General features: G+C 49.1%; 2 protein-coding genes across 3 annotated transcripts; one reads left to right on the top strand and one right to left on the bottom strand.

Moving 5' to 3' along the window:
* Window positions 1–24,345: 24,345 nt before the first annotated feature.
* On the top strand, window positions 24,346–31,133 carry PPIF (peptidylprolyl isomerase F). Of its 2 annotated transcripts, none has more exons than XM_028512263.2 (6): window positions 24,346–24,622; window positions 25,899–25,929; window positions 26,459–26,547; window positions 28,234–28,330; window positions 28,872–28,947; window positions 30,151–31,133. In XM_028512263.2, the coding sequence occupies exons 1-6, from the start codon at window positions 24,437–24,439 to the stop codon at window positions 30,284–30,286; spliced, it is 615 nt and encodes a 204-aa protein (XP_028368064.1). In that variant the 5' UTR covers window positions 24,346–24,436; the 3' UTR covers window positions 30,287–31,133. The 2 variants fall into 2 exon arrangements, with proteins under 2 accessions (XP_028368064.1, XP_035882648.1); XM_036026755.1 differs by lacking the exon at window positions 24,346–24,622 and adding an exon at window positions 24,653–24,876.
* Window positions 31,134–59,608: 28,475 nt separating this feature from the next.
* On the bottom strand, window positions 59,609–119,969 carry ZCCHC24 (zinc finger CCHC-type containing 24). The gene is made up of 4 exons (XM_028512488.2): window positions 119,509–119,969; window positions 107,765–107,965; window positions 71,508–71,672; window positions 59,609–63,730 (listed from the first exon to the last, which is right to left on the bottom strand). The coding sequence occupies exons 1-4, from the start codon at window positions 119,752–119,754 to the stop codon at window positions 63,617–63,619; spliced, it is 726 nt and encodes a 241-aa protein (XP_028368289.1). The 5' UTR covers window positions 119,755–119,969; the 3' UTR covers window positions 59,609–63,616.
* Between the last annotated feature and the right edge of the window lie 14,358 nt (window positions 119,970–134,327).

Raw genomic sequence — 134,327 nt, 5'->3', positions numbered from 1 at the left:
TATTGGGTCAGTTAGGGTCATGGGAGCTCTCTGCTCTCCTGCCACAATGAGAAATGGGGACAGCAACAGGACCCCAGGCAAGCCATCCCATCAACCCTTGGGGGCCTTATCCCAGGCAACCAAAGAGAAATGGACTGGAGAAGCCTGAGAATGTAGGTTACAGGGAGGTCTCAGCTGCCACCCACACTGCCTCCTGAAGACCCAGCCCCACCCTTGCTACTTCCAGAACAGACCAGAAGGACACGTGCAAAGAGGAGCCAAGTATCTGTGAGACCCCGGAGATGTCACTGTGAGTGGTGCTTTGAGCAGCTGTCACCACCTGTGCATTAATCATACCATTAAGGCGGCTGCTTGCAGGTTCCTCTCCTGTGGCCTCCCTTGTAAATTGCATACCTCCCAGGGAGAGGAAGCCCAGAGGATGACTTTGTGCTCGGGTATTTATGGCTCACCTGAGCCAGGCTGCAGGCGAGGAAGGAGGCTCAGAAGACACATTTCTGCTCCTCGATAGTCCTGCCAGTGCTTTCCCAACCTGAGTGATGGAAGTGCCCACAGATGACCCACAGCACCAGCCCCTGGGCTATGGCCCCTCCTGGGTCTGGAATCTCTTCCCAGTGTGGGGACAACAATCCTCAGCCTTCAGAGCTGGGCAGTCTACAAAGAACCTGCCCAGAGCAGAGAGAGAAACCAACTTCCTGTTGAAAGTTCTACAGACAGCTGTGTGACCTTGTGCCCCACAGGGGCTCAGTTACCCCATCTGGGCAGTGGGCATCTTTCCTTCTCACCTCCTCTTCATTCACAACTCCTCACTTGCTGAAGGGGAGGTGAGCAGGCAGATGTGACCAGGGCTGTGAGAGGCTTCTATAAGCTGTGGAGGGACATGAACATGGAGTAGGCCTTGATCTGGTCCCCAGAGAGCTAGTCCTGGGTCCCCACCCCATGGATCCCCCAACGTGGTGGGGGGAGGCACACCCACCATCAACTTGTGAAAGTCCATTGGGGTTAGTGTTGAAACTGACCATAGAAGAGCCTGCCAGGGTAGTGACAGGGACACAGGCCTCACATTTACTAAACGCTCAGTTAGCATTTGTTCACTCAGACAGTCACATATGCTCCATGAGGGCAATGCCTTGTTTTGTTTTGTTTTGGCTGCTGTGTACCCAGTTCCTAGAATAGAGCCTGTTGCATAGCAGCTGCCTGATGATGACTTATTGAAGGAAGGAAGGAAAGAGGGGTAAGAGAATGCTGTCAGGTAAATTAGAGCACAAAGAATGAGTCAGAATGAGGTAGAACAACAATCAGGAAGGAGAAACAGTATGTGCACACACTCAGAGGCATTCCAACACATAGCTCATCTGGAAAGAACAGAATTTCCTCTGTGTCTGTAGAAGAAGAAGATGATATAGATGAATCTGGGTCTGAGAACTTGGGTCTTTCAACCTGCTAACTCAGGAGAGCTATGGGGGTCACTGGCTAATTACACACAGTGGGGTTTTTAAAACAGCTTTATGGAGATGCAATTCACAAGCCATGTAACTCACATATTACAAGTGTACAATTCAATGGCCTTTAGTATGTTCACAGAGTTCTGAATCACCACAATGAATTTTAGAACATTTTTATTACTCCCAAAAGAAATCCAGTGCTCATTACCTATGCCCTTAACCCTCTCATCCAATCAGTGCTAGGTAGGCACTAACTTACTTTCTGTCTCTATAAATTTGCCATGCTGGACATTTTCTATAAATGGAATGGTACAATATGTGGTCATTTGTTACTGGCTTCTTTTGTTTAGCATAATGTTTTTAAGGTTCATCTGTGTTGTACCATGTCTTGCTACTTACTTCTTTTTGTTGACAAATAATATCCCATTGTATGGATTTACTGCATTTTGTTCTTCCATTCATCAGTTGATGGACATTATTTGTTTAGATGTAGTTCTTAAAAAAAGATCCTCTTATGGCTAAAATGAACAAGATTGACAATATCAAATGTTGGCATGGATGTGGAGCAACCAGAACTCACATACATTACTGGTGGGATTTTGTAATGGTACAACCACTTTGGGAAATTTTGGTGATTTCTTATAAATATAAATACATATCTACAACATACCCTAGCAATTCAACTTGTATTTCCTCCTGAGAAATAAAAATATATGCCCACACAAACGTTTGTAGCACTTTTTGGTAATAGTAAAAACTAGAAACTGCCTACCTGTCCATCAGCAGGAAAATAAACAAATTGAGTTAAGTTCATAAAATGGAATCTTATTCAATAGGTCACAAAAGATGGATGAGGGTGGAAAACATGTTAGTGAAAGAATCCAGACATAAAGTATAATTGTTACAAAATTCTATTTTGTGTGAAATTCAAGAGACTACAAAATTCATCTGTGGGAACAGAAAACAGAACAGAGGTTATTCTTGTGCAGGATGGGTGATTGGAAGGGGGTACAAGGGAACTTTACTGGGTAATGAGCATGTTCTCAACCTTGATTGGGGGGTTGGTGGGACAGGAATATATATTTTTCAGAACTCTTCAAATTCTACTTTTAAGACCTGTGCATTTTATTGAGTGCAAATATGACTTGAACGTTGGTGGAGGAATGGCTCCTGGAAGAACTGAGGAAGTTGGACTGGGCGATTCAGGCTGGAACACATAGAGGACCCTCCTGAAATTGCTAAGGTGAAGGGCTGTGGTCTGGACCTAGGGCAGGGGCCACAGATGGGGAGGGAGCATGGACAAGGGGGATGCTAAGGTGGTGGAGAGGGCAGGATGGAGAGGACATTCCTGATGGGCAGGAGTTGGAACAATGGGGAGAAGAAGGAGGCACCTGTGACTTGTGGGTTCCTTTCTCAGCATGTGTCATGGGGTTAGCTCCCAGCTTCTAACACCATCTGGGAGTTTCCTGCCAGGGCTGATGCATTTCTGGTTGTGCAGAGTTCCCTACCCTGACTGGAAGCTTCACCAGCTGTCAGCTGTGTCAGCATCATGTGATGTGCCCTGATTAATGGGAGAAGCACAGATGACTTCAGCTCTATGAGGTAAGCAGAGCATAGCCCTCAGCCTTTCTTGGTGTGCTTGCTGCTCTATGGGGAAGAGGATGTGGCTATGGCAAGCCACCTCAGCTCATGAGTGACTAGGGGCATCCAGAGAACTGTCAGAATCTCCAGCAAGAACCACATGGGAGGTACAGTCCAACCTTCCCATGTAACAAAGGAAAGGACCAAGGTCTGCCAGGACAGGAAATTAGCTCAATGCCCTTCTTTCTCCCACTTCCTCCTGTGAACCTCTGATCTTAGCTGGGTGGGCAGGTGCTGGTTCAGCAGCCAAAACAGACCTTTCTCCCCTGGATACCTGAGGCAGAAAGTTCATGTGGCATTTCTCTGCCCCTCGGAAAACAGCTCAGTAGCACAAGTAGGCACAGATGAAGCCAGCTCCCTCTGTATGCCTCAGCAGATGAGGTGTGCAGTGGCCTGGGGCAGAGTTGGCCAGAAAGTCCCAGTTGTGTGTCACCCTGTTTGAACCCACCTCACCCTGTGGACTTCCCTTAGAAGCATCCTCTCCACTGATCCAGCTTCTTGCCTCACAAAGGACTCACCCTCTTCTCAAACAATTCCTCTGAGATGTTTTATCTCAAGTCTCAAGAACTGTGCCTCTTTGAGGATGCTGAGGAGAAAATCATTCCCCTACACTTTAAGGTTCTTCTGGCTGGCCTAATAATCTAATTGACGTGGGACAGATTAGCTGTAGAAAAAAAAAACAATTTGAGTTTAATAAGAGGCATATCTCTTGTATACATGGGAAAGACCCAGGAAAACTGAGTAACTCACCAAAATGGCAGAAGCCATCACCATAAACACCACCTTCAGCTAAACACGAAAGACATTGGGGCTAGAGAGCAGTTACAGGAAGTCGTAAGGCTAAGAGTGTTATGGAGAGGTCTCCACTGATGGAAGGCAGGCCCAGGTAAAATGAGGGAAACACCCTCATGGATGGAATGTCCCTCACAAATGTACATGTTCTTTACAAAGGGGAACTTCTACTTGCTTTCAGAGTTTCTCCCGTATATGCTGTCTTTTAAAGTGACCCAGCCTGAAATAATCGATATCCTGAAGGACTCTGAGGTGACAAACTCTGCTCCCTTTCAAGGGCCATGGTAGTACTTCCTTTGGGCTTTTTTCTTTACTTCGCTTTCGTGACAAGGTGCTGAATTCTTCCAGAATAAACCAAAGTTGGATGTATCTTTTAAATATTTTATTGAGGTATACCATAAAAATATGACTGCATACATCATCAGTGCAAAGTCTAATGAATTCTACACACACATCCACCAGAAATGCTCAAGATATAGAGCATTTCTAGAATCCCAGAAGGCTCCTTGTACCCCCTTTCTCACCAACCCCACCCCAGACAAAATTGCTAGTCTGACTTCTCTCATCAAAGATTAATTTTATCTACTCGTGCACTTCCTCTAGATGGAACCATACAGTACACACTCGGACATTTTTTGCTTAATATAATGTCCATGAGATTCACTTATATCAGCAATTTGCTCTTTTTTTTCTGGCTGAGTGGTAGTCCATTACATGGATGTACCACAGTGTATGTACCTATTTTACTGTTAATAGGCATGGGATTGTTTCCATTTTGGGGTGCTATAGATATCCATATAAAGTATTTATGCAGACATACATATTCATTACTCTTGGATATATGCACAGGGAGAAATTTCTCTGTCATAGGTAAGCATATTTTTAGTTTTACTAGATAACTGACAGTTTTCTAAAGTGCTTGTACCAATTTACACTCCCACTCACAACATATGAAAGTTGCAGCTACACCACATTCTCAACAACCTTTTTTACTTCTAGCCATTCTATTGGCTGTATAGTGAGTGATATCTCACTGGGGTTTTAATTGGCTTTCTCCAGATGACTAATGATGCTGGGTGTATTTTCCTAGGCTATAGGTTTTTTGGATAACCCATCCTTTTTGTGAAATGCCTGTTCAAGTCTTTTGACCACAGTTTACTGGGCTGTTTGCCTTTCTGTATTATTTTGAGCAGTTCTTTATATGTACTGAATATGAACCTTTGTTGGATGGACATACTGTGAATATCTCCTCCTAGTTTGTGGCTTCACTTCTTTATTTCACTTCCTTAATATGTCATTTGACAAACAGAAGTTATCAGTCTTGATGATGTCTAAGTTATCCATCTTTTCTCTTGTTTAGTGCCTTGTGTATCCTCTGTAAGAAATCTTTAAGAAGCTAGGCTTTGTGTTGGTTAAGAGTAATGCCAGCTTCCATTCTGGCCTGCTTCCAGGACAGAATTCAGCCAGTCATTTACTTAGTCAGTGCTGTCTGTGAGGTCAGCTGTTTATCAGTTTGCCCATCCACCTGTCCATCCACTGACCCACCCACTCACTCCCTATTCATCCTCTGGCACTACTCACCCATCCACCTTCCCACTGACCTCTCCAGCACTTATTGCCATTACCCTAAGCTGAATGAGGACAGGTAGTAAGAAACTGAGAGGGTGGCAGAATTCCTGAAATGAACAAGACCCCCAAAGTGCTTTGATCAGTGGGAAAAATACAACATACACAAAATCCTTGACAGATTTCTATCTATCCTCACACTGTCCTGAAATCTGTAGCTTTCATTTATTACTCTCTAAAACTTCCATTCATTTGTCCTTGTTTTTGTTTTGTGACATTCCTTCAATATAGTCTCACTGCCACAGGTCCAAGTTGCAAATAGCAAAGGTGATTCTCACCTCCCTCATTTTAGATACTAGACCCTTATTGACATAGCCTGAGATGGTCAGCAGCCCTGGCCCAACATTGGCTTAAATTCTGCTTGTAACCAGCCTGTACTCAGAGAAGTTTTCCCCAAATGAGAGGGAGGAGGGGAACGGGGTACCACCCCTGGGGTAGATTGGCCATCAGTGGGTGTTCGAAGGCTAGGCCTATGGGACCAGCAGGTGGCCCAGTCTGCAGAGAGGAAGGCAGTGGGCCTGAGCAGGAGTTTCAACAGTCTGGTAGCACTGGCCAAGAGGAAAATGAAGGTTTGGGTTGGGGTGGAGGCTCAAGCTGCCATGCAGAATGGTGGTCTCCTTCCAAGCTAAAAGGAGTAGACTTCAAGTCTCTGTTGGTAGGTCTTGGGTCAAGCTGCGGTCTAGGGCTTGAGGTGAGGCCTGGGACTAGCAGTGGGGAGGGTAGGGGGCCTGCACCCCTTCTAGGGGGTCCTCATCTAGCCTCTAGCCATTGACTTGGCAAATGTACCTCAGCCCCCACGCTGAGCCTCTGCTTGCCTCCCTCCCCTGGCCTCTTCTTAGGGACACTGGCCCAAAAACAACAAAAATAAATAGAGAGCATGCTGGCCTTGGCCCCAACCAGCCAGGCCCTGGTCACCTCTTTGTGATCTGACCGCCCAGAATCCCTGACAGGCCTGGCGGCCATCCTGCCTACACAGCACCTGCCCTCCCAAGGACACTGGCCCTTTGTTGGAAGAGATGGCTTGTGGGGACAGCCCCAAGGAGGGGCTCTGCTGAGCAGGTCAGGCTGGCGCCAGATGGGACCTGGGGCCTCTACAAACAAGGCCTCCTACACAGAGGCCTACAGTGTCGGGGCAGGGCCAGGAACTGGGCAGCAGTCCCACCATAGTGCCCTCTTTCTCTGTCTCTCTCTACCTCTCTGCTCAAGTTTCACCCCTCACACGATGACTTTTCCAGGTCTGGACCAAGGGCCCACTCTATTTCTGCCTCTTTGGTTCCTCAACAAGCAGAGACAGCCTGAGAGGAGCCCCTCTGCTCACTCTTCTCCCAGAATTTAGGGGTGGCCTCAAGCCAACCCCTTGCAGGCTCCATGGCTGTGCTGATTGAAAGCAGGTCTGGGCTGAAAAGATCATTTCCAACCGTTCCATGTCAGACACGGCACTAAACGCTTTACCTACAGGATCTCTTTGGCCCCCACAACAACCTTGGGAGAAGGTATAGATAAGATCAATGTAAAGTGACTCCTCAAGTCTGCCCAGGTAGTCAGCAGGGCTCAGGAGCAAGCACAGATGTCTGATTCCATAGCCTATGCCCTGCCACTGCAGCACAGCAGCAATGGAGGGTGTCAGATGGGAGGATGGAGGCCTTGATGGTCAGCTCAGGGATCTGTTCCTTATCCCATAGGAGATGGGAATTATCAGTTGATTTCACAGGGGAGACATGTGTTTTTTAATTTTAATTTTTATTTTAATTGTTGTTCAAGTACAGTTTTCTGCCTTTTACCCCCACCCCAGCCCACCCCACCTTGTTATTGTCCATGTGTCCTTTATAGTTGTTCCTGCAAACTCTTCCCCCTTCCCCTGAAATTCCCTCTCCCTCCCCTCTGATCACTGTCAGCCTGTTCTCAATTTCAGTGTCTTTACTTATATTTCGCTTGTTTGTTTTATTGCTTAGATTCCTGTTAAAGGTGAGGTCATATGGTATTTGTCTTTCACTGCCTGGCTTATTTCACTTAGCATAATGCTTTCCAGTTCCATCCATGCTGTTGTGAAGGGTAGGAGCTCCTTCTTTCTTTCTGCTGTGTAGTATTCCATTGTGCAAATGTACCACAGTTTTTTGACCCATTCATTTACTGATGAGAGATGTGTTTTACTTATTTACGTATTTTTTAAAGACTTTATTTATTCATTTTTAGGGAGGGATGGGAGGGAGGGAAAGAGAGAGAGAGAAAGAGAGAGAGAGAGAGAGAAACATCAATGTGAGGTTGCTGGGGGTTATGGCCTGCAACCCAGGAATGTACCCTGGCTGGGATGTATTTATTTTTTAATATATTTTATTGGTTATGCTATTACAATTGTTTCATTTTTTCTCCCCTTTATTCCCCTCTGCCCTCTACCCCCCTCCCACTATCCTTCCCCCAACTTAGTTCATGTCCTTGGGTTATACATATAAGTTCTTTGGCTTCTACATTTCCCATACTATTCTTAATCTCCCCTTGTCTATTTTGTGCCTACCATTTATGCTTATTATTCCCTGTACCTTTCCCCCATTTTCCCCCCTCCCCCTTCCCACTGATAACTCTCCATGTGATCTCTATTTCAGTGAATCTTTTCCTGTTCTAGTTGTTTGCTTAATTTGTTTTTGTTTTTTTAGGTTCAGTTGTTGACAGTTGTGAGTTTGCTGTAATCTTACTGTTCATATTTTTTATCTTCTTTTTCTTAGATTAGTCCTTTTAACGTTTCATATAATAAGAGCTTGGGGATGATGAATTCCTTTAACTTGACTTTTTCTGGGAAGCACTTTATCTGCCCTTCCATTCTAAATGATAGCTATGCTGGATAGAGCAATCTTGGATGTAGGTCCTTGCCTTTCATGACTTGGAATACTTCTTGCCAGCCCCTTCTTGCCTGTGAGGTTTCTTTTGAGAAGTCAGCTGATAGTCTTATGGGAACTCCTTTGTAGGTAACTGTCTCTTTTCCTCTTGCTGCTTTTAAGATTCTCTCCTTATCTTTAATCTTGAGTAATGTAATTTTGATGTACCTTGGTATGCGCTTCCTTGGGTCCAACTTGTTTGGGACTCTCTGAGCTTCCTGGACTTCCTGGAAGTCTATTTTCTTGCCAGATTGGGGAAGTTCTCCTTCATTATTTGTTCAAATAAGTTTTCAATTTCTTGCTCTTCCTCTTCTCCTTCTGGCACCCCTATAATTGGAATGTCGGAACATTTAAAGATGTCCTGGAGGTTCATAAGCCTCTCCTCGTTTTTGGGGGTTTTTTTTTTTTTGAATTCTTGTTTCTTCATTCTGTTCTGGTTGAATGTTTATTTCTTCCTTCTGCTCCAAACTGTTGATTTGAGTCTAGGTTTCCTTCCCTTTACTGTTGTTTCCATGTACATTTTCCTTTATTTCACTTTCATAGCCTTCACTTTTATGACCATACTCAATCATTTTTGTGAGCAACCTGATTACCAGTGTTTTAAACTGTGCATCTGATAGGCTGGCTATCTTTTCGTCACTTAGTTGTATTTTTTCTGGAGCTTTGATCTGTTCTTTCATTTAGGCCATATTTTTTTTTGTCTCAACATATCTGTTACATAGTAGGGGGTGGAGCCTTAGTTTATTTGCCAGGGCAGGACAACCCACTTGGCTGCGTTGTGGTACTGTATGTGGGGGAGAGATCTAAGAGGGAACAATGCTGCTTGCTCAGCTCTTGATCAGCTTTTAGTTTCTTGCTTCACTACCCACAAGCAAATTGAGCCCTTCTGGTGCTAATTCCCAGGTGGGTGGTTTTGTGTACATTCTAGGACCCTGTGGTTCTCTCCAATGAACTCTCCTGTGAGGTTGGGATCTTCTCTTGCTGCCTCAACCCCCACAGGTCTTTTCAGTATGAGGTTTTGAGGCTTTATTTCCTGGTGCTGGAACCCTGGGTTGCATGATTTGTCTCACTCCCCAGGTTTGTTCCTCCTGGTTTGTCTGCATGCAAATGTGGGACCACCCACTCTGCCAGCTGCTGCCTGGCTCACCCCAGTCCTCCAGCTACTGTCTTGCCATGAGTCTTCCCCATTCTGGTTGCCCATCTCCTTCCTCCCCTCTTACTGGTTTGGATGAATGTTTCTTCTTTAACTCCTTGGTTGTTGGACTTCCATACAGTTTGATTTTCTGTCAATTCTGGTTATTATTTTTTTAATTTGTCATTGTCCTTCTTTGGCTGTGCAAGGAGGCAAAGTGTATTTACCTATGCCTCCACTTTGGTTGGACTATTTATTTATTTTCAAATATTTTATTTACTTATTTTTAGAGAGAAGGGCAAAGAGGGACAAAGAGAGAGAGAGAAACATTGATCAATTGTTCCTCCTTCATGTGCCCCAGCTAAGGATGGAATTCACAATGCAAGCAACCCCTCTCCTTGTGGGACAACACCCAACCAACTGAGTCACACCAGCCAGGGTGATATGTGTGTTTTAGAATAATCATTCCAGGCACATTTTGGGCAGAGGGACCAGAAAGGAGCAGTCTTGATAATTCAGGTGACAGCCATTGGGGGACACCCTAGAGTCTCCTTTCAGGAAAAAAGATGTGTTTGACAGCCAAGAGCAGAGTGAGCCTGGAGGCCACCTCCTCTGGACAGCCCCAGCAACTGCACACAGTGGGAACAGAAGGCCTGGCCATATGAGCGCAGTGAGGCTGCTCTAACAGCCACCTGTGCTTGGGAGCTTCCACTGAGTGAACCCAGGTGGGGGCAGATCCGCATGGAAGTCCCACTTCCCTCTGTCTCTCACTCACACATCTTTCCCAGGAAACCTCTGTCTCAGCCTCTGCTTCCTGGGGAGCCCACGGGACCTCAGCAGCAGTAGATGGGAGAAAGAGGGGTGGATAGGAAAGAACCTGCATTTCAGGGCTTCTGCTTACCAACACATAACCTCGGGGACCCCAATCAGCCTGTGTGTGGGTGCCCCGGTTTCCTCATCTGAAAAATGGGGCTAATTACCTTGGGAGCTAATAATCTTTTTCATGGGGTTTTTACAGGGATTCAATGATTGGATGAATGTGAAGCACTCAGCACTGTGTTTAGGTTAATGCGTGCACACAGGTATTAAGATTTGAGCATTTGTTTTACTTGTGATGATTAATTTGTTGTACTGAAAGCTTCTGAAAAGAGGGACTGGGTTGATCTTGCTCTCTAGCATATCTGGCGCAAAGCTAGCACAAAGCTAGCACAAAGCTTGACACTTTTATGGTGCTCCATAAAAGTTTGTTAATGAATGGGAGCAAATTAGGTGAGACAGGTCAGGGAGAGGGAAGAATCAAAGGTGACACCCAGTTTGTAGCTGAGGTGCTGGGCAGATGGCCGTGCAGTTATCTGACATTTGTCAGGAAGAGGGGAGGGGCAAGAGGGATAATGGGATCTGAAAATCCTGTTGACCCACCAGGGGATGCCCGACTAGGTCTCCTGTCACCCCCTCAGGTGTCCACCACAATCTCCCACCAGGTGTCTGCTGCTCTAGCTGCATAACTAACCAACCCAAAGCTAGTGGTGTAAAACAATATCAACTATTATTATCATCATCTCTCATGATTCTTAGGGCTGTCTGAGCTCAGCTGAGCAGATGTTACTCAAGGATCTGAGGTGGTTGCAGGTGGGGCTGCAGTGGGGTCCTCTCAGAGGCTTCCTCACACACAGGTCTGGCAGCTGGGACCTCAGCAGGGGCTGTCAACTGGAGCACCTTCCTGTGGCCCCTCCATGTGGCCGGGGCTTCTTTACTGCATGGCAGCTGGATATCAAGAGCAAGTCAGGGGAGGCCATATTGCCTTTATGCCTGGCATGGGAAGACACACCTTACCTCTGTCACATTCTATTGGTTAGAAGCGAGTCACTGAGGCCAGCCCAGAGTCAAGAGAAGAGGTATAATACTCTACCTCTTGATGTCAGGAATGACAATGAAATTGTGGGCATGCTTTAAAACCATCACAGCAGGGAATCACTAGCAGCTCAACCTGTAGATGCTAGGATGAGTCCTGTTTCTAATGAAGGCATTTTAGAGCTGAAGTGAAAATTGGCCTGGCCAAAGAGCTCAGCATTTGTGGCATGTAGTTGAGCCTTAGTAGTAGTTGCTTAATGGAGAAGAGAGTGAATGCAAAAGTAAAGGAGAGGAGGAAGGAGAGTGACCCAGGGCCCCGGCAGCCCAGGACTTAGCCTGCCTGACCTTGCATTCACGTTAGGACCATGCCTGGCCCTAGACAGTGTGGCTCAGTTGGTTGGGCATTGTCCTGCAAACCAAAAGGTCACTGGTTTGATTCCTGATCAGGGCACACATCTGGGTTGTGGGTTCAGTCCCCTGTCAAGGCACATGCAAGAGGCAACCAATTAATGTTTCCATTTCATGTCAGCATTTTTCTCCCTCTCTTTCTCCCTCCCTTCCCCTCTCTTTAGAATCAATTAAAAAATTTTTTTTTCTGGAAACAGATCATGCCTGTCACCCCAGCCTTCCCTGTGTCCTAACTCTGTATTCTAACTATAGTGGGCCACTTAGGCTACTAGGCTGGAATTTGGCCCTGAGCCTGGACTTGGGGTTCTGCTGTCAGAAACCCTGTTATGAACAGCCATCACCTGCCAGTGGAGACTCCAGTCAAGTCTTCTGCAAGATCCTGCCACAGGTCAGTCAGGACCTCCTCCCCTGCAGGCCTTCTCAGATGCTGGTTATGGTTTGGACTCTCACATATCTGCCCATCCAGGGATGCTCTCAGCCTTTGTGGATTTCCTCAATCACAGCCTCACCCGAAGGTCCTCTCTGACTAACCCTGCCACCCCCACCCCTATGTGCCTGCAAGAGCTGGGAATCCTAAGCTTGAGAAATTGAGAAGAAGAGTTCAGAAGCCCTGGGTCTGGGTGTGAGCACCAACAGAGAAGACATAGGGGAAAGATAAAGGCCTTGGAGTGCACACAAAAGGGCTGGGCTATGGAGGGAAGACTGAGAAGACAGTGAGAAGGGGTGGTTGGAGGGGTCCATGGGAAACTAGGACAATGTAGTGTCCAAGAGAGTAGCTCTGATGAGGCTGTTTTGAAGTGGGCCAGTGGTTTCGAGGATCCATGAGGAGCCCATCAAGGAGAAGAGTGTGGGTGGGTGGAGAGAGTGAATGCCAGAGGGTAATAAGCTGCAGGATGAGTGGAGGTGAGGATGCAGAGGAGGTACAATGTGCTAATAACTCAATTGCCATCTTAGAGCCTTGCAGTCTGGTAAGTGAACTTTCAAAGGCAGAGCCTCCAGAAGGCTTTTCCATTTGGTGAAATCACAGCCCAGAACATTCCAGGCTTGTGTGGGTATTTCTCTAGAACATGCACAAACAGAGGCCAAATTCTTTGTTGATCCTTCTAATACTGGCCTGGGTTCTCAAGTCAGGGAAGGGTGCAAGGTCTCCAAGCCCTGGGAGGCCCCCTCACTGTGCTCCTCATCACTCAGTGGGGCCCTGTATGCTTTGAGAGTTTCCAAACTCAAAGTCTTTGATTTGTGCAGGTGAGCATCCACATGTGCCATGCACAGTAGGGGTAGAGAAGTAAAGGAGACATGGTTCCTACCACTGAGGAAATCACCAATAACAGTACTAGAAACAGGATGGTGATAACTACTATTCACTGAGTGTTTAGTGTGCCAGGCAAAGTGCCTTCAGACATCATCTCTTAATAGCACCTGAGGGAAAACAGAGGTCCATATGCATGCTACATCTCAGTCTACACGTATAAGATGAATCTAGGAATTGGATTCCCAGCTGGAATCTACATGTGATTTGACCACTTCTGAAACTGACTAGTGAATTGGTAGTCCTGGCCTACCAAAGGCCTCCTCGAAGGAAGCTGAGGAACATTTTGGTTGGGGACTGGGACCACCTTGGCCCAGTAAGAAACCTCTCATCATAGAGAAGGACAATTCTAGATTCATTCTGGCATCTATAAACAGGACTGGGCCCCCAGTCCTGCCTTCGTCAGGCTCATGACTGAATCTTGGGAGACCACAAGCACAAAAGAAACAGAGGAAATAGCTATTTCACTCAAACCTTTGTAAGACATTGAAGTCCAAGTTACCCTGTTGTAGGGCCCTGCTATGGGTTGAATTGTGTTTCCTCAGAATTTATATGTTGAAGTCAATACCAGTACCTAAGAAGGTGACTTTATTTTGAAATACTATCATTACTATTGTAATTAGTTAAAATGAGGCCATTGAGGTGGACCTTAATCCAATATGACTGCTGTCCTTATAACAGGGGAATTTGGACACAGAGATAGGCACGGAGGGAAGACATGAAGAGACACAGGGAGAAGACAGGCATCTATAAAGCGAGAAGAGAGGCCTGGATCAGATCCTTCCCTCACAGCCCTCAGAAGGAACCAACCCTGCTGACATCTTCATTCTTGTGGCCTCTGGAACTATGGGATTTATGTCTGTTGTTGAAGCCTCTCAGCATGTGGTACTTTGTAATGGCAGTTATGGCAGCTCTAGCAAACCAATGCAAGACCAATGCAATGGGTGAAGGGAGGTCTTTCTGACCCATTGATGAGGCCACCTGTTAGAGCATGGCCAGCCCTCAGCAGGAGCAGACTGGTTTGGGGGTACATGTGAAATGTCCCCCAGGGGGGTGGGGCAGGAGAGCTCACAGGGAGTGCAGTTGTAGTGGGTCTCAGTACCTGTCTGCAGGTAGGATCTGAGATATCAATAGTATAATTTTCTGTGTATGGCCACCCTGGTGAGGTCTGGGTAGACATTCTACTATAAAAGCACAGTGACAACATCACTGTTCAGGGAGGAAGGAGGTTACATCTGCCAGCAGTTGACCCACAAGGTAAGAGCTCCATCTGTGTGGAGCCATGGTCAGGTGTTAGTTGAGCATCTTCAGGTAGCAGATGCTGAAAGAATTAGATGTGAAAGAAATGTATTAAGGGAAATACCTATGAAAGGAAATAGGTAGGAGAAGAGGGAGGTTGGGATAGCTATCAGACTGTTTGGCAAGTTTGACCTTGACTGAAGAAGAGACGGAAGGAAGGAAGGAGGGAGGGAGAGAGGGAGGAAAGAGGATTGGTTAGATGGAAGCCTCTTGTAAGCCCTTTGGGGAGCCTCCAGACAAAATTGGCCGTCAGAGGTGTCTGCCTGTCCCAGGAGGGGGCTGCCTTAGCACACCTGCCACACTCAGTCATTGGCTGGGAGCATGGCTCAGGGGCAAATGTGAGGTTGGATTTGAGAGTGCAGCAGCCTGAGTGATGCTTTCTCTCAGCTACCACACTGGGGCAGTCAGGAAGGGAGACTTGGCCCACAGTGGAGAACTACAAAAAAGCATGAGACATTAGGGGTTAAAAGATGGAATAATGCACAAAGCTGATGGTGCTAAAATAATATCCCACACCCTTTATGGATGTTTCTTCCATCACTTCCAGTGCGTTTGAACATTATTTTTCTTGGGCTTACTGGCCACTTGTAGTTTGCATTTTATGAACTGCCTGATTATTTTCTCTGTGTGTTTTCTATTCAGGTATTAATATAATTCTTGTTGATTTTCACCAACAATTTTAATACTAAGATTACACATATATACCAGACATTTTCCCTGGTGGATAGAAAGCTCTTTAATCATGTAATGGATATGAGTTCCGGTCTACAAATACAAGTAGGCAAGAAGCACAACTAAATTTACTTTTCTATAACTGAGCTTAATTTCTGTTTCAAGCTCCCATTTTGACCAAATGGTGGAAACAATTTGAGTAATTTGTGGGGAGACCTTTCTCCCAACCTTTCCCTCAGCATTGCCTCTAAGTTCCTGGGGATTAAGGAGTGTCAAAATAGCAGAGTTGGGGCATCTGTCAAAGCTGCCCTTGCCGATCCCTGGTGTCTACCGAGGTCCTCATTTCTATCTGTCTCTGATTATGCCCTACCATAATCTCATCCAGCCACAAGGCCTCCAAGTCTTCAGGCTTACTGGGGCCCTCTGGGCCCTCTTGGCCCCTCCAGAAAATCTGTCCATTGCTCCCTGTGCCACACTATGGCTGGGGGGAGGGGGCTGGGAGTCCACTTGCTTCGATACACCAAGCACCTGTTTCTGAATTCCCCAGGGAAGGGGAAGTCCTGGGTTCTCACTCCTTTCTTGGCCTCTACACAGAAACAGAGCTCAGGATGCCCCTGCTTTCAGATTCCTCAACTCATCCACAGGTTTTCATGTGCCTCTGTGGGTCTAACTTACTTGCTTCCCTCTACAACCTTCTTCCTCCAACCCTGAAAGTCCCATGTTGGTAAGTTTGGATAAAGGTGGAGGCTGGGTGGGAAGACAGGTTGAGCATTGATGCATATTTTCTAAGCCAAATGACTGTGTCCTTAGGGTTTTCTAGAAATGTCAAAGCTAAGTATTGTTGTTTCTGAAACTCACCTGCCCCAAATCATGGAGGGAGAGAGCAGCGAGAAACACCTGGGGAAGAAATAAAGGTTACTTTAATCCAGTTGTGCCCATGGTGCCTTTCGAAGTGCAGATGTTTAAAATATGCCCCCCATCACATAGTTCCATGGTTTTCTCTATAGTTCCTTCTGTTTGCATCTATGCTTCAAACACTTTGGCCATTTTGAAACCAGCAACCACATACCAGTATTCTCCTCTGGCTGTAACAGTTTCATGTCGCATTCCACTCACCAATATGCCAATACATAACTTTGAGGTTGTGCTGTGCTCCTTCTGCTCCATCAAGCAGCCTAGACCTAAGGGGACTAAATCAGAGTCTCAGAATTTGAAGGATTCTGGGTCCTCATGGGTCCCAGGGTCCCAGTACCCACCCCAGTAGGAAGCCTCTCTATGGCATCTTTGATTGGGGTTTCTCACATACCTCCAGCTATGGGCAGTTTACTACTTCAAAGCATTGTCATGTGAGATCACTGATTGATAGAAAGCTTTCTCATCTAAATAAGCCCAAATCTGGTTCCTTACTGGTCCTACTTCAGGTCTATGGAGCCCCACTGTGTTCTCTGCCTAACATCCCTATTGTAACAGGGTGCCGCCAAAAGGGGAGCCCCAAATAGGGATTTGTAATAGGATCCGAAGAGCTTGGAGATAATTGGCTCCACACCACAGGGCACACCTGCCCAGAATGCTGGCAGCTGTAGCCAATTGTGGGAGGAGCCAGAAACGGGGCTGCAGAAGAAGATTGGCACTGGGATTTAAACCCAGCAAGGCAGCCATTTGGGGTCTCTCTTTTTAGGACCATACATCTCTCTTTTGGGACCACACATCTCTTTTTGGGACCATGCGTCTATTTAGGACCACTCGGCTTTGGTGTCTTGGTTGGGACCACGAGGCTTTGGAAGTGTTCCCTTTTGCCACATGGAGAGTGCTGGGAGGACTGTGTGCATTTGTAAGGAACTTTAGCTTGTGTTATTTCAGATGAATAATAAATTCCTTTCCTTTTCACTGAATCTCTGGCATTGAGAGATATCTTTCCTTTGGCGGCAGACATAACGAACCTGGGGGGGTTCCTTTTGGGTAATAGTATATTGCCCTGAAAACCCCCTTGTTGCTCTGTAACACTGTCACCCTGGAGATGGCATCCTGTCCACCCTTTCCCCCCCTGTCTACTGAGCAGACTTGTTACAACTGCTTTGACTACCCTTGAATCACAGGGTCCCCTGCTCCCCTTCCCGGCTGCAGCTTCTACTGAATTTGCTGGGCCTGTCCACAGCTGCTGAGGCTTATGCCGTGATCTGATGCACTCAGGCTAGCCCAGCACCAGGGTCTGTGACATGGACATGCTGTTTTTGGAACACAGCCATGAGTCAATCAAATTTTTGAGCCTCTGCTCACAAAAAATCTCAGATCTTTGTTACATAAATTGAGGCCTCTCCCAACCTGACCTGTACCTCCTGGCATTTTGTACTAAAATTCAGCAACAGTAGTGACAAAGGAGCCACGTTCTGGGATTAGGCAGAGCTGAGCTAAATACAGGCTGCCTGGTCACTTAACACAATGGAAAGCCTGTGTAACCTTGGGCAGCTTACTTCTGTCAGTTTTGGAGACTTCACTTATAAAGAGCAGTTAACATTAGTACCTGTTCTTAAGGGCCATGTGAGAATTAAGAAATAAAGATGTAAATTCTTGCCACATGCAATTTATTAAGTGTGTAATAAATGACAGCTATTTTTCTTAGTGTCATCAAACATCTAAGACTGTGGCACTTATTTTAATTGGAATAAAAAACAAGTACTTGCCATCAATGATAGGCAATATTGATTAGAGAAGGTAGGCAATGTTGATCAGTTGATCAGAAAGGGAGTTATTCTAATGGACAAGGGAGAGGTATCAACATTGGTAAGTAGAGATTAAGAGGGTCAAGCCAATAAATTCGGGAAAATTACACAGGTCAACAAAAGAAACAGATCAAAAAAAGGGAAAAGAGATTGCAGAATAGTGGGCTGCTTGCCTCCTTGCAACCACAGGATTGGAAATCTCAGAGCTCAGAGCAGGTCTTGCAAGCAGCATTTTAGTCTTGGCAAAGGCTCAAGCCCCACTTCTACAGAACCTGGCAGTGGGGCCTCTCCTTAGGATAGTGATGCCCACTAGTCCTGGTAACAGGGGTGGAGATGGGACATGTGCAAAGGCTAATCAGAGCTGTGCTTGACCTCTTGGGACCTGCCCTCCAAATCCCTCTCTTGTTGACTCCAGGCAGGAACTATGTAAATAAATTCAGTGTTTATATGTTGCTTACCTCTGCTAGTGGATGCCATCTCTGCTGAGATGGAAGCCAATGGTATATTTTCTAGGGCAAGAAGGCCCAGCCAGGGGGGTCAATGTAGACTTTGAAGTCAGAAGACTTGGCTTCAAATCCAGCTGAGCTACCTGGTATCTGTGTGACCTTGAGCAAGTCAGAGGTTTCCTCTCAGCTTCAGAGCTGTCATCTGTCACATGGGGTCCACAGCCTCTGCCTTACAGAATTATCACAAGGACTAGAAGGGATTTCAGATCTAACTCACCATGCATGGTGTCAGGTAAGCTGGATGGCATGATATTTGGCCTAATCCATTGAAAAAGGCAGGGCTTGGAGGTCATCAGCTACTGAAGGAAGACACATAGCCAAAGGGAAATTGGGAAGAATTCAATCTCCACTTCGCACTAGAATGACTCTGGGAAAATCACTAACCCTCTCTGGGCCCCTATTCCTCATTTATGAGACAGGGATAAGAATGTTTACTTGGTGGGGTCCTCCTGAGGATCAGGGCCATGTAAACAGAGTCCTTAGTGCAGAGCCCAACATGGAGTCATCGTGTGAGTGTCATGCCTTCCCAGCAACCAAACCGCAGTCCCTCGTCCTGAGCACTGCCTCCCAGCTCCTTGCATCTCCCAGGTTCCATGCATTCACCTTCAGAAGAATGAGACAAAAATAGCACATTCCACCTCTTCACCAAGAAAGGCCAGCCCAGTCTCTCAGGGCCAGTTTTCCCTGACTGTGCCCATGAGGTCTTTTGCCAAGAGCAGCTGGCAACACAGCCAGCTCTCTGAGAGGGCAGATCAGCTGAGAGGGGACCAATGGGATCAGAGTTGGCCTTTAAAGGGCCTTGGCTGAGGGCAGGATGCACATATGTTAGTTATCTAGCATGGCAGAGCAAATGACCCCAACACTGAGCTTTAAAAAAACAAACATTACCTCACAGCTTTGTGGGTCAGGTGTTGGGTGTGGTTTAGCTGTTTGGTACCTCTGGCTCAGGGACTCTCAAACAGTTGTAGTCAAGCTGTGGGCTGGGATCAGCAGTCACCCCCAGGCTCCTCTGGACCTGCAGGATCCACTTCCAAGCTCACTCATGTGCTGTGGGCAGGCTGCAGCAGATGCATGTCCAAATCCCTCATGGAGTTGCTGGCAGGACTTGGTACTGTACCATGGGGACTGTACCAGGCCATGACTATCAGGGCGGCATCAGGGGTCATCCTAGAAACCACCTGCCTCAGAAGGGATGGGAGTGGGGGAGAGTGCCATCATAACTTTGTCTGTAGAGTGGAAAGAGCCCAAACCCAATGTCCCCAGCTCAAATGCTGATTGTTCTGTGTGGCCTGCAATGGCTGGTTACCTACCTGGTTAGATCCCCAGCCTCTTCCTCTACCACATAAAATAACTGACCAGCCCAGCCAACCTCACAGGCTGTTGGTGGATCAAAAGGTGGGTGGCTATAAATATATTTAAGGAATCCCCCAAACATTACACACCAGTTGGTGTATGGACGGCAAGGATACATTAAGTGAAGTCTTGGGTAAACAGGCATAGAAACCACCCATAAAACTTCCAATGGGACACATTATTATTCACTCAAAATCACCTTTCCCACCCCGATTCTGTCTCCTTAGCTAGCCAGGGTGAGGTGGCATTCATTCATTGATTCATTCATTTGCCAAGGCCCTAGTATGTTCAAGGCCCTTCACTATGTTTTTCTCCTTAATATGAACAATTCTATGACATAGGCATTATTAACTCCTCTTTACAGGTGAGGAAACTGAGGCTCAGTGGAGCCCATAACACCCTACCTGAGCTCACACAGCTACATGTGACCTGATCCAGGTGTCTCCTCCTTGGTCAGGCACACAGACCCCACCCATAGAGTGTCACCCTCACCCTGGTCACTCCACAGCACATGATCTGGCTTCACTTGTGTGGAGCATGTACCACTATCTGAAATCATTTTCCTTCTTTCTTCTTTCCTTCATTTCTTTTTTTTCATTGTTGTTCTTTTTATTATGAGAATGTAAGTCTACTTTTCTGTCTAATGATTACCATTATTTCCAGTACCTAGGTGAAGATGGTAGCTGTGGAGTGAATGAATAAATGAGTGAAGAAATGAAATAGGAAGTCAGGTCTCCAGCTGAATACTGCCTGACTTCAAAACCCACAGTTCCAGGACCTGGTGTTGGCTGACTGTCACCCTCTCCCCCAGGGTCTACCTCCAAAGTCCTTCCAAACACTTTCCTTTGGTGGCAGCTTGTCAGGAAGCCTTCCTCAGTCCCCAGAGCCACCTGGATCATAGTGGACATCAGATACACACAGAAAGCTGCAGCCAAGGGGGCTATACAAAAGCCAGGCACTGGAGGGGGTGAGCCCTGCTCTCACCCAGGGGTGCACATGGTGACTTTTCAAGCCCTGATGGACTCTGGGAGTTTCCCCAGGCCATCTCCTTAGGGGCTCTTGTCACTGTGCCCACCACCACTCTAGGCCTTGAGGGAAATTACTACTGCCTGTCTCTCCCTTCCTCCCACTGTGCTCGATTCAGAGTATGCTCTGGCCCAGACCCACTGCGAGTCCTGGAAGCCAGCAGAGCAAAGCTAATGCATTCATACTGACTTCACAAAGGCTGGGATGCCACAGGGAACACCCCAGAGAGTACAGCGATCACATGGCCTGTTAGCAGCCTCTGGCTGGATTTCTCTGCTCTCACCCAAAAATCTCTCCTCCAGAACTTCTGTCAGCTGCCCATGACAGGTGTTCTCCGACCCCTAGATCCCTCAATGGATCCAAGAGAGTTGAAGTCCAAGGCCTCCTTCTACCTAGGGCACATTGTATTGTCCTAGTGACTGACACTGGCAATGATCATTCATGAAAACCCCATCCTGTGCCCACCCCAACCCCTGCTGGATGGCTCTCCAGGAGACCCAGAGCTTCATATGGCCCATGACAACCACAACATTCACTCCTACCCTGCACATGGGCCACCTGGGAGAGGCCTGCTCAACAGCTCTTGTAATTACATTGCACGTTAACTATCCTTTCCCAACTTGGTCCTTCTGTATCCCCAGGGTGAAGCTCAGGCCTGGCAATAGTAGGTGCTCTGAAAACATGTCTGCTGAGTGAATCTGGCAGAAAGGGCCCTGGCAAGAGTGGAAATCAGACCATAGTCCCAGGACTTCCTGGATATATGACTGTGAACAAGTCCCTGTCCCTCTGAGTTTCAGTTCTCTCTTGTGTACAGTGGAGATCAGAGCATGCAAGCTACTGGCCCAGAGGCCCCATGTAGGTTGTAAATATGTTGTTTCTAGCTCGGTCACTGTTTATTTTAAAATTAGTTCTCAACATTCAAAAACCAGAAGATTTCCGTAAAACCTAAAGTTTTCAGCTTTTATTGAAAAATGAGAAGACTTGGTTATATGGACTCATGGTTGCACATATAATAACTGGCTGGCCTGGGTAGCAGCTTCATCTTCAGTTGAGGTGTTTGGACATACTGCCACCTCCCCTCGCTCTCTAGAACCTTACCCAGCATGCTTCACTTACAAATGTCACCTCCTAGCCTCCATAGGTGTCTGAGTTTGCAACCCCTGAACACTCATCCCCGAGCCCACATGACCTGACTGTTCTTTGGCTCTTTGAGGTCTAAAGACTGGTGTTACAGGATCCATGGGTGATGAAAACCATTAACACCCTGGATAAGAAGCCACTGGGTTGAATAACTCCTGTTTCTGATGATGACAGTCTATAAATAGCCCCAGAGCCAGGTGATATCTGCCTATCTCACCTGGGCCAGAAGTCCTCAAGGGCTGGGCATTTTTCAGTTCATACCTCAGCCCAGGAGCTATGCCTCTTCCTGATGTCACTGAAGACAGCACAGTAGAGATAACCATACAGCTAAGCCTTTGAAGGAGGTGAAACTTCTTTTTGGCAGGAAGGTAGTGATGGTGTTTGGTTTTTCAAAGAGGGTGGAAAGAGTAACATGAATGAAGGAAACTGGTTCTTGGTCCAGGGTCCTGGGGATGGGGGCATTGCATCATTGATGAATCACCAATTCTATCCAGCAATGTTAGACCTTCAGGGCCCTCTGTGATTGCCACACACACACACACACACACACACAGCCTTTCGGCTCATTGTCAATACTGCAGCTTTGGCTTGAAGGTGTGCCCTGATATCTCCCAGCTCTGGGCAGGCTTTGGTTCATTCCCCTGCTGGAATCTCCTCTCCACATCTTTGTGGGGACTACTCAAATGTGATCCCCAGGCAGACACCTCCCAGTTCCCCAGTTTCTATTTTACTATGTTGTCTATTCAAGGCTTGTCCCTCTTCTTGCCTTTCCCACCTTGCCCCAATAACCATCTCCTTGATGACAGTGAGATGACAGTGAGAAGAGCTGTTAATCCTTGACATGCCTTGAGCTTGGAGTCAGACTCCAAGTGAATAAAGGCAGCTCTTCCCAAATAGGACAGCTCATGCTTCAGCTGAGTCGAGGATCAATGGAGGCCCTCTGAGAGCAGGCTTGAGGAACAATCGGATACCACTAATGCCCTTGGCATAGCTAAAGGCTGTGTGAGCTGAGGGCATGGGGTGATTCCTCTCTTGATCTTTCAAATTTATAGTATGTACAGATACGTGTAACCTGGGAGATGGGCTGAGGGCCCAGATGGGGCAGCGAGTAAGTGGGCTCCCCACTCAGGCCTGTTCTACTTCAGATCACAATTGAAAAAGGAGGAGGCATCCCTCAGGAAAGAGTGAGGCCCCATCCTGAACTGAACCTGGAGAGCAACTGGGATGTCATTGGGGCTTCATTGAGTGACCAGGCCCTCATAGACCAAGAATACAGAAAAGGGAACTGTAAACTCCCCAGAAAGGACCAAACTAGCATTCTTATGAGGCTAGGACACTCTGCTCTGATGTCGTGAATTTGCTTGGGTCAGCATTTTACTGCCAAACTCCTTCCCAGGAATTGATTCAGTCTGATCCTAGCTCAAGTCTGTCTGACTCCAACAGCCAACTCCCATCCTCTTCTCTGGCCCCCGAAACCTCTGAGCCCCTGCAACTGAGGCCCATTGCAATATGAGCCCCAAACTCTGAGCAAAGACCATTTAGACTCTGTCCATCACTGATGCTCATGGCATAGTACTTAACAGTTGGGTAAAAAAAACAGAGTAAGGATTATCATCACACCATTATTCTTGGGGGGGGCGGGGAACTGAGGTCTGGAGAGGCCTGGGAGGACTGGCACAGGCTGGTGGTGGGGACTCCAGGGTTCTTCTAGTGCTGGGCAGTGCTGTCCTCTCTCTGGGCCTCAGTTTCCCAACTGGAGGGTACAGGTGTTGGCCAGATGCTCTTTTAGGACCTCTGCCTGTTAATCACATACTGTGGGCCTCCCATACCTCTCAAGTCCACCTCAGCATGTGGGGTAGGCCCCCAACCCTATAGCTTCTCCCACTCAGTTCCCTTTCTCTTCCCATCTTGCTTTTTCACTTTCCAAGCACTGCCCATGCACTGGCTCCATGTGCTGTGTCACCTACAGATTCTGTGCAGTCCACGGGAAGTCTGTTTCTGTGTGAGCGGTGGTGGGAGTGGAACTGGTAGCCCTGGTTGCACCAGGGCTGCCAGTCTGTGGGGTTGAGGAGGGGCATCAGACCCAGTCCTGGTGAAGTGCTGGGGACCTGTGGGAACACGACAGGCCCAGGCAAGTTTCTAGTCTTGTGGGAAGGAGACCTGAGCTCTAGAAGCATCTGTGGACAGGACAAGCCTGTGGTCACCATGGGTGGTGCCTCTGCCTGTCTCTGCCCATCATCACTCACTCTAATGCAGCCTCTCCTCTCCACCTTTCTTTGACTGACTCTCAGTGCCACCATTTCTCCTGGTCTCTGTCTGTCTGCAGGGCCCTCACAAAATGGAACTGGTCTCCTTTTGCGAGGTCGTGTCTGTCCCTCAAAATTCTGGCTCTGGTGAAGTCCGAAGTAATTCACGTCCTGCTGCTCCGCCAGTCCGGCTGCGTTGCCCACTGAGGCCGGTAGGGGTCGCCCACTGACAGCCCTGGAGGGGGCGGGGCGGGGCCACGAGGCCTGACGGACCAATAAAGGCGCCGGCGCGCCGGCGCCGCGGACGAGAATTTGTAGGCGCGTGACCTTTGCGGCCGTTTTTTTCGCCGGCACAGCCGATCTTGCTTCCCTACTCGACCCGACCCGACCCGACCCGCGCAACATGCTGGCGGTGCGCTGCGGCTCCCGTTTGCTTGGCTTGCTCCCTGTCCCGCGCTCCTTGCCGCTGCGACCCGCTGCCCGCCCTTGTAGCGGCGGCGCCCGCAACCCGTCCTCTTCTTCCGGGAACCCGCTAGTGTACCTGGACGTCGGCGCCGACGGGCAGCCTCTCGGCCGGGTGGTGCTGGAGGTGAGACCACTGGACTGGACCGCACTGGGCCGAGCTTGGGAAACGTAATCGGGAGAGCCCGGGACCCCGGTGCGGCGCTGTGCCTGGCTCTCTGGGTGACCTTGCCTCCCACTCTGGGCTCGGCCTCAGTTTCCCCATCTGTAAGAAGGGGCAATGGATTGGTCTCCTTCAGTCTCCTCTCGGAACTTTGGAGAATGGAGGTGGAGGGAGGAGGGTACGTATGGACAAGAAAGGTGAAGGTCAGGTCGTAGAAGGTGAGGGCCCGGCTCCACTAGCCCGCTTGGGTTGCGGGAGCGGTTCCAAGTTATTTCGGAATCGTAACCTAGACCCCGGCTCCGATGTGGGTGTCGGGCGTCGGTGTCTCGGCGGCGGCTTGGCTGGGCGCTCACGTGACGTTCTGTGAGTAAGGCGAGAGAAGCGCGCCGCCCCTCTCCCCAACGCGGCTCCAGTCCCCCGCGTCCCTGCCTCCTCGCCGGGCTCTGGGGAATGAGTGAGGATGGCTAGAGTAAGCCACCTCTCGCGCAGTAGCGGCCTCCAGCCACCAGTAGGACCCCGGGATGGTGAGTCTGGGCAGTGTGCCAGGAGCTCTATTCCAACTCCGGCCACCTTTCCGGGTTCGACACTCACTTCCTGCTCCTGACTCCTGGGCCATTTTAAAACAAAGCAAAGAGGCCTTAAGGTAACAGAGCGGGAAGGTAACAAAGTCGGTGTAGCCTTCAAGCTTGGCCCTATTTTTAACTAAGGGCCATCAGTTAAAAATTGATTTCCTCTTCTGGAACATAAAGATAACCACTCCTGCTCCCATTTATGTCAGTGGTTTGGAGCCAGGGTGGCTTTTGAAGCTGGGAGGCAAGAGGTCAATTTGGATGGGGCTCGAACCTCCCCTTACCCCCACCCTTCTTGCCTCTCTCTCAGCCTCAGTTGCCCATCTGCTCAATGAAGATCTTGGAGTGACTCCTTCCTGGACCCTCTCTCCAGGCCCTGAGCCTGTGCTGGGGTCAGATGTAGTAGCTCTGCCAGTTCCCCCGCAGGGAAACAGGCCCAGATGGTATTGTGATCTCTCCTCACACATTAGGAAACCAAGCCTGCCTCCTCCCAGCCTTGGATTCAGGAAGCAACTGGCAAGAATGATAGCTGCTTAGGCTGCTTAGACTGGGAGTAACAGGAATGGAATGGCACATGGTGCTGTCTCAGTCTCCTTGGCCACTCTGGAGCTTCCTTCCTTCACCTGCCTCTTGACTGACCATCTTCCCTTGTCCCTCTTCTTTCCCTGCAGCTGAAGGCAGATGTTGTCCCAAAGACAGCAGGTAAGACAGTGCCTGGGGCCCTGAGTCTGGTCTAGGTAGAAGGAAGAGAGGGGCACGGTGAGGTGGTTGCACTGGCAAGAGGAATTGGGGCAAGGGAATAGAGGACCAGATGGGAGTACATGTGTGGCTCAGCCACTGTGTACACTGGGGCAGCCTTCTGTTCCTCTCTGGGCCTCAGTGTGGGCCTTGCCCGCCTGTCTGGTAGTAGTCTCAGTATCAGTAGAAGGCATATGTAAATTTCCCCTGGACAGCTTCCTCCTGGTGCCCACTGTGGCAGGGTGGTGGGCCACAACCCTTGGACTCCCTGCCCAGCTGACCTGGTCCTGAAACAGCTAGGATTGTGTGCTTTGCCACGAGGTCAGTGACTAGTCCCAGGTCACACAGCCAGAGCAGACTTGGGGTGGGCCTAGAGTCTTCTGTGCCCTGCTCACCTTGGGGATTAGAGGGAATGCTGGCTGGAACAAGGTGTCACGCCCAGAGTTGAGTTGCGGCATAACCCTGTTGACCTGCCTCTCCTTTCCTCCCTCAGAGAACTTCCGAGCCTTGTGTACTGGGGAGAAGGGCTTTGGCTACAAAGGCTCCACGTTTCACAGAGTGATTCCGTCCTTCATGTGCCAGGTACTGTGACCCTCTGCTCAGGTTCCTTTTCTGTAAATGGGGATAAGAATGGGGCCATTCACAGGAGTGCTATGAGGACTAATGAGCAAGCATGTACTTAATGGTTGCAGAGTACTGAATGGAGGGCAACTGTAACGACTCTTGGCCTATCCTCTTACCCTGAGAGGCTGGAACTTGTCTGTGCTGCTTTCGCCCTCCCCTGCCCCTGAAGTTAAGCAACAGGGCAAGTGGCAGGATGGCCCTGCCCAGCTGAGTTGGGAAAGCTGAGCCTGTGAAGAGGGCGTTGGCATTCAGTGTGGATGAGCATGGAAGATAGATCTTAAGGCTTTAGAGGACTAGTGTATTCAGACAGTCTCTGTCTCCTGTGTATCACACTGAGCACATGGCATGGGAGAAGAGGAAGAGGAGGGAGAGAGGGCACAGATGAGAACATATAGGTCTGGACTTGGAGTTTCTCTTTGCAGAGAAAGCATCTCTTGGTTGAATGAACATATTCCTTAGTCATGTGCCCTGCCCATTTGTCAGAGGCATTAGTATTGCTGTGTCAGGTTTTAGGGTAGCTTTTGGCAGCAAGAACTTCCCCAGGGATCAGGACCCATGCTTCCTTGGGGATTGTCCTCGGTTAGGTCAAATGCTGCTAGGTCAGGAGTTTGTGTCCTGAGGCAAGGGCATGGATATCATGACCTTTCTGAAGTCCTTTCAGCCTTGAATTCTCTCCCCATTCCCTCTACCCTGCCTTGGTAGCTATAATCATATGGCGGTGTCAGTGGGTTGGGGCTAGGCTTGCTGATGTGACAAATGCCATAGGAGGGGCAGAAGAGGTTGTAGCATGGGACAGGCTTAGCCAAGCCCTGTATCTCCTGGGAGCTGAAGTGGGTGTCCTGAGCCAGGCTATTGTCTTCCTCTGAACAGCAACAGGCAAGGGTGGAGACTTCCAAAGTTGTGGGGCTTGCTGAGGCATGAGCTAGCAGCACTGGGGGCCAGGCCGGGGTTTTGAATTGGCCCTCTTTGGGGACATCTCACTGGCATTTGTGAATGCTCCACCTGGCTGATAGGTCATCCCTAGGACCTGAGAGGGTCCCATCTCAGGAAAATGGTACCGTGGCCTGGGGCTGGGGTGGCAGCCATTGGGCTCTTCTGGCCACAGAAGCCTCTGATGAGGCCTGAGGAAGGATGTCAGCCTGGGTGGACTCTGTACTGGGTCTATAAGGCAGAGGGACACCGCTGGGCATGGTCAGTGGACGATACTGGACAGGAACAGGACTGAGCTTAGGGAATTGGCTCTGTGCCAACTGTGCTGCTCCCCACAGACCAGATGTGGGATCAGGGGCTCCTGGATGCCTCCCTGTTTATTCTCCAAAAGCTGTGAGTAGGATATTAATTATGGGTCCCTAAGAATCATATTGTTGGTCATCAGTTCCTCTGAGGATCATTTAAAAACTTGCTCAGACAAAAAGTGAATCATTTGGAAACAGTAATGCTAGAAAATATTTAAGTTTACTTTAGTTTTGCTTATTTTCCTTAATATTTTATTATTCCTTATATAATTAGATGCTTTTTGACTCCTTTGCCTGAAGGGCTTCTGGTGGGGTGGGCCTTAAGAGGGTTAGGGGCTTCCCAGTGCCGCAGCAATGTCCCTTGCCAGCTCTAGGTGACAGCCACTCAGAAGGTGCTCTGTACTCACAGGCTGGAGACTTCACCAACCACAACGGCACCGGGGGAAAGTCTATCTATGGAAGCCGCTTTCCTGATGAGAACTTCACACTGAAGCACGTGGGGCCAGGTGAGTGGGGCGTTGCCATTTTCTGGTCTGAGTGCCCCAAGCTTTGACCCAGCCCCTGCCCTTCCCAGTGGGCCTGAGGGGCCAAAATCTGATCACTGATTGTTCAGTATCTGATTGTGACCCTGCCTTCCTTCAGTGCTTTGGGTGGTTTGTTGGGTTTTGCAAGAGCTTTTCCATTCTGAGCTCTCAGTTTAAAAATAAACTGTGGAAACTGTGGAAAAATAAATTTGGAAACTTGACAAGGGGGAGAGCCTTTAAGCCAGACTCCAGTGTTGTGTCACCTTTGGGACCCAGCATACAATGTGGAAAAGTGTAGAGTCAGGGGCAGGGGTTCTGCTTTGGCTCTACCATGAGTGCTTCTGCAAGGCCCTTTCCTTCCTCTGGAGGTGCTCATCCCCTGGGCCCTGGCTTCCTCTTCTGAGCTCCAGGCTCTTCAGACTCACATGTTCTTGATGTGGCTTGAGCCATCTGCTCTTTTGAATGACTTCCCAGATGAGATGCCTCTGTGGGCAGTGTGGCTCACCCCTGCTTGTTTTTGTAGGTGTCCTGTCCATGGCAAATGCAGGCCCCAACACCAATGGCTCCCAGTTCTTCATTTGCACCATCAAGACTGACTGGTGAGTCCTGTGCTCCTGGCTCCAGTCCCTCTAAGAATGTGGGGCAACGTCACAGCAGGAAGAGGGTTTGTGTGTTTCCTGAAGAAGGTCTGCTCTGGGACAGTAGCCCTCACCAGGATTGTGTATCTGTATGAGAGAGAAAGTTCCTGAGAGGATCAAGGGAGAATGGGGGCTGTTCTGGCAGCTCTGTCTTAATTAGGCTTCCCATTGTCAGTATCAGCTGGAATTTTTTTCAGTGTGTTTTGCACACATGTACAAAGTACAGGCCTTGAGGTGGCCTGTCATAGAAACCTGTTTGCCTGGCTTAACCTGTTGTTTTCCAGGCTTACCTCCACCACAGAGTGCACCTTGGGAAATGCTGTGATAGACATTTGGATGTCACACCACAGTTTTCATCAGGCCTTAGCAAAGGCCAGCCCTCTTCCCCACATGCCCTTGGTTTTTAGGGATGTCTTTCCTGGTAAATTTTCCACTCAGGGATAAGTTTCTCTGCCCAGAGTCCCCTGTCTCCCAGCCCTGGGGCAGCTGGGGTTGAGGGGACAACAGCTGGCCAGGAACTAAGACTTAATAAAGCCCCTTTCTGAGGACTTTAGGGAGGTCTGGGCGATGGCCTCCAAGCCAGAAGGGATGTGGATGTCAGGGCTGGGCAGGTCATTGCTGGCTCTGCCTGCTTTTGTGCTCCTTCCATGGAACCAAGCCTTAATGGATCCTGCAATTCCATCCTTGTCTGTAACCAGTCTTGGCCTTGCTGACACTAGACTAACTTGCCTTTTAGATTTTTGGAACTCTCTCAAGTTGAGAACTGCTCAGGACTTACAGTCTTATCACACTTGTTACCTTGGCTCTCACCTCATGATTCATGACTATTAAAATGGCTCCATTTACAGACCTTTTATTTCCTTAGAGCAAGAGCTCCCTGAGCAGAGCAAGAATAACTCACTTTTCATAGATGAGGTAGCCAGGCAAGGTCTCACAGCATGAGAGTGGCAGAACATGTCCTGGAAGGAGCCCTCCTCCTCCCATATATTTTGGGGAGCTTAGCAAGGCTTGATACCAGGTTTGGGGAGTAGATCCAGCTTTTTGGTGTGCATTTCTTTCAGAATTGCTGTTTTTGGTAGATAGTTCCATAAGGAAGTGACCATGATGTTGGTTGACATTGCATTAACTCCCATTTCTGTTCATCTGGCTCACCTATCCTCACAGGTTGGATGGCAAACATGTTGTGTTTGGCCATGTCAAAGAGGGCATGGATGTTGTGAATAAAATAGAATCCTTTGGCTCCAAGAGTGGGAAGACGACCAAGAAGATTGTCATCACAGACTGTGGCCAGTTGAGCTAAACCAGGATGCTAGGCCCACAGCAGCTCTACCTGTGTGTTGAGTCACCCACGTGACTGCCTTGGCCTCCCAGTGAAGGTGTCCCGTAGAGATGCTTGTGCTTGCTCTATCATCGCCATGTGCTCGAGGAAGGCGTCTAAGGAACGTCAGACCTCCCCAGGACCCACTCAGTGCCCATCCTGCCTCATGACCTTGTTTCTGGATCCCCTCTGTGGACATCCTGTCACTACTCCTCATCGGGCATCAGCTGTGATTGTCCAGCCCAAGCTCATATGTGCTTTGGGTATCGGGGGTGGTGATGGGTTAGCTTCAAATTCAGGTTTCTGCCTTTTCCTTGACCAAGGGGGAAAGCCAGTTGTTGTAAAAAGGGCTATTGTGTAGCTGTTTAATGATATCTTCCTAATTGGAATAATTTAATTAACAAGACTGGTTGGAGATAATGCTGTGACACTAACTCTTCTGTGCTGTGACCTGAGTTGGTAGCCTAGGCCACAGAACTCCAGAGCTTGGCCTCTGGAACACAATCAGGGCTTTTGTGAAGGGTCTCATGGCTGAGGCCTGTTTATCCCAGCCACTGTGAATCCCGTTGGTTTGTTGCTATTTATGGGGTAGAAACAGATAAACCTGGGAACAAAGCCATTGTGAAACGTGCCTACTCAAGGTGAATCCCTGCATGGAAAACAGAAAGAGCCTGTGAGTGCCGTGGGCTCTGGGAGAAAGCAAACATGGATTTCTTGGTGGGCTTTTTCTGTATTTAATAATTTAAATCTACTGATTGTGTATTAATATACTTCAGGGACATTTGTGTTCACCTTAAATGTGAAAATAAATCCTATTTTCTACAAAGACCATCTGTCTGGTGTCTGGTGGTTTTAGGAAACTGCGTCTATAGCCCAACCTTTATGGAGTTACCCTGTGTCGGGTGCAATGTTGGCATTCCATGGACTGTCATTTAATCATGAGCCTCCCAGTTTTATGTCTGAGGAAATGGGTCAGGAAAACTGTATCAATGACCAGAGCTTTCCCATGAGCACTGGTTTCACCCTGCATCCCAGCTCTGTTCTTGGTGACCCTGAGCCTCAGTTTTCCTCAACTGTACCATGGAGTGACAATAATGCCCACCCTGTAGGGTGGTGAGGGTCAGATGTGATGCATGTGCATGTGAAGAGCATAGCATGGTGGGGACTTACAGTCAAGATGGAGGTGTAGGTAGACACGCTTCACCCCCCTGTGAAATCATAAAAAATTACACCTAAATTTCAAAATGATGCCCAGAACTTTCAGAAAATCAAACTCTATGGAAGTCTGACAACCAGGGATTTAAAGAAGCCACATTCATCCAGGCAGGTGCCTTTTACAGGGAGTCAAAGCAGCTCTACCTAATAATATGGAAGCGAACACAGGGAGACTGCCAAATTGAGGAGACAAATATGGCCCAGATGAAAGAACAGAACAAAACTCCAGAAAAATAACTAAATGAAACAGAGATAGTCTACCTAACAGATGGAAAGTTCAAAACACTAGTGATCGGGATGCTGAAAAGAACTCATTGAATACAGCAACAGCCTAAAGGAAGAAATGAAGGCTACACTAAGTGAAATAAAGAAAAATCTAATTCAGATTTAAAATCTAATTTTAAATCTAATTAAAATCTAATTCTAATTCTATCAACAGGGAACCAACAGTGAAGGGGATGAAGCCAGGATTCAAATCAATGATTCAGAACATGAAAAAATAAGCATCAACCAGAACAGAAGAAACAAGAATTCAGAAAGAAAAAACAAAAACAAGGCTAGTATAAGAAGCCTCTGGGACATCTCCAAATGTGTCAATATCAGAATCATAGGAATGCCAGAAAGAGAAGAAAAAGCAAGAAATTGAAAACTTACTTGAAAAAATAATAAAACTTACCTCATTTGGTGAAGGAAATAGACATACAAATCCAGGAAGCACAGAGAGTTCCAAATTGGACCAAAAGAGGACCACACTGAGACTCTATAATTAAAATATCAGGGGGTCAAGACAAAATCTTAAAAGCAGAGCGTTACCTTTAAAGGAATACCTATAAGACTATCAGCTGATTTCTCAAAAGAAACTTTGCAGGCAAGAAGGGACTGGCAAGAAAAGTGATGAAAATCAAGGACCTGCAACCTAGATGACTCTATCCAGCAAAGCTATCATTTAGAATAGAAGGGCAGATAAAGTGCTTCCCAGATGTCAAGCTAAAGGAGTTGATCATCAACAAGACATTACATGAAATATTAAAGGGACTTATTTACAAAAAAGATTAAAACTATGACCGTTAGGTAACAAATTCACAACTATCAACTGAATTTTAAACGCAAACAAACTAAGCAAACAACCAGAACAGGAACAGAGTCATAGGTACAGAGGTCATTTGGAGGATTATCAGCTGGGAGGGGGAAAGGGGAGAATGGGGGAAAAGGTGCAGGGATTAAAAAGCATAATTGGTAGGTACAAAATAGGGGGATGTTAAGAATAGTATAGGAAATGGGGAAGTCAAAGAACTCCATTTTTTTAATATATGCTCAACTCCTGGACATGAACTAAAGGGAGGGAATTGCTGAAGGGAAGGGGTGCACTGGGCAGAGTGGGGGCAAAGGGGGGAAATTGGGACAACTTCAATAACATAATCTATGATATACTTAAAAAAAAATAAAAATGGCATTGTGCCTGGCACATTTTAGTAAGTACTCTGGGGTGACAGGGATGATGACATTTCCACATGTCAAGGTTTCCTTCCTCCCTCCCTCCTTTCCTCAGATGTGTTTATGGGTTATTAGAGAGAGAGAAACATCAATGTGAGAGAAACATCAGTTGCCTCCCGTACGTGCCTCCATTGAAGATCAAACCCACAACCTTCTAGTATACAGGATAAATCTAACCAAATGAGCAACCCAGCCAGGACCCATGTGTTAGGCTTTTAGAGGAGAAGAATCTAAGATCATCCAAGGTTAGGCATGGACTTCACTATCCTAGATGTGCCATTTAAATTTGGAATTAACTTCTAGGTGTTTCTGAACCCATAGGGAAGGTAGATTGGGAGGTAAGAGGAAGGCAGAGCTTCCTCAAACATCCAGATATGGCACAGTCCAAACAATGGAATAATCACATTCTGTTCACAGTGTGAATAGAATTACCTCACATCGGACTTCCCTGAGTCAGATTATGTCTGGTCAAATGTCCTAGTCATTCTGAGGTCAATAGCTAAACTTGGGTCATTTGGAGTATGGGGTTGTTTGTCAGGTTTTGTGAGGTCACAGGTTGATGTAGTCACTGAGGTCATGGCTGGATTGCGTCATTTGGAGTCATGGAGGTTTTCCATGAAGGCAGTTCAGCTGCATGGATTGGGAGGCTCAACCAGCCTAGTATAGTTTTTAAACAACAAGATCCTTAGGGGTCCTCAAAGTAGAACAAGGGAGAAACAGAGCCAGGGGCCCCTGAACCCCATTCTCAATTAGTTATCCTCCATTTTTCGTAATTGGGCCTCTACAAGTAATTTCATTTGAAGAATGGAATCTTGAGCCAAGTAATAGTAATTGGTAATTGCTCATTCAGTCCAACATTTTACAGATAAGTAAACTGAGGATCCAAAAAGGGGTCACGATTGCCTAAGGTGAGCCTATGAGTCACCTGACAGAGCAGGGACTGGGACTCCAGCCCCACCAGCCGAGAGGCCAGTTTATGTTGGAGGCCTTCCAGAAGGCACAGGCTTCTACCCTCCAATCCTACATGTTCTGAGGTCACATCTTCAGTCCCTGCATGGTTTTCTCTTGACCTTTGGGGACTACAGGAGGCAGAGGTGCTATTGACAAGTTTGAGCAACCGTCTCTTGAGGTATGACCTGCAGGCCCTGTGGTGAGTTCTGAGGGGTCTCAGGGTCACAGAGCCTGTGGGACTTGTGCTTACAGGTCATTCCCTTTTTAATGGGGGGAGAGGAAGGGAGAGGCAGAGAGAGAGATGGAGAGATAGAGAGAGAGAGAGAGAGAGAGAGTGTGTGGTTTGGCCATCAAATGGAATCCAATGAATGAGGACAGAGACAGTATGCAGGAATTTCCTAAAAACTGTTTCCTGAAAATGGGTCCATTAGTGCCATTCTCTTCCCAGCACTCTGCACAAGGGCCTGAGACCAGTCTTATTTCTTATATAAAGCAGGAGCCTAGGTAATATACAAATAAGATACTGACTTATTGCTGGCACGAGGTATCTTATGCATGAATGAGGCAGTGAGTTATACACATGCTCTCAAAGATGTAATCATATGATGTCATGTAAACATATGTTTGAGTATCTGAAATAACATTTTTCTCTGACAACATGTGATAGCTTTTCATGAAAGTCACATATTTTACATGTATAGGTGGATGACTTTTGGCAAATTCATACACTGAGTAACTACCACCAAATTAACATTTCCATCTTGTCCAGAAAGTTACCTTTCTGCCCCTTCCCAGGCAGCTACTGAATTCTATCACTGTAGATTATTTTTGCCTGTTCTAGGACTCATGTTTTAAATACATTTTATTGAGTATGCTATTACAGTTGTCCCATTTTCCCCTCTTAATTCCGTTCTGCCCCACATACCCCCTCCTACCCACATTTCCCCACCCCATACCACCTTCATTCATGTCTTTGGCTCATATATATAAGCTCTTTGACTTCTACATTTCATGTACTATTCTTAACTGCCCCCTATCTATTCTCTACCTGCCATTTATGCTACCTATTCCCTGTACCTTTTGCCCCATACCCTCCATCCTCTTCCCTGCTCATGACCTTCCATGTGATTTCCATTTCTGTGATTCTGTTTCTGTTCCAGTTGTTTGCTTAGTTTGGTTTTGGTTTGGGTTTTGTTTTTAGGTTAGGTTGTTGATAGTTGTGAGTTTCTTGCCATTTTACTGTTCATATTTTTTTCTTAGATAAGTCCCTTAACATTTCATATAATAAAGACTTGGTGACGATCAACTCCTTTAACTTACCTTATCTGAGAAGCACTTTATCTGCCCTTCCATGCTAAATGAAAGCTTTGCTGGATAGAGCAGTCTTGGATATAGGTCCTTGCCTTTCATGACTTGGAATACTTCTTGCCAGCCCCTTCTTGCCTGTGAGATTTCTTTTGAGAAATGAGCTGATAGTCTTATGGGAACTCCTTCGTGGGTAACTGTGTCCTTTCCTCTTGTCGCTTTTAAGATTGTCTCCTTATCTTTAATCTTGGGTAATGTAATTCTGATGCGCCTTGGTGTGTGCTTCCTTGGGTCCAACTTGTTTGGGACTCTGAGCTTCCTGGACTTCCTGGAAGTCTATTTCCTTTGCCAGATTGGGGAAGTTCTTCATTATTTGTTCAAATAAGTTTTCAATCTCTTGCTCTTCCTCTTCTCCTTCTGGCATCACTATGATTTGGATGTTGGAACATTTAAAGTTGTCCCAGAGGTTCCTAAGCTTCCCCTCATTTTTTTTAATCCTTGTTTTTTCATCCTGTTCTGGTTGCATGTTTATTTCTTCCTTCTGGTCCAAACCGTGGATTTGAATCCCACTTTCCTTCCTGTTATTGTTGTTTCCATGTACATTTTCCTTTATTTCACTTTTCAGAGCCTTCACTTTTTTCTCTATTTTGAGACCATACTCAACCAATTCTGTGAGCATCCTTATTACTAGTGTTTGAACTCTGCATCTGATAGGTTGCCTATCTCTTCATCACTTAGTTGTATTTTTTCTTGAGCTTTGATCTGTTCTTTCTTTAGGCCATATTTTTTTGTACCAGCATACCTCTTATGTAGTAGGGGTGGAGCCTTAGTTTATTTGTCAGGGCAGGGCAACCCATGTGGTTGTGCTATGGTGCTGTATGTTGGGGAGGGGTCCTAGAGGGAATGATGTTGCTTGTTCAGCTCTCTGCCAGTTTTCAGCTACTTCCTCTGCTACCTACAAGCAAATTGGGCCCTTCTGGTGCTGATTCCCAGGTGGGTGGCTTTGTGTAGGTTATTGGACTCGGTGGGTCTCTCCTGTGAGGCTAGGAGTTTCCCCTGCCTCAACCCCCACACGTTTTTTCAGTCAGAGGTTTTGAGGCTTTATTTCCCCATTTTTGAACCCTGGGTTGCATAGTCTGTCTCACTCTCCAGTTGTTTCTCCTGGTTTATCTGCACACGAATGTGGGACCAAATGCTCTGCCAGCTGCCCTCTTGCCATGAGTCCCCTCTGCCTGGCTGCCCATCTCTGCCCCTTCTACCAGTCTGGATGAACGTTTCTTCTTTAATTCCTTGGTTGTCAGACTTCCATACATTTCAACTTTCTGTCTTGGTTATTTTTTGCTTTTAAATTTATTGTTGTCCTCTTTTGGTTGTGCAAGGAGGCAAAGTGTGTCTACCTAGTCCTCGATCTTGGCCAGAACTGCCAGAACTCTTATTTTTATCAAAGGAATCAGACAAGATTTATTTTGTGTCTGACTTCTTTAGTGTCGCATATATGAGAACAGGGAGAGTTTCGTATCCTCTGGGCTCTGTGGATTGTTGGGCCATGAAAAGGAAGGTTGATAAGTGTTTCTCAGTCTGGGAAGGCCTAAACAGTGCTTCTCCTGGGAATCATGGGATGCTGGTAAAGCATGCAGATTCCTGGGCCGCCCCTGAGACCTACTGAACACAGATGTCTGCAGATGGGATCTAGGAATCTGAACTTTAAAATAACAATTCTGCTAAAATTGTGAATATTTGAATGTAGGCCAGAGTGGGCAAGATTGAAAAGGGTGGGCATGGCTCACCACTTGAGTCATTGTTTACTTCTAGACACATTTTTGCTGGATGCTCTCACTTGAGTCGTGACTGGGATGGTGGGTGGGACAGTCTGTTCACCCCCAGCTTCGTGAGGCTTCTGGTTCTGTTTCTCTGGAAAACCCTGGCTACTACACATATCTTCATTTTTTTCTACTTATAAAATCAAATGAAATTGTAAAAATGTAAATGTTACATAAATATGTAATATAGAAAATTAAAATTACCGATAACCCTATCATCTTAATAGTTGGTATAGGTCTTGGCATTTGCTTAAGATGTAGACAGCTGCAAAAACCATAATTTCTACCCAACAGTAATAAGAAGCTGAATAAATGATATAGCCATGACTTCCCTTGAGCCAGAAAGGCAACCAGGTGATGTGAATTCCAAAGAAGAACAAAACCCTGCAAGGAGAGACAGGACATGTGATGTGGCAGAGCTCTGCAGGAAGACATGGCCACAGAACAAGTGGGGAAAAGGAAACTGGGTAAAATTTTAATGAATTGTTAAAGGTTGGTATATCTGTCTGCAGTAACTGGGGGATCCCCACAGAAAGTGGGCTCATACTCACCTGCCAGGTCTCTCCCCCAGTTCTTCACTGATGCTCAGGAGAAAGACTGGGGCATGGCAGAGGACCCAAGGAGCCTGCCTTGGTGTGCAGGCCTGTGGAGATCTTCAGCTCCCAGAGAAAGACATGAAGCCATGCTCACTTCCCCACATTCTTCTCCCCTATGAAGCATAATTCTTAATGCACTGAGGGGAGGGCAATACTCCCTTCACCCCTCAAAAAGAAAAAATTATAATCCTTGTGAGGGGCCAGAAAACATCCAGGGCCCAAGACCCTGTACTGATACCAACCAGAAATCAGCCACCACTGGGGGAAGGGGCAAATACACACTTAAGACATGCCTTAGACTGAGGCTGGACCAGGACAACAGAGAGCCCTCCTGTCCCCACCCCAAGCCTAGTCTACTGCTGGGGGAGAAGGAAAGGCATAGAGAGAGATACCCTCCATGCTGCAGGAAGCTGGAAGTGGAGTCCAAACAGTGAGAGAAAACCTTCAGCACCCCAGCTTTACCCCAAGCACCAGGCAGCAGTTGCCCACTGCTCTAGGAATTTGCAGTGTCTCTCTGAAGATAAGGACAACACCACCAAAACCAAAACCCAACTCAACTCCTGAAGAGCAACTCTATTCCCCTCAACAAAGAACAAAAGCAAGAAACAGCATACCCATTTTCCAGTGTGCATTGTATATCACTGTCTCTTCTATTGTACAACAATGCTCAGCATTCAATGGAAAAATTAAAAGGCATGAAATAAAAGGGGAAAAACACTGTTAATAAGTAAGGCAATCAACCGAATCAGACTCTGATATAATCCTGTCAGACAGGGACATTAAAATAACTGTGATTAAATATGTTAAAAGGTCTAGTGGGAAAGGTGGGCAACATGCATGAACAGGTGGAGAACAATTTTAGCAGAGAGAAATGATAAGGAAGAGTCTAACACAGAAGATACTCCAAGAAAGAAAGGATACCAAAAATGAAGAGTTCCTTTGATGAGCTCAACAATAAACTCAACACAAGTGAGGAATATGTTAGTAATTTGGCAAAAGGTTATAGATGTAACACAAAAGAACAATCAACAAAGGAAAAAATAGATAAATTGGACTTCACTGAAATTAAAATTTAAAATGTTTGTGCTTCAGAGGTCACTGTAAAGAAAATGAAAAACAACCCATGCAATGGGGGGAATAACTGCTGTCCGTGGGTGCAAGATGGTCCACCTTCTTTGAAAAGCATCTGGCAGAGCCTCAGGTGATTAAATGTAAAGTCAACGTATGACCCAGCAATTCCACTCCTTGGTATATACCCAAGAGATATGAAAAATGTGTCCACACAGAAACCTGTACACAAGTGTTTATCGTAACATTACTGATAATGGTCACAAAATGGAAATAACTCAAATGTCCATCAGTAGGAAAAGGAATCAACAAAATGGGCATATCCACCCAGGGGGACATTACTTGACTATAAAAAGGAATGAAGCACTGACACATGCTACAGTATGGGTGAACCTTGAAGACATTATGCTAAGTAAATGAAGCGAGTCACAAAAGATTATATAGTATATGATTCCATTCATACGAAATATCCAGAACAGGAAACTCTATAGAGACAGAAAGGAGGTTAGTGGTTGCCTAGGGCTGAAGGGGTTGGGGTGGTGGGAGATAAGTGGGTAACAACTAAAGTGTTTGATTGTGGTTTCTTTAATGGGATGACGACAATGTTCTAAAATGGACTGTTCTAAGTGACAAAGAGATGGCCAAACTATCAGATGCACAAGTTCAAAGCACTGGTGATCAGGATGCTCACAGAATTGGTTGAATTTGGTTGCAAATTAGATGAAAAAATGAAGGCTATGCTAAGTGAAATGAAGGAAAATGCACAGGGAACCAATCGTGATGGGAAGGAAACTGGGACTCAAGTCAACGGTTTGGACCAGAAGGAAGGAAAAAACATCCAATCAGAAAAGAATGAAGAAACAAGAATTCAAAATAATGAGGAGAGGCTTAGGAACCTCCAGGACATCTTTAAACGTTCCAACGTCCGAATTATAGGGGTACCAGAAGGAGAAGAGGAAGAACAACAAGTGGAAAACTTATCTGAACAAATAATAAAGGAGAACTTCCCCATTCTGGCAAAGGAAATAGACTTCCAGGAAGTCCAGGAAGCTCAGAGAGTCCCAAAGAAGTTGGACCCAAGGAGGAACACATCAAGGCACATCATAATTACATTACCCAAGATTAAAATGAAGGAGAGAATCCTAGAAGCAGCAAGAGATAAGGGGACAGTAACCTACAAAGGAGTCCCCATCAGCCTGTCAGCTGACTTCTCAAAAGAGACCTTGCAGGCAAGAAGGAAGGGGCTGGAAAGAAGTATTCCAAGTCATGAAAGGCAAGGACCTACATCCAAGACTGCTCTATCCAGCAAAGCTTTCATTTAGCATGGAAGGGCAGATAAAGTGCTTCTCAGATAAGGCCAAGTTGAAGGAGTTCATCATCACCAAACCCTTATTATATGAAATGTTAAAGGGACTTATCTAAGAAAAAGTAGATAAAAAGCATGTACAGTAAAATGACAGCAAACTCACAATTATTAACAACCACACCTAAAACAAAAACAAAAACAAACTAAGCAAACAACTAGAACAGGAACAGAACCACAGAAACGGAGATCACATGGAGGGTTATCAGCAGGGGAGTGGGAGGAAGAGAGAGAGGGAAAGGTGCAGAGAATAAGTAGCATAGATGGGAGGTAGAGAACAGACAGAGGGAGGGTAGGAATAGTATGGGAAATGTAGAAGCTGAAGAACTTATAAGTATGACACATGGACATGAACTAAAGGAGGGGAATGTGGGTGGGGGTTTGCAGGGTGGAGGGGAGTGAAGGGGGGGAATGGGACAACTGTAATAGCATAATCAATAAAATATATTTTTTAAAAATGGATTGTTCTGGTGGTTGTCCATATCTGTATACTAAAGATCATTGACTTTTACACCTTAAATGGGTGTTGTATGACATGTGAACTGTATTTATGAGTCTGTACCAGTAGTCTCCCTTTGATGTGTGTATGTACATGGAAGCTGTTTGGAGTCTCCTCCTGTTCCTCTGGAATATGCCACGATTTGACTTCATTATGAAAGTGGTTGTGGTGAGTCTTGGGCATCACCTTTGAAAGAATCTATCCTAGGTGAAGTCATGATAGTGCTTTTAAGCAATGAAAACTTTTTCTCAGACATAGAAGGGCAAGCTACCTCTGGCAAGGGAGGAACAGAGTGACTTGAGGGTTCAAGGTGTTTATTTCATTTGGATCCAAGGAGATGCCCCTATTACAAATTCCATTCTTTCCCATCAACGTGTCTCATTCTCTTCCATCAATGCCCTTTCACACAACAAATTTATTGAGACTAATTCAATTTTATGTTGTAATTCATCAACCTACACAATTAAATTTCTGCTTGATTTTAAGTGATATCAGTTCAGTGACCACAAGAAATGAGAAAATCTTTTCGAGTTGTAATGGTAACCTTATGGTCAGACTCAATTTAAACTGAGAATTAAAGGACATGATTTGTCATTTTGGTAAATGGTCAAGCATGTGCAAAGTAATTCATTCCACAACACAGTCCTTATGGTCATCATTACTGCCAGTGCTGCAGCCACGTGGCCTCCAAGGTCAGGTGGTTCTCTCATCACTTAAACACAGGTGATAGCATGATAAATTGTGATGTGACTGCATGCCACACATTACCAGAATTCCAATTCCTATTGGCAGGTAGTTCAGCCCTGCCTTCAAGCCCGAACAAATCTCTAAATCCCATCTTTGTGAGTTATCTACTAGGATTGTTCCCAGTGTCAATTCTGTTTTGGATGGGTCCAAACAGGATACACAAACAACAGAGTAATTCCAACAAGGGAAGCTTAATATTTAAAAAATTATTGTTATTATTAAATCCTCACCCAAGGAGATAATTGAGAGAGAGAGAGAGGGAGAGAGAGAGAGAGAGATTGATTGGTTGCCTTCTGTACGTGCCCTGACTGGGTATCGAACCCACAACTTAGCTAGTGCCCTGACTTAAAATCAAACTAACAGTCTTTTTGGTGTATGGGAAAATGCTTCAACCAACTGAAACACCCAACCAGGCTAAAAAATTATTAACCATTCTTGGGTTTACCTACTCAGGGGAAGAGCACTCTGAAGACTGAAGTGTCTCTCTGGTGCCCTCTGCTGTTAAATCTTAATATAATGTCAGGTGGCCATTCTATTACCACAAACAGGGCAATGGAGGAGGACTTAAAGCTAAGAGCAATGGACTCACAGGGTGCTTTAACCATTGCTTTCTTGTCCAATCTGATGATCTCCGCCATTCAATTAAATATTATACCATTTATATTTAACTTAGTTATCAATGTAGTTAGATTTAAATTGGTCATCTTGCTATTTATTTTCTTTATCTCATCTGCTTTTTATTCCATTTTTGCTTTCTTTTGGAATGAGTTTTTTCCCTAAATAATTTCATTTTATCTTCATTGTTGACTTATTAGATTTAATTATTTTTTATTTTTAAATATATTTTATTGATTATGCTATTATAGTTGTCCCATTCCCCCCCTTCACTCCCCTCCACCCTGCAAACCCCCACCCACATTCCCCTCCTTTAGTTCATGTCCATGTGTCATACTTATAAGTTCTTCGGCTTCTACATTTCCCATACTATTCCTACCCTCCCTCTGTCTGTTCTCTACCTCCCATCTATGCTACTTATTCTCTGCACCTTTCCCTCTCTCTCTTCCTCCCACTCCCCTGCTGATAACCCTCCATGTGATCTCCGTTTCTGTGGTTCTGTTCCTGTTCTAGTTGTTTGCTTAGTTTGTTTTTGTTTTTGTTTTAGGTGTGGTTGTTAATAATTGTGAGTTTGCTGTCATTTTACTGTACATGCTTTTTATCTACTTTTTCTTAGATAAGTCCCTTTAACATTTCATATAATAAGGGTTTGGTGATGATGAACTCCTTCAACTTGACCTTATCTGAGAAGCACTTTATCTGCCCTTCCATGCTAAATGAAAGCTTTGCTGGATAGAGCAGTCTTGGATGTAGGTCCTTGCCTTTCATGACTTGGAATACTTCTTTCCAGCCCCTTCCTTCTTGCCTGCAAGGTCTCTTTTGAGAAGTCAGCTGACAGGCTGATGGGGACTCCTTTGTAGGTTACTGTCCCCTTATCTCTTGCTGCTTCTAGGATTCTCTCCTTCATTTTAATCTTGGGTAATGTAATTATGATGTGCCTTGATGTGTTCCTCCTTGGGTCCAACTTCTTTGGGACTCTCTGAGCTTCCTGGACTTCCTGGAAGTCTATTTCCTTTGCCAGAATGGGGAAGTTCTCCTTTATTATTTGTTCAGATAAGTTTTCCACTTGTTGTTCTTCCTCTTCTCCTTCTGGTACCCCTATAATTCGGACGTTGGAACGTTTAAAGATGTCCTGGAGGTTCCTAAGCCTCTCCTCATTATTTTGAATTCTTGTTTCTTCATTCTTTTCTGATTGGATGTTTTTTCCTTCCTTCTGGTCCAAACCGTTGACTTGAGTCCCAGTTTCCTTCCCATCACGATTGGTTCCCTGTGCATTTTCCTTCATTTCACTTAGCATAGCCTTCATTTTTTCATCTAATTTGCAACCAAATTCAACCAATTCTGTGAGCATCCTGATCACCAGTGCTTTGAACTTGTGCATCTGATAGGTTGGCTATCTCTTCATCGCTGAGTTGTATTTTTTTCTGGAGCTTTGATCTTTCCTTTCATTTGGGCCTTTTTGTTTGTTTGTTTGTTTGTTTGTTTGTTTGTTTGTTTGTTTTGATGTGCCTGTTATGTATGAGGAGAGGAGCCTTAGGCGTTCACCTGGGCAGGGCAACCCACATCACTGGGGTGTGATGCTGTAGGTCGGGCAAGGGTCTGAGAGGGATCAATGGTGATTGCTCTCCCCTCTGCCAGCTTCTAGTCACTTTCCCCAAGCAAATTGGACCCTTCTGGTGCTGATTCTCGGGTGGGTGGGTTTGTGTACATTCTAGGACCCTGTGGGTCTCTCCAATGAACTCTCCTGTGAGGTTGGGAGTCTGTCCCAGCACCTCAACCCTCACTGGTGTTTTCAATCAGCATTTTGAGGCTTTATTTCCCCCAGCTAGGACCCTGGGTTGCACAGTCTGTCATGCTCCCCAGTTTCACCTGGTTTATCTGCATGTGAATTTGGGACCGCCTGGCCCCTCCACAATCCACCACCTCACTGGGTCTGCACACTGCTGCCTTTCGCGCCCGGGGTTTGTTAGCCAGTGCTTTGCTGCAACCCCTCCCTGTCCAGCTGCCCAACTCTGCCCTCCTACGGGTCTGGAAGAATGTGTGTACTTTAACTCCTTGGTTGTTGTACTTCCATACAGTTCAATTTTCTGTCAGTACTTGTTTTTTGTTTCTAAATTGTTGTCCTTATTTTGTTTGTGCAAGGAGGCACAGTGTATCTACCTATGCCTCCATCTTGGCCAGAAGTCAGCTTTAATTCTTCATTTTATGTTTTTAGTGGTTTCTGTGGGGTTTACAATACATAGCTTAATTTACAACAGATTACCTACAAATGATAGCATACCACTTTACATGGAATGTAAGAATTAGTGGGTCAAATGGCAACTCTATATTTAATGTTTTGAGAAAAATTCAAATTGTTATCCAAAGTAGCTACAAACGTCTACATTCCCAACAGCAATGTATGAGAGTTTCAGTTTATCCACAACCACCAACACTTGTTGCTATCTATCTTTTTTATTTCCGACATTGTAGCATGTATGAGCTGGTGTCTCATTGTAGTTTTGATTTGCATTCCCCTAGTGACTAATGATGTTGAGCATCTTCTCATGTTTATTGGCCATTTGTATGTTTTCTTTGAAGAATGTCTATTTGGATTTTTTGCCCATTTTTAAATTGGGTTGCCTTTATCATTGAATTATAAGAGCTCTTTATATATTCTAGATACAAGTCTCTTATCCATACATGATCTGCAAATATTTTTTCCATTGTGTGAGTTAACTTTTCACTTTCTTATTGGTGTCCTTTGAAGCATAAAACTTGTAAATTTTGATGAAGTCCAATTTATCTATTGTTTTCAAAATGACCATAGGCTTGAATATCTCCACACTCTGTTTCAAAAATAAATTAAATGAGTTTCTTTGTGGCAAGTTGGAGCTCTCTTCTTTTATGGACTGTTTTCCTTCCTGGGTAAAATCTCTGAGCCACTACTCTGGAAGCTGGGCAGGGTGGTAGCCTCTGGTGCTCTGGGCTTACTTCTCCTGGTGTGGAACCTGTGCCTGAGAGTGAGCTGGAGCAGGGGACATTAGGGCCCAGTATTCTTGACCTGCTCCACCTGGAGTAGAGCCTCCATCTTATGGGTGAGGGCTGGGTGTGTAGGAAAGAGCCACCATCCTCTCAGCCATAAACCTGCAGAATTTAGCCTCCTCGGCTTGAGGAGCTTAGGAATTCTTTGGCCTGCCTCTCCCACTCAGATATGAGAGCTGGGGAGAGAGAAAGCCTCATTTCCTTGGCCACTGCCACCTGTAGAGAAGCCTCGACCAAGCTGAGCTGCAAGTAGGGGAGAAAGAAGTAGTCATATGCTAAACGCCACAGGTTCTTGTTGTTCTTACTGAGTTAGTTTAGTGATTTTTTCTGAATAACTGTTTCTTCATTTGCTGTGTGCTCTCAGGAAAAATTCCAGAGACTGTGAATGGTGTGGCTTTTAAAAATAGTTTTTATCAACTTCACTTATTTCACAGGGAAGTAGGTTCATGGAGCTCTTTGCGCTGCCTCTGTCATGTGGAATGTCACCCTTTATACTTTTAAGTTATTTGTATCTTTACAAATAAAGTGAGTGACTTGTACACAGTATATGATTGGGTCTTGGATTTTTTATTTAGTCTTTGCCTTTTAATTGGGATGTTTAGACCACTTATATTTAATGTAATTACTGATATGATTGTGTATTTACCATCTTGATATTTGTTTTCTATTCACCCCATAGTTCTTTAATTCCCATTTCCTCTCCTTTTGCCTCGTTTTGAATTAATTGAGTTTTTATTGTTCCATTTTACCTCCTCTGTTGGATTGTTAGTTATACTTGTTTGTTGTGTTGCTTTAGGTATATAGTATACATGTTGGTTTTTATTTTATTTATTTATTTTTGAGAGAGGGGAAAGGAGGGAGAAAGAGAGGGAGACAAAAATCAGTGCGTGGTTGCCTCTCATGTGGCTCCCACTGGGGACCTGGCCTGCAACCCAGGCAAGTGCCCTAACTAGGAATCAGCGACCCTTTGGTTCATGGGCCACACTCGATCCACCGAGCTACACCAGCCAGGGCATAGTACATATCTTAAACTTAACGTAGTTAGCCTGCAAGTGACATTGTACTGATTTACATATAGTTTAGGGATCTCACCACAATATGCTTTTATTTCTTCCCTTTGTGGCCTTTGTGCTATCGTTGTCATGCCATTGCCATGTTATAACATATACTGTGATTTTAAACGGTCACTTATCTTTTTTTTTAAGATTTTATTTTTATTTATTTTTAGGGAGGGGAGGAAGGGAGATAGAGAGATAGAGAGAGAGAGAAACATCAATGTGTGGTTGCTGGGGGTTATGGCCTGCAACCCAGGAATGTACTCTGGCTGGGAATCGAACCTGGGACATTTTGGTTCCCAGCCCGAGCTCAATCCACTGAGCTATGCCAGCCAGGGCTGTCACTTATCTTTTAAATAAATTTAAATTTTACTTTAAAAACATATTTTGTATTTACTCACATTGTAACCATTTTTCCAACATCTTCATCCTTTTTTATAGATGTGGATTACTATGGTACCAATTTTTTTCTGACCAAAAGACTTTCCTTTTTATTTCTTATAATACATGTCTGCTGCTAATGAATTGTTTTATTCCTGAATATCTAAAATTTCGTCACTTTGCCTCCATTTCTGAAAAACTGTTTTTGCTGAGTTAGAATTCTAGGTTGACAGTTTCTCCTCTCAGGAATTTAAAGATGGCGTTCCACTGTCTTCTGGCTGGAATGTCTTCTTTCCGGCGGAGCAGAGTGCTGCCGTTTCCATCTTCGTTCTTCCGTGTGTCAGGCGTCCTTTTCTCCCCAGGCTTCTCTTGTCACTGATTTTAAGCAGTTCGAGTATGATGTTATGTGATGTGGTTTTCTTTATTTCTTGTGTTTGGGTTCATTGAATTTCTGGGTTTATAGTTTCCATCAACTTTTATCAATTATTTCTTTGAATATCTTTTCCTTGTATTTTACTCTATTTCCTCTCTGTTGGGGACTCCTAGCTCGCTGATGCCCTGTTCTTTTGAAGGATTGTTTTTAGTCTTTTCATATTTGCGTGTTTCATTTCAAATAGTTTCTAGAACTAGTTATTCAAGTTCATTAATCTTTTCATTTCCTGTTAATCTCATCCAGTCTATTTTTCATTTCAAAAAAAAAACCTTTTTTCACCAATAAAGGTTTAATTTAGATCTTTAAGGAAATAATTTCCAGGTTTCTTTTTAACATGTTACTGCTTCCCTCTACCTTCTTGAACATATGGAATACAGTTATAATGACTGTTTTAATATCCTTGTCTGTTTTTATTAATCTTTTCCTCATTATGGGTCTTATATTTCTGCTTCTCCAGATACCTAACTTTTATTGGACGCCAGACATTTTAACTGAAGTACTGAACATTTTTTTGTATTCCTATAAATATTCTTAAGCTTTGTTCAGGAAGGCAGATAAGTTCTTTGGAAAGTTTTATTCTTTTGTGGCTTCCTTTTGAGCTTTGTTAGAAGAGACCAGAACACATTAGTCAAGGACTGATTCTGTCCCCCTGCACAGCCCAGTTCATTCTAAGGGCTCTCCCCTGTTTGTTACCAGGCTTTGCATTGTGGTTGGTGGGGACGCACGCTGTTTCTGGCCCCCGTGAGCTCTGGGCTTTGGTCTTGCTGGTGCCTTTTTGAGGTCTCTTCACCAGCTGTAGGTGATTTCCTCCCACATGTGCCCATCAGTTCCCAGCTGAGCAGCAGAGGGAACTGTGAGCACATGCCTAGAGCCCTCTCTCTGGATCTCCCTTCTCTCTGGGCCCTTCCCTATTCTTGGCTCTTCTCTCTTCTTTCTCATACTCTGATCTGCAAAGTCTACCCAACCTCTGCCTTCCTAAATTCCCAACTCTGCCTCTGTGATGCTGGGCTCTGTGGCTTTCCCTTCCCTGCACGGTGACCTGTAAATTCTGTCCCGGCAGGACGTCTGCAACTGTAGGGCTCACCTCATCGGTTTTCCTTTTCTCAAGAATTCCTGCTCTGTGCTGCCACATCCAATGTCTGCAAACCATTGTATCAGACATTTTGTCCATCAATTTAGTTGTTAAAACAGGAGGGTAAATCCAATCTCTTTTATGACATCTTAGCCCAAGTAGAAATCTCCTTCTGTATTGTTTCAGTGTTTACAAGGAGAATACATTCTTTTATTACTTGGCATACACTGTCTTCACAGGGTTGGGGGAGCCAGATGTAGATGCCCCCATTCCTCTCCTAGGGAGAGCAGCCAGCCCGGAGGTCCTCAGGGAGCACCAGAAGAGGAAGACAGGTCATACCTCAGTCTTCCCCTCAGAGGCAGCCTCACTCCTAAGGGGCGGCAGGCCTTCTGGGTCTGAACAGGCTGCAGTGCAGACTGTTCTCTCCACAGCTGTCCAAGTGCTCACAGGGTTCCAGCCCTCAAACAAGACAGCTGTCCAAGTGCTCACAGGGTTCCAGCCCTCAAACAAGTCTTTGGGCTCACAAACCTCCTCCCCGCACCAGCCCCCAAACTGTATGGACAACCCTGGGAAGCCTGTAGGCTCTGCCAACCCAATAGGAATCACAGATCAGAGGAATTGCCAGGGTGAGGAATTCTGGATGAAGCCCAATGCCCCAGTGTGTGAATGGGGAAATTGAGGCCCGGGGGGCCCAAGCATGTCATCAAAGACCTGAGACTTGACAGGCCTGAGCCCTGTCAAGTTAGACCCTGGCTTTCCTGGCTCCAGATCTTCCTACTGCACTAAAGAAAAAAGTAATTAAAAAAAAAAAGAGATTGACTTTTAAAAACAACAATGCTTCATTAGAGAATTGACAAATACGTTTCTCAACAGAGGAATACAACCGGCTTTTAGACAAATGAGGGAGATTTTTTTGCTAACAGGGAAAGATAATGAAAAAAGCAAGTCGCCAAACAGCATGTCAAGTGTAACCCTGTTAACACATACAAGGCTTGTCTGGAAAAAGTCCAGCCATTGTTGATATAATGAGAACAGTCTGGCATCGATGTAACCTGACAGCCAAGGAGAGTGCACTGGAATGTGCATATGTGAACAATGACAACTTCACTGTACTAGTCAGTGTGGGTGGTGGATGCCATTGAGTGAGCATGTGTATACTGTGTGGCCATTGCACTCAAAATGACTGAGCCAGTAGAGCAACAAATCTGCATCAGGTTTTGCATTAAGCTTGAACATTCCTAGGCAGAAACTATCCAGATGATTCAGAAGGCTGCAGCTATAGGTAATTGGTGATTGGCAGTTTCATCATGACAACATGCCCACTCATGCACCACGTCTCATGCAGAGTTTTTTGGCGAAACATCAAATCGCCCAGGTGACTCAGCCCCCCACAGCCTAGATTTGGTGTCCTGTGACTTCTGGCTTTTCCCAAAACTAAAATCACTTTCGAAAGGAAAGAGATTTCAGGTTGACAATGATATTCAGGAAAATACAACAGGACAGCTGATGGAGATTGGGAGAACTGTGTGAGGTCCCAAGGTGCCTACTTTGAGGGGACTGAGACGTCATTGCCCTATTTACAGTAGTTCTTTTATCTTGTATCTTGTTCAATAAGTGCCTTTATTTTGCACATTGCATGACTAGATACCTTCTGGACAGACCTCGTGTGTGTGTGTGTGTGTGTGTCACACACACACATCTATTTTTTAATTGTATTTTATTGATTATGCTATTCTAGTTGTCCCAATTTTTTCCCATTTGACCCCCCCACCCAGCATCCCCCCATTCCCTCAGGCAATCCCCACACCATTGTTCATGTTCATGGGTTATGTGTATAAGTTCTTTGGCTACTCCATTTCCTATACTGTATTTACATCCCCATGGCTTTTCTGTAACTATCTACTTATACTTCTTAATCCTCTCACATCTTCATCCATCCCCCTACAATCCCCTCCTACTTGGCAACCATCAAAACACTCTCCATATCCATGATTCTGTCTCTGTTCTTGTTTGCTTAGTTTGTTTTTTAGATTCAATTTTTTGTAGATACGTACTTATTGGCATTTCATTATTCATAGTTTTGACTTCCTTCTTTTTCTTACATAAATCCTTTTAACACTTCATATAATAATGATTTGGTGATAATGAATTCCTTCAGTTTTTTCTTATCTGGAAAGCTCTTTATGTACCCTTTGATTCTAAATGGTATCTTTGCTGAGCAGGGCAATCTAGTCTGCAAAGTTTCTTTTGAGACATCAGCCGACAGTCTTATAGGAACTCTCTTGTAGGTAACTAACCACTTTTCTCTTGATGCTTTTAAGATTCTCTCTTTATCTTTAACCTTTGGCATTTTAATTATGATGTATCTTGGAGTGGGCCTCTTTGCATCCATCTTGTTTGGATTCTCTTTGCTTCCTGGACTTGCATGTCTATTTCTGTCACCAAATTAGGGAAGTTTTCTTTCATTATTTTTAAAAATAGATTTCCAATGTCTTGTTCATTCTCTTTTCCTTCTGGCACCTCTCTGATGTGAATGTTAGACCTCTGGAAATCCCAAAGGCTGCTTATAATTTCCTTATTTTTTTAATTATTTTTTCTTCTCATTGTTCTGATTGATTGTGTTTTGCTTCCTTATGTTCCAAATCATTGATTTGATTCTCAACATCATCCACTCTACTTTGTTTCCCTGTACATTGTTCTTTATTTCAATCAGTGTATCCTTCGTTTCTGACTGGATCTTTTTAATGCCGTTGATGTCCTCACTAAGTTTCTTACTAAGTTCCTTGAGCATCCTTATAGCCAGTGTTTTGAACTCCGCATCTGATAGATTGCTTATCTCCACTTTGTTTAGTTTTTTTTCTGGAGTTATGTTCCATTCTCTCATTTGGGCCACATTTCTTTGTCTCCACATTTTGGCAGCCTCTCTGTGTTTGTTTCTATGTATTAGGTAAAGCTGCTGTGATTCCCTATCTTAGTACTGTGGCTTAATGTAGTAGGTGTCCTATAGGTTCTAGTGGCACAGCCTCCTCTATCACCCAAGCTGGGTACTCAAGGTCTACCCTTCTTGTGGGCTGAGTACACCCTCCTCTCATAGTTGAGCCTTGATTGCTGTTGGCAGATCAATGGGAGGGATTTACCCAGGCCAGTCAGTTGCAATGACTGGCTTTCACCACTGACCACCATCCTCTGCCCTCCATGAAGAATCAACTGTGCAGTGCCAGGTGGTGATGCTCTGACATAGTCTCTAACTGTCCACCAGGTGCACAGTCTCTGGGGTTTCCTTGGTGGTACAGGCCAAGGTCAGCCCCAACCTGTGTTTTTTACCAGGGCCACCCTGCCTAGACTGTAAAGCAGTCTGAGATGATTGCTACTTGTGCTGGACTTGGAGGTTCCCAGGCAAAGCCAAGCTGTGAATGGAGGCTGGCTGCTGCCAGTGCCCTAGTGCTGGGCCTGGAGTCACTTAGCAAAAGGTGGGGGGCTGGGGGCTCACTGAGTCCAGCTGCTGATTGTTTTTGAGGATTTAGGAACTTGTGAAGCATTAGCTAGGACCAGCCATTCATATGGGAAAGCAGCTTGGGTGGGTCTGTAAGTTTGGTGGGTTGGAGTCTCTGAGGATGTCCAGGGCGGGGCACACACACATATATTTACACAATCAAAAAGACTATGGGGAACTTCTGGCAAGATGGAGGCATAGGTGGACGCACTGTACCTCCAGGCACAACCAAGATTGGAACAACAACAATTTAGAGGCAGAATAACACCCAGAACTGACAGAAAATTTATCTGAATGGAAGTCGGGCAGCCAAGAGGTTGAAATAGACCCTTTTATCCAGACCGGTAGGAGGGGCAGAGACAAGCAGCCAGGTGCGGTCGAGGCATGGAGAGCTCGGAGAGTTAGGTGCATAAGGCATCCAGGAGCATGTAAGGCATCTGGGGTACACTAGATCGCAACAGGTGGACCCTGAGTATGCAAATGGCAGCTGGCAGACCCAGTGAGGCAATGATTGTGGAGCAGGGCAGAGCGAGCAACCCAGGATCCCAGAGAAGGGACTGAGATCCCAGGAGAACTGAGCTACCGCCACTGTTCCCTCCTGCCCCCACCCCCGCCCCCACATACAGTGTCACAATCTAGCGACTGGGGTGCCCAGCCCCATTGAACACCTAAGGCTCCACCCCTCATCCTAACAGGAGTGACACGTCTCAAACAGAAAAACAGATCAATGCCCCAGGGCTCATCCTTTTGAGCAACCAAGAGATAGCCAATCTATCAGATGCACAGTTCAAAACACTGGTGATCAGAAAGCTCACAGAATTGGTTGATTTTGGGTGCAAATTACATGAAAAAATGCAGGTTACTATAAAAGAGATGAAGGAAGATGCATGGAGAACCAATAGTGATGGGAAGGAAACTGGGACTAAAAACAATAGAGTGGACCAGAAGGAAGAAAGAAACAACCAAACAGGAAAGAATGAAGACATAAGAATTAAAAAAAATGAGGAGAAGCTTAGGAACCTCCAGGACATCGTTAAACGTTCCAACATCTGAATTATAGGGGTACCAGAAGGGGAAGAGGTAGAGCAACAGATTGAAAACATATTTGAACAAATAATAAAGGAGAACTTCCCCATTCTGGCAAAGGAAATAGACTTTCAGGAAGTCCAGGAAGCTCAGAGAGTCCCAGAGAAGTTGGACCCCAGAAGAAACACCCCAAGGTACATCATAATTACATTAGCCAAGGTAAAAATGAAGGAAAGGATCCTAGAAGCAGCAAGAGATAAGGGGACAGTAACCTACAAAGGAGTTCCCATCAGACTGTCAGCTTATTTCTCAAAAGAGACCTTACAGGCAAGAAGGGGCTGGAAAGAAGTATTCCAAGTCATGAAAGACAAGGACCTATATCCCAGATTACTCTATCCAGCAAAGCTTTCATTTAGAATGGAAGGGCAGATGAAGTGCTTCTCAGATAAGGCCAAGTTAAAGGAGTTCATCACCACCAAGCCCTTATTTTATGAAATGTTAAAGGGACTTATCTAAGAAAAGAAGATTAAGAAAAACATGTATAGTAAAATGACAGCAAACTCACAATTATTAACAACCACACCTAAAGCAAAAACAAAAGAAATTAAGCAAACAACTAGAACAGGAACAGAACCACAGAAATGGAGATCACATGGAGGGTTAGCAATAGGGGAGTGGGAGGAGGAGAGAGGGGGAAAAGGTACAGAGAATAAGTAACATAGATTGTAGGTAGGAAATAGACAGGGGGAGGGTAAGAATAGTATGACAAATTTAGAAGCTGAAGAACTTATAAGCATGACACATGGACATGAACCAAAGGGGGGGGGAGTGGGTGGGAGCGGGTGTACAGGGTGGAGGGGAGTGAAGGGGGGAAATGGGACAACTGTAATAGCATAATCAATAAAATATATTTTAAAAAAGACTATGGAAGGCTATTGCCGAACTCTGGACAGTAGTGATCTCTGGGGGAAGTTGGGCTGCTAGGAATTTTTATATCCTACTTGTTTTTCTGTGTTGTTTCCACTTCATGTTGTGCATGCATTTTTTTATAATTGGGTGAAGGGATCCATATTTTACAACCTGACAGTTTTACTCAGGATAGGTGTATGGATGCCTGGGTAGCCTTGTGTCTTGAAGGTCACAGGACTTAATCTGGGATTGGAGAGAAAAATACTTCTCTTTTGTCCACCCTACATACAGATTTGCTGCCCTCTGGAATGTTGCAGTTCTCAGCTTCAGCCACCAGAGGACAGCAGGGGATCAGCCAATCCCTGAAAGTGGGGAATTTCTGAGCTGGCAAGGATGTAGGTGAAGAGCAGGGCCACACTGAAGCAGTCTCCACTGTGGGGCAGGGCTGGGATCAGGTTCCCAGGGACAGGAGGCCCAGTTACACGCTAGACGAGGATCTTTTGCTTCAGTACAAGCGGGAAACTGAAGCAGAAGCCAGACAGATCTGAACAGAGTGTGGGGGCCTGGGGAAGGAAGGGGAATGGCCTACAGGCCAATCGCTAGACAGATCCAAGTCCAAGGGCATGTGGGCTCCTGGCACCTGGTCAGGGCAAAGGTTTCAGAATACATAGCTTATGGGGCTGACAGCCAAGAGGCCAAAGCAGAGGGGAAGCCATGGGGGGCAATTTCAGAGGCAGCACAGGCCCAGGTGACTGTTACCACCTCCATAACCAGTGCAGTAGCTAATAAACTCTTGAGCACGTCCCAGGTGCCAAGCACTTTGCTTCATCTTGTTTAGCCCTGACAATGACCCTCAGGTAGATAGGTGGGGAAATATCATACCCATTTCACAAAGGAGGGAATCAAGGCCCAGAGGAGGGAGGCAACTGGCTTCAGATGGCAGCTGGTAAGTAGTGAAGGTGTAGTTCAGTGTCCAGTCCATATGACCCCATAGTCCTTGCCAGGGTGAGGATGATGTCACAGCAGGTGACATGATCCCAGACATATGAGGCAGAACTTGGACCCCAAATTGCCCCACAGGTTGTAGGGCTGCCCTGACCTCAAGAAGTGACAATGGATGGGAGTGTGTGGATGTTGAAAAGGTGGTAGAGGAGAATGCTGTTCAGCTCTCAGCATGGAGTGCTCAGGGTGGGGAGAAAGACCCCCTTCACTTCCCATACCAGGATGGAGGACAGGGGAGCATGACTGTCCTGGGTCTGGGGCTCCTGGAGGCCATGGGCCAGGCAAAGAGGGCAAGGGTGAGCGAGTGCCCCGGAGAGAAACCCAGGTGCCAGCTGGTTCGCCCTGGAGGCAGTGGAGGCAGGAGCAAGGCTTCCCCTGCAACTGGGAAAGGGGCCCTTCTGGGAAGTTTCCAAGGACAGAGGTGGAGACGGGATTGGGGGCTGTGCCGGTGGCTTGGCGTGAGTTCTGGCTTCCACGCAGGCCTGCAATAACTACCGTGGGGGCCTGTACTACTTGGTTATTGGCTCTGAGTTACAGCAGGAGGCTGGCAGGCTGGCTGGGCTGGTATGAGGGGCCCAGGCAGAGTGCAGGGGCTGAGGGCAGGCACAGTGGCAGGAGGCAGGGATTAAGCCCCGGACCTGCCTTTCCCTGGGGGTGAGGGGTGAGAAGTGGCCCTGGGAGAGGGGTCCAAGGAGGGGCTGTGCTGTTGCTAGCTGTATGACCTTGGACAGTCACTCCACCTGTTTGAACCTCAGCTTCCCATCTGTAAAATGGTACTCACCATACCCCCACCTCACAGGGCTGTGTCAGGGATCAAAAACAGCAATTCATGCAAATAACATAGTGCGATGGCTGGCACACAGAGGGCGCAATGGATGTTCGGCCGGATGCCACCCACTGGTTTATTCCATGTTGGACCTGCCATGTGCCAGGCCACAGCAGCACTGGAGAAGCGCGGACAAAGGCCAAGTAGCCCCCAGAGGAAGGTGGGGGCTCTGGTGTGTCTGAGGGCACGTCTGGGGATCCCCACTTTGCCTGGTGCATCTCCTTGGCCTGGCTCCCCTGTGAGCCCACCTCCTGCCCAGGAGTGGAGCACACACAGAAGTAGGAGCACAACTGGTCCCCAGGTCCTGTCTCCCCTCAGCCATTGTCATCATTTTGTTGGTCCCATTTAAACACCCCCTCCCCACCCCACATTCTGGATTACTTGGAAACAAAGCACAGGCATTTTCACTTCTCTCAGAAACACACAGGTGTCTAATTGATAAGGACATCTTCACATGACCTCAGTGCTCTCATCACACCTGAGAAAACACGGATTCTCTCACTGCATGAGCCACGTGTAGAGCCTTGCTATGTAGAGCCAAGTGGTGGGCTGGCTTCTCCCCCCACACAAGGGCTTACCAGCTCGTGGTAAGACTCATGGCCTGTGGGAAGGAGGTGGGCAGGTTTGCAAAAAGTCCACACCCTCTAGAGGGCTGGAGCTCCCTCCTTCCTAAAAGTGACCCTTAGCTAAGAGGGGTGAGAGAGGGGTACCCAGGATGCGTGGGCTTGTGGACACCGCACTGTTCTAGCTGCAGCCCCAGGGCTCCCCACCCCACAGGTGTTTGTGTGTCTGAAGGTGTGTATGTCTGAGTGTGTGTGGGAGTGTGACTGTGCAAGTGTATGAGTGTGTGTGACTGTGTGTATGAGTGTGTCTGTGTATGATAAATGTGTCTGCATGTGCAAGTGTGTATGGTATGTGTGTGTGTGAGTATACATATGTGCATGTGTCTGTGACTGTGTGTAAATGTGTCTGTGTATGATAAATGTGTCTGCATGTGCAAGTATGAGTGTGTGTGCACATGTGTGACTATGATGGGTGTGTGTGAGTGTGTCTAAGTGTGTGTGGCAGAGACAGCACAGGGCCTCTAACATCTACAGATAAATGGGGGAGGGGGTTGTTTAGAAGGCCTTTGTCCTAAGAACAGGCTGTTCCTGGCTCTAGCCAGAGCTCTGGGGAGCAGAGAGAGGCCTGGCTGCAGGGGCAGTGAGCCTTCCCCAGCCCGTGTCCCTCTTTGTTTCAGCTCTTCCTGTCCTTTCTCCCCCTCCCAGGCCCTAGGGAACTAGGGTCAGGGCATCTGGCAGCAGAGGTGGCTGACTCTGCAGCCCATCGTGAGGTCTAGCCCTGTTCTAGAGCCCTGGGCTGGCCCCAAGAAATGCCATAACGTGTTGCTGAAGGCCTGCACTGCCTCCTGGAAAACCTCTTGGAGTCTTGTTGGGATCAAAACAGCACAGAGTTTGGAGGCTGGAGGGTGCAGCAGAGGATCCCATCGGTCAGTCTTGGGCACCAGGGCCCTCCTGGGCCTTAGTTTCTCCACCTATCATACTGGCATATTGTTCCCTGCCCTGGCTCCTATGCCGACTGTTAGAAGGACACAGGAGAGACTTGGGCCTGTGGGTGGGACCCAGCACCAAAGGCCGATGGCCACCTGGGCCCAGCCTCAGGGTGTGAGGCTGCAGGGTGGTTGGGCAGGGATGCAGCCACCACGGAATGTGTGTTGGGCACAGGAGATGCCCAGCATCCACTTCAGCTGTCAGGTGGGTCCTGATTGCCCCAGATTACAGATAAGGACACAGAGTAGGACATACAGCCTCCACATCACACATGCTGAGAAGGGGTGGTGCCAGGAGCCTTGTCTGGGTCACAGGAGGGTCCCTGAGCTCCAGCTGTTCTGGAGCTGAGGTGGGGAGGAGGGGTGGTTGAGCACTGCGTCCTCTCTCCTCTCAGGCTTGGGACCACAGGGGCGTGGTCTTCCTCCCCTGTGTCTGGAGCAAGTGCCAAGGGAGCTCCATATACCAAGGACTTTGTGAATTGGAGCTGCCTGTCCCTCAGACCACCTCAGCCCCTGGGGCTTTCACTCCTTGCCTTACTTTTGCAAGTCTGGGTGCAGGTGCTGCCTGGGGCTCAGCCCTAGGTCTGCCTCTGAAGCACTGTACTGGGAATAAAAACTCAGGGTTCAAAGCCTCTGCCACCTGCCTGCTGGGTGACCTCTGTGAGCCTTCCCTCACCGGGGACCTCAGCTTCAGCCCAGACAGAAATATGGGTGTGGGTGTCAGTTTAGGAGGAAGGCAGGGGTGGACCCTGAGCTGGGCCTTCCTCTCTGGGTCCCCTGACACCCCTTTCTGCAGTAGACTCTGCTCCCTCTCAGCCCTCAGCAGCTGGCAGCCTCTGGACATGGACAGTAAGTCCAACCGGAAATCCTTCCTGTCCAGGAAAATTACTGGTTTCCACGGCTCTGGGAGATGTTGAAAGGCAGACTATGTTTACCTTGGGTTTGTTTTCTTTCCACGGAAAACAAAACGAACACACTGACACATGCACACTAACACACAAGGACAGATAACCGAGCGTGTGCCCGGGGCCTTAGCCGCAGCACATGGAGGGTGCTCAGTGAGTGCCTGCGAGGGTCGCAAATGGACGCGGGGGGGGGGGGGGGGGGGGGGTCCCGAAGTGGAGGCCGGCCTCTCCCCGCCCCCCGACTTCCTGTGTGACCTCTGGCAAGGCGTTTCTGCCTGAGCCACAAACAGTGGGAGCAAGAGATCCACAGCCCTTGGGTCCTCAGGGTGCCAAGTCGTGCCCCGGGCCTATTCACTGAGCCATCTCATCTGCACATTAACCCCACAGAAGCCAGGGCTCAGAGAGGCAAGGGTCTGCTCAACCTCACCCAGCCAGGGGGAGGCAGGTCTTTGGGGGTCAGGGGCGCTCGGAGACAGACCTGGCTCTGGGTTTCTCAGGTCTGCCAGGAGAGGGCAGCCTCCTCCCTGGGCCGCTGGCCCAGGGCCAGGGGCTGCTAGGAAGCAATCACTCACAGGAGATCGCTCCTCCCTCCACTCTGTTTGGACAGGGTCCCCTGCGCGTTCACCAGCTTGGCCAGCTGACACCCACCTGTGTTCAGGCTGAGGCCTGGCCCTGCTGACTGTCACTTCACACACCCTGAGGGAAAGCATGGCAAATTCTCCCCTTATGCCAGTAATCAGGACAGGGCTTGATGGCTCCCAAGGATTCACTTCACACCCCAAATAAGACAAGGATCCTGCTTCAGGAGTAGGGGTCTCTGTCCCTGCCCGTCCCTCACCCCTCCTCCATCCATGGTCCCTGATCCCAAGGACTCACATCTGGTTTACTCTGCCCCATCTCAGCTGCTTGCTGTGCAGAGCTGGCCCACAGACACATGGTGTACATGTATGCTATCCAAACATTTAGTAAACTAGTTGCCAAAATTTAAAAAATGGAATGTTTCACATAAGAACCTGGATTTCCAAGCCCCGACTCGTGCCCATCCCCCTCCCCCCCGCCACGCACACACTCAGATAGTGTATTCTCAGCAGTGACTGGCTGGAGTGAGAACGTGGTGCCCTTGCAGCAGGGCTGGAGCCCCTTCCCCCGGCCTCCTCACTGATGTCGCTATCACCACCGCAGGACCTCAAGGGACCATTGCAAAGTCCAGTGCTTCTCAACCTTGCACATGGGACTAATCTGGGGGCTTTAAGAACCTGAGGACACACCCAGGCCGACACTGCAAGCATCTCTGGGGTGTGACCGAGGCTCCCATAGGTGATTCTGGTGAGCAGCAAGGTTGAGAGGGAGCAGAGTACCTACCCTGGGCCGAAGGGCTCCCATGCAGGTCTCTCTGCCATGGCTCCCCAGCCCTGTGAGCCGTGTCTTCTGTCTGTGGCCCTCAGTGGGCCCCACCATGTGACAGCCCAGGCCCATTCTGGGCTTGCTCAGAAGACGGACCCTCTGCTCCATTGCCTGGAGACTTACCAGGAGGCCCTCGACGCTTCGCTTTGTTGACTGTGTGATGCCCAAACCCCAGCCTTGGCCAGAGGGCCAAGCGTAAGCAGGGGCGGCAAGGCCCAGGGCTGCCGGCTCCAAGGAAGATTCACTCCTATATATGGTCAGCCGGGAGTCCCATCGCTGAGCTAACATGTGACCTAATGTGCTGACAATCTCGCCCAGTCTGGGGCCCAACTTGGGGAAGGCTGTCACCCTGGACAGAGTGTCCACTTGGGGCACAGGGGCTGCAAAGAGGCAAATTAATGACATGGAAGCAGGGCGTGGATGGGTTGACCTAGGCCCAAAAGAACAGACGGGCACCCCAAGTCCCTCCCTTCCCGGACGGCCCCACAGGTCTGTGAGAGCATCCAGCTCCACGCTGATGCTCTGTGTGAACAAGGAAACCACGAGCCTCTCTTGCGTTTAAAGTCCTTTTAATACAGCACGAAAAGACTATATGTCTATAGGCAAGCCGTATACAGATTCTCCAGGAATAAGGCACACAACGGAATGCCATCCCGAGGGCGACACTCTGGAGAGGTCAGGAGCCTTTCTGTGCACCCTCCAAGCTGGGCCCACGGGCTGTTTGTCTCTTTAGCTGGACACACACATATTATTAACAGATACAGACATGGACAGGTCACCCCATAGGAGTGGAGGAGGTCAGAGTGAGGTTGGCAGCAGACAGCAACCGGCCTGCTGTCACCAGCCCCCAGGGAACACCTCCCCCACACACACACTTCAGAGTTAGTTGTTGCACTGGGCTACAATGTAGTGATGTTGGGTTAAACAGTCATTCAGGATAGACTCAAGTCCATAGATGCTGGAGAGCAGGTGAGGACTCTGGTTGACAAATCCAAGTTCAAAGAGCCTGGGGCCCTGAGGCATGGCTCAGATGGCAGATGCAGAGGGGTGCGAAGACCTCCGATTCTTCTTTCCCTCCTTGGGCCCTGCTGACGGGCCCCTTCACCAGGCCAAGGAGGCCGTCCTTGGAGCTGGCTGGCCACAGAGGGGCTAGTCACAGGCTCCTTCTTCCCCTGGCCCACCTCCTTGCCCCCTAAAAGACTAATAACCATAATAAGATAAGAAGAAGGTGCGAGAGAGTGGATTACAATGCTGTGTTTGTTATGATCCTCAGCTGAAGAGGCTCAGAGGGGTCACCATTCCCTTTTCATTATGTATCCAATAATAGCTTCCCGTAGAAAGGCAACACTTTCCAAATACACATGTGCATAAATACAGGACAGAAACATATTAATAAGTCTAAGTACTTGAATAATATGCTGGCTACTTAATATTGATATTCTCATCCAAGGAAAAAACAACACAGAATAACAGTATGGCTTAAAGAATTGCGAAGGTTTTTTTTCCTCATCAGAATTATGTACCAACTTCATATAATATTCTATGTAGACAATATTTCCTTCTTAACGTAGTTCAGTTGCATACTTTTTACAGACCAAAGTATAGTAAAAAAAAAAATCAAACCAAAAAAAAACCCAAAAGAGAAAAATTCTCACCATAAATATTTTCTTGCAGCTCAAAAGATTTGCAAAATACTTCCAGAAATTTTCATTTGATATTCTGTTGTCCTCCCAAAAGCTCTGAAGTTTTGAAAATGCCTTTGTGTTTGTTTTTTTAATCTCAAAAATCAAACAATTATCTTTTTCTTTTTCTTTTTTTTTTTTTTAAAAAAAAGGCCTTCAAATATATACAGACAAAAATCACTGTGAAGATTTTTCGGGAGAAGGTAACAAATTCAGTGTTGTGAGAGTAATTGACAACCACGCAGAAATTTTAACATCCATGATTTTTTTCAAAATACACAAATAGCGTTTTTCTTTAAAAAAAGGAATTCTGTGTCAAGTATAACTCAAAATAAATACAAACTCACAAGTAGAACTACTGAATACTTCATACGGGGTAAACACTGCTATCTCCCAGCTCGACCACTGGTCTGCTCACTGCAGGCGATTGTCCCTTTCGACATGACTAACACCACGCACTTTCTTGTCCCCTCCCAGGCCCTCTGAGCACTTAGTTCTCACAGCATCCAGCCTGGACACCAGTAGCTTTTGCTGACCACAGAGCACTCCCAATTCAGCCAGAACAGTACAGAAGTGGGGAGCACAGAGGGGCTGCCTCAGGCTGAGGGCCCAGCTCCCATGGTGACCAGCTCTGTGCAGATGGCAGGGGTGGTGGCTGCCAGCTGGACGCGCCCACTGAAAAGGTCACTGTGGGGCAACAGCCCATCTCCTGTTGGCCTGCGGAGGGCCTGGCCTCCAGCAGCTTGAGTCTGGGTTCTCTGTAGGGTCCCGGTTCCCCCACTGTGCAGCACTGCTGGCAGGCCCCGGGCGTGCTGGGGCCAACACCCCAGGCAGGGCCAGGTCTCTGGAAGGGTTGGGGCCTTGTCCTGACAGCCAACCCAAGCACACTGCCCACCACTGTGCACAGTATCTTGAGCCGCACCCTAGGATGACAGACAGTAACAGCTTCTCCTCCGGGACAGAGTGCCTTAGGCCAGGGCGACTCCCACTCACCTCGACACCGTGGAGAAGGCAGGGAACAGCTGGCCTAGGACTCCTCGGTGGCATTCCCAGCAGGTGGAGAGGGTGCTCACGGGTCAGTAGCCCAGTAGCCAGGCGTCGCTGCTGCAGGCAGAGGGGGTTGCTTCGGGCTCAGGCTGGGGCCAACACCTTCTTTTCAAGTGCTCAGAGTGCACGAGCCCCCGAAACCTACACCGCAGCGCCCTGGCTTCCAGAACACTCACTCCGTCTTTCTGACTTGCTCCCTGGACCCCTGGTTAACACTTTACTGTAACTCCTCAGTTGTACAAACATTTTCATTTGAAAACAAAAGGCAACTGGGCACCGGGTGGGTGTCCTTGAGCCGTGGTAAACACTGAATTTCAGGCCCATTTCATGGTCTGATTTTTTTTTTCCACAGAGGCATAGTATCGGGGCAAAATCAAGTGATTCAGTCCTGACAACCAATTTTCTCCCTGTCTCAGGGAGAAAGGAAGAATGGTGTGAAAAGAAAACTAAGGCTTCTCACTGGGAAGACAGGAGAGGAGAATGCGACCCCTCCCACCTGCCAGGACAGTATCTCCCTGACCCCTGTGAGAGCCAAGAGGCCTCCCCGCTCCCCCGGGAGGTAGGAAATCATAGTCCCCGGTTCACAAGTGAGAGGTTCCACAGCTTGTCTGGGGTTGCCCTGTGTGAGGTGGAGGGGCGTCCTTCTCCTTCACTTCTGCAGGGGTGGGAGGCGACAGGCAGAGCCGGCCCTGCAGGGAGGACAAGGGAAGACTGGCTCCCTCGGCTCGACTCTTACTCGACCCGCTGACGGGTGGCGGCGCGGAGTACAGGACCGAGGGGGCGCTCCAGACTAAGCCCCGTGCTCCAGGAGAGGGTGCCCGGCCAGGCTGAATTCCAGATGGGACTTGAAACAGGCCTCTCTGCTCTCCAGTGTCACTCTCTCACTTACCTAGTGGGGAAACCAAGGCCCAGAGATGACAAGTCCTTCCCAAGTTCCACAGCTGGTCAGCGGCAGGGCCAGCCTCTGAACCTAGGACTCTCTCTGGTCTAACAGGACTGCCTCCTTCCTGCCAGAGCGGCTCCACAGCGGGCCCCAAAACTCATCCGGGGCTGGAGCGTGGGTGGGAGGTGAAGAAGGGAAGGGAATGGGGCTGACAAGATCCAAACCAGTGGGGAAAGTGTGTGGGGGTGAGTGGGGGGAGGAGATGCCTGATGTGCCCAGGTCACACCTGGGGACACTGTCCGACACTCACTGCCTCCCTGTCCCCGACCTCTGGGTCTACAAGGAGAGGGGATAGGGATGTCAGAGGCGATCAGGTTTAGGGCTCAAAGTGGGTCGGGCAGAGAAGCCCACTCCCAGCAGCTGCTCCGACAGGTGTCAGCTCCCCGTGACCCGGTGGTCTCAAACAGGACAGAAAACAGGCCTTTCTGAGAGTGGCTTTGCACACGGGGCAAGTTAGGTTCTGGGAGAAGGCCGCCTGGCTGGTCTTGAAAGATAATCCCTGACAGGCTTTGGGATTCACAGTCAATTTAGTGCACTTGTGGCCAATAGAAGGCTGCTCAGCCCGAAGGGAGCCTTAGCGGAGGAGAGCCTGCAGGGCACCCCAAGGGCTTTGTGGGATCAGTGCCTCAACCTCTGCTCACCCACGTCCTCTGCACACAGACGCCAGGCCCACCGAGAGAGTCTGAGACCCAGGCTTCGGTGGGGCAGCTACATCAGTAACACTGTTTGTCAACACACATGAAGACAAGAACCTAGGACACCCCTGCCAGACCCGCATGCCTGTGAGGACGCCCCCATGCACATGGGGACATGCAGCAACACGGATGAACATGGGAGGTGGCATTTTCTCTGGCTGGCAGGAGGGGGCAGGTGTGGAGGATGGGCCGGTCATTGCACTCGGCGGCAGTAGTAGCCCAGCACTTTGCACTTCTCGCACAGGTGCTGGGGGTGCTCCTTGCTCTGGTCAGACACGTCCAGGCCGTCGGGTTTCTCCAGGGGTCTCTGCAGAGAAGGAGGAGGAAGAGGGCTCAAGGTGGGGAGAGGAGGGGGCAGCAAGAAAAAGAGAAACACGGAGTGACGCAGGGAGAGTGGTAGACACAGAGGGAGAAGGAGAGAGAGGGAGGATGGAGGGAGAGGGAGGGGCAAGACGGACACACAGGGAGGGCCCAGAGAGTGTGCACTGTGTCACAGAGATTGTTTCCCAAGGCACCAGGGCCCTTCCTGCCTCTCACTGTCCCTGGAGGCACAGACTGAGGCCTTGGGGTGGGGCCAGGGCTGTGGGAGGGGGTCCTATACCCACAGCCTGGGTCTGGACGCCACTTAGCCATTCCCCAGTACTCTATGAGCAGCCACCACTGACAGCTCACAAAAGCCCAGGGTAGAGACAGACAGGTGCCCAGACTTAGCCAGATGAGGAAACCAAGGCCCAGAGCAAAGAAGACCCAAGACCACACCTCCTGACTCCCAAGACGCAGTACTCCTTCCCTGGCTACGGTTACTCCCATGCCTGTTTGTGTGGCCTCGGGACTCAAGGAGAGTTTAACCTGGACACAGTCACAGCTCTTCAGGCTTGTGGGAAGCAAGCCCTCAGTTCCGTGAGGGGTTAGCAGCTGGTACTCTGAAGGCCCCACTTGTCAGGGCCATGCACACTGCCTGCCATGTTTGGTGAGTGGCTACATGAGCAAAACCTCATTGTTACCTAACGGGAAACTGAGGCCTAGAGCAGGGAGGTGACTGGCCAGACCTATGCTGCTGCTCACTCACTGTGTGACCTCAGGGAGCCTCAGTTTCCATATCTGTAAAGCAGGTCATCATCACAACATGTCTGCAGAGCACTGGGAGGATTCGGAGGTCTAGGAAACTGTAAACTGTTAGGCATGTTTCTGTTATAAAGGGAACTTCCCTGCTCCCTCTTATTTTCCTCCCTGGCTCTCAAAAGTCAGCAAAGCCTTGTCTCCTTAGAAAATGTAGGGATGCTCTTAGGCACATGTCCTGAGGTGGTTAGCACAGCCCCAACTCAGAAGCCCTGCCTGTAGAAGGGCCCCCTGCAGGGACTCGGTGGACTCAGAGGAAGCTGGTCCAGGCCAGTAGGGAGCCACGTGCCAAGGAAAGGGGGCAGGGGCTACAAGCTGGTGGTGGGCAGGGAGTCTCAGTGCCAGTGACCATGACCCAGGATGGTCCTGGAAGGACACTAACAGTAAGCACTATCTCCCTGACTAAATTGCACATTGGTCCAAAGTTGACTAGTGGCTGTTCTGCCCAATGACGCAGTGCCTGGCCCAAGGCGACACTCAGAGGGAGCAGTTTGGGAATGCAGAGGCAGAGGGCTCTGGGACATGAGTGCAGCAGGGACTACGTGTGGCAAGGTTGTGACGCAGGGCACATAAAGCCCATGCCTGTGCTTCCAGTCCTAAAACCATACAAAGGACAGACTGGAAAAAGGACAGGAGCCACAGCCTTGCCTTAAGGGGCTTGCAGAGGACTGGCTTTCCTGGCCAGAGGAGAGATGATGGAGTTTGGCTCCCTGTCAGACCTGGGCTGGAACACCAGCTCTGCAACCACGAGCTGTGTGACCTTGGGCAAGCCACCTGACCTCTGAGCCTCCATTTCCCTGTGTGTAAAAGGGGACATTGATAACATTTTTCTCATGAGATTGCTGTTCCAACTCAATGAAGATCAGGAATAAATGATATTCATGTTGATGATGATGATGATGATGATGATTAATGGGAGGAGACACCAGCTGGTATAGAGTCACTAAAAGCTGAAGCCAGGGTTCACTGCCAGAAGGCCTAGGAAGGTCACACCCCCTGCTCTCCCAGACATCTCAGCGGACACAAACGACATCCAAAGGCATGGCCTACAAGCCCCAAGGCTGGGGAGCCCCCCTGCAGGCCTGCTGAGCTCACTGGCTCAGCTCACTGCCTGAGCTGTAAGAAGGGCTTCCTGATCTTGAACTGGCCTCTGGGTGTCTGTACCCCACCTACTGATCCCAGTCACACAGGGGTCACACAGAAGCCTCCCCTCCGCTGACTAAACCCAGCCTGCTTTCCACCCTCCTCCTACCTCTTCACACTGGCCAGGGCCCCTTCCCTGACCAGTCTTCCAGATGAGGCCAGACTGCCGGAGTAAGCAGGCCTGACACCCCATTGCTCCCCATGGTTTATACTTTGCAAACTGCTGCCACATAGATCATAGCACCTAACCTCACACCTTCCTGGGAGGGATATATTACCGTCTGCCTTACAGATGAGAAAACTGAGACTCTAAGACAGTAAAGGTCTTACCCAGGGGGCTGCAGCTTCACTTATCTGCTGAAGTCTGGTGGGCAAGAACTTTCTCCTCTAGACCTCAACTTGCCCCTCTATAACCTGGGTGGAAGGCTAATAACATTTGTTGTACTTGTGATAGAGAAAGAACTAAATGAGATAACTGTCTTAAAATACTTTATTACCATAAAGAGCTCTGCAAGACTTATCATTGCTGTGCGGCCTTTAGCAAGTCACTTAACCTCTCTATGCCTCGATTTTCTCCTCTGTAAAACTGGGCTAATACCCACTTGACAGAGTTGTTGTGAAGAGTAAATAAATTAATATATGCAAAGTTGTTAAGACAGTGCCCGGCACATAAAAAGCAAAGTATTGGCCACTATTAATTTCATATATTATTACTATTAGTGTTATGTAGGGCAGGGGGCAGGCTGGGAGCAGGGGAACCAGCTGAGTCCCTGCAGAACCACCCCTGCAATATCCTCTCCAGCCCTTTTGGCTATGACCCCATCAGTGCCTCTCCTCCTCCCCCTCCCATGGGTCCTGCCTCAGCCTTGCCTGCTCCTGGATGAAGGAGCTGGGGGAGGCTGTCAAGATGACTCCCCTCCATGGAGGGAAAACAAGCAGCAGCTGGGATTGATCACCCCAGGGCCATCCCCACCCCTGCAGTGAGGCAAAGCCCTGTAGTGTTTTCTTCTGTGGGGGGCAGGGCCGGCGGGGGGTGGGGCACTCAGCTGGAGCCTGACAGAAAACAGATGTGGCAGGGAAGGAGAGGGGAAGAGGAGGGTTCTCAGGAGATGGCTGCCCCAGAGGTCAGAGCTCAGGGGGCAGAAGAAATAAAGCAGCCCCTCCTCTCAGCTCTTCAAAAGCTCCTGACACCATCGTCTCACCCCTCGGCCCAGTTTGCTGCCTCCCTGAGGGAGAAGACCCCTGTGAAAGGAGACTGGGGGTGGGGGCTGGGTGGTGGGAGCTCTGGGTCCTAGGCACCCTTCATGCTGGGTGGCTGAATGACCTTGTTCAAGTTCTGTGTCCTGTCTGGGCCTCAGTCTCCCTGCTACACACAGTAAGTACTCAAAAAACAAGGGCTGAATGACTGGAGGTGGTTGGGGGCAGGCGGCAGTGTTACACGGTCTTGGAAGATCTCCCCAGACTGTGCCTGGGAGAATCTGATCCTGAGCACGCCGATGGGGGAGGGGTGGTCAGGGAGGCTCTGCTCGGACTGAGGGGTGGTGGTGCAAGTGAGGAATGGCCTGGCATCGAGGAAGGGGTGCTAAGGCCATATAGGCGCAGGGGCCCAGGAGGCTGGAGCCACTGTGGGAAGTGGGGTCCCACTAGCCTTGGGTTCTTGGGTCATGCCTGTCTGCTTAGGTCAAAGAGGGCATGAAAGTCACAAGGACTAAGCCTCCCAGACCCCCAGCACAGACCCAAGCACCTGTCCATCTGAGCCCCTGCAGGAACTAGGCCATTGCGGAACCCCTTCATCCCCACCCAGGCCACTCCTGCCCCCTTCAGCCCCAGACCTGATCCCTGTTCATGATTCCCAGCTTCTCTACTAACCTTAGGTAAGTTGCTTACACTCCTTGCCTCAAGTTTCCTCCTCTGTAAAATGGGGAAGTGTTAGAGCTGACCTCATGGGGCAGCTGAGAGGATGAAGGAATAAAGTACTCAGGGGAGTGCCTACCACCACTCACTGCTGTCATAATTTTCATTGCTGCCTTCTCTTGTCACTGAAATCTACCTGCGACCCCTCCTCTTCTCCCCTGCACTGGGAACATAGGACTTTGGGTCAGCACACGGATCCCGTCTGTGGGAGGCCAAGCTGGGATGCCAGCTTGGCCCGTGTGCCTCAGGGCCAGGATCCTGCCAGTGTCTCCAAACAGGAGCAAGTTCCACTCAGAGGCACACTTCCACCTGGGGGCCTGGGGAGGCGGCATGGCTCCTCAGCACCGTGATCTGCCTCCCTGTGAAATGGGGGTGAACTGAACACCTGTGGGCTGTGGGTGTGCACAGCACACCTGAAGGGTGGGCAGGTCTTGGCAAATGGTACCTGGAGGGTGGCCACACTTGTGATTTGAGCCAGGACTTCTCTGAATGCCAGTTGCTAACCTGTCTGATTGGATTCTGTTTGGGTGGAGAGGAAGCTCCTGGAACAACTAGCAGCCCCCTGACTTTATGCTCCTTCAGTGCCTGCACAGACCTGGAGAGAGCCCTCAAGGTAGGCTCCAGGGAGGGGAAGAATGAACCCTTTGAACAGCACCAGCCACACCCAAGGGCTGGGGAGAGCAGAGTTCAATGCAAAGGGCAAGTGTGCTGACCATCAGATATGGTGGGTTGTTTATTTCTGGACTGAAGTCCCAGACCTTTTCAGGAATCAGTAGGAAAACTCCAGGAATCAGGACACAGCCTCCCTTAGATGGCCCACCCAGCCTCACCCCAGGACACCATGGTCCCAAAGCACTGTGTGCATGTCATGTGACCTGTGTCCACCCACCTGCCAGGTCACTAGGCCTGTCTTGGCACTCCAGGGCCTTGGCCTCTCCCTCATTGCCATCAGGATGTGGGCCTGACCCTGGTCTGCTGGGCCGCCATGGCCACTTTCAAGTCTGTCTGCCTGTGTGTGACAGTGTGGGCGATGGGACCCATGGAAGTCTTTGGGGGTAGGGGAGGGGGAAGTCTGCAATGAGAGGAGATGGAGGCCAGCACGGGGATCATGAAATCACAGAACCTTTTAACCATGAGAGCCCTGTCCTCACTCTTCTGGTCCGATAGAGACTGAAATCTCTGCCGCGCCTCCAACCAGCTTGACGTGGCCCCACGCTCCATGCTCTGTCTCACCCCTCAGCTCCTCCCATGCTCTGTGCCGGCCCTGTCCCCTGCTTCACACATGTTGTTCCCTCACCCGCAGTGCCCCCTCTCTGCCACTCCCACCCAGCCCCCTTGGTCCAGGACCCTCCACTCCCCGACAGAGCGCAGCCTGACGTCACTGTCTCGGCGGAGCATTCCCCAAATGCTCCCAGTGCCGCCTCCCCGCCCTTGGCTTCCCCTTCCCTTGGGCCTCCCCCGCCCCCGCTGCTGCAGCTTTTCCTGTGACTCAGCTTACACAGGGAAGACTCGCCCACCCCAGCTCCTGGGAGCCCCAACTACATCATCAACAGTGACCTCCTCTCCTATCAGCCCCTGGACTGGGTCCTCTTCAGAAACTCCTCTCTGTCCAGCTCACCGGCTCCCTGGCCTCCACCCAGTCCCGGCCCCACCTCTCCATCAGGGCCCTTTTGGCTCCCCTTCCTGCCATGTAGGCGGACACCCCAGGATCGTACATTATCACATTTGTCTAAATATGGCCAATGCTTGGACCTTCTTCCCTCTGAAACACCGCCCCCACCTGCAAACCTCTGCCCAGCAGCACCATTCACCGTCTCCTGCGCACTCCGCCCAGCGAGCGGGAGAGAGTCGCAGGATGGGGCTGATGGCTCTGCGGCAGTTATGAGTATGCTGCTTGGCTGTCCAGCAGGTTCCTCTGGTAGGCCCACTCCTCAAGCCCACCACACTCCTCCTCACCCTCATTCTCAGCTGAAAACCTCATGTCTCATTTCGCTGAGAAAACAGAAGCCTTGGAAGTGAAGTTCCTTATCTCTGCACTACCAAACCATCAGCCTTCCTTATTATCCCCGCCCCCCACATCCCTCCCGCGCCAGGATAAGGCATACTCTTGCCCCTGCATCATCAGCCTTTTGCTCTCCTCTGGATCTGTCTCATTTGCCTGAAATATGCTCTGGGCTCTTCATCTCTGGAACAGCCACCCCAATGCCACCTTCCCAGCTCCAGCTACTGTCCCATTTGTCTGCTTCTCTCCATGATCAAAGGCCCTCGAGAGAGTGGACCAAGAAGTTACTCCCTCTGTAGGCCAGCCCGGGGAAGCCTCCCCACCCGGCATGGCCCCAGGGCCTTAACCCTGCCAGCAGGTCCACTGTCGGCCGTCATCCCCACTCTGCCTGCACCTGACCCGCAGGGCACCAGCTTTAGTGGGTCTCAAACCTTGGCTGGCTGTCATTCAAGTTCCCATGTAAAAGGGATGCCCCACGAAGCTTGAGGACCACCTCCTCAAGCCAAATCTCAAGGGCAACTCTCCATGGTCGTTACACCTGACATCTTAGCACCGACCACCACTTGTCCCCTCAAACAGTGCTCCCCCGATCGCCAGGACTCCACGTGCTCTGTGTCTCCTCGGGCCGGGTCCTTCTCCTGCACCCGACTCCTGAATACTGTGGGATCGCAGCAGGTGGCCCAGGGAGCCCCTTCTCCACTCTGTCCATGTTCTCCAGGAAATCTCACCCAGTCCTCAACACCTGTAGGTCAGTGATACCCAGCTATGTAGGAGCCACCCTGGCTTCTCAGCTGAGCTCCAGAACGACACAGCTAAAGGCCTTCTTGACATCTCGACTTGGATTTTTAGTAGCATCTCAAACGTGACATGTGCATCAGAGAACTCTTGTTTTTATCTAGAACACCTATGTCCCACCCTGCCCCACTCAAGCCCAGGGTGCTCACCTCAGTAATGACCACCTCCACCCACTCAGGTGCTCAGGCCCGAAGTGTGGCTGTTCTGGGTCCCTGCCCCTCCGGCACCTTCCATACCCAGTCCGTTGACACTTCGTGTTGAACCCGGATCCAGAGCCACCTTCCTGTCTCGGACCTCTTCCAGCTCACATGGGACGTGGCCATGGCTTTCCCACTGGCTTCCCCGTTTTCAAACCCTTAGCACCCTCCCCCGACCCAAAGTTCATCTCTACACACAACCAGAGTAACTGCCTCAAAACGAAGCAGGGGGCATGTGGCTCAGGAGCTTCCTCCTGTGGCCCCCAAGGCTCCAGGAGTGCCATTCAGCCTCCGCTCCCTTCTTCCCCCTCCACGCTCCCACTCCCCACTGAGCTTTGGACATGGAGCACCCCAAGTCCTTACGGCCTCAGGGCATCTGCACCTGCTATCCCTGCCCTCTTCCTAGGGTGGCTGCCCCCACTGTGAGAGGTCTAGCTTCCTGCCCTCCTCCAGGTTCCCCCTTGCAGTCTGCAGTGAGTGAGGTCCTCCCTGGGACCTGCTGCCTCAACCCCTCTGCACTGGGCAGACCTGTGGGCACCTGGGCCCCTAGCCCTGTACACAGAGCCCTGCACAGCAGCTGCCCCATACACAGGAGTCAACTGGGTGAATAAATAAACAAACGCACACTTTCCATAGCAGCCCATCATCCTCACATCCTCCTCTCCCAAAAGTACCCAGTTCCTAACTTTCGAACGTTGCCTGGGGTCTGCAGTCTCGGGGTCTCGGTATGGTTGCCTCTTTACCCTCCTCCCCTTCTCCCACTCCCATTTCAGATGAGACAAGAAAGAGCTCATTTGGAAGGACCTGGTCTCATCTTTGTCATAAGGAGGACTAATAAGGGACCAAGTCACCCCCCCCCACCGCCCCTTCAGGGAGCCACCACCACACTGCCCCCCGCCGGCCCGCCAGCTCACCTGCTTGTGCGGGTACACGTTGATGTGGCACTTGATACACTCCTGGCCCATGTTGGCCCAGGAGTTCCCGCTCATCCACTTTCTCTTGCACTTGGGACACTTGTACTCGCCGAAGCAGCGCTTTTTGCCCTGGTATGGGGTCAGACCCTCACCTTTGGGGCGTGCCTAGGGAACAGGAAACAAACACAGGGTTTGGGGTCCACCAGGCCAAAATGCTGCTCCCAAGGGGTCCCCACGGTCTCCCTCTTCAGCTTTCACACTGTGCCCTGACTGAAAGCACTCTGTCCCCAACCCAGAGAACACCAGGGTCACCGCAGAGCACACACGGGGATCCAAGGCTGGGAGACAGAGAACAGAGGAGGTGGCGGCGGGGGGAGGGGGGGTGCCCATCTTTTTCAAACTGAAGGGAGCAAAGCACTGGATGGTGGCTAGGAATTACTTCTTTAACTCAGACGTCACAAGGAGGTGGCAGGTGGCTGCAGGAACCCACGCACAGGTGCTCACTGGTCCACACTGCGGCATGGTTTAAGTAGTTATTGAAGTGGCAACACAGGCACCTGGCTGTCTGGTGCCCATGCAGTGTAGGTGGGCCTCGCCTCACCCCAGCCCAGCCAGCCACCCCCACGGGAGGCGGTCCTGACCCTTCTCCATGCACCACCCCGAGACAGGCCCCACACTGGCGAACACACGCAGGGCGTGCACATGCAGGGCACGCACACGCATGCTTTCTTCCCCTGCTCATATAGCAACAGTATACTGGCTCTGCATCTTTCTGTTTTTCTTCTTACTTAAGCATGTATTTTGGACATATTATTGTAAGATAAATATAATAAAATACCCTGTTCCTACACCAGTAGAAACAGAGCTCTTGTCTTCTGTTTAATAGTCGCAAGATTCAGTGTTTGCCAGTCACTGTCGCAAAACATCCAGTGGTCTCCGCTCTGCCTCCATCACAAACAACACTCCAGAGTGTGCATGTGCGTGTGCACACATGTGTGTATGTGAGAGAGAGAGAGAGAGAACATTGGTGGGACAAATTCCTAGAAATAACATTGGTTTGCGCAATTTTAGTTTTAAAGGAAATGGCAAATTGCCACTGCCCTCCCCCAGGGGCACCAACTTAACATCCCATCCCCTCACCGAGAGAGCTTTGGTGGTCACCAGTCCGAGAGGCGGAAAACCCCTCAGAGGAGCTTCCACTTGTATGTCTTCCATTACTGCATGTCTTCATCTTCCAAGTGAGATGTTCCCCACGCATTTAAGGACCATTTGTACTTCCTTTATGAACTGTTAGTTCGAATCCTTTGTAAAAGTTTTCCCTGCTGGGGTTTGGTGTTTTTCTTCGTGATTTGTAACTGCACTTTATATGTTAAAGAGAAAAGCTTTCTCCTACATGGTGTTTTATTTATTTATTTATTTTAGACAGAGTGGAAGGGAGGAAGGAAGAGAAAGAAACATCCATGTGTGGTTGCCTCTCACGTGCCCTCTCCTGGGGACCTGGCCCACAACCCTGGCAGGTGCCCTGACTGGGGATAGAACCATCGACACTTTGGTTCACAGGCTGGCACTCAGTCCACTAAGCCACACCAGCCAGGGCCTCCTACATGGTGTTTTTAAATAGCTTTATTGAGATACGATTCTACATTTACCAATTTAAGGTGTACAATTCAATGTGTTTTAGCATATTCACAGAGTTATACAACCATTACCACAATCTAATTTTAGAACATTTTTGTCACCCTCCCAAGAAACCCTGCACCCATTAACAGTCACTCTCCACCCTGCCCCCACCTCCTCATCCCACCCGCGCCTGGTCTGCTCTCTGACTCTCAATCTCCCTGTCCTAAATATTTCATATCAGTGTGGTCATACAGTAATTGTCCTTCTGTGTCTGAATTCTTTTACTTAGTGTGATGTTTTTAAGGTTCGGCCGTATTGTAGCACGTGTCAGTACTTTTTGTTGCCGAAAAATATTCCATTGTATGGACATGCTATGTTTTGTGTAAATTCACTCATCAGATGACAGATTTGAGTTGTTTCTAACACTTGGCTATCATGAGTGATGTTAATGTGGATATTCGTGTACAAGCTGCATAGTATCTTACAAAGTTGATTTAGTTGCTCCAATATTTAAAAAATGGGAGATTTCACATAGAAACATGACCGCATTGGTCCAGAATTCTTATGGTGTCTATCAGCTGAGGGTGCAAAGCAGCTACCCTGTCAGACAGATGCTACCTCTGCTCTGACCAGCCGCTCCCAGCAATTTGTGTCACCTGCCTGGCACATGCAGGCTTTGAGTTCGAGACAGGCTGAAACACAGGTCCTACACAGTGACCATTGAACTGTGGCCCCTAGACTGGCCCCAGCAGTATTCCCGAGGAGCTTGTTAGAAATGCAAAATCGCAGGCCCCACCTTAGATCCACGGACTCAGAATCTGCATTTTAACAAGAGGCCCAGAGAATTCACATGCCATTAAGTTTAAGAAACATCTGTTTCCATAATACTGGTTGTCTGGGTAGTTGCCTGTTTGTGAAGTAAACTTAAGAGCATAGACTCTAGAGCCAAATCCTGGCTCTGTGATCTTGAGCAAGTCATTTCACCAGGATAACAATAGGACTCCACGTAAGACTGTCGTCCAGATTAAATGAGATAATGCATGCAAAACACTTGAAACAGTGCGCAAGTCACTCCACCTCTCTGTGCCTCAGTTTCCTCATATGGAAACCCAGGATGAGGACGAAGGGCCTGCCTCTCAGGGCAGTTGGGAGGATGGGACACATTCATGCACATGAAAGTCTCAGCTCAGTGGTGGGACACTGCAAGTACTCAGTCCCCATCAGTGATTTCAGTGTGATTCTCTCCTGGGCCTTGCCCAGGGAGAGGGAGCAGATGTGTTCTAGCTGATGGAGAGGTTAGGACTGAGGCCAATGGGTGTACATTGTAAGAAGAAAGTTCCAAAGATGGGAGGGAGGCCTGGGTAGAGGTAGGCTTGCTATCCTTGGGTTGCCGGGGACATGGCAAGTGATAAAGGAACAGCATTAGGTATGTTCAGCTTCTGGAATTCCAGGCAGGGACAGAGATAGAGAAGGGCCATGGAAACTGCAGATTCTGCTGGCAGAGGACAAAGGGAAGAGCAAAGAAAACAGTCATTTATGAAGCACTGGTCTCTGTGTTGGCTTTGTGCTCAGGGCTCCATGTCTGGTCAGATCCCCATTCACCTCTTCCTATAACCCTGTGGGGCAGAGAATATCATCAACCCATTGACCAGATGGTAAAACTGAGACCAGGGGAAGGAGCAGGGCTTGCCAAAGAGTTTCCAGTATGTGAGGAGCAAGAGGCTAAGCCCATTGGGCTTTACCACAAGGTTATACTTGGCTCACCTTTTCCATCAACCCCCCAAGTGTGTCCCCATCATGAAGCTGAGGTCTGTGCTCAGAAAGAGAAATCCCTCAGGCCCCCCAGGCCCCCAGGCCCCCAGACCCCCAGCTAAGCCCACCCCAGCCCAGTGGCTTTGCCCTCCTGCAGGTCAGAGGAGAGTTGTGGCTGGCAGGCAGGGGTGATGGAGCCGAGGAGCTGCTTCCTGGAAGGGCTCAGTCCCGACATTGTTTACACTTACAGACCAGGGCAGGGCCAAAGACAGCAGGAATTTTTGACAGAACAAAAGCTTCTCTACCCCCTACAGTGTCCCTCTGTCTCCTCATAGAAAGGCACAGCCTCTTCTCATAAACTTTAGCATGAAACAGACGGTTACTGCCGAAGGCTCTGCAGGGGCCGTCACCCGCCTCAGCTGGGAAGGATGCCAAGCCCAACCAGCTTCTCCTGACCCAGGCCCCTGCCACGTACCCCTCTGGGGAATCAGATCTGCCCAGAGCCTGGGCAAAGCTCACTGAGGTTCAGAAACCACCTCTAATAGCACAGATAGGCCCTCTGGGGACCAGAGAGCCAAGAGACTTGCTGAAGGATACACAGCAAATCGAGGACTGAGCAGGGAGGAGGGATTGGGTTCCCTGACCTCCACGGAGGGCAGCCTGGGAAGTGGGACGTGGTGGCTGGAGTGGGAGTAGGAAGGAGGCCTTGTGCCAAGGAGCAGTGAAAGCAGAGTTGGGTGGGGAAGGAGGAGGAGCCATCCAGGTGAGTAAACATCTTGGGAGGAGATGCAGGTAATGCTGACACTATCTGATCACTTCTTCAGTTTTCTTTCCACCATCTCATGAAATTTGTGGCCATTAGCTGTAAGGTAGTGAGCCCCCTGTCACTGGGGGTATGTAAGCAGATGCTAGGTAGTTAGTTGTTCACTAACTACCAAGGAGGTTGCTAAGAGGACTTATGCCCTGGTCAGGCAGTTGAACCAGGTAACCCTGAGAGCACTTCTGACTCTTTAGTCCTTCTAACTCTTGTTGCTGGTGAAAGCCAGGTGGGCGGATATGGGGAGGTGGCACTCTCAGATGCTGCTGGAAGTAAGGGCTGAACTGGTATATTTCCTACTGTATTTCTATAGTGCAACTTGGCAGTCAGCCTTCAAACTCAAAAAAATAAAAATAAAAAAAGTACATTCCTTCTCAGCAAATCTATTTCTGAGTGACCATCCTAAAAATGATCAGAGATGTGGACCAAAGGGCTGTCCAAGGACATTCATTATGGTATTGTTTATGACAGCGAAAAATTGGAACCAGACAAACATTCAACGCTGATGCTTTGATTCCCTAAATGATGTTACACCCATTGGATAAATGACAACAGAGCCATTAAAATATTTATGAGGATATTTTTAAGGGTTTGGGAAAATGCTTATAAAGAAAGCAGGATAAGTGATCAAAAATAGACTACTTCCAGAGCAAAACTGTAAAGAAGAAAAACTGTGCAAGAAAAGGGTTGGCAGGAAATCAGCCAGAAGTGTTCAGAGGTTGCCTCCAGGAGTCAGCCTGCTCTAATCTAATTAATGAACCGGCTTTAATGAGTAAGTATGACTCCCTGGTCTGCAAGGCTCTGCCTGTCCACGAGGGGGCGCCCTGCACTTTCCCAAAAGAGATGGTGGTTCTGTCCAAACTCTTCCCTGCTCCCTGCCCCTTGCTCCACCCCCACCCCTCACCCCTTACCCTCTGCTCTTGCCGGTGTGTAAACAGGTCTGGGTCTAGGGCACTCATGACCTCGAGCTGCTGATTCTGTTGGAACATGTTCATGTCCAAAGAGCTGCCCTGCCCCCAGTCATGGAGTGGGCTTCCCACCTCCTGGATCCCATCTATTTCCCTGATTTTGAGGATAGCCAGAGATATATCCACACCTGTCACAGGACACTAGAGCCTAGCTGGTCACTCTGCCCATTAATGTCCCTGCCCTGTTTCCCATAGTCCTGGCAGGAGTGAGTCACGCTCTCTCTTGGCCCCTTTTAGGGTGAGTCCCTTTTGCAGGGAGATGACACCTTTGGTAGCCTGAGGCAGAGCAAGCACCCCAGGAACTCTGGGCTCAGGAGGTGGCAGCCCAGCAGGGTTGCTGAAGACCTATGGCTATGCCCTGCACAGCACAGCTCCAGGCCAGCTCTGCCCCGGGATGCACAGAATCTATTCTTAGGGTGCTGTGTCCCAACTGTGTGCCCCAGTGGCAGATCTCATCCTAGCCCTGGCTGCACCACCTCTGCCTACCCAGGAGAGCAGGCCATGCCTGGCCAAGCTCTGGCACAGACTAACAGACACATGAATTAGATGTCTAGTCAGGGCCAGGCCCTCTTTCAGTCACTTTATGAACCAGATAGCATTAGCCCCAGGTTTCAGATGAGAATACTGAGGCGTGAAGAGGTTAAGTGACTTGCCCAAAGCTATACCACCCAGCAAGTGGGTTTGAACTCAGGCCATCTGACTCAAGCCCACTCTCTCAAGTGTCCTGTAATGTGCCAGGATCGCAGAGATGAGGAACCTGCCTAGCCAGGATGATGAAAAATGGGAAACTCTAGGCTGGCCCCACAGTGGGTCCTACTGAGAGGCACTGGCTGGAGCCAGAGGAGCAGGGGGAGGAAATAAGGAACAGATGGGCCCCTTGCTGGCTCACAGTCCTGCCTGCTCTGCCTGCTCCCCTGCAGCTGGGCCACTGAGGTGGTCCTGGCCACGAGGGAAGACAGGAAGAGCCTTGGGTCCCAGGAGTTTGCGATGCCCTCTGCACAGATGACGACATGAAGGCTGAGAGGCACGGGTATCTGGCCCATAGGCCCAGGACTGTTTGTGCAGCCTTGTTGGCCTTTCCTAGACAGTCCAAGAGGGTTTGGGGGAACTTTCTGGAGTCTAGGGCTCTCCCTTGGGGAGGTAGTGCCCCGCACTCTTTGGAGGGACAATTGATCTTTTTGAGCACCCTCTCTCGGCCCACAGGTGCCCCTCTGCCCTCCCTGTTGTGTCTCCTCGGGGCTGGGCCAGTGGGGAGGCTACTGCCAGAGGCCCAGAGTTGGGCCCTGGTTGTCCCATGCCTGTCTCAGAGCCTTAGTTTCTTCAGCTTCCAAGCGAGGGAGCTGCTCAGAAAAAGCTAGAATACTGACCTTTAATAAGCATTTACTATGTGCCGTCCACTTCCCAACCTCCCACCCCACAGCCCCTCCATTTGATGAGAGGATACACTGAGGCCCAGAGAAGCCAATGTCCCATGTAGGGCCCCACAGTTGTGTGGCCCAGACTTGAATCCTATCTGCTGACTCCACAGCGACATTTCCCACCTTGAGCCCGGCCTCTCCATGAAATAGTGATGAGGAAATTAGAGAATAAGCCTGCTCCTCCAACATGACTCACTTCTGACATCTGACCCTGACCCCTGATCACCACCTCAATTATTCCTTTGTTCAATTAACATTTATTGAGCACCCACTCTGCATGAGACTTTGTGGAACATTCCAGAAATATGGAAATAAACAAGACAGATAAGGAATGCTCCCAGAGCCCAGGGCCTTCCACAGGGGCCAGCCCTCTGACCCTTTTGCCAACCGTGGCCCAAGCCAGTCACAAACACTGTTGGCCACAAGCCCGAGGCAGACTCTCGTCTGCAGAAACACGTGGACCCACATCCTCAGGCAGAGGCCACTCCTCACCCAGTCCTGCCGGATGACAGGCGTGGGGCCAACGTGTGGCACATAAAATGATCTTTCATCAGTGCAGCAGCCCCATGAAATGAACATTCTTAACCCTAATGGCAGGTGAGGAAACTGAGGCTTGGGATAGGGGCAGTGACTTGTTGAAGTCACAGAATTAGTAAGTAGCAGGACCAGTTTCCAAGCTCGAGCTCAAGTCTGTCCAGTGCCAAAACCCATGCTTTTTCTTCTCACGTCCTCTGTGACGCTGATTTAGGGGACACTCCAAAGACTCCCACACTCAAGTGTCCACAGACGTGGCCTCAGAAGAGAGGCGGCAGGGCTGCCTCTGCCTCTGCAGCCTGGTCCAGGCAGCTGCAGACTCCACTGAGGCCCAGAGGAAGCAGGCGATCAGAGGACAGGTGGGCTGGGCCTGGAGGCCTGCAGACTGCTCAGAGGGAGGAAGGACGCTGCACAAGGCCCCCCTGGGTTTCCTCCGGAGCCTCAAGGGTCCCCTTGTCTGAGCACAGACATCCCTGTCGCCTGCTCCCGGCCGGCCCCCTTCCCTCTTCTGGGTTCCTGCCGCAGCCCAGCATGGGCCCAGAAGGCCCAGCCTCCTCGGCACCCCTCCCAACCGCTTCCCAGGCCAGAGCCACCGCAGAAATGCCATCCTGATTCCACAACACTGGAGTTTGTCAAAGTGCAGGGAACAATGGAAGCTTTCACAGTGCCAGGAAAAGGTCTCAGGAAAACCCTGGGGAGGGGGCACAGAGTGGAGGCATGAAGAGGAGGAAAGGGCCAGTTAGGAGAAAACAAGGGAGACAGAGAGACAGGGCAGAGAGGCAGAAGACATCAGGACTAAGGCATAGAGAGGCAGGGGTGTGGTGAGAGCCAAGGGCATGAGCAAGAAGACTGAGGACGGTGCGGGAAGACTGGGCACCACCGCCGCGACAGGGGAGGTGAGAGAGAAGGTGGGCAATGAACCGCAGGGAAAGAGGGAACAGGCACGGGTGAAACCACAGAGACCAGGGAAACCCTTCCAGGACCCAGAGGGGTGGAGAGGCCCCAGCACCCCCACATGCCTTGGGGCATGGTGTCCACGGCCCTGAGGAGCCCTGGCCCAGAAATTGAAAGAAACGCCTCTCTCCAAACCCTGCTCGAAGGCCAGACAATTTGAAGTTCTCTCTGGCAAAACTTTTTGGAAAGCAAAGACTTTTTAATCACATGAACAGCCACTCCCTAAGTTATCTGTTTCCTGCTTCTGGCTTTCCTCCATTAGCAAACCACACAGATCAGAGCTAAGGGGCGGGGAGGGAAAGAGGGGCCAGTCCAAAGGGGTGGAAAACATCCGAATCATAGTGATTGCAAAAGGCCTGGGTTTTCCTCTCCTCCTCTGACTGCTGCTGCTGGCTGAGGGGATAGATGTAAGATTTGCAACCACCCTGCGGTTGGCACACAGCTGGCGCTACTCGAAGTCTAAACACCATTTGCTATCCCGAGTGGGATTCCAGGTCCCTGTTTGGGGGCCCGTTAGCTCAGTTAGCCCCCTCTTCTGACTGTGGTCCCTGTCTTGCTACAGCCACGACCCCATGCAGCCAAGCAGAGTCTCCCCCAGGTACGCCAGTGACCACTTCAGGCTTGAGGGCCTCTACCATCTACAGGACTGAGGCAAACACTCAAGGCTTTGGTGCCGCTTCACTGTCTGGCCCAGCTGAACTTTTAACAGTTGCTGCTACTCCCTCCTACAAAACTTATACTCAAACAACAATAACAACAAAATTAATCCCTACAAAAGATGCATCCTACTCCCTCCCTCCCCCTTTTGCTCTTGCTATTCTCTATGCCCCCAAACATTTTCCCACCTGGTGTAGGTCCCTGCAGCCTTCAAGGCCACACTCAAAGTGTGCCCTTCTGGCCTCCCACATCGCAGTCGGGATTAACTGCTCTTCTTTTGGTGCTCACCCCACCTTCTGAGTCCCAGCCTCATGCACTAGCTGTGAACCCTCCTGCTGCCTCCCCAGAGAAAGCCCTGGCTCCCCAAATGCACAGGGGACTTTGTGGTCTGCACCACTCACTCGGCTTTGGGTCATGTCCTGCTCTGACCCTGCCTCTGCATGCCAGGGATTTCATCCCAAATTTAAAGATTTCCATAAACTGCTGTCTCTGTTGTCCTGTTTCCTATCAGTGTCTAAGCGTGCAGTGGGCACACAAGGCCCTCCACATCCCCTGCTTCCCTCAGAGCACCCTAGGTGGGCCTCAGAGCACATCGGTAGCTGAAGGAGACATAGGTGTGACAGTACCCATGATGGGTGAGGTGTGCAGGCCAGGGCTGGGACATACCTGCAGAAGGTGATAATGACATCCTTCCTGGGCTGTGCTGACCACTCTGGAGGGCTGCCTGAGGCTGGCATTTTCATAGGTAAGCTGGTCCCTGGCTCTGCATCTGAGGCCATCCCGGGCAAGGCCTGGTCAGATGTGACCTGGCTAGATGTGGTGTGACCAGCCCAACCCTACCTGGCTGGAGGGAGGCTCTGCCCAAATCCTGAGGGCAGGGCTGGGGGCAGGAAGGTGGTGGGTTAGGAAGAAGAAAGGCCTCAACCTGGAGTGAGACTATGGGTATGAGAGCCACAGCCCCAGGAAGAGGGGACAGGGGAACTCAGCTCAAAATAGCAATGGGGGAAGGGTGTGGAGAGTGGCTGAGTGCCAGCAAAGAAATCTGATCTGCCCTGGCCAGTAAAACACTGAAGTCAGCAGTTTGGGGCCACTCTGGCAGGAGCCAGGGGCTGGGGCGGGGAGGCTGCAGGCCTGATTCCAGCTTGGGCTCTCTTCTCACATCAGTCCCTCCTCCCCCTGGCCTCAAGTTCCTCATCTGGCCACTGAGGAAGCAGGAGAAGCAAGCAATCTGTTTCGGAGAACTTTCAGTAGGTGAGTGTTGGAGTCACAGACACGATGCTGTGTGCCATGCACCTGCCTTGTAGGTAGCTTCCAGGTGCGATCCAGTTTCCAGATGAGAAAAAGAGGCCCAGAGAGGTTAAGTCACCTGTCCAAGGTCACAAAGTAGGTAAGTGGCAGGGCTTGAACCCTGGGCTTTCTGGCTGTGGTCTGATACCTTCATTGCTGAATGAGGTCCAGAAGGCTATGGACTGGTTTCAAGGTCACCTGTGGCAACTGTAATGGTGCAGGGGTTAAGAGGTTCCTGGGGGGTCAGTCCAGGCATCTGCCAGCTTTTACTGTCATTCCACAGTGTCGACAGCATTGGAAATCAGAGCATGAATCACAGGGAGGAGGGTGTGCATGTGTGTGTATGAGCATGCAGGTGTATTTGGGGATGAACATGTGCGTGTGCATGCCTCTCATGGTCATGGCAGGGCATCAGATGCAGCACAAACCTCCCCATGTTCTTCCCCTTGGTGGGGGGAGGGGTTGTCTGGCAGTGTTAGAGCTGTTCTGATGTGACTTTTCAGGGGGTAGCAGGGAAAAAAGCAAACCTGACACTCTCCATCCCCACAGCCCAGGCTGCAGCTGACCTTGCTTCTTCACCCAGGGACTGAAAAAGTCTGCAAACTGTCCCTTCCACACTGTTCCAAAAGGCAAGGGTGCCCAGCGTGGCTCTGCGGCAGGCAGGATGATGGCACCTTGCTGGGCCCCCAGATGCTCCATTCCCCTCCCTGGGCCCTGGGTTCCCCAGCTGGAAAACCCTCATAGCTGTTGCTATGTGCAGCATTATGTCCATTCTCCATACAGCTCCTATAGATGAGGAATCCGAGGCACAGAGAGGTTGGGACTTGCCTGAGGTCACACAGCCAGAAAGTAGCAGAGCTGGGACTCAAACACAGGCCTGGCTGACTCTCATAGAACCATACGCCTTCCATGTGGCCGGCAGCTCCAATCCTCTGGGGTGCCCTTGCCCTTGTCTATGGGCAGCCCCACATGACTATAACCCTGCTGGCACCCTGAGAAGGGAGAACAGGGAGTGTGTGACCATTGCAGAAGAGGGGGCTAGAGGGTGGTGCTCATTCTCACACCCGCCGCCACACATGCCAGCCCCACTACCTGGCAGACACTAGTCTCTCAGAGTGGAAGCCACGCTATCCCCTGGAAACTTCCCTTGACTGCTCCTGCCTGCAGGGGCCCCTCTGGTCTCTGTTCCCCACTGGGCTTGTTACAGAACAAACAAGGGGGGCCTGGGACAATATACTGTTACTGAAAGAAGCCCCCAGGTCTGTTATGTCCACCACCAGAGGAAAGACGTCTCTCAATGCCAGAGATTCGTGAAAAGAAAAGGAAATGTTTATTTAATGCTATATAAACTTAAAGTAGTGACCTAATGTCTTCATCAAAAATCCTAAAGTCTCTTAAAACACCCACAAACAGACATAGTCCTTCCTTCCCCCTTTGCCCAGTCCAGAGTACCGTATCTCAGGGAAGGAAATAGAAGTCCAAGGCGTAGGCAGCTCCCAGTTCCCAGTTAGTACTCCATCTTGACTGGGAGACTTCCCTGGGTTTCCAGCACCCTCAGCTGAGTCTCCGGGATCTCTGCTAAAGCCGGGTGGTGGCTCCCCCTACTAAACCTGTGGGGGTCCCCACTCTGGCACAGGCACGTGGTCCTCTCTCCCAGGGCCACGGGAGTCCCCACTCAGCCAAAACTGCGTGCTTCTCCCCACAAAGCTGCGGGGAAGGGGGTCGCCACTCTGCCAAAGCCGAGTGGCGATTCTCTGCTAAAGACGCATGGTTCTCTCCCCTGCCCAGTGGCAGCCCCGTTTAGGTTTAAAATCCCCGAGCCAGTCTTCCTCTGCAGCCCCATTTCCAACTCCTCCTATAATCGGCCTCACATGCCAGAATTCTCAAAGCCTTCCAGCTTTACTGGGCTGCCATCATGAGTCTGGGCAGGCGTGGCCCCATGTTATAGAGCCAATCATCTCCAAGCTCCCACACAGGCGCTGTAACTCGGGGGACCTGCCCACCCCAGTTACATCTTGGTGGGGAAGTTCCTTTCCATCCTCCTGGCCCAGAGCATGGCCATAGCTATGTGTGCCCCTTCCCCCAACTCACACCTGTGGGGAAAAGGGGTGAAGACATCTTAAAATCTCCTGGACACCTTGAGTTCTGGACCCCATTTCAAATGCCCATTTGGGGTCCCCCCTCTTGGCTGCACCCTGTAACAGGCTCACCTTGTCACTCACTGTGCCTCGGGCCCCTCAGGCGGCACCAGGACCCTACACACCAGCGGAGGGAAAGCAGTGTACATGCGTCCTGCAGCCTTGCACACAGCCCCTCTGCCAAGGTTCCCAGCCAGGTCCTTCAAAGTGCTGACACTGTGGCCAGAGCCAGACAGACATGGGACCTGCCCTCATGGTGTGTCTGTCCCAGAAAAGCTCTGGCATGGGAGCCGGGCTGACCAGGCTGTGTGCTCTCTCATTTACTCAGCATGGTGACCCTACCACACACAGTGCTAGGAATACCAATCCATTTTCCTTACCAGAAAACTAAGGCTCATTTCCAAAGCCACAGAGGTGCAAAGTCTGCATTCTCTTTTTCTGATGCCGATGCCAAGGCTCTTAGTTCTAAAGCCCAGGCTATTCCTTACCCTTGAGCAGGCATCGAACCACCTGGAGGCTCCTTATAACACAGGCCACTGGGCCCTGACCTAAAGTTTCTGAATCCCTAGGTCTGGGGTGGGTCTCAGAATCTGCATTCTAGCAAGTTCCTGAGTGACTCTGCTGGTCCTACTTTGGGAATCACTGTTCAAGCAGACGTGTCAGCCAGAGGCTATCTTCTCCACACTGCCCACTCCCCAAATGCTCATTCTACAGCCCAGGAAACCGACATAGAGAAGGCAAGGGGCCTAGTCCAAGCCATGGAGTTAGGGTCAGAGCTGAGAGTGGATCCCAGGGCTCCTCACTCCAGGAGCTGGCCTGGATGCAGGACTGTGAGGCTGCTAGGCTCGGGTGGGCAACAGCCTGTGGTGGGAGGGGGGGCCATTTCTTTAAAAGCAGGAGTGGTGGAGGTGGTGGCAGGGTGCTGGGGGAGGGCTGGCCTGGCTCTCCTGGACCAGCCCCAACCTGTAACTCCTCAGCATCTGGAAACTATCATGGGGAACAATGAAGGGAACAGGGAGCCTGGCTGCTCAGGGATCAGGGCTCTCGCCTTGTCCGTTCGGAGAGCAAAGAAACCTGAGGCCCGTAGGCATCTCCTGCCTGTGCCTCCACCATCACTTTTTGCCTTGGCACTGTTCATGCATGCAGGCCCCAAGGGGCCAGCTGTCAGGAAAAGTCAGCCCCTGAGCTACAGTAGGGGCTGGTGGCAAGGCTGGGTGCCCAGAAGCCTGGCCAGAAGTCAGAAGATCCCAGCTGGCTTAGCTTTCCGCTTAACCTGTGATACTCCAGGCTGATTATTGGGCCTCCCTGGGCCTTAGTTTCCCAAAAGGAAGCTCAGGTACCACCCCACATGAACTGGCTGCTGACCACATACTGGCATGTATCTGACCAGCTTGCTGCCTGGGCCCATGTTGCTGCCAGGGGTCCCACTGTCCTCTGAAAGTGGGTGTGTGGGGGGGTGGGGGGCACAAACAACCAGCCAAGGAGCAAGAAAGGGACTGAGGGATAGTCACCATGTAGCACTCACACTGCCTGCAACCAGGTCCCCCACTCATGCCCTCAGTACTCACGTACCGAGTGCCTGTATCCATGAGGCAATGGAGCAGGGTGATGAACAAGACAGATGAAACCCCAGTCCCTAAGAACTTACAGTCAGGTGGGAAAGAAAAAAACAAGTATTTTATTCACATGAAGTTGTGATGAGGGCTATGAAGGAATGGGGCACAACAAGAGACACTAACGGGGATCCTTTCTTCAGAGAGGGCAGCCACACGGCAGGGTCTGTCCCAACCTCTGGAGTGTCACAACTTAAACTGCTTTAAGGTGGGTGTTTCCAAACGGCCCCCCTGCTCCCTACCCCCAGCCACAACACACTGTGGTCTAGACAAGTCCTTTCCCTGCCTGGACCAGTTTCCCCAGGTGTCGGCGAGGGGAGGGAACAGAACCAGGCAAGGCCCGTGCTTCATCTTGTGTATCTACTACCAGAGCACTGTGCTGAGAAGATTTCTGTAGCTGTATCCTAGCTCAATAGGCCAAAATGGTGTGATTTTGGTGATGTCCACCTCACCATGGTCCTGGGCGAGGGTGACAGGCACATGTGACCTGTGTTAGCATTCTGGCCTAGGTAATTCCTAAAGATCCTCTGGTGCAAACGCTCCCCAAGTAGACAGCACACAGGCTGGAGACGCCGAGTTCCTGGAACGAGCCCTGGCTTGCTGTGAGAAAGGGGCCATTGCTTCCTACTCCTCTGGGCCCGTCACAGGAGCTAATCTTGCCCTGCGTGTGTCACATGGCTATTGTGCCTTCCAAACATGACCCTGGCTGCAGAAGCACTTTAGAATCCTGGCACTTCCTCCAGGAAGCCTTCCCTCCCAGCCCTCCCAGCTGACATCCCCCAGCCCCTGTGGGTCCCCTGCACTTTATATGTCTCTGCAGGAAGCACACAGGATGCCCCACTCAATTTGTGAGTGTTTTGCCTCCTCCCTGGGCCACTCCCCAGGAACAGAGGCCATGCAGGACTCCTCTCTGAGCCCCAGGCCCAGAATGGGTGTGGCACAGAGTAGGGGGCCTCTGGGGAAGAGGTGAAGGACAAAGTGACCATTTTGGACATTACTATCAGCATGGAATAAGTAGCTGGAGGAGAAAGTCAGATAGAGTTGGGGTGGCATGGGGAGGGGGGCAGGCAGCAGCCTGGTGACTTCCTGGACGAGCATGCCAGCCCATGTTCCCGGTCCTCAGTGTGGCTATTGTCCCCACTGGTCCAGAGAGCAGGCTCAATAGGCCCTCTGTCCCTCCTTGGGCAGGCCAGTCCAGCTCAGTGGCGTCCCACCCAGGCAGCTGGGAATCAAGGGCCGACACTTCCTGTCCCCACTGCTAGTGTTCAAGTGTTCTGACAGGTGGGGGAGGGGAGGGGGCTCGCAAGACAAGCGCCCATCTATGTCCCCCAGAGGAGAGCTGCCCAGCTGGGGGATGAAGCAGGAGAAGGGACAGCAGTGCTGAAGACATGCTCAGCCCTGTGTCTCCACCCCTCTCTCCCAACCAGCTCCCTCTCTGAGCTGGAGCTGTCAAGAGGGTTACTCTGGCCCTCTCGCTCTTCCTCAGGCAGGCCCAGCACATCCTTGCCTCACCTCAGGGGCTTTGCAGTTGCTGTTCCCTCAGCCAGGAATTTCTTTCCCACAGATCTCCACATCATCTGTTCCCTGCTTCACGTGTCTCTATTCAAGTTGCATTTCCTCAGAAATGTGGCAACTCTGTCTGAACATGACCTAACACCACAGCATACCTGTTTTTATTTCTTTGTTGTCTGTCGGACAACAGAATGCGAGCTGAATTAACCCCTTCTCTTTCATGTTCACTATGGTATGTCCCCAGCACCCAGAACAGTATCTGGCAATTAGTAGGTGCTCAATAAATACATACTGAATGAACAGATAAAGTAACGCACTCAAACACTGCTCTGTACACCCCACCCCTGTCCTCAGGCAATTGATTAGCAGGGGCTCCGGGAGGTGAGGTGACCTCCAGGATCACACAGCCTGTGTGTGCAGGGCAGGACAGAGCTCAGACCTCCTGAAGCCAAGTCCAATGGTCAGGGACAGTCTGAAGCACATGCAGAGAGGAAGGGTGGCCCACTTCCAGACAACTCTCCCCGTGCCTTCTGGAGCCACGTGCTCAGCCTGGGGAGACCACCATGCTCCCTCAGAGCGTCTTTCAACCTCAGAGGGCTGCCTTGCCACAGGAGAGGGCTATTCAACCTGACACATGTCATCAGGGAGGCACATTTCCCTCTCCAGGGGTGATGCCAGGGCAGTACTTGGTACAGGGGCCCAAGGGAAGCCCCTAGAAGCCCACCATCCCGGGTCCCTGGATCCCATCCAATATGCACTCCTTACTGGCCCCCGACCATCTCTCCCATCCTTGTCTCACTCCCAGCAGCCCAGAAGGCCAGAACAGCAGGAGTGGAAGGAACTACCTGGATAATATGGACAACCTGGGCTTGTGGAGGCCCCAAAGCAAAGCCTCCTTCTCTGCCCACAAAGGGGCACTGAGCCTGTGCTCTGAACTGGGCCACAGCGGGCACATGGCTTCAGACACATGGACTCAGCGGGCAAGACCCACATGGAACAACGCACACAGCCATTTTTCATGGGTACGCACTTTAAGATGAACTGCCAGCTCTATTTTAAGTCGACCGACAGGGAAAGAAGTGGTCAAGAAGGCAGCAGAAGCTCCTCTTTAAACTGTTCCATGGCCCTAAGGGAGGCACACTGGCTGAGCTTCGTGGCTCCCTGGGGCTTGGCAGCATTGTGCAGTGGCATGGACCTCTGTGTGCGTGTGCGCACCAACACATCGGGGAGGGGTGTGCGTGCTCGTGTGCATACTCGGAGCTCCTTGTACAGGTGCGGTGAATGTGGCTGTGTAGAGTCCCCTGAAATACACCCACCGCCACAGGCTTCAGTGGGTTGGGGGTAGGTCCGGGCCTGGCAGCCCTGGAGTTCTCAGAATGATTAAAAACAACTGAATGAAAAATTAGGAGACTCATGTGGAGGGAAGGAAAAATGCAATCACACTTATCTCTTCTGGAAAATGTCTTTCCATTCCCTTGTGCATGACAAGGTGCCTGCTATCCATCTCATGACCTGCACCCTCTCAGCTGGCCAAAAGCAAAATGAAAGAGAGCTGTGGTGTGCAGCTCTGAGACCCGGGTTCGAATCCTGGCTCTGCCATTACCCGCAGCAAGTGCTTGGGGTAGTTTCTGAATCTCTCAGAACCTCTGCTTCCCACCTCTTAAGTGGGCATAATATCTATTGGGTGGGGAATTGAGAAGATTTAACCAGCTAGTGAACGCAAAGTGCCTGGCACGTGGTTGTAACTCAGTAAATAGAAGACCTCAACCCTCGTCATCAATATGTGGACACTTGCCTAAAATTTCAGATGTCCAAGGCCTTTCTTTACACTCTTTCTTCCCTATCTTGCCAGCCTTCTGAAAACCCAAGGAAATCTCTGAAATCCAAAATGTCACCGTCTTAGTAAATAGAAACAAGCCCACTGAGCCTCCTTCAACAAACATGAGGTGTGGCCAGAGCTGGGCTCTGTGCTGGTGTGAGAAGCTGGCAGCGGAGGAGGCCGGCCTCGGCCCCTCCCAGCTTGTCGGGTGTAGGGTCTCATTTAATTCTCACAGTAACTGGGAGTTACAATCTACCAGCCCCCAGCCAGGAGGAGGGACTTTGTTGAGGTCTCCCAGGGAGTAAGTAGCGGGGCCTCACCCCACACCTGACTGTGCACAGCCCACCCTCTGTCTCCTAGTGTCTGAGCCTCACATGCACTGGTGCCTGGGGGCACCAGTCCTGGGAGAGTGAAACGGGAGCCTGGGGTGTGGCAAGCAGGAAGTGGCCGGGGAGGTCACATGGGGCAGGGGGAGCATTCCTAGGCTTGGTGAAATCCAGCAGGCTACAGGCTTCTGTAACCCTGAGTCACAGGGCCAGTCCCCGTCACCTTAGGGAGATCTAAAAGTCAGCTAGGTCCTGCAGAAGGTCGATGGTTCTGTGCAAACGGTGAGGCCTGAGAAGGACTGTCTGGAAGACACCATGGTGTAGCGGGACACTTCAGAGTCCTGGGTTTGGCACCAATTCTATCAGGCACATCACTGTCTCCTTCGGGGCCTCACTTTTCCCGCCTGGAATTGGGGTGTGTGTGTTTAGGGGAGATGCTTTGGATGCCATAGACTCCAACGTCTGAGAGCCAACACTGACACTCTGGGAACTGACAGCTCTGCTGTGAGACAGGGCCAGCGAACTGAGTGAGAGATGCTGCTCCACGTCTGAGCCGCTGCCCTTCCTTCCTGCTGCGTGGGCAAGCACGGCCCTCACACGTGTTCTGCCTTCCACTCCTCTAGCGGCAGCGACGGGGCAAGAGCAGGAGCAGGGAGAGCTCTGTAGGGTCTCTGCCCTCCCCATCCCCGCTCTGCCGCCCGGGAGAGGCTGTCCAGGCCAAGCAGGGGAGGGGGCACACATCCAAGCTCACACAATTACCACCTTGTCTCGGGGAGACAAAGGCCGGGTTCCAGGCCTTGGTGGCCAATTGCCCAGATGGAATGACAGATCAGAGTCGCTGAATTTAGAATTTTTAAGAATGTTAGCACCATAATAGCTTAGATTCATAGAATCCCTAAAATCCATAATAACAATATGTTAGAATCATAGATGTGGAGAATCATCACTTCAAAGAATAAAGCACGCTGAAACAGAAATATGTGGAAGAGTTCAAAATCACAGAATTTAGATATGGAATGATTACAGGACCTCAGACTCAAAAAACCCAGAGCAACCAACTGTCAGAACAGGCCAGTGTGAAGAACCTAGTTTCTCATAAAAACAAAACATTGTAATCACACGATCTAAGAATCGGGGGTTGAACATCAAACAATGTCAGGAGTGGGACGCCCCGGAAGACCAGTTCTCGAGTCCCACGGGACCTGCAACCTCGCATCCCCAGGCCCTCAGAAGGACAACGATGGTGTGCTCCCCTGCAGGGGCTCTCTCCACACCTGCCTGAGCTCCACACCCTTCGGACATGAACAAAGGTGCATGAGAATCACCAAGAGAGCTAAAAAAATGCTCATGGCAAGGCTTACCTTGGATCTACTGAATCAGAATTTCTAGCACCAAGCTAAGAAAACAAAAATTCCCTAGGTGAGTCTAATGTGAAGCCCCAGGCAAGAATCACTGATCTGGTGACCCTCTGTGCCATATTACGTGGGGGGGGGGGGTTGCAGGGAATGCATGGGCCTGGCCAAGGACACACGCGGTGGGTGCCAGGCTCTAGACCAAGGTCAGCCCCCTCAGACCTTTCTCTACTTGTTTCCTCTCCTTGGACCCCTCTGGGTCCAGGAGCCCTTTCTCTTGCTCACTGCATCTGCCTCCGAAACGCCCCGCTCCAGGGGTGTTCCCAGTGGTCTTGGGCACCATTCGGGACAGGACAGAGTGAGACACCTGGAGGCTACTAGGCTCACAAAGCCGCTCTCCCTCCCCCCATCCACATGCCAAAGCCCTTCAGGTCATTTCAAAGCGGGGCTGGAGGGGCACTGTGAAGGTCATCAAAATCAATCCCCAGCCTCTACGGAGGCCTTCAAGGAAGAAAGAACCAAGGCCTCAGGAGTCATGAGCGAGCTGTCACTAGCTTTCTGTGTGGTCTTAGACAAATCACTCTGACTCTCTAGGTCTAAATGGCCTCCAGGCAGAGGCTGGACAGAGAACCTCTGGGAATCCCTTCCAGCTGTCTCGACTTCACACAGCAGGGCCACACATTTAAAGCAGTGGAGCCCATAGCATCCTTTGCTGGCTTGTTCCTGATCACTTAAGAAGTTCCTTCTTATGTCTAATTTGAAGCATTCCAGCTGTAGTTTCAGCCCTTTGCCTTCCTGCATAAAGATGGAAACTATCTGGGCACAAATGTCCTTACTTGCTCAGAGGGAATCCCCAGCTTCTGCACCCTGGCTGAGGGAGGGTGCCCTTCTCTCCTGCCTTTGTTATAGGTCTGGGTTGGCCTTGCTGACTCCAGTAGGAGCTTCACTCCCAAACAAATGGGGCGGGGCCTCAGCAGGGGCTGCCACAGCAGCAGAGGCTGTCAGAGCCATGCCTGACCCTGGTTTTCATCTGATGTCCTCACAGCTCCTAAGCAGCTAAGCAGGGCAGGGGTCCTGCTGGGCTGGAGCATTTCCTCCAGAGAGATGGGAATTTCCAGCTGAGAACCCTTTTGGGCTATGGAAAGAAGGCCCAAGAGGTAGCCTCAGGAGTGGAGAAGTAGAAGCTCAGATAGCCCTTAGACCAATATTTCCCAAATTTTAGCAGGGCCACGAGTCACCTGGGAGCTTGTGGAAGTGCTGATTCTGAGTCTGCAGGTCTGGGGTGGGGCCGAGGGATCTGCATTTCTGATAAACTCCTAGTGATGTACCTGCTGGCCCACGGGCCACACTCTGGGAGGCAAGCCTTTAGATGTTCATAAATAACAATGTATTCATCCCTAAGGACATGTACTTTTGTTCAGCTTGGCCTGACAGTCATTTCCAGCTCTGTTACATCATGAGATCCACACAGCAACCCCCAGGGGCAGACAAAATGCATGTTGTAGGGCCCACTGCACAGAAGGGGAAACTGAGATGGAGCAAGGGCAAGGGGCTTGTTCAAGATTACCCACCTGGCTATGCTCCCTCCTCTAAACTACTCCTCTGTGGTTGGTCAGAATTATACACCTTGGCAATGACTTACCTCAGCCAGCGACTCCCTGTCCTGCCTCCCACTCAACTATGCAGGCCTGGAGGCATCAGCCAGCTCCTCTGCCCTGAAGCCTCCCAGGGGTCTCCAGGAAACCCTGGCTGAATTGTGCTGGCTACTGACCTGGCTCCTAGAGGGTTGAGTAGATGGAATCTGCCAGGCTCATTGGGCTTAAATTCTCGTGGTGCCCTTGGCTCCTATGTGACGCTGGGGGAATTCTTTGATGTCTCTGAGAACATTGATGATGTGCAAGGACTCAGCATGGTCCCTGGCACACAGGATACTCAGCCAGTGTTAGCTTCCTGCCTTCCTTTCCTTCCCCACATCCCATTTGGGCATTGTTCATTTTTTCCTTCCTTTTTTACATATTCAATATTTATGATTGCATGGCCTCTGAAACAAGACTGCTAGGGATTATATCTGAGCTGTGTAACCCTGGTCAAGTCACTTACCCTCTCTGTGCCTCAGTTTCCTCCTCTGTGCAGTGGGGGTAATAGTGCACAGAGGGCTGTTGTGAGGATCAGAGGAGTTAATATGTATAAAGTGCTCAGAGCAGTGCCTGGAACACGGCCAACGCTCCCTGAGAGTGTGAGCTGCTTCGCTGTTAATACCTTCTCCACACGATGGCCCCAGCTCTGCAGCAGGTGCCACAGCAGACACTGGGGCTACAGTATCGAAGCAGCAGCACTAGCTCACATCTGCTGAGCACTCAAGATGTGCCAGGCACTGTGCTAGTGATTTTGTGGACTTCCTGGCCCCACCCCGACCCTGCCCCAAGATCATAGTCAAAGAAAAATACCAAATACTAAGCTGGTTGTGCGAGTTTCTTTTGGGAACACAAAGTGACTGACGGCTGGGGAAAGCTCAGGAGGTCTGTGGGAGGAGGGGATGCACAGCCCTGTTGGAGCCTCATGTTCCCAAGCAAGAAGCAGAGGAGCTTGGGTTCCTATCAGCTTTTACCCCTTGTCATCATGCCTACTGCCTTGGGGACAGCACCCTCCTCACCATTACCCTAACCTGTGAAATGAGAGACACGCGGCTCCTGCGCAAAGCCTCCCTCCCTAGCCAAAGCCAGGGGCGGGGCAGGATGCAAGTCGGGGAGGAAAGCCAGGGGCACACTTTCTCCGGCAGTCTGATTTCTGCCTGGGCCGGAGCACAGCAGGTGCAGCGTGTCCTGGTGGATGGATCTGCCCCTGTGGGCAGAGAGGGTGCTGGGAAATGCCTGATATTAACCAGCTATGGGACCATGGGCAAGACACTTAACCTCTCTGTGCTACTTTGTTGCAGAAGAAAAGTAAGAAGGAAGGAAGGCAGGGAGAGATGAATAGAGAGAAAGCGGGCATGCGAGGCAGCTGCTTCACAGGTCATGTATGAGGGAGGTCTCATTTCTCTGGCCTCCCCACACCATGGGAGCCCCTTCCCTGTATCTGTGCCCTGATTTCTCTGCAGCCTGAACCTTAGAATGGGGGGGACCCGAGGGAAAGAAGCCCAGCTCTTACAGGCAGGGCAGGTTGGTGGTGCCAAGTCTTCAAACTCAGATGCTGGGCCACCTCCTGCTTCAGACAAAGCCACAAGATACAGGTGGGGCTTGGTGCAGGCTCCCCATCCCGGGAAGGGGGCGCCCCAGATGCTGTGAGTGGTTTCTCTAACCACTGCCATCACAAGTATGCTTCGGAGAATCCCTGGCAGACAAGGGCAGAGGCCACGGCAGCCCCCTGGCTCACACCCACCCAGAAGCCCATACACCTTCCCTTGTTCCCCTCCAGTCATTTCAACAAACATTTTGTGAGCACCTGCTGCATGCAGGCCTGAGCTCGGCTGCTCACTGGACAGTGGGGAGCACAGTACAACTGGATGGTTTTCAAAGCTCGTTTGCTTGCCTGGTCACCTCTGGGCATCACAGAGACCCTGAGAGATGGGCGTCCTGGGTGACCCCACTTCACACATTAGGGGACACAGGGCTCAAGGGCAGGGTCAGCTTGGCCAAGCTACTGAGGAGCAGGCCTTGGACAAGAGCTTGGGTCTTCTGGCTCCAAGGCTCAGGCCCCCTCTGTGAGCCAAGTGGACACAGACCCGACCAGAGATGGGCCCTCAGAAAGTAGGAGAAAGGATCAGCTCCAGGCTAGGCAGGGCTCAGCAAGATGGTGTAGGAGCACAGGGGACCCTCCACAGGAGAGGGTGCATTTGGGCTGGGCTTGGAGGAGTCAGAGAAAATGACACTGAATTACTGGCTGAGGGCACAGCACAGGCAAAGCCCTGGGGCTCGACGGGGCTCAGCCGAACTCAAATGGCAAACAGCTGAGAGCAGCTCCTGGCTCTCAGGCTGGGGCCACACTCCAGGACCAGGGCAGAGCAGAGCGGAAATCACACCATGGAGGGGAACCCCTGTTCTTCAGGTTCTAGATGGGGAGGCAGGAGAGGTGAGAAGCCATTAAAGGCCTTAGAACCAGGTCCTGGGTCGGGGGACTAGTCATGAAAGTGGCGTTCCGAGAGGAGAGCCCATGGGCCTGGGATGGCTGGAAAGGCGTCTTGAAGAAGGGGGTGGGGTGGGGTTCAAGCTGGGCTCTGAAGGTGGGTAAGGAGGGAAAAGAGTAGAGAAAGGCACTGCAGGCCCGAGGGGTTGCTGGAGCAAAGGCACGGAGGCTGGAAAGCCCCTGGTGTGCGGGTGTGCAGGTGTGTGTGCTGGTGCGTGTGCACCGGTGCGTGTGCACCTGTGTGTGCGGGTAAGCTGCCTGGCTGGGATGGGGCAGGGGGAAAGAAAGGGGAGGCTTCAGTGCCATGGTGTCTCAGGCAGATTCTCATCTACCTCACACCCACCCCATAAAGCCAAGCTCCAGGCTCTCACTGTACAAAGAGCGCAGATGAGGCTCAGGGACCCAGCAACCTGACAAGTATTGCTGTGTTAACAAGAGAGCTGCCACTTACTGAGTGCTGTTGGGCACCAAGCACTGAATCAACTGTGCTGCCCACCCACTGCACACAAACACCCCAAGAGGTGGTGAGCCCATTTCACAGATGCCTGGGTGGAATTGTGCAATGTTCCCAGGACACAGGTATGACAGGGCAGAAGTGAGGTCTGTGGACACCTCAAGGACACTTGGCTGCCCTGCACTCTCATGTCCTCTGAGGTTTAGGGGAGCAGAAAATGACCCCGTCAAAACCTTCCATGGGGCCTACAGAACCACCCAGAGCTACTCCAGGAGAAAAACAATCTGCATGGGAGGTTCATTCAGGTCAGGAGTGTGCAGGGGTTGATAATAAGTGAGTGAGTGAATGGGGTCCTTCCAGTGTTCAGAGAAGGGCGATCCTTTTGAGCTTGAGGACAGGTGAAATCAGAGAAGGCTGCCAGGAGAAGGTGACACCAGGCAGCTATTCAACGCAAGGATGCAAGTGGTCCCCTCCAGGTGTCCATCCACTAAGCCTTGCAGGTGGTTCAAGAACCAGGGATAGGTCCTAGCTCCCAGGCTCTGCCAATATCCCTGCCCCTCAAGGTACACAGGCAGAGGATTAATAAGGTGAGGCCAACTGATATGGCAAGATTCCTGGGGGCTCCAATAAGTATGGGGACACAGGAGCCCCAGGTCACCAGCTGTGGTCCATTTAAAAGGAGAACTGGCAGTGAGGATGTGAAACTGGCCCTCTGGGACTCTTTCCTTCTAGTTTGGGGCAGCAGGAAGGATATACAAGTGACTGTCCTGTATGCCCCCATGCCCTGTGCCCCACCCTCCATCCCCCCTACAGCTGCTCTCACTTGTCTGTGCCAGGGTAAGCACTTGGCAAGCCCATCTCTCTGCCTGGCCAGAGGGGAGCTGACAGCCCACAGGTGGCACTGGGCATCTTCCAGCCATGCCCACCACCCCTCCTCCTGGAGCACCCATGTGCGCCAAGCTGAGCATCCAGGACCCAGTCCCTGCCTGTCTGCCCTTCCAGCCAACCTGGATGATCCAGTCACCAGAGCCTGCCCCTACCCCCACCCTAAGGCACCTAAGAAAGCACAGCCTTGCCGCATGGCCTCCCTGCAGCCCATCCCCATGGTAACCCCCCTCTGTGGGATGAGGGTGGGATGAAAGGCCAGAGCCCCCTCTGGTGACCCCCACAGCCCCGAAGCACCTCTGAAGTACCTCAAACAAGCTGAGCTGAGGCATAATAATAATGACAGTCATCAACATAGTCACAATAGCATATGACAGTGTCAGGGTGCATATGAGGTGCCAGGCTCTCTGTTAAGCATTTTGTATAAAATAACTCATTTATCCTCACAAGTTCCCATGAGGAAGGTTTTTATTATCTTCATCTTACAGAGGAGAAAACTGAGGCCTATAAAGATACTTAATTTTCCCAAAGGCCCCCAGCTGGTCCAAGGCAGAGCAGGGGGTTCAGCCCAGGTGGGCTGGCTTCTGAGGCCGTGCTCACCTCACTGAAGCACGAGGAGAGGGCCTTGGTTTGGGGATTTCGCCTGTGTCAGCGGTCACCACACCATCCCCAGCAACAACCATCCCAGCTAACATTCTCTGGGTACTCGCGACATTCCAGGTTCTGTGCCAAGAGCTGAAACGGCAGGGCCCAGGTTGCTCCGCTGGTGCGCCAGCCCAGGTTCCTGAGGAAGGGCCTTGCAGGGATGCCTGCCCTGCACACAGGCCGGCCAGGGTGTCCCTCAGTGCAGTCCTGTCATGAGCTGTTTGTCTTCTCGCCCTGCCTTCTTCTCTCCCCTGTTCCTCCCTCCTTTCCTTCCTTCCCTCCCCACCTGTTCCCTTCCTCCCTCTATTGATCTTTCATAACCTGTAGTCCTTGCCCTGTGCTGTGAGGAAACGTGTTTCCCCAATCAGAACACTGATGGGTCTGAGCCAACCAACGGCTCTGGGCCCCAGGTTCTGCAGGGGAAATCTTACATAGCCTCAGTCCCCTCTGCCTGCCCCTCCCCAGGATTCAGCCACTCAGGCCCAATGAAACCCAGGCCTGCAGTGAGGTCAGCACCTGAATGGGGGACTGGAAACCCCAGGCAGGGGTCAGACACGGGCTGGCGGCCTAGGCCCTCCCTGCCTCCTTAGGACACCCTACAGGGACCAGCCTGCTCTGACCTGGAGAGAGGTGCAAGGAGTAGGGTCCAGAGTGCTACAAAGACCGGGGTCGGGGAGAAGGGGGTCTGGACCAGTCTCTGCTTCCCCCCTGCCTCCTGTCCCTCCCTGCAACAGAACCCTGAAACTATTTACACCCCTCCTCTAAGGTTTCAGCTGTTCTAGGATTCGATTCTTTCCCTGCTCTATTTTTCTTCTTTTGCAATCTCCAAGAAACATGAGCTGCCAGATGGGTGGGGGTGCTGATTGTTTTCTGTCTGACATCTGGATTTCGTTAGCAGCCCTGGGCATGCTGACTCAGAAATGGCAGCTCCCCTAGGCTCAGGCGCTCCCCAGACCCCTCACAGAGCCCCATCCTCAGCTGGACACAAGAGGCACAGGTGAAAACACCCCTCAAGCCTCCCTCACAGGAGTAACCTGCCCCCCAAGGATATATTGGGAGTGGTGGAGGCTGAGGGCTTAGAGAATTTCTGCTTTCAGCTCAGCGCCTGATGGATGGTTGCCAGGCTGGGTGCGGCTGGGCCTGACCACTCTGAAGGGTGGACAGAGGGCTTAGGGAAAGGATGCCAGATCCTGGATGTCCTGCCCCCATTTGCACCCCAGTCTCTATTCCTACAGAGGTGATGAGTGGACTATCAGGGCAGGAAGCCCTGCACTGACCCCGAATTACAGATACATTTCAGAAATGAGGAAAGGTAGACCCAAATTACAGATACATTTCAGAAATGAGGAGAGGTTAAATGGCTTGTTTAAGGTTGCATAGGAGGTAAGTAGCAGAGTTGGAACTTGAACTTTGGTCTTCGGGTTAAAAACTTGAAGCTATTCCTTTGACCTCCACAAGATGTCCCTTCACTAAGATCAGGGTCCTTATGTTGGCTTATGGACCCTGGACCCTATCTGACCTTTAGATAGAAGGTAATGTCTGGGGTTTCCACATCCTATCATCAGAGAGCCCCGTGGTGGCCACCCGATCTAAAGCAGCCTGCAGGTCTTCCCAGGGCTACAGGATGAGTCTTATGGGCCCATTCCTCCACAAAACGTTGTTAAAAATGATATTTTATGACTGCATTGGTATAAAGACAAACATTATCCAGGATACATTATTATCATTATTATTTTGTAATATTTATATTTTTATCCTCACCTAAGGGCATTTTTTTCATTGCTTTGAGAGTGAGAGAGAGAGAGAGAATGCAAGAAAGAAGCATCCATTGGCTGCCTCCTCCTGTATGTGCCCGGACTGGGATCAAATGTGCCAGGACCAGGGATTGAACACGTAACCCTGGTATGTGCCCTGACTGGGAACCAAACCCACAACCTTTCCATTAGGGGACAATGCTCCAACCAGCTGAGCCACACTGGCCAGGGCTGCATTCATTATTGTTACATTTATTCTTTTCTTCTGGCTTTAAAGTAAATAAACATTAAAACATTTTTGTGGGCACTTAAGGAATCACAGGCCTGCCATTTGTCCTGGAGAAGTCAGCCTGGACCTCTCTGTCAAACCACTCAGCTTCTGCAGAACACTTCTTGCTGTCTCATATCTCCTTATCTTATTAACGTGTGCTTACTGTCTAACTTCACCAACCAGAAGGTAAATTCCAGGACAGCAGAAACCTTTTCTGGTATATTCACTGTGGCATCTGTAAATGCTTAGCCCATTATAGGTGCTCCATAAATATTTGCTGAATGAATAAATGAAGGAGAGCCTATTTTTTCAGGCAGGTAAATGTGTATCCCAGTTAGGAGCACCCTACTTGCCCAGGTGGCCACCTCAAAAAGCTGGTAGCCTCCCTTGATACCTTATCCCTCCTCCCCTCACCCTCATGGTCACCATATCCCACAGATGCAAGCTACATCCTCATGGTGTCCAGAATTTGTCCCCTCATCTCCAACCCTGGCTCACCCTTGCCCTATATCTGGTTTTACCCTCTATCCACATTCCTGGACTGGCTTTGCTAGCACTCTTGCCTCCTACAGCCCGGCCTCTGACCTGCCACTAGCGTGATATTTCAAAATGCCAATCTGAGCATGTCACCTGAAACGCTTGCATGGCTTTCCCTTCCCTCCAGATAAAGTCCAAGTTTGTGCAGCCTGGTACACAGGCCTTTCACCACCTGTTGCAGCCACACCTCCTGCTCCTCCCCCTAGGCACCCAGAGTGCCAGCTGCCACCAAGGGCCCGCAATGCTCGGAAAGCAAACTCCCGTTATATATACAATTGCTTGGAAGACTTCCCTGCCTCAGACCTGGACTCCTCCTCTCAGAGGCCTCCCATGAAGCCCAGGCAGAGCTGGTTTCTCATTGCAAACCTCAACTGTAGCTCTGATCACCCTGAATGGCCAACTGTGTCTCAGTCTGTCCCATAGAGGACAGGGGTAGGGTCTTATCTAGCATAGGCCTGGCACACTATAGGAGCTCAGGAAGAGTTGGGGGATTGTAGTAGGTCCTGGGCCTGGCTCTCCTACACAGGCTGTGTGTCCTGGGCACAGATGTGACACCGAGCCAAGTCCCCATCACAAACCCACACAGCTATGCAGGCAAGTGCACCTGGCTCAGAGCAAGGTGCTACTGCTCAGGTCTTCACAGTTCTGCCACACTGGTGTACAGAGGGCAGCATGAGATGCCCAGGCAGGTAGGTAGCAACCATGACTCTTCTACAGCCACCTGAGATCTCTGCAGCCACTCCAGTGGGCAGCCCCCACCCACCCCTAGCCTCCTGGACTGCACTGAGACAGCAGACGCCCTGGGGCTGGACCAGAAGTAGAATCTACTGGACACACAAACTTGGCCAGACCAAACCTAGTAAGCCCTCTGCCCACATTGTCCTTGTCCCTCTTTATTTCCAGCAACCCAACTTTTCAAAAAACTCTGACATTCTGAGAATGATAGTGGAGATCAAAGTTTGGATGCAAAGGCAGATAGTAGAACCTAGTTTGAAAAGCATGGGCTCTTGAATCAGGAAGACCCAAGTTCCAATTCCAGCTTTGCTGTTCATTAGCTGTATAACTTCAGCCAAGTCACTTAACTTCTCTGGGCCTCAGTTTATGATCTGGCAATTGACTGATAAGAGTTTTTTTAAAGAATTAAATGAGCTGATGCACAAAACATGCTAAACTCAATGGTAAACTCAATGCTTAGAAACTATTATCATTGTTGTTAATGTTATTATTACCCTTGAACTAGAGGTCTAACACAACAGCAGAAGCAGGCTTTTCAAAACAGCATGGTAGACATTCTTGACTCCCTAGACTTCTTGAGCCAGTCCTGGCATTGGCTGGAGATGGACCCTAGTCTAGGCACAGGCCTCACCCCATGGGAGGGCTGCCCTTCATCAAAATTGGAAACTAGTCTCCAGTACCTCACATTTCTACTTCAGGTCTCCCAGTCTTCCTGCAGAACCCAATCCCCCCACACAGGGATCTATGAGAAGCCCCACTGTTTTGATGAGCTGAGCTCTTGATACCTTTATCACATGTTTAAGATTGGAAAAAAAAACAGGTTTCCAACCCCTGATTCCTGTGTTATACCATCCGGGACATTAGCAGTGAATGCTTTAATAGCATTTTCACTGTGCCTTCCTCAGAGCTCTGGGGCTGCATGAATAACGTTAGGAGCTAGCTAGGAAGGGCTAGCTTAGGGTGCTGCACATTCCACTCCCAGTTAGGCCATTTTTTAAGATATTTAGACCATTTAAAAATCACTTCACAGGAGAGGAGAAAGAAGCAGAAAAAATATTCTAACAAATAATGGCTGAAAACTTCCCAAATCTGCTGAAAAACTTTAATCAACACATCCAACTCAAGAGACTCCAAGTAAAATAAAAATGAAGAGACCCGCAATGAACACATGATAATAACTGCTGAAAGCTAAACAAGGAGGAAATCTTGAAAGCAACAAGAGAAAAATGACATCATTTATAATAGAATTCCAATATTATTAACAACTGACTTTTCATCAGAAATAAAGGAAGTCAAGGGGAAGTAGGGTAACATATTCAATGCACTCAAAGAAAAATAAAACCTGTCATCCAAAAATTCTATACCAAGCAAAGCTATCTTTGTGAAAAATGAAAGTGAGATAGCAGGTAAACAAAAATGGAGGTTCCATCGCTAGCACACCAACCTTTCAAGAAATGCTAAAGGAAGTTCTTCAGGCTGATAGCAAGTGACCCAAACAGCAATGCAAATAAACGTGAATAAAAACAAGGAGCACATTACATAAAGGTTATGTAATGTGAAAGACAGTATAAATAAATATTTCCTTTTGTTTCTTCTCTTAGCTGATGTAAAAAGCAATTGTATAAAACAGTATGCATAAAATTATACTATTTGTCCTATAACATATATAAATATATTTGCTAATAACAGCACAAAAGAGGCAGGTGGGTACAAATTTGTCTTGGGCTAAGAAAATTACTCCAGGTGGTAAGTAACTTGAATCTACACAGTAACAAGTGAAGAGAACCAGGAATGGGAAAGAAGAAGGCTAACCTGACAAATAGTTCAGTGTGCTCGCTTGCTCTCTCTCCCTCTCTCTCTTTCTCAATACAGCAATTACATAATTGCTTTCCTTTCTTTTTCTACCTTCTTTAAAACACATAAAATTATATAATAGTTACAACAAGTATTATTGAATTTTTAACATATATAGATGTAAAATGCACTAACAATAATACTACAAAAACAAGGAAAAAAAGACTAGAGCTATGTAAGTGTACTAGTCACTAGAGTTAAGTTAGTATAAATTGGAAGCAGACTCTGATAAGTTAAGATGTATAAGATAAGTCCTGGAGCAATCACTAAGGAAATAGCTTTAACAATAGTAAAAAAAAATCATTAAAGAAATTTAAATGTTACATTAAAATCATCATTTAATGCATAAGGAAACAGTAAAGGAAGAATATAAGATGAGAAAAGACAGGAATAATTTACAAAACAAAAAGTAAAATGACAGACCTAAATCCAACTACATCAATAAAGGATTAATAATAGCATTATCAATAATGTGAAAGGATAAACAATCCAAACAAAAGGCAGAGATTGTCAGGTTGAATAAAAAGTAAACCAAGATCCAATTATATGTTATCTACAGGATGTGCACTTTAGTTTCAAAGATTTGAACAGATTGAAAGTAAAAAAAAAAAGGAAAAAGATCTATCATGTAAACAGCATCCATAAAAAAAGCTGGCTCTGCTGATGTCAGAAAAAATAGACTTTAAAACAAAAAGTGTTACCAGAGATAAGGAGGGCATTTTTGTGATGATAACAAGGATGGCCCTGGCCGGGTGGTTCAGTTGGCTGGACCATCTTCCCAGGGCACCAGGGTTGCAGATTCAATCTCCAGGCAGGGCACGTGCAAGAGGCAACCAGTAAATACATGAGTGGGTGGGTCAATGAATGGATCTCTCTCTCTCTCTTTCTCTTTCCTTTCCTCTCTCTCTCAATCAATTAAAAATAAAAGATCAACCAAGCAGGGAAATACAATTATGATGAACATAGATGAACCTGATAAGAAAGCATCAAAATACATACAGCAAAAACAGACAGAACTGAAGAAAAAATGGTCAATTAAACAATAATAACCCTGGCTGGTATGGCTCAATGGATTCAAGGCTGGCCTGAAAAGCAAAGGGTTGTTGGTTTGATTCCCAGTCAGGGCATATGCCTGGGTTGTGGGCCAGGTCCCCAGTAGGGGGTGTGTGAAAGGCAACAACACATTGATGTTTCTCTCCCTCTCTCTCCCCCTCCCTTCCCCTCTGTCTAAAATGAATAAATAAAAATTTTTAAAAAACGATAATAGAGATTTCAATACCCCTACTTACTATAATGAACAGAAGAACTAGGCAGAACGTTAACAAGGATTCAGAAGACCCAAACAACATTTTAAACAAAATAGATCTAACAGACATCTGTTAGAACACTCCACCCAACATCAGCAGATTATTCTTAAGTGCTTGTGAACCATTCTCTAGGATAGCCCACATGTTAGGCTATAAAACAATAAAGTTAGAAGTGTTGAAATAATATAAAGTATGTTCTGTGACCCCCAATAGCATAAAATTAGAAATCATTTTTAAAAGGTATCTGGGAAACTCATACATATGTGGATACTGAAAACATACTTCTACATAACTAGTGGGTCAGAGAAGAAAAAGGGATATCAGAAAATACCATGTGATAAGTAAAAAAGAAGATACGACATACCAAACCTTACAGGGTGCAGCTCAGAGGAAAATGTATAGTTGTAAACATCTACAGTAAGTTCTCACTTAACATCATTGATAGATTCTATGACTTTAAGTGAAACAATGAATAATGAAACCAATTTTACCATAGGATAATTGATATAAATAGCAGTTAACTTCCAACAGTACCTCATCAATGTTGTAATGAAGCAACACTCACTGATAATGTGCTGTACATAAATAAAGAAACTAGAAAAAGAAAACTAAACTCAAAGCAAGCTGAATGAAGGAAATAATAAAGATTAGAGTGAAGAATTGAAAGCAAAGACTCAGAGGAATATTTGTACACCCATGTTTATTGAAGCATTATTCACAATATCCAAAAAGTGGAAGCAGTAGTTGCCTGTTGGTGAATAAATGCATAAACAAAATGTGATGATCGCACACATGCACACAGACAAATATTATTCAGCCTTAAAAAAGGAAGGAACTCCTGTCAGATGCTACAATATGAATGAACCTTGAGGATATTTTAAGTGAAATAAGCCAGTTACAAAAGGACAAATAGTGTGTGATTCCACTTATAAGAGGTCCGTAGAGTAGTGAAATTCATACAGAAAGAAAGTAAAATAGTGGTTGCCAGGGTATAGGGAGTAAAGAAGAGGGAGTTCCTGCTTAATGGGAACAGAGCTTCCATTTTGCAAGATAAAAAAATTCTGTGGGTGGATGGAAGTGACAATGGCAAGATAATATGAATGTACTTAATGTCACTGAACTGTACACCTAAAAACAGTTAAGATGGTACATTGTATGTTATATGAATTTTGCTACAATTTCTTAATAGATTAGAATGTTAAGTAATAAAATAGAAAATAGAAAAATAGTAGAGGAAATTAAGCCAAAGAACCTAAGTTGGTTCTTTGAAAAGGTCAACAAAATCGTCAAAACTTTTGCTAGACTAAGGAGAAAAAAAGAGAAAAGAGTCAAATTACAAGAATCAGAAATGAAAGAGGGGAACATTAGACCAAGCTTACAGAGACAAATACAATTACAATAGAATATTATAAAGAACTATATGCCAATAAATTAGATAACAGATAAAAGGGACAAATTCCTAGAAAGACACAAATTACAGAAACTGACACAAGAAGCAATAGAAAATCTGAATAGACCTATAACAAGTAAAGAGATTGAACTAGTAATTTAAAAAATCTACCCACAAAAGAAAGCCCAAACTCAGATGGTTTTGCAGATGAATTTTACCAAACATTTTAAAAAGAATTAATATTAATACTTCACAAAATCTTCCAGAAAATAGAACAGAATGGAACACTTCCAAAATTGTGGAACTGATAAGTGATATTACATGAATAAAGCATGAAAACAATATGTTAAGCAAAAGAATCTGGGCACAAAAGACCATGTATTATATGATTCCATTGATATGAAATGTCTAGAATAGGCAAATTTATAGAGATAGAAAATAAATTAGTGGCTGCCTAGGGGCTGAGGAATAGGCAGTGACAGCTAAGGAATGTGAGGTTTCTTTTTGAGATGATAAAAGTGTTCTATAACTGTCGAAGTGATGGTTACACAACTCTGTGAATATACTAAAAATCATTGAATTGTACACTTTCAATAGTAAATTATATGGTATGTAAATTAGATCTCATTAAAGCTATTATCAAAATAAGCACTCCACTTTTAAATATTATATATTCTGAGCTTTTTGTAATATTTTATTCAAGGCAAAGTTTTCCATGCCTTAAAAAAAGCCTTGTCCATGCATCCATTCATCCAGAAAGGCTTGCACTGAGCACCGGCTGTGTGTGGTTCCTTGAGCTGGCATGGGGGTTCAGACAGTGAGAGGTACAGAGGTGAATCTAGCCCAGCACTGCCCCTGAGCTTGTGGTCAGGTGAGGGGTAGGGGGCATCCAATTAAATTCCTGCCTGCCAAAATACCTAGTACCTTGCCAGGAGGGCGCATTCTACATTCTAACCCAAGGGAGAAAAAAATAATGCTAGCCAACATTTACTGAGTGCCCACTGTGTGCCAGGCATTGTGCTAAGCGCTTTCCATGCATTTTTTCAATGGACCTTCACAATCCTATGAGTCAGTGTCCTCATTAGCCTCATTTTACCAATGATGAAACTGGTATTTCGGACACTTGCCCTTCCACCTCTCATGAGGGATGGAGGGAGATACCTGGGCCTGCAGGAGTCCCAGACAGAACCAGGTTTGTGATAGGGCCAGATGAGGGCTTCTATCCATTCAAGGGAGAAACTGAGGCTCCACAGGCCACGGGTGACTCACTTGGAGTGGCATGGGTGCTCCAGGAGGCTAAGAGCTCGGGGGCCCCAAGACCAGGGTGCTCATGTTCATCTGCCCTCTCCTCAGCACTCCACCTCCCCGAGACTCTGTTTCTTCAACTGTAAAGTGGGGCTATGACTCCTGCTTCTCCAAACACTTAAGAGCCCTGCACGAGGTAAGTGAACACGCCATATATCCCACATGAAGGAAGAACCAGGGTTAGCCCTGCGCTGGAAAGTGAGGGGCACTGAGGGCAAGGGACCCTCTGTGCCCACATTTAGAAGAGGTCTGGCTCTGTCTGGAGAGAGGGCAGTGTGCGCACGCACACTCACACACTCCTTCACCGGTCTGCCACCTCTGGCTTACCATCTGTTGCCTTTGGATAGTGGTCTCACTGTGGGAGGCACAGCCGCCCTTCTTCCATCAACCCACCAGCCCCATTCAAGCCCTCCTTCCCCTGGAAGCCTTCCCTGGCTGAGAGCCCAGCGTAAGCATACCTCCTCAGAGCCCTGAAAGCCCCTGATGGTGTCTGAGTATCACCTGCCTAGTGCGGGGGGGTCGTAATATCCCAGCTCCTCCACTGACCAGCTCAATGATCCTGTGTAGTTCTTAACTCACACAAAGCATCATGTAACATGGGCTAATAAGAGCACTTTACACACAAAGCCGTTGTGTGATGAATGAAATAATGCTTCAGGACACTTATCACAGTGCCTGTGTCCTTCAGTGGGGCTAGGTCCTGCTCTGCCCACCTCACAGACTGTGGGAAGGAGAGGATGGAGGGAGGTTTTCGAGGTATCGTTGTGAATGGCTGAGAGCAGAGTCCCTCTGCTTGGGGGCTCAGCTGGGGAGGGCACTGGGAGGTGCTGACTAGGTGGCTATGGACATGACTTTGAAGACCATCCAGATCCGTAGTTGCTCATTTGCCCCTTCTCCTATTCAGATACCCTCTGGGGGCAGGGCCTCACCTTCTGCTGAGATCCCCTTGTGCTCAGGGCCCCTGCTCACTCCATATTGAGGGACAGACAGGGCCCGCTGGAGTGTGGATCTGGAGAACAGCCACCAGTGGGTCAGCTCCCACTACTCAGGAACCAGGGAGGGCCTCTCTTGCCTAGGGGTAGGGGGAGGCCAGATCACTGGAGTACATGAATCACCGGGTGAGCAGGGCTTACTAAAATGCAGCTCTGGGGTGGGCCTGAGATTCTGTATTTCTGACAAGTTCCCAGGCAACAACATATTCAGCTATGTCTGGCTGTACTTTAAGTAGCAAGGACAAAAAGCACAGCATGACCACTTGTGATGGGAGTGGTGAGCGGGAAGCACATCTCAGCTTCCCGCTGGTCCTGGCGGGACCCAGCCCCACCCAGCCAGGCCCTCAGCTTCCAACATCTGGAGGGTGAGACAACATGGATTTTCTGAGTTTACAGGATTCCGTTTCCATTACATATATGAAATAAAGTAGTACCACATCATAAAAACATAGGAAAATATGAAAAAATAGTAGGGAAAAATCACTGATAATCTCATACCATATTTAAAACAACTGTTAACCTCTCTTCCCAGGATTCCAAAGCCATGTCTGTCAGAGAGCCAGGGGTCATCTCATGAGTGGGGTCAGCCTCAGAAGTCCCACTCAGTCATGGTGAAACATTTGGTGAGAGACAGGGGTTGCTCCCCATACCCTTGACCTCCCAGTCCCCTTTCTCCCCGCCCCAAGCCCCACAGTGCCTTCACCCAGACCCATTGTGGGGGCACAGACTTATGGCAGGCCCACTCTGTCATCACAGGCAGCAGGTTGAGGAGCCTACTGCAGAGGAGGTAGAGGTGGGGCTTGAGGGAGGGGGTGCACATCTGGATTCCTGGCCCAGAGCCCACATTCTTTCCCTGTGAGTTTGAGGAGTTGGGGTCTCAGGAGAGAGCTGTGAGGAGGCAGCTGGCCTCCATCCCACTTCCCTGTAACAAGACCCAGCCTGGCAGGGAGACTGGTGGGCCTTCAAGACCCAAAACCTCATTTTGGGGTACCCTACTGAGATTTCTGCCTAACCAGTGCAGGTCCAAGCTGAGCCTCTGTCCTGTTCATACCAGCCAGACTTAGAAATACCAGAGGGACAAAAAGGTGGGGACCAGAGAGAGCCATAGGGCCACTTGCTCATGGAAGGGGACAAGGGACAGGTGGGGAGCTGATCCACCTATCCTACCCATCTACCCATAGAAACTGTTACACAGTTGATAGGGAGCCCACAAGCCCCACCTGGGCCAGGCTGCCTTACCTGGGGGCAGTCCTTGATGTAGTGTCCTTTGTTGAAGCACAGGTGGCATAGGTAGTTGGGTGGGGGCCTCTTGCTGGGCTTTCGGGTCTCGGAGGTGAGGGTCAGGTCAGAGAAGTGCTCGGTGAGGGAGCTGAGGCCATCAGCAATGTTGTTGAGGGAGCCATAGGGTGAGGCACTCTTGTACACGCTGCTGCTCAGTGCCTGCGGGGACAGAGGCTGTGAGGGCTCTGGAAGGCCTGGACATGCTCATTCACAGCTATGACCTCGGGGAAGTTTCCATGGGTGGGCATGCACTCACACACAGGCACACACACTTAAATTCATAATGACCCGGCAGCTGCCCATGGGCTCTGGCCTCCTGGAGCCTGAGTTCTAATCCAACTCTGGTTGTGTGTCCATGGCACACCAGTTAACCACTCTGAATGGTGACTACCTCCTAGGGTTTCTATAAGACTAACATGAAGTCACAAACACATAGCACTTATCTCCTGCCTGGCATTTAGGAACCACTCAGTAAGTGGTGATGATCATGGTGACGATGATGATGATGATGATAACGATAATTATTATTATCATTAGCCCTTTACACACTGCATAGAGATAAGCAAGTATAGCAGAAAACAACCTGCTAGGTTTGGGGCTCTGTTGCTTACTGGCAGAGTGACTGTAGACAAATCACTTATCTCTGAGCTGACTCAGTTTCCTCAACTTGTAAGGTAGAGGAATGTCAGAGGCTGCACAGTTTCCAGGGCACAGAAGAGCAGACTGCAAGTCAGTGCTTTGCCTTCTCTCCTGCGGCAGGAGGCCTGTGCAGACTGTGTCCGGGGAGCCCTTGCCCAGCCAGCCAGCTCTCTAGGAGCCCAGGGAGGAAGTTGCCCACCTCTCCCACCTCTCCCACCTCCAGTTGACAGGAACCAGATGTCTTGCCTGGCTTCAAAGCAGACGCGGCCCAGGCCCCCTCCTGGTGTATACACCCTCTATTTATAGGAGTCACAGGCTCTGCAGCCAGGCACACTGGAATTTAGCGAAGGCGGGCCTGCGGTGAGGCCATGGGCCCCCTTTCCTGAGGCGAGGCCAAGACAGAAAAGAGGCAGCTTCCTCAGGAGGGTCCATGGCAAACCTGGCCATGGGCTTGGGCATCGCCTGACCCCAGCTCAGGTGCCCAAGAACTCCAGGAATGAACTATAGGCCTTGAGGAGCCTTGGGTCTAAATGGAGAGACATGGCCTTGTTCTTGAGAGTCCCCAGGCTGATGGGTGAGGAGAGCCTGAGAGACAGCTGCCTCAGTTTCCCTTACAAAAACAGGGCAGACAGGGGCCCAGGGTGGTGATAGTTCTTTCTGTGTCCCCTCAGTGTGAGAAGGGGATGAAGGTGAGTGAAGAGCTGGCCCCAAGGGACTAGGCACCCCCATAACCAGGATAGAACCCACCCTCCCCCACATGTTTGCCTCAGCCTCCCTACTTTTCCATCTCTAGGGATTCGGCACATGCCCTCTAGAGGACACAGCCCTCACCATCTGGGTACCAACACTCCCCTTGGCTCCCTAGACACCCTGCTATGTGACCCTGGGCTGGCTCCTTTCTCTCTGGACCTCTGTTCCCTCCAGTGCACGTTTAGATTGGAGCCTAGGATCTGAAAGGAAATCCACAGACAGCACATCCAGGGCAGCCCAGGCCCAACATACAGCTGGCCTCTAGCAACTGGGCACAGAACTCAAAGGCTCCTATGACCATCTCTGCTCTACCACTGACCAGGGCCACCATGAAGCCCAGGGCCAGTGGAAGATACCACACAAACCTGCATTCAGGCTGAAAGAAACTCCAACTCTCAGGTGGCTCAAAATGGGGTGGCTCATCCTGCGAGGCAGAGGGTCCCCATCCCTGAAGGTGTGGGAGCCAACAGTGAACAACCTCAAGGGGTATGGGCGGGTTCTAATGGAAACGAGATTAGATGATAGCTGAGCACCTACTATGTACTAGGCCCTGGAAACTTTACACATATTAAAATAGTTGATGCTCACAATGGGGAACAATAAGACATTGTCCCCATTGGACAGATTGCTGATGTTCCAACTTGCATTGAGTGACCTGGGAAACTTTTAACAAATAATTTTGTGGACCCCACTTCAGGCCTACCAAAACAGCCACCTGGGACTGAGGACCTGGAGTCCATACTTTTTACTATGGTAAACTATACCTACATAAAATCTACCAGTTTAACCATTCTTAAGTGTACGGTTCAGTGGCATTACGTACATTCACATTGTTGTGCAACCATCCCCACTGTCCATCTCCAGAAACTTTTCATCACCCCAAACTGAAGCTCTGTCCCCATTAAACACTAACTCCCCCTTCCCCACCCAAGTTCAAATAGGCATTTTTAAATCCCTCCCAGGCAGTTCAGGTACAACCACCTGGCAGGGCCCCCAGACTTTTCAACTGTTAAGGTCTTTCAGTAGATGGGCTCTACGCCTCTCCCCACCCCACTGGCCTGAAGGCGGGCAGCACAGCCCCAGCCTCCCAGAGAAAAGTTCATCCAAACACGAAACTTGAAGCTCTAAATGCGTGACTCACCCTCATGGCTGGGAAATGCAATTTCACAAATAACAACCCTCTTTTCCCCCCTTTTTCTTTCTTTTTTTCCTTTTTCTTTTCTGGATGAGATAGAAGCAAGTAAGTCCACAGGAATCAGGACTGTTTTGGCAGCTAATTGTCGAAAGGAAGGGGAAGTTTCGTGGGTGCCAGAAAGTGCGCTAATTACACCCTGAAAAACCTTCCCCTCGTCATGCAGCCACACTCTCCTGCCCACGGGCAGTCCTGCTGGTATCCCTAGGCAGCCTGAGTCCTCTGAGCAGGCTGCCCTCTCCCTGGCAGCTCGACACCTCAAGAGGGTCCCTGCTTTGCCCCTGTCACACAGGCAGCTCCAGGTCAGACAGGCGAGGCCAGAGCTCCTCTCCTCACTGCTGCTCCCACCTCTAGAGTCCTCTGGCCTGTCCCCTACAGCTGCTCCAGCCCCAATTCAAGAGGATGCTGCCTTAGAGTTGAAAGGACAGAGAGTGGTGAGTTGATACAACCTCACTCTCACAGACGGAGAAACTGAGACCCAGAGAGGACCAGGGGCACAGACCAGGGCACACAGCCAGGCCCAAGGGCCAGTCCTGCCTGCCAGTGTCGCAAAAGGTGGGTGGGGCAGCAAGCTGTTTCCTCTCCGAAAAAGTCGAGGAGGAGCTCAGGCCATGGAGGTGAAAGGTGAGTCAGCCTCTCAGATGTTTTCATGGCCTGTGACAACTGGACAGAGCAAAAGCCGGGACACACAGAGCTTCCTCCCCTTTGGCTGCAGAGCTGTGGCCTGACCGCTTGGGTTTCCCAGGTGCAAAATATAAAATGGAGCAGGGAAGGTGGGTAAACTTGATGATTCCTGCAGCCCTACTTTCTTAAGGTCCGACACTCAGGTACTGAAAGATACCCCCAGGGTCCAGCATGCAGGGTGCACTTAATCAACAAGGGTGCCATCTGTTCCAGGTCCTGCCATCTGTAGCCAAGGGCAAGATTGGGCAGAAGCTCCCTTTATCAGGCAGCCCCTAACTCTGCAAGAGCAGAGCTGTTCCTCTGTGTCCCACAGAACAAGTGTTTTTCTACCTCCAGTTTGGCACTTGCTGTCCATCTCCAGGAGGCCTTCTCTATGTCCATCCCGACCTCCTCCGGGCCCTGGCTCCTGGTCTGGTTCTAACTCTAGTGTTGGGGCCTCAAAGCCACCCCTTCCTCTTCCTCAGGCCTCAGACTCTACCTGACCATGTGAAAGCATAGATTCAGGAGCTCCTGAGGCCTTGCTGGCCACGGAGGCCCCAGCTTCCTCCAGGGGTCTCCTGGACCTTCCTGCCATAGCCCTGTCCCTCAGTGCTGTGGGTGGGGTGGGCCCACCCCATGACTCCTCTGTCCTTGCCTCCTCCTGAAGGAGCTCTGAAGTCTCTCTCTAATCTCTTTGCCATGTGATGCCTCCTCATGTCTCCACAAAGCTGGACGTCCTGAAGGCAAAGATTCTCCCATGCTTGTCACTCCAGAGCCTCTCCTTACACTCGTGGTGGTCCTGGGTACAGATAATCCCAGGCAGGGAAGGGCCTGGGAGCCCCACTTGACAGAAGAGAGAACAAATGCCTTAACACCTTGAAGGAGTTAGGTTGAGGTCACCAGGTTCCTATGGACCAAATCAGAGGGTGGTGTCTCCCCAGATTAAGCTGCTCTGGGTAGTGGTTGAGAGCCGCCCATTAGTGTAATGGGCGGAACCCTCTGGGCCATCAAGGCCCAAATCACCAGCCTGGGGGGGAAAAAACCATCTGTCCTTCTTCCTTGGGTCAGGGACCCAAGTAGCCAGCAGGAAGTGTGGGAGCCTCACACCACATCTGCGGAACAGAGTATCAGACTCCTGTCCATCGTTGGAACTTCTCCAAGGTTCTGGCTTGGTGGCTGGGGAAAGTTAGATGGGAAGACATTGTTTATTCTGATATTAGTTGTGCCACATACTTGACTAGAACCTTTCCCTTTCTTAGTCCTCGGCACTACTTTATAGAACTGGAAACTGAGGCTCAGAGAGGCTGAGGAACTTGCCCAAGTGTGTGGCTGAGAGGAGATTCACACTCACCCAGATCTGCTGGTCTATTATATTCCAGCCACAACACAGCCTCCAAGGCTTGGCTTCCCCTCCAGGAAGGACAGCCAGAGGAAAACGCCAGGTGTGAACCACTCTTCTTGGCACAGAGGCCTTGTGACATCATATTGCCAAGCCCCTTGGCACTGGCAAAATGACGCACTGGCTTTTCTGGGCTACGTGAGGGATTAGGGCCCTGGGGTTGGTGGTTCTGCTGAGGGATTTGGGGTACAGAGGCAGAGATTTCCAAGGCTGACTCTGCCTGCCAAGCTCTGCTCCTCCTCTCCCCGACCCCTCCCCCTGCACCAGGACAGTAAGAGGGCACAGTAGGTGGGGGACAGGCCAGAACTAGAGTGGGTGGACAGAAGCTTCCAAGGCCAGCCTAGAGGGAGAAGACACCAGTGCAGAGTGGAGAGGCAGGGACAGTGGGCAGACACGGAGCAACACCTGCAGGGAAGGACATGCTAGTGGGTGAGACGATGAGAAGGGCAGCATCTGAGGTGGCCTGGCTAAAGCAAACAATGAGCCCTGCCCTGCAGACCTGAGAGGAACCCAGAGGGGAAAATCTCTGACCCTAGTCCCCAGCTATGTGGAGGTTCTTTCATCAGTTGAACATGACTGCTTTCTTATCCCAAAAGTCTCCCCTGCACCCCTGCCCACAAAAACATGTGTATGCATGCATACACACACTTGCACATACATTGAAACCACTTATCTCACAAATGACTCCACTCCTTCTTCAAGGAATCTGCACTTCTACCCCTAAAGTCTATCTGGGGCTTCAGCCCGGAGTCAAGTGCACGCACACAGGCACACACCCTGTACACACGAGCAGAGGTGGATGTGGGTTGGGCTCAGGGAGAGGAGGAGACAACTGGTTGTCAAGGCAAGGAGTTGGCCAATGGGAAAATGAAACCACACCTGGAAGGAAGGGTTCCCTAGCCACAGTCAGACTGCAGCTCTGCTCCAGCTTTGTGGTCCAAAGCTGACCTGTAGGTCAGGAAGGTGGCAGAACCAGCACCCTTACCCAAGCAACCCTTTGCCCAGGACCACTGAGGGCACCATTGCCTCCTGGAGGTCCATTCACCCAGGACATGCAAAACACAGCCAGTGCTCAATGAGACATTCTAATTTAAATAGGCAGTCCATGTTCTTTTTGGTAGAGAAGGAGCAGGGAGAGTGAAATGGGGAAAGGGCCAGGAGATGGAGGAGCAGTGGCAGTAGGGCAAGGCATAGAAGACACAGGGGAAACACCCTCTCCCCACTCACATCCTCCTGCTCCTACCTGAGTCACCAACCACGTGACAGGTGCTCATGGTTCACAGCACTGAAGCCCTCTCCCCAGCTACAACATAGGCACTGGGGATCAGGCTGCTTCTCCTAGAGTGCATTAATTGAATGAAGGCAGAAAGCATGAATCAGAATCTGAGGACTAATTGGTACTCTCATATTGGTCAGTCTGGGGTGCTGCTGAGGCTTGCAGCCTCAATAGAAGAAGACCTTGGTTAGGACTCCACCACTGACATGAGGGCACCATGATCTCCTTGAAATCATACACAACCATGTGTACCTGCATGTGCATGTATGCTGTGCTGTGTGCACTGTGGAAAGTAGAGAAGCTTTAGGCATCTTCAGATTCTCAAAGAAGGTCAAGAACCATCAGCACACCTAAGTTTCTGCTGGGACTCCTCTAGGGACAAGGTTTCACCATCTCCCAATTCCTCTTTCTAATTAACCAAGATCCCATCAAATATTCCTTCTGTGATACAAAATGAGAGGTTAAGAGACTGAGGAGAGTGTTCACATAATTGCAAGAATGGGGGAGGAAAAGAGGAGAAGGTTCAATTCATGTCATCCTCCCACCCATCCACCTAGGAAACATTAGCTGAGCACCTAGTACGCCCTGGGCACCGACTAATGATCAGATGCTAGGACTGCAAACACACACACACACTCACACACACAGAGGACAGTTCAATCATCCTGAGGCCTAGGCTGCAGCCCTGGTCTCCCACTGATTTCCTGACTGTTTCATCCTCCTCTTGAAGAGCCTTAGTTTCCCCATCCAGACAATGTGGATGCTACACACAGGCTACAATATGAGACAAAGGTATAGGAAGTGCTCAGTGTCCATCTCCTCTGCCTCTCCCAAGCAAGGCTGCCCTTGGACTCACATCCCATGGAGCCCCATGCTGAGTGTCTGAGGAGTGGCTGGAGCAGGGGCACAGAAGGGAACCCAGTACCCATGGCCAGTGCTACCACTCCTCAAAAGGTCTGGGATCAAGAAGGCAAGGTCAGAGGCACTGAGGCTTGACAGAATGCTCCTGGTATGGCCTGCCCTGCAGTGGCACCCATAAGAATGATCCAGATGAGAGCCACCCTGGAGACCAGAAGGATGAGCCACTGAGACTACTGCAATTGGACTACAGTAGAGTTCTAGATCTGGCTCTGCCACTGACTCTGCCACTGACTTACTGACTGACCAGCCAGATCTCTGCTTTCTCTTCTGAAGGTGGAGGCTATGAAGAAAGAGAGGCCAAGATTAATGCACCACTGGAGAGTAAGCAACTGTTACTCAAGAGCATCTTCTCCACAGGGCCCTCCTCTTGGTGCTGACAGAGCCTGGCTCTCTGTCGCTGCTAATTAGTAATTACTAATGCTGCTTGCTTTCCTCACTACCACCTGACTCATAAGTTCTCTGAGGTTCGCTCTCCTCTCTGAGGCTAGGCCCACCCAGTTAACTTCATTTGATGAAGGGTGGATCAGGCCACCTCAGTCAATAAGCCCTCGAAAGACAGTCCCCCTTTTTTGAGTCACAGCTCAGCTTCCTGGGGGTGGCTGAAGGGAGCCAGGCATCCTCTCAAACTCCTGTCTAGGCCAGAGCGGTCATTCCTCCCAGGACCTGGGTCTGTACCCCCACCTCACTCCATACAGACTACAGAGGCTGCTGAGAACAAATTCAGCTCCTAAAACCCACTCTTAGCCCCAGTGAGGCAAACTCCCATCCTCATACAGGGATGTGGCTTTGTTCTACACATCCACCTTGGTAATGTGACCCCTTGGTTCATCTGTCCCTGTGGAGGGCACAGGGGACACATCAAAACCTTCAGAAGAGTTGTCAAGACCTGGGGCCCTTTTAAAAGAGGACCCCATAGTCGCTCCTCCTAGGGTTCTAAGAGTCCTGTCTATGCAGAATTGCTGAAGCCCTATCTGTTAAGCCTTGTGACACCTTTGCCACTTTTCTCAAATCTCCTACAGGCAGGTCAGAGTGGTAAAGGGGTGGGGAGGGGGGGTCCTTCAATGCTGCAGAAGATGTTGCTAGGACCTGGGGAGGGCCCCTGGGTTCACAGCTCCAGGAGGAGCCTCCTAAGGGTTGGAACTATCCAACAAGGAAGATGTCTGCCTCAATGGAGTGTTCCTTGGGTCTGGAGATGTTCCAAAGAACACTGCTAGGTGTTTGTGCCAAAAGGTACTCCAGTCAAATAGGCATGGAAAATGTTGGGTTGAAGAATGGTTAATAGGTTTTGTGCTACAGGACTTTTCAGACCCTTTACAGTCCTAGAGGGCATTGTGTCTTTGAAGGAAGGACAGTATGCTATGCTTTCCAGATGCATTTCACCCCAAAGCGTTTCCCCACAGTCCCCATGAAGAATTACTTGACCATATGGTCACATCTGCAAGCCACAGCTGTCCCTGGAGGAACAGGGAAAGAAAGGGGCTTCCCTAATTGGACCCAGGGTGGCATAGCCACCTCTCTCCCCTTGAGAGGGCACAGAGACTACCCAGGAGGGTCTCTGGGCATCACTCTGAGGGGCACGAGAGCTAATGCTCAACAAGGTCATAATTCTACTTTTCTGGAAGTGGGGTCCCACCGTACATACACAGCTGTGAATTTAAATTCCAAACAAAACTTGGCAGGGAAGACCCCATGTCTCCCACCTCCCCCTCCCTCTAAGAGCTGCCTTCCTTGAGTACCTGGAGAGAGAGATAGTGCTAAGCCAAGGGCTTCAGGTGTCTCTATCCAAAGACAAAGAGTTATCACAAATGATGGGTTGAAAGAGGGTTCACAGGGTTCCAGGTTCTAGACCTAGATGGCTTTTTTTTTTTTGATGGCTTTTTTAAAAATTGCACAAAGTGCCTGTGCCTGCTTTGGCCTGGTACCCTCACCACAAGCTGAGAAGCTGAGGAGCACCTCCAAGTATCCAAGTCACCTCCTGATGCTTGCTCCTGCACTTGCACATGAACTCTGCCATCTTTCTCTCTGCTTCCAGGGCCAGTGTTCCACTCAGAACCCTTGGCTTATCTTCAGCTTCCAGAGCTGAGGTTCCAGGGGCACAATGGGCTTCTGTGCCCCCACGTCCTCAACACCCCCACCCCCCGCCCAAATCCCAGCTGCATTCATGGTGTTTTGCTATTGTGGTGGGAGCAGCCTGGGGGTGGTACAGGAGGGGGTGGGCTCTTGGCACAGGGACTGGCGCAGACAGGCTGTGGTCAGCAGTCAGCATGCAAGTCACATTCACAGGCACTGCCACCGGGACTGCCAGGCCTTGCACAGAATGGCAACGCTCCTGGGTCCCTGTGTTCCTTCACAGAGTCCCCTCCGGTCCACACACGACCTGCTTCCTTTTCAACTGGGCCCTTGGTAGCATTCAGTTGTGGGGTATTTTTCTTGCCTTCTCAGCCAGTGTCTATTTTGGATCCACATTAGGTCACTGACTAAGTCCTAGGTGCAGGAGAAGCCTGTCCCCAGGAGCACAGCTAGGGCTCCAAGAGGGTTTAGGAGGTGAAGTGGCTGACAGGTGAGAATAAGTGAGCTTGAAGCCAAGACAGCCTTCTGGAAGTCAGCAAGCACAGTCCTCCAGCCCCTCCAAGGAAGCCACTGGCCTAGGAGCACAGGAGAAACCCTTGTTACCTCCCTAACACGGCCTGTCTGTAGGCACATCCTCTCCTGTTTGTACAGCTCTCAAATCCCATGCACACCACTGAGACTACATTTAACAGCAGAGACTACATTTAACAGATCGGTGAACTGAGGCCCAGAGACAGGAATGTTCCTCAAAGTTAGGTCATAAAAGACTTTTTTCCACTGCTCTACACAACCTTGGCTAGCTCCTTCTACACCGACCCCAGCAAAGGAATGTACCTCTTCATGGGGAAACTGAGGTAAGCAGCAGTGAAGTGACAGGACGTAGACCCTGCTAGGATTCTGGATGCCAGATACTTCCAAGACGAGGCACACCATCCTCCTCCCAAGGGACTCCTGATGGACAAAACTCCCAGGCCCTCTTAGCAGAGACCCACCTTTGGGGAGCAAGGCCACCATAGGATGCGGGCAGAGGAAGACTAGTAGGGGTGATTAGGGACCCCCACTTGACCTATAGGTCACTCATCCTCTTCCCTTATGGCTTCCACAGGACCTTCATGAAATCACCCAACCATTCACACAGTATCATCCTGTCTGTCTTCTAATCTGGGCCCCATGAGCCCATGACTGAGTCCCCAGAGGCCCACACAAGGCTCAACAAATTTTTGCTAAAACAACTGAAAAGACCCACTCACTGAAAAAACACCTCACACTGCCCTCCAAAGTCACTGATCCCCAAAGCCAGTTCCCTGAAGAGGCAGCAAATTCTCTTACAAGAAAGAAAGATTCCCAGCCAAAAACAATTCCTCGTGTGGAAAGTGCTTTACAGTCTACAAAGAGCTTTGGCATACAAATTCTTTCTCCTGTCACCAAAGGCTGCCTCTCCACACTCCTCTCCTTCAACTGTGCCCAACCAGCCCAACACAGGTCAACCAGTCCTTCTCTCAGCTTACCTGGTGTTGGCCCACCTCTAGCCTGAGGCCAGCATTTTATATGTCCATGTCTCCTCTAGTCAGTAATGGCAGAGTTGAACACACGATGGGGCCAGAAAGGGTGACCCTCTGTCTCACCTTTCATCCCTAGTGCACTGGTGCCTACACAGGACTTCTCTCCAAATGTTCAGGCCTTGGACTCTCCTAAAACTAGCTGGTGTGCTAAAGTCTAGAAGGAAAATGACCCTCACGTGTGTCCTCTCCCTCACCCCTTCCCCCTGAACTTTTACAGAGAGAGCTGCCAGAAGGTGAGTGAATGAAGGCCACAGAAGGGTGCCTGCAGTTCACAAATGAAGCAGGAGTAAGTGGGAGTGGGGGAGGAGGGGGAGGAGGAGTCCAGCTGAAAAGAAAAAGGAGTGGTATATTGGAAGACTCTGAAGACCCTCAAAAGGGGCTGTGAGTTCCTGGCAGTCTGTGTGTTTATTTAGCTGGGGAAGAAGATGCCCTCTTTCACTTTGTAACTGAATCCACCCAACAGCAGACTTTGTAAGCAGTGGGCCCAGGTTTCTAGAGAAGGCACTGGGCAGCTGGAATCTTTCCCCCTACTAGCCCCCCTCCCAAGAGCTCAAAAGGATTTCCCTTTCATTTCCTTCCAGGCTGGGAGGGCGGGGGACAGCGCAGTCTGTGGGGTCAAGCCCTCAAAAACCACTTCCTATGTGGCTTGGGGAGGGCGAGCAGCTGGAGGATGTATCTGGGGGTCCCAGTGTGCGAACAGCAGGAAAAGCCCTCTGGGCGAATCACTGCTCTCCAGGGTGCACTTCGGGTCGGAAACCACCGAGGTCGAAGGAGAAAAGATTTTAGGCCCCTCAAGAGGAGATCGGAGTAGAATCTGCTCTGTCGGTCCCAGCTAGCAGTGGCCAAGAGGGGGATGGGGTTGGGTGTGGGAAGGACACTTGGAAGGGTCTCCCCGCCCTGGCCGCGCCCTGGCTGTCTGGAGAGAATCCGGAGCCCCCCAACCAGTTGGCCCGCCCCTGACCCCTTTAAGCTGGGTGCCCCGGGCTAGGAGAGGGGGTGGGAGAGCCCCGCCCGCGCCTGAGCTGTTCCCGGCTGGGCTCAGCCGGGAGGTGACGCGCTCCCGGCGCCCCGGGGACTTCGGGCAGCGAGTTTGGCAGAGCTGAGCAAAGCCAAGCCAAGCGGGGCCGGGCAATACGGAGCCAGGCCAGGCCAGGAAGAGCGGGGCAGATAGGAAAAGGCCCCCTGCCGTCGACAGAGTGGGGGGCGGGGGCGGCGCGCAGGGGCACTCACCTCTCCGCGCTGCAGCTGGAAGAAGCTGTTGAGATAGCTGGAGTGCAGGGGCGAGCCCAGCTGCTCCGGGCGGCCCTTGCCGAACGCCAGCTCTGGAGGCGCTGCGCCAGGGGGAGGCTCGGGCCGGAAGGCATCGAAGGCGCTCGCCTGGTGAGTGTCCTGCAGCGACAGGTAGACCCAGTTGAGCAACTGGGCCGGCTGGTAAACCGAGGCGGCGCTCGTGTCGATGGCCGAAAGCAGGCTCATTTTGCGGCTGCGGTGCCGGCCCCTCCCCGGCAGCCCACTTGCGCCCCCCACCTCCAGCGGAGGGGCGGGCACCGGGGAGCCTGCGCCCACTGCCTGCCGCCCGCTCCCCGACGGCGATCGCCCGCGCCCTGCGCCCTGCGCGTTGCCCGCCGCTGCCGCCGCCTCCTTGGACTGCGGCTGCAGCGCGCGCGGGCGGAGGAAAGAGGCAGCGAAAGTTGGGCAGGAAACTTTTGGGCCCTCCCACTTCGCTAAGCCCGCCCCACCCGCCCGGCGCGGATCCGCTATCTGCCTCAATGCTGACCCCTTCGGCGACAGCTCTCGGGGTGGGGCCCACAGAGGCCGCTCCCCTTCTAGCACCGTTTTCGACCCCCATTGGCTGCCTTCTTGAATATAAAGTAGTGGGGCGGGGCGAACAGGGGACTAGAGCTCATTTAAATATGTAGCTCCGTGTAGGGCCGCCCCTGGGCGGCCCCCTTCCAGGCCCCACCCCTCCCCCCCGGTGCCCCCAGTCTTACTCCGGAGTCTGCGGGAACTCAGTACAGCAGCGTTCTGATCAAGCTCGTCTTGTGCTGCTCTTGGCTCTCTTCTGTCTCTCGTTCTTTCCAAATGCCCTCCATTAACTTCTTTTTCACTCGGTTTTCTTTTTATACTTTCCCAACCTGTCTCACACTGCCTTCTCTCTCAGATTGTTATCTCCCCGGTCCCTCGTCTCTACGCCCGTCTTTCTCCGAGGCTCTGTCTCGGTCTCTTCGTCCGTTCCATTTCCGTCTAGTCTGATGTGTCTCTGTCTCCCCCGCCCCTCCCAGATCCAGACACACACACACACACACACACACACGCACACACACCTCCCCCCTTTCTCTCGCTATCACTGTAGGACCCTCCCCCTCCCACTTAATTCCTTCCATCTGCAGAATCGCTTTGCGGGCCGACTCTGCCAAGGGGGGCCCGGGTTCCTGCCCCAGGAAGGACTCCCCGCCTCCTTCCCTCGCCTTCTCCCCACCCCCTCTCCCTCTCTTGTTTCTGCTCTGGGCCAGCCTCGCTTCTCGTCCCTTTCTTCCCCCCGGATCCGCAGGGTCCTGCGAGTCGCCAAAATACCAGATGGGTCCGAAGGAGCTTGGAAGACGACTGCCACCCCCACCCCCATGCCTCCCAGGACAACCCAGCTAGTCCAAGTATGCCTGGAGTGAGCCCCCCGCCCCCACCTGACTCACCCCAAAGCCCTGGGGCCCTCTCACTCTGAAGTGGTCACTCGCTGCCTGCACTGCACCAGCACCAGGAACCTAGCGTCAAGGGTCCTGGAGGGGACCTAAACCCCCTCTCCCACCTCAAACCTGGTTCTGGTTCCATTCCACCAACGTATAAGTGCCAGCTCTGCCACCTTCCTGCTAAATAACCTGGGCGTGGTGCCTAAGCTCTTAGAGTGAACTTGTAAAATGGGGAAAATGGGGACAGTCACCGTCCAATCTCTGGGGATATTTGTGAATTTACCAATCTGAGCTTGGTTATCAGAAGATATCCCATAAAGGTCAGCTCTCTGCCACCCCCCTCCACGAAGATTTCTTCCATGATCTACATCCACCCACATCTGTGGGTTCTTGGACCTGAAAGGACTTCAGTGAAGACCAATGAAGCTCTTTTCCAATGTCACTAACCAAGAGCCCCTTCAATTTTTTTCAGTCTCATTTGATCATGTTTTTAAAGATTTTGGCTATCAAATGATTTACAATTATTGATACAAACCATAGCTCATATACCAATCATATCTTAATATTTTATTTATCAGAGAAACTTCTATACAGTACCCTTTATATTTTAAAACAGTGTTAACCTATTTGTTTAAAGAAAAAGTACACACACACACCATTAAGAATGTGTGTGATAATCATTTTACTCTTGAAAATATTTGGGGTCATCTCTGGAACTCTGCTACTATCTTTGCGTTTCTAGGGTGGGGCATGGTGGTGGATAGAATTTGAAACCACTGGCCCAGACTTTCCCTGGAGTTTGTAGAGAAAACTTCTGTTCAGAGAGGGGACATCTTCTAATTGCACAAGCAGCAGCTGGGGAGCCCAGAGAAGACCCTGAAACACTCACCTCCAGGTAGAGCTCTCTGTCTCTGCCTCCCACTCTTCTCCTGGGCAAGGTAGTCCTGATAGTTCGAAGGTGGTCCTAATGTGAGTTGCAAATTCAAATTGCTTTAGGGGTCAGGCCATTACCACCAGATATGAGGCAATAAACAGGCAGTGATGGAACATGTGAACTAAACTGCTAGCCACACAAAACCCTTCTGTCCTGGTTCTCAGCCTGAGACAGTTGAGTCTGACACCTGCTTAGAAACATGTGGTTTGGGTTCCTTGTCCTTCAGAGTTATTTGATGCTGTGAGAGTGCTTAACATACCTGGTGAACACACTGATGGCCTTTATCCCTTTCACAAGCCCTGCCACCCCCACTCTTCACACAGGACCTGGTGCACACATAGGTAGTAGATGATCCAAAACTGTTTGCGAAGTCAATGGTTAAATAGTGGGATGGAAGGATGGCCAGATTATGCTCCCCTTTGAAGACTGAATGCTGCTTTGGCTTTGTATTTTTCTACCTCTCCTTACCCACAGCACACCTGCTTAACACGTGGGCTCTGTATCCAGTGGGTGATCAATAAATTTGAGCAACTGACACACAGTTTGCCTAGATAGCAGCTGCCTGACCTGAGGTCAACTCCTCAGCTGACCTCTCAGGATTCCCTGATACAGCATCTCCTGTAGGATGGGGGTGCGGTGATTGGTAAGGGTGACCTGATGGGTGTCAGAGGCCTGGGTACTAGGCCCAGAAGACTGGGCCATAGCTAAACTCCATATCTCCCCACTCCCCATCACATACAGGTTAAGAAGGCTTGCATTTAAAATGTCAGAAGTTGTAGCCAGAGCCTTACTTTATAGAAGGGAAGGCACCATGGCCAGAGAAGGAAAGAGACTCACCCAAGGTCACACAGAAAGCCTGATGGCTAAGCCACCTGCTCCTAATCCACTCCACATCCTAACTTTCCCTTCACTGGCCCTGGTCTGTCAGTCTCCTGTCGTGGTGGCATTGTCCTCAGAACTGCTGGTAGAAGGGAAGTCCAAGGTGACACTTGGGTTCCTGTCCCCTTCCCTTTGTGGTGACTCTGTCTACCCTGTGGTCTTCAGAATGGGACAATGGAGGGAAGACAGGATTTGGAGAAAAGAAATCTGGCTGAATGGCCTTAGGGAAGTCTCTGGCCTCTCTGTAAACCTTAGTTTTCTCAACTAGTAGCTGATGGGGTCAGATAAGGGTGTGAACAAGAAGGTGCTTTGCTAGCTGTGAATAAGCAATCATGTGGCAGGGATACATAGCATTAATGATTTTAATAAGAGTAATATTCAGTTTATCTAGAGTGGTGGTTGGGAGGAGGAGAGTATATGTAAAGAAGCATCTGCCCCTAAAGTTGCCCAGGCGACAAGTCTGATAGGTGTTTGGTGGTTTTAAGAGCTTTGAGCTCAGAGAAGCAGGAAAAACCTTAGAAAGAAGAGCAAGTGGGTCTTCATGGGGGAACCAGCTTTCAATTTGGGCTTGAAAGGCAGGCAGAGATGAGCAGAAGAGGAGGCTTCACAATCCTGTGCAAATTGATGCTGCTTATTTTTCTAAAACATGTCTCATAGTGATTTATAATACAAAGGAATCCCTAACTCTCTTGAACTTGCCCACACTCCATGCCTCAGGAATAAACAGCAAAAGCTAACGTTCCCCTCTCCCCTGGGCCAGGACTGGGCATTGGGTTCCTTTGGGCTGTGTGTTGACACAGATGTCAGTTTACAGCAGTGATAGCAAAAAACTGGCAAATACTCTCCCTGCAAGTGCCACTGCCCATCTGCTACCCAGGCCAGAAATCATTGAGCACAGAGCCCCTTCCCAGACATGAGTTCAGATTCCTTCTCAACATAGCCATCTATGTTGCCACTAAGGGTGGAGTTGACCCAGAAGATGAAAACAATTTACCATCCCTGACTTATATCCCAGGACACTTTCCAACCTATATGGTGATTTTGTACAGATTAGAAAAGGGGATGCTCTCAATGCCCGTTGGCTCAGCTCCTGTATAGAAATCACCTTTGGGCGCCCATTTGTATGCATGCACACGCACACAAGAGGTACCTCCTCCACCCATGGATAACCTTTGTTGTCAGGCATACAACTTGGTGGATGCTAGCTTCCTTTTAGCACCACTAACCCCAGATATCTTTGTGTAGGGCTGTGATAGTAAAACCTTAGGGACACCCTGACTACTCTAGCCCCACCCCTAGACACTTGACCATAAGAAAATTGCACAAGTTGAAGAGACTTATGAATCTTAAACTCAGCCCGCCACTCCATATTGGTCCATATTGGTTCTGAGTTGTGTCAAGTGCTGGGCTTTTGGAGACTGTCTCCTCCCTAGCTGTGTGACATCAGCAACTTGAATATCCTCTGCTCTAGAGTTTCTTCATGTATAAATTTTCCCACTGTTGCTTGAATGCCAGGACACAGGAAGATATTGGGCACTCAGAAAGCCCTGGCCTCTGGAAGGCCCTGGAAGAGTGCTTGCTTGGTTTCAAGGCCACAGTGTTTGGCCACAGGCTGGCCACATGAGGGGTGCCAGCCTGTATGTCAGAAGCCTAGGGTTCTCCTCCAAGCCATTTATGCATGGCCCAGGGCAACTTGGCAGAAGCCCTTGGACCTCTAGTTCCTAGGAGTCATAGGAGTAGGCCTAGCAGCCCTACTCTGGCCCCCATTACCCAAGGAACAGCCCTCAAGTGATGGGGTAGAGATAGGCCCTTTCTCACATAGAAGCTATAGGCAGGAGTGACTTTTCTCCTCTCCTTTTGATTTTATACCCACTTTAATTTAAAAAAAACACACACACACACACATACATTTTATCAATAGTCTCAACCTGCGGAGGGACCCCAGAACTTTAGGGCTGGAAAGATGCCTAGACACTCAGGACCAGTGGTCAAATGTGAACATGTCCTCTTGCAAGGGGCAAGGAAGAGTGGCTTTGAAGTGTGTACATAGTTAGGCTTATGGGACATATGTTTGGAAGATGAGGATAAGATACTCACCCTAAATTTAAGTGTGCAGACCTCTTTACATTGGGAGAAGTCTTATGCACATCAAAGAATGGAAGGTAAGTTGGCTAACAGAATCTTTGGAAGGAGTTGAAACTGCCCTTCAAGTTATTCCTTGGTCTTTCTTGCCTACTTAGAATCTTTTTATGGCTGCACATTGGATAAAGTCCAAACATCTACTGAACATGACATTCAAGCCCTTTTGTCCTCTGACTCGAGTCCACCTTTCTACACTAACTGCAAGTACAACCTACCCTTCAACCCCAATACCACCTTGGTGCCCTACCTTCCAATGAAACCCCACTTAAGCAAGGCCTTCCTTGCCCCCATGCCTTTGCACAGACTGTTCCCTTCCAGGAAGAGTCTTCTTTTTTCATTTTCCTGGCAGTCTGCTCTCACCCTTCAAGGCCTAGCAGAAAAAATTCTTTTCTCAAAGAAGCCTTTTGTCATCACAACTGCGACACCCACTCTCACACACACCCATTAGTCTATCTTTTATTCTCAACCACAGGGTGTTCATATGGTATTGTATTTGTAAAATGGTCAGTTATCCCTTCACACTCTCTTCCCACCACTAGACTGATCTTCTATGCCTGGCCCAATGCTGAATCAGAACAGGCCCTCTGTTTACTTAATAAATGAGTTAAACTAGAAAGTCGTATGGTCTGTAGTCTCAGGGACAGGAAATTTTTAAACCTGGCTTCAGGGATGCAGGGGATTATAGACATGCAGCAGGCTGTGGTAGTGACAGCTACTGTTTGCTCTGTTTCCCAGCCTCCCTTGCAGTAGGGCTGGGCCCATGGGACTCGTTTTTGACCGGAGGATGGTAGTAGAAACACTGTGTCTCTAGTGAGACAGTAAGAGTAGTTGTGGGTTCTCCACATTTTCAATCTCCCACTCTGAAGGGTAGAGAGTGAAAGACATCAAGATGACAGAGGCCAGAACCCTAAGTCAGCATTGCAAGAGGGCTGCCAGGAGGACTTCTCAGGCTGCTGGGTAAGGTAGAAATAAACCTTCTGGTGGTCAGCCACTAAGGTTGAAGCTTATTTGTTACAGCAGCAGAGCCTGCTCTAGCTCAGAAAATAGAGGGGCACAAAGATGATCTGGTCTAAAAAACTCATTTTACTGTATGAAAACTGATGCTTATAAGAGGAAAATTACATGGCTTCTGGTTCTGTGATTTTGAGTTGTCCCTTTGAACACTACTTGGTGGCAGCTGCCAAGTGTTCTGATTTCCAGTGCCAACCTTCTCCCTCTCCCTCAGCCCACACTCATAGAAGGACATTAGCCATAATCCCTGCTTGGTAATATTTTTATTAATTTAATTATTTGTTTATTGATATGTAAGTTCCTGTGAACAAACCAGCCAACATAAAACTCAGATCTTGGCAATAGCATATCTACCTATGAAATCTGCCTTTAGCCGATTCCCCAGGCTCCCCCAAGCATATATAATCACCACGTGGAATCATTCTCTTGCTTTCTTATTTGTATAGTTTTGTCTTACATACATGTGTTCTAAAAGTACTGTACTTTGCTATACATAATGAGCACTCTTTTGCCCAAATTTTTGAGGGAGAAGTAAGGATGCACATTACACATGGGTATTACCTGCAATCTGTTCTCATGTTTTGTAATTATTTATTATGTAAAATTTCTTATACCATAATATGTTAAAAAATAAATAATAACATTCTTTTATAATACAAAAAACAGGTATCTAAATGTAAATAAGTAAATAATTGAATTAAAATGAAAGATATTTTTCCTGAAAGTTTGGGCCAAAAACATGGGTGCACATTATATATGGCAAAATATAGTATATATCTTTGACTTGTTGTTTGACTTTATTAAAAGACTATCATGATGTTTGACATCATTGTAACTCACTTTTTCCACTGCTAAATTTTAGTCATTACCTGAGGTTATGTTTGTTGATTTTATTATTATTATTATTATTTTACCCTCACCCAAGGACATTTCTTCATTCCTTTTAGAGAGAGAGGAAGGGAGAAAGAGAAACATGGGTTCGAGAGAGAAGCATTGATTGGTTGCCTCTCGTACACACCCTGACTGGGAATTGAACCTGCAAACCCCTGTTACAGGACGATGCTCCAACTAGCTGAGCCACAACAGCTCAGGCATATTTTTTTTTAGAGAGAGAGGAAGGAGGAGGGAGAGAGAAAGAGAGAAACATTGATGTGAAGGCAAAATATTGATCAGCTGCCTTCTGCATGTGCCCTGACCAGGGACCAAACCTGCAACCTAGATATGTGCCCTGACCAACAATCAAGCCCGCAACCTTTCTGTGTATGAGACAATGCTCCAACCAAGTGAGCCACCTGACCAGGGAAGTACTGCTAAATTTTAATCATATTAAGGTATACCACTATAATTCATTCATTTAGATAGTTCTTTTCTCATCCATTTTATGACTGTAGCACAGTTTATTCAACCATTCTCCTCTTGGTGGTTCTGCAACACTATAGCTAGAACTCTTCCTGATATGCATTTGCAAGAATATCTCTTGAGTATATGCATTTGCTGCATTGTAGGATATGTAATTGTTCACCTTTACAAGATACACCTAAATGATTTCTAGCACAAGAGGTGCTGTGGGTCCCTCCCTCCCCAACACTTGATTTGACTTTTTTATTTTGCCAAATGTGTGTGCAGTTACTCCTGTTAACAATATGACAGGTGCCCTGACCTCCCTGGACCTGTTTCCAATCTGCTAAAGGGAAGTGATATGCTCAGCACCTACACAGCTCCTGAAGTGAAGATGACATGGAGAGTAGATAGCATCCATGTAGGACACCTGAAGCCAAGGAACCAGAAGACTGGCCTTGCTTCTGCTATGGGCTTCACAGTGAAGGACAGGCAGCTACTCCCTTCAGTGTCTCCAGGACCTGGCACATTAGGCCAATTCAGAGAAGGGGGAGCTGAGCCTCAGAGCTGTATAATCAACATGCTGGAAGATGGAAAGCAGAGGCAGGCAGAATGTGAGAGCTCAGGCCTGGGAAAGGACTCCAGGCCCACCCAGATTGGACAACTCATCACAGACCCACGCTTGGAGGGTTTTCCTCTTGGCTCATGAAGTGATATAGCCAGGGGTATTGTTTTCCCTAGCCTCTGCCATTGATAAGACTGAAAAAAATAGCTCTTGTGATTACACTGATGCCTCCAGCCCTTCCTGCCACTTGTCTTCCTGCTTGGAGACCTTCTCTCCTGTGCCCCTTCCTTTCTCTCCTTCCAGAGACTGTGATTCAGGCCAAGATGCTTTGTGGGGCCAAGGAGCAGGGGCTGGGCTCAGTTCCCACGTTTACTGGCCTCAGTGGGCGCATAGCTCCTTCTAATCTTGGACCTTCAGCCTGTCTGAGCCTAAAAGACACCTAGACAATGGTATGCTGGATTCATAAGAGCTGATTGCTAAGTTTTTGTGCATTTTTGTCTGTCAATTGTTAAACACAGTCATTATTAAAAATTAGTTAATCACATCTCAGTAATTGAATTATGTTTTGCTGTTATCTATGCTCTTGAGGTAGTTGATGTATGACTGTATATTCACTGCAGAAAAGCCAGATAATGCTGTGCTGCATGCATCCTTCCCCGTCTGTGCTTGTCACAAGTACAAATGTGAAACTCGTGAAAGTATTTGTATCATGGAAATCAGCTAATGCCACTAATCAAGATTTTTTTTTTCTGTGAGCTGGTTGCTAGACATTAACCAGGATACCGCTGCTCCTAGGCATTTTTCTTAAGATCCTCCTCTGAGGAATCTGTGGTCCAGAGGGGGCTTGAGATTTGACAAGGCCACACAGTGAATCACATTTAGTGCTGAGATGAGAGTCCAGGTCTTCTGAGGACTCCACACAACACACACCTCATTTGTCCATGTATGTTGTCTGTATCACATACACTACAGTCTCAATTTTTTCCTTATTTTTAAAAGAAATTATTTTACAATGGCTGTATATTATCATTGTCAAAAATTTAAACCACCTATAATCCCATCGGTCAATGATAACCAGTGTTGGCTTTTTTATAGGCATCATTCTGGGCTTTTATCTATACATATATACATACATAATTTTTACCACAAAAGCAGATCAAAAATGGCATGCACTGTATATGATATGAATCATGCTTCTGTCTTTCAACTCTGCAAGATAATGTGGTCCTCCTTCTGAATCAAGATTTCTCCTCCAGAGATTAAGTACCTCTTTCCTTGACAGAGCTATATTTTGCAGTCAGGCAGACTAGTTCATATCTCAGCTCTGGCATGTATTTGCTGTGTGACTAAAGACAAGGAAAGTGACTTCTTTGTGTCACTTCTGTAAAATGGAGATAATGATAACACTATTTCATATTTAATGTTATTTCATAACATTATCTTGAGAATTGAACAGATATGTGTAATGGTCTTAACATTGCCTAGCACAGAGTAAGCCTTGAGTAGATACAACTAAGTTTTGCCTTAACATTTCACTGTGGTGTTGCTTTCTACCTATTGTGTACTTTCTCTGGAGCTGATTCTAAGTCTAGAACAGAATTAAGAGGAGTAAAATTGCACTGAAATTGACATAGCCCAAACAGAACTCTTGGCTACCTGCAATCTGCTCCTTTCCCGGGGTAACCCATGTCAGTAATCAGTACTACTGTTCCCATAAAACCCAAGCCCAAAAGGAAGTCATTATCAATTCCTCCTACTCCTTCCCTTTGCATCTAATTCACTAAGTCCCATCCATGCTGCTTCTAAGATATATAGTCCACCTGCTTCTGTCCGTATCTCCAACATCCTAGTCCAGTCCTTTATCTTCTTGAACCTGGATTTGTGCAACACCCTCCTCACTGCTTTTCCTGCTGCTTCTCTCAACCCACTGTACTCTTCCATAATACATTTTACAGCCAAGAGCCAGAGTGATATTCTAAAAGCAGTGCAACATGTAAGTTACAATCAATGAGTAGGTTGTGGCTTGGTTTTTATTTTATTGAAATAGAATAATTAAGACTATCAGAATACATTGTACAAAATATCTATTGTTTTGGATACTTTTGTCTCATTTATTTAAAAAACCATACATTTGTATACATCACTGGTGTACCTGGTCATGATATAATATTTTTTTCTTTTTTTCTGAGTGTGAATGGTGGCAGGGAGGGAGGAAGGAGAAAGAGAGAGAGACAGAGAGAGAGAGAGCAAGAGAGAACAGTTAACCTAAGATCCACTTTCTTAGTGTATTTTTAAGTGTACAATACAATATTGCTACCTATAGGGACTTTGCTGTACAGTAGATCTTTAGTCACTTTGTATACCTGAAAATTAGTACCCTTCAAGTAATACCTCCCCCATATCCCGCTCCTCCCAGCTCTGGCAATCATTCCACTCTGCTTCTCAGAGTTTAACTCTGTTGGATTTCTCATATAAGTGGTAGCATGTAGTATTTGTCTTCTGAGCCTGGCTTAGCACAGTGTCCTCAACAAGGACATCTTGTTGATTTTAGAGATAGGGGAAGAGAGGGAGAGAAAAAGGAAGAGAAATAGCAATGTGAGAGAGAAACATCAATCAGTTGCCTCCCACATATGCCTCAACTAGGGACTGAACCTGTAACCCAGTCATGTGCCCCAACCAGGAATTGAACTAGCGACCTTTTGGTTTACAGAACCAACTGAGCCAATCTGGCCAGAAATCAACATGTACTTCTTAAGCTACCTTTTAAAACATCTATCATATGCTACTGCTCTGCTGTTCAAACTCTTCAAATAGCTTCCACCACACTCAGAAAAAGCTCTAAATCCTTAGCTTGGGCATGGTCCTGCAGAACCTGCCCCTCCCTCTTACTTCCCCCACTTTCTCTCTAGTCACTGGCCTTATTTCTGTTCTTGTAACACCCTCAGCTTGGTTGCCCCTGCAGATCTTTGTACTGGCCATCTCCACTGCCTGGACTAGTCAGCCCTAAATATTTGCCTGGCTGCACAGATCATTTGGGCTTCAACTCAAACATTGCCTTCCTGCTTATTTATTTATTTATTCACTTGTTTATTGCCTGTCTTTCCCCACTACCCCCAAACATGCCCCAGGATGTAGGTCTCACAAAGGCAAAGACCTTGTCTGGCACACAGTAGGGCATCAGTTCATATTGGTGAATGAATGCACTGACCCCAGCACCTGGGGCAACACTCATTGTCATCTGTCAATGGGAAACTGGCTTGAAGGTCTCCCAAGCTCCTCTGAAGAACCCAGGCTGTGAATTGCTGTTCAGCTCACCTCTGGGCTTTATGGCAGAGGAAAGTGAGGCCCAAAAAGATAAGAGATGCCATAAGGTCACTGACAGCTTCAGCTGCCTGACACCACTGTCCCTGGTCGCCCCTGGGCTTCCCAGTCTGTACCCAAAGGCTTTGTGCCCACCTCAGGCCCTGAGACAGTTCAAGTTGTCTGAACCTTTATCAGAGGGTTTGACACCTTTATTCTTTTTAGTTTTGCTCATTTATTTTGCTTTATTTTATTTCCTTTGTCTGTATTTTATTCATTTCATTCGTTTATAATATCAGCCCACAGCTTCTGTGTTCTGTGAAGGCTAATGATTTACCAGTGGATCCTGAGCTTTGGTCATTTGTCTTCTCCCTGCCTCCCCCTCCCTCTCCCTGCTGGCTCTCAGGCTGAGCCCTACCTGCCCCCTTAGTGACACCACACTCCCCAGGGCCTTTTCAGGGTTTTCCGTGGTTCCTGCATAGCTGATGTCCTCTCCCAAGACACTTTCCTTTGTGAATCCAACTCCAGAACCTCAACAAAACCTCCTTGAACCTCAGTGTCTTGGTCAATGCTCTAGACAGGGGGATCTGTGTGGTACCTACTTCCCAGAGCTAGAGGATCCAATTAAAATAACAGATGTGAGCACTGTCTGTGGGCTCCAAGGCTCTATCTGATAGGAGTTAGTGTGCAGAAAGCCATTCATATTCACGCATCGGCCTTCGTGTCCACAGGCTGACTCCATTGGTTTAGAGTACTTTACCCACGTTAACTAACCACCCTCCTCTGACATTCTTCTCTCAGGCATATTCAGATCTGGCTCTGCTCCTCCAGCCTCCTGGGCCACTAACAAGATGCCCTGAATTAAACTGCCACTCTGGCCTACTACCCTTCCTTTTGGGCTGCCAGATTTAGCAAAAACAAAATAAAAAGCAAAGAAACAAAAACAAGGTTGCCCAGATAAATTTGAATTTCAGACAAATAATGAATTTTTTTAGTATTAATATGTCTCATGCAATATTTGGGACATACTTATACTAAAATACTATACTAAAATACTGTTTATCTGAAGTTCAGATTTAATTTGGTGTCTAGTCTCTTATGTGGCAACCCTGCTTCAGGGGCTTCCTTGATTTGCCTGTGTCAGTCACTTAAATCACACTCTACCTTGGTTTCACTTTCTGAAAGCAGGAAGCACAGTAGCTAACTCTAAGGAAAGTTATGAAGCTGAAAAAAAGTTTGGAAAAGTCCAAAAAGCTTTGACTTGTGTATGAGGTTGAACAAATCTCATTGTCTAGTTTAATAACCCCCACCCAGGCTTCTCTCACTTGGTGAGCTTCTTGGCCATGCCACCTTTCCTCATCTGTGCTCAACTGCCTGCATGCCCCTTCAGTCCCTGGTGGCATCACACCAGGGAACTGTCTTTTTTTCCATCCTGAGCCTTGCCTGCTATCAGCCTGAGTGGCTAAGTATTAGGATGAATATGTGTCTCAGTTTACTCAGAACAGTCCAGGCTCATGCCAGTTATTCCTGTGTTGATTGTAATTTAATGATGTTTTCTTTCACTTCCAGAGGGGACCAGAAATGATATGATGGTTTGTCACGACCTGACTCTCAGTTCCTTGATGGCCTCATTTTCAAGGATTATCCCTTCCACTGTATTCCAATCCTCACATTTCCCCTGGCCACAGGCTGGCTGTGCCACTCAGAATCACCCTCCTCAACATTGAAAATGCAAACATCTCTCTTTGACCATAACTCCTCTCCTTCCAACTTCATCACCCACCTTCTTTTACTCCTGTCTTTCCTTCTTTCCTCATGTACCTCACCTGTCTTGGTATATCTTGTCTATCATTCTTGTCAGCATTTCATTGGCCCCATTGGCCTGGCATCTCACCTGCCCAGAAAATTTCTGGTGTAGATTCATCTATCATCAGCCTTCTCTAGATTGGCCTGGAAGGTCAAGGGTTGCTGGATAACCTCATACAACCATACAGTCTGAGGCCACTAGATTCTTGGTCAAAAGATGGCATGATTGAATATGTGCTTCTGACAGGATACCTTGGCTACAATATGGAGGATATCCTGGAAGGGAGGATCTAACAAGCAGAGACCAGAGAGGAGCTGTTGATTCACCAAAACTTTACTGAGTACCTCCTTTGTGTAGGCACTGTTCTAGGTACCAGAGATAAAATAGTCCACAAAACTAAAAAAACCTTTGCTCTCAGCAAACTTGCATTTTAGTGAAGGAATTTAGACAATAGGTAACTGTATTAGTCTAGGTTTTCCAGAGAACAGAATCAATAGGAGATCTCTCTCTCTCTCTCTCTCTCCACAACACACACATTCTGAATATGAAGGCTGGAGAAGACCAATGTCCCAGCAGAGAGAGAATTTTTACTCACTTAGTCTTTTATTCTATTCAGGCCTTTAACAGGCTGGATGAGGTCCATCCACATAGGGAGGGCAATCTGCTTTACTCAGTCCACTGATTTAAATGTTATTTTCATGCAAAAAAAAAAAAAAGCCCTTACAGACACACCCAGACTATTGTTTTATAAGTATCTCGGCACCCAGCCAGACTGACACCCAAAATTAACTATCACAACAAGTAAGTAAATAAGTAACATGTTACGAAGTATAAGTGCTATGGAGAAGAAAATAAAGTGGGAAACAAGGATAAGAAAAGCCAGCAGTTGATGTTTTATTTTTATTTCTTTAAATATATTTTATTGAGTATGCTATTACAGTTGTCTCGTTTTACCTCCTTCACTCCCCTCCCCCCTGAACACCCCCTCCCCCCCCACATTCCCCCCCTTTAGTTCATGCCCATGTGTCATAACTTCTTTAGCTTCTACATTTCCTATACTATTCTTGCCCTCCCCCTGTCTATTTTCTACCTACCATCTATGCTACTTATTCTCTGAACCTTTTCCCCCTCTCTTCCTCCCACTGCCCTGTTGCTAACCCATTTCTGTGGTTCTGTTTCTGTTCTAGTTGTTTGCTTAGTTTGCTTTTGTTTTAGGTGTAGTTGTTAATAACTGTGAGTTTGCTGTCTTTTTACTGTTAATATTATTTATCTTCTTTTTCTTAGATAAGTCCCTTTAACATTTCATATAATAAGGGTTTGGTGATGATGAACTCCTTTAACTTGACTTTACCTGAGAAGCACTTTATCTGCCCTTCCATTCTAAATGAA

The sequence above is a fragment of the Phyllostomus discolor genome, chromosome 5, assembly GCF_004126475.2.
Source record: "Phyllostomus discolor isolate MPI-MPIP mPhyDis1 chromosome 5, mPhyDis1.pri.v3, whole genome shotgun sequence".
NCBI lineage: Eukaryota > Metazoa > Chordata > Mammalia > Chiroptera > Phyllostomidae > Phyllostomus > Phyllostomus discolor.
The sequence above is the reverse complement of the archived record's forward strand: the minus strand, read 5'-3'. Positions and strand labels throughout refer to the sequence as shown.

Excerpts from the sequence above, each read along its gene's own strand:
- PPIF (XM_028512263.2), top strand. The coding sequence starts at position 24,437 with ATGCTGGCGGTGCGCTGCGGCTCCCGTTTGCTTGGCTTGCTCCCTGTC. Across the intron at positions 25,930-26,458 it reads TGTTGTCCCAAAGACAGCAG|AGAACTTCCGAGCCTTGTGT; the intron begins GTAAGACAGTGC and ends TTCCTCCCTCAG. Across the intron at positions 26,548-28,233 it reads TTCCGTCCTTCATGTGCCAG|GCTGGAGACTTCACCAACCA; the intron begins GTACTGTGACCC and ends CTGTACTCACAG.
- ZCCHC24 (XM_028512488.2), bottom strand. The coding sequence starts at position 119,754 with ATGAGCCTGCTTTCGGCCATCGACACGAGCGCCGCCTCGGTTTACCAG. Across the intron at positions 71,673-107,764 it reads ACATCAAGGACTGCCCCCAG|GCACGCCCCAAAGGTGAGGG; the intron begins GTAAGGCAGCCT and ends CCTGTTCCCTAG. Across the intron at positions 63,731-71,507 it reads ACGTGTACCCGCACAAGCAG|AGACCCCTGGAGAAACCCGA; the intron begins GTGAGCTGGCGG and ends CCTTCTCTGCAG.